At 37.3% G+C, this 138,634-nt stretch overlaps 15 protein-coding genes across 19 annotated transcripts in view; 8 read left to right on the top strand and 7 right to left on the bottom strand.

The window, feature by feature from the left end:
• Nucleotides 1–10,647, top strand: part of LOC113683608 (phosphatidylinositol 3-kinase catalytic subunit type 3) — a 16,411-nt gene extending 5,764 nt beyond the window's left edge. Inside the window, exons 8-29 of the mRNA XM_027200866.2 lie at nt 979–1,050; nt 1,182–1,286; nt 2,017–2,109; nt 2,239–2,295; nt 2,841–2,969; nt 3,322–3,469; nt 3,558–3,595; nt 4,067–4,137; nt 4,557–4,650; nt 5,280–5,396; nt 5,641–5,758; nt 6,218–6,294; nt 6,777–6,848; nt 6,955–7,024; nt 7,639–7,709; nt 7,855–7,939; nt 8,402–8,476; nt 8,598–8,683; nt 8,862–8,944; nt 9,128–9,218; nt 9,606–9,731; nt 10,074–10,647. Of these exons, the coding sequence (XP_027056667.2) occupies nt 979–1,050; nt 1,182–1,286; nt 2,017–2,109; nt 2,239–2,295; nt 2,841–2,969; nt 3,322–3,469; nt 3,558–3,595; nt 4,067–4,137; nt 4,557–4,650; nt 5,280–5,396; nt 5,641–5,758; nt 6,218–6,294; nt 6,777–6,848; nt 6,955–7,024; nt 7,639–7,709; nt 7,855–7,939; nt 8,402–8,476; nt 8,598–8,683; nt 8,862–8,944; nt 9,128–9,218; nt 9,606–9,731; nt 10,074–10,088 (1,893 nt within the window). The 3' untranslated portion in view covers nt 10,089–10,647. The remainder of the gene's footprint in view (nt 1–978; nt 1,051–1,181; nt 1,287–2,016; nt 2,110–2,238; nt 2,296–2,840; nt 2,970–3,321; nt 3,470–3,557; nt 3,596–4,066; nt 4,138–4,556; nt 4,651–5,279; nt 5,397–5,640; nt 5,759–6,217; nt 6,295–6,776; nt 6,849–6,954; nt 7,025–7,638; nt 7,710–7,854; nt 7,940–8,401; nt 8,477–8,597; nt 8,684–8,861; nt 8,945–9,127; nt 9,219–9,605; nt 9,732–10,073) is intronic.
• Nucleotides 10,648–11,005: 358 nt separating this feature from the next.
• On the bottom strand, nt 11,006–14,443 carry LOC113683610 (polyamine-modulated factor 1). The gene is made up of 6 exons (XM_027200867.2): nt 14,254–14,443; nt 13,771–13,876; nt 12,380–12,483; nt 12,186–12,279; nt 11,662–11,766; nt 11,006–11,224 (listed from the first exon to the last, which is right to left on the bottom strand). Exons 1-6 carry the CDS (start codon nt 14,409–14,411, stop codon nt 11,153–11,155), a joined length of 639 nt encoding a protein of 212 aa, XP_027056668.2. The 5' UTR covers nt 14,412–14,443; the 3' UTR covers nt 11,006–11,152.
• Nucleotides 14,444–14,643: 200 nt separating this feature from the next.
• On the top strand, nt 14,644–18,013 carry LOC113683612 (uncharacterized). Its single transcript, XM_027200869.2, has 4 exons — nt 14,644–14,782; nt 16,165–16,686; nt 17,132–17,276; nt 17,780–18,013. The coding sequence occupies exons 2-4, from the start codon at nt 16,213–16,215 to the stop codon at nt 17,923–17,925; spliced, it is 765 nt and encodes a 254-aa protein (XP_027056670.2). The 5' UTR covers nt 14,644–14,782; nt 16,165–16,212; the 3' UTR covers nt 17,926–18,013.
• A 1,688-nt stretch (nt 18,014–19,701) lies between these two features.
• Nucleotides 19,702–26,918, top strand: LOC113683611 (mitochondrial glycine transporter). Of its 3 annotated transcripts, none has more exons than XM_089205653.1 (11): nt 19,702–19,844; nt 20,620–20,722; nt 21,586–21,725; nt 21,879–21,960; nt 22,078–22,148; nt 22,765–22,867; nt 23,002–23,071; nt 23,525–23,623; nt 24,083–24,249; nt 24,648–24,740; nt 25,406–26,918. In XM_089205653.1, the coding sequence occupies exons 2-11, from the start codon at nt 20,627–20,629 to the stop codon at nt 25,433–25,435; spliced, it is 951 nt and encodes a 316-aa protein (XP_089061779.1). In that variant the 5' UTR covers nt 19,702–19,844; nt 20,620–20,626; the 3' UTR covers nt 25,436–26,918. The 3 variants fall into 3 exon arrangements, with proteins under 3 accessions (XP_089061779.1, XP_089061780.1, XP_027056669.2); XM_089205654.1 differs by having other exon boundaries at nt 19,717–19,844; nt 20,644–20,722; XM_027200868.2 differs by lacking the exons at nt 19,702–19,844; nt 20,620–20,722 and adding an exon at nt 21,111–21,488.
• Nucleotides 26,919–27,491: 573 nt separating this feature from the next.
• LOC113683506 (E3 SUMO-protein ligase PIAS2) lies at nt 27,492–38,713 on the top strand. The gene is made up of 17 exons (XM_027200758.2): nt 27,492–27,617; nt 27,712–28,066; nt 29,991–30,075; nt 30,636–30,686; nt 31,259–31,352; nt 31,863–32,000; nt 32,544–32,649; nt 32,769–32,842; nt 33,031–33,062; nt 33,154–33,216; nt 33,537–33,602; nt 34,005–34,096; nt 34,632–34,727; nt 35,224–35,371; nt 35,657–35,829; nt 36,520–36,566; nt 37,737–38,713. The coding sequence occupies exons 1-17, from the start codon at nt 27,594–27,596 to the stop codon at nt 37,797–37,799; spliced, it is 1,707 nt and encodes a 568-aa protein (XP_027056559.2). The 5' UTR covers nt 27,492–27,593; the 3' UTR covers nt 37,800–38,713.
• A 1,539-nt stretch (nt 38,714–40,252) lies between these two features.
• Nucleotides 40,253–43,218, bottom strand: LOC113683505 (uncharacterized). Its single transcript, XM_089205649.1, has 3 exons — nt 42,743–43,218; nt 41,710–42,114; nt 40,253–40,878 (listed from the first exon to the last, which is right to left on the bottom strand). The coding sequence occupies exons 1-3, from the start codon at nt 43,104–43,106 to the stop codon at nt 40,412–40,414; spliced, it is 1,236 nt and encodes a 411-aa protein (XP_089061775.1). The 5' UTR covers nt 43,107–43,218; the 3' UTR covers nt 40,253–40,411.
• A 3,709-nt stretch (nt 43,219–46,927) lies between these two features.
• LOC113683409 (high affinity cAMP-specific and IBMX-insensitive 3',5'-cyclic phosphodiesterase 8A) lies at nt 46,928–71,251 on the top strand. 2 transcript variants are annotated; one of them, XM_089205651.1, is made up of 28 exons: nt 46,928–47,559; nt 47,700–47,756; nt 51,995–52,129; nt 54,332–54,387; nt 56,002–56,061; nt 57,521–57,580; nt 58,374–58,428; nt 58,795–58,977; nt 59,640–59,723; nt 60,133–60,174; nt 60,593–60,681; nt 61,309–61,408; nt 61,976–62,027; nt 62,624–62,685; nt 63,102–63,173; nt 63,564–63,656; nt 63,991–64,057; nt 64,318–64,456; nt 65,156–65,249; nt 65,705–65,809; nt 66,520–66,737; nt 67,222–67,363; nt 67,911–68,090; nt 68,376–68,456; nt 69,083–69,131; nt 69,253–69,341; nt 69,637–69,651; nt 70,583–71,251. In XM_089205651.1, exons 1-28 carry the CDS (start codon nt 47,284–47,286, stop codon nt 70,691–70,693), a joined length of 2,766 nt encoding a protein of 921 aa, XP_089061777.1. In that variant the 5' UTR covers nt 46,928–47,283; the 3' UTR covers nt 70,694–71,251. The 2 variants fall into 2 exon arrangements, with proteins under 2 accessions (XP_089061777.1, XP_089061776.1); XM_089205650.1 differs by lacking the exon at nt 69,637–69,651 and having other exon boundaries at nt 69,253–69,329.
• A 3,063-nt stretch (nt 71,252–74,314) lies between these two features.
• On the bottom strand, nt 74,315–76,042 carry LOC113683446 (beta-1,3-galactosyltransferase 5-like). The gene has a single exon (XM_027200684.2). The coding sequence runs from the start codon at nt 75,925–75,927 to the stop codon at nt 74,836–74,838; it is 1,092 nt and encodes a 363-aa protein (XP_027056485.2). The 5' UTR covers nt 75,928–76,042; the 3' UTR covers nt 74,315–74,835.
• Nucleotides 76,043–77,046: 1,004 nt separating this feature from the next.
• On the bottom strand, nt 77,047–82,312 carry LOC113683459 (translocon-associated protein subunit beta). Its single transcript, XM_027200698.2, has 6 exons — nt 82,248–82,312; nt 81,039–81,199; nt 79,611–79,709; nt 78,982–79,093; nt 78,168–78,245; nt 77,047–77,262 (listed from the first exon to the last, which is right to left on the bottom strand). Exons 1-6 carry the CDS (start codon nt 82,254–82,256, stop codon nt 77,152–77,154), a joined length of 570 nt encoding a protein of 189 aa, XP_027056499.1. The 5' UTR covers nt 82,257–82,312; the 3' UTR covers nt 77,047–77,151.
• An 86-nt stretch (nt 82,313–82,398) lies between these two features.
• LOC113683460 (uncharacterized) lies at nt 82,399–87,711 on the top strand. Its single transcript, XM_027200699.2, has 3 exons — nt 82,399–83,355; nt 85,538–85,753; nt 85,966–87,711. The coding sequence occupies exons 1-3, from the start codon at nt 82,728–82,730 to the stop codon at nt 86,943–86,945; spliced, it is 1,824 nt and encodes a 607-aa protein (XP_027056500.2). The 5' UTR covers nt 82,399–82,727; the 3' UTR covers nt 86,946–87,711.
• Nucleotides 87,712–88,169: 458 nt separating this feature from the next.
• On the bottom strand, nt 88,170–94,578 carry LOC113683461 (guanine nucleotide-binding protein subunit beta-5). The gene is made up of 13 exons (XM_027200700.2): nt 94,336–94,578; nt 93,568–93,704; nt 93,134–93,175; nt 92,828–92,904; nt 92,085–92,211; nt 91,749–91,846; nt 91,080–91,125; nt 90,741–90,832; nt 90,459–90,507; nt 90,203–90,299; nt 89,841–89,899; nt 89,615–89,722; nt 88,170–88,908 (listed from the first exon to the last, which is right to left on the bottom strand). The coding sequence occupies exons 1-13, from the start codon at nt 94,442–94,444 to the stop codon at nt 88,897–88,899; spliced, it is 1,053 nt and encodes a 350-aa protein (XP_027056501.2). The 5' UTR covers nt 94,445–94,578; the 3' UTR covers nt 88,170–88,896.
• On the top strand, nt 94,533–98,306 carry LOC113683577 (sperm-associated antigen 8). The gene is made up of 7 exons (XM_027200833.2): nt 94,533–94,706; nt 94,835–94,903; nt 95,229–95,371; nt 95,853–95,932; nt 96,108–96,139; nt 96,849–96,911; nt 97,879–98,306. Exons 1-7 carry the CDS (start codon nt 94,629–94,631, stop codon nt 97,990–97,992), a joined length of 579 nt encoding a protein of 192 aa, XP_027056634.2. The 5' UTR covers nt 94,533–94,628; the 3' UTR covers nt 97,993–98,306.
• A 112-nt stretch (nt 98,307–98,418) lies between these two features.
• On the bottom strand, nt 98,419–104,482 carry LOC113683576 (U3 small nucleolar ribonucleoprotein MPP10). Its single transcript, XM_089205647.1, has 8 exons — nt 103,239–104,482; nt 102,441–102,711; nt 101,543–101,684; nt 100,903–100,970; nt 100,309–100,446; nt 99,902–100,012; nt 98,764–99,473; nt 98,419–98,530 (listed from the first exon to the last, which is right to left on the bottom strand). Exons 1-7 carry the CDS (start codon nt 104,111–104,113, stop codon nt 98,991–98,993), a joined length of 2,088 nt encoding a protein of 695 aa, XP_089061773.1. The 5' UTR covers nt 104,114–104,482; the 3' UTR covers nt 98,419–98,530; nt 98,764–98,990.
• Nucleotides 104,189–131,340, top strand: LOC113683575 (uncharacterized). Of its 2 annotated transcripts, XM_027200830.2 has the most exons (15): nt 104,189–104,302; nt 106,223–106,381; nt 114,343–116,967; nt 117,355–117,701; nt 118,607–118,747; nt 120,516–120,549; nt 123,635–123,693; nt 124,887–124,976; nt 125,590–125,676; nt 126,051–126,254; nt 127,816–127,995; nt 128,284–128,496; nt 129,352–129,471; nt 130,267–130,407; nt 130,522–131,340. In XM_027200830.2, the coding sequence occupies exons 1-15, from the start codon at nt 104,215–104,217 to the stop codon at nt 130,591–130,593; spliced, it is 4,560 nt and encodes a 1,519-aa protein (XP_027056631.2). In that variant the 5' UTR covers nt 104,189–104,214; the 3' UTR covers nt 130,594–131,340. The 2 variants fall into 2 exon arrangements, with proteins under 2 accessions (XP_027056631.2, XP_027056632.2); XM_027200831.2 differs by lacking the exon at nt 118,607–118,747.
• Nucleotides 131,341–132,285: 945 nt separating this feature from the next.
• Nucleotides 132,286–134,196, bottom strand: LOC113683545 (uncharacterized). The gene is given in 2 exon segments (XM_027200796.2): nt 132,286–133,547; nt 133,549–134,196. Coding segments are annotated over 2 exon segments (1,797 nt in total). The 5' UTR covers nt 134,185–134,196; the 3' UTR covers nt 132,286–132,386.
• Between the last annotated feature and the right edge of the window lie 4,438 nt (nt 134,197–138,634).

Raw genomic sequence — 138,634 nt, 5'->3', positions numbered from 1 at the left:
TGATCATAAATATTTTACTCTGAGAGTGTGATTATGTCCTCTTATAAAACAGCTGGTGAAAAACAACTTAATGTTTCAGAATAATGCAAAGTTGTTCTCATTATTAATTCATGGTTCTCTGTAATCATTTTCTCTTTCCTTGAAGTAAAGTCTGACAATACTGCTACATTTTGAATTATTGTGCTTCTTCAGTTTCTACCCCATGCTGCTATATTGTTGTATTTTACCAGATTTCAAAGGTAAAATTTTTAAACAGAGATACTCACCCAAGCTGAGTTTCAGTTTTTTATGTTGGTTTGATCATGTTTATATTCACCCATGGGAATTAGTTGCATCACAGCTTTGATCAAACCTTCTGATCAAGAATTATTAGATTCAGATGCTCAGGTAATCTTCTTTTAGACAATATGTTTTCTGGTTAAGTTGTGGAATCACAAAGAACATGATTAAGAACAGAAATATTTAGTGTCAATAAGAATGAAGTTGGTTAACTACTTAACATAATATAATTCACTCTCATCATGTGAATAGTGTTGGAAAATATATATATATAAACCACATATTTAAATAAGTGACTTTCACTGGCACAGTTTCTTTAAATGTTAATTTAAAACTCTAGCCTTTTTTGCTACCATTAAAATCAAACATGTAAGAACCTTAGCTGATAAACTGGGCCCAATAATTATTGTTTGAGGGCTAATTAGCGCTAACCTAAGATAAAATTTTGATCCAGGTTTCCTTTTTCATTTGTTCAAAAGCCTTCTTGGAATTATTTTCTCTTTTCTTAATGGAGCATCCAATCATCGAATTGTAAACATTTAATGAATTATACTGAATTTTCTTTTTAAAGCTTTTTGATCAAAAATCATGTTTCACACTCTCCCAGGTTTATCTTAACCCAGCTTTGAACAACCTGGCCCTGGTTTTTTATTTTTATTTTTAGGCCTCCTCATTGACCCTTTTCTTCTCTTGTCTCAGGACGCCGATGATGTTGATTATGTCTGTACTCATCCAGAGATTGTGAGAGTTCCTGATCCGGAAATTCTATTGGTATTGAAATGTTGTTTTTAGGTTTCCACTTGGCTTTATCTGTGGACTTCCCTTGCCATTAACTACTTGCTTTTCAGAAAAAAGGCTAACTTTTTCTTTTTCTGAAGTCAAGTTTGCTTCCTTTGATTTAGGATAACCTTGTTGAACTAAAACATCACAAGCTTGTTAGAAGTATAAGAAGTGGAACAGTTTCAAGAGAGCTTAAACCAAATGCAAAAACCAGGGATCAGTTAAATGTATGGACCAAGATATTTGTTTATTTTTGTTATAATGAATGCATAATCTGAAGGTGTTCTGTCTTTTTACTGTTGGCAGCCAAATGAATGTAACTGCCACCCACTGACCATAAAATGTATCCTAATTTTTTTGGAGTGCCTTGTTACCCCTACCTACCCCACCCCACCCCTCCTTAATTTTCATCCATTTCCCCTTAGCTTACAATTTGCTAGTAAATAATTAAAAATTAATCAGTGAAGAAATAAGACAAAATAGGAATTTATGTATAGCACTTCTACAAGGTTTGTGGAGGACTTGCTGCCTTAATAGTAAGCACTTTTAACTCTTGGTCAAGAAATGCAGGTTTGAGACTTGGTTGGGACATTGTGTCTTGTTATGGGGCATAAAACTTTATCCTCACAATGCCTTTCTCTACTCAGGAGTATAAATAAGTACCAGATAGCTTTCAGTAAAACGTGACAAAATGTTGGGGTGTAACTAGGGATGTTCTAGCAGCCCATCCAGGGTTAGCAAAAATACTCCCAGTCAATTCATGCCTTAGAGACCAAGATGAGCTCAAGCACCTTGTGGGCTACTTATCTCTACTGTTAAATTTACCTACCAATGCTCAACCTTAGACCATTTGATTTGAGCACATCACACTGACAATGCCATTGTCAACTAATTTTTGAAACTTTAATATGTAATGTATCTAATTACCCAAAATTGAATGACTCTTCTTTCTTTCAGCAAATTGTGGGTTATCCTTCTACCAAAGTGCTCACATCAGAAGAGAAAGATTTAGTGTGGCAGTTCCGATTTTACCTCACTAATCAGAAAAAGGTGACATGTGGATATTAAACCAGTAAAAGTTATTTTGTTTGACAAATGAACTTGTAAATGGAATCAAAAGGATATTATAATACCTGATAATTAAAAAAATTTTTTGACCTATTTTCCTTTAATTTCCAGGCATTGACCAAGTTTCTTAAATGTGTGGATTGGACTCAGCCACAGGAAGCCAGACAGGTGTGAATTAGTTTCCTTAACTTGAGTGTTCAGGAAGAGCAATTTAAAGTAACTATTTGAAAGTGTACTCATACTTCTTTGAAATCAATTTTTTTTAGTCTTTTATTTTGTACTTACCAATAAAGGTTGCACATAGGGGTAAAATGGCCGGGGGGGGGGGGGGGTGGCACTCACCTCTTGCTGGTGTGGCCTGGGTTTGGTTTTGCAGAGCTGGCATCACATGTACATGTGGATTGAGTTTGTTGTTGGTTCATGTGCTTGCTTTGAGGGTTTTTCTCTGGTGCCTCTGGTGTTCCTCCTTCCACAAAACCAACATTCTAAATTCCAATTCAACCAGCAAGCAGTGAAAAAGAAGAGCCACCTAGTGGAATGTCCATTGCTGAGTTGCCATTTATTTAATATTTATTTTATTTAATAGAAATAAAAAGATGGGGATCAAAACTTAACAAAAACTAACTTCTGATTTAATAGTTCCATCAATGAATTTTACAAAAGCCAATTAAGAGATCTTAGCACTAACAATATTTAATTGTTCTGCTCTTCAGGCTCAAGAACTTTTAGGAAAGTGGAACCCAATGGATGTTGAAGATGCTTTGGAGTTGTTGTCCTCTCAGTTTACCAACAGAGCAGTCAGACAGTATGCTGTCTCAAGACTGAAGGAGGCCAATGATGATGTAAGGGGTTACATGCTGATCAGCACACATGAAGTGTCATTTCTCTGTGTGTGCATTTATCATGGGACTTGGTTGGCATGGCTGCAGGACTGTATGTTAACTAAGAATGTCAATGTTGTGAAATGTATTTCAATGAAGTTGTGACTGTGTAACTGGATTATTGATAGACTTTACAACACCAACTTGTAAAGAAATTGGGACAGACTGATGAACTGTTTGACTAAGTGACTGACTGACTTACAGATCAACTGACTGTTGTGTGATTGATTGATCAATTATTGGACCAATGATCATCCAAAACCATTTTTTAATGATAATACATGTAATCAAGGCCTGTTTGATAATTTAATAGGACTTGCTGCTCTATCTTCTCCAACTTGTCCAAGCATTGCGTTATGACGCTCTATCAGATGAGGAAGAAAAACTTACTGAGAACACTGTTGATAGTCTGCTCCAGGACAACACTGAAAGTCAAACAGCAGAGACAATACCAACACAAGGTAGTAAAACAATTCAATAAATAAATACAAAAAGTACAATTGGTCAGGTAATCACAAGGCATTTATGTATATGTCTCTCTTCCATCAGATGCTGAAGGTATTGCAATAGTCAAAGATACTGAAGAGGTTAGAAAATGGAAGATATTTTCCATACATAAATAATTACTTTCCTTTGGCAAGAATATGCTCAAATCTTGGTTTACAGAAATGATATAAAGGGAAAAACAAACCATTTTCCAAGCCAGAGCAAAGCTCAAGGATAACTTTAAATTTTGTGGGACAGACAATTTCCTGAGAGAATATTTTAAGCCAAATAGAGGCTATTTGAAATATATTTTTGAAGCATGTTTACAAACACATGATAATCTAAGGTTTTTCCCAGTATAGTGATTTAGTGCAAATTATTAATAGTTTTCCTCTTTTTGTTTACCAACATGAAAACATTCTACCCACTTGAATAGTTTCTAAGTAAGACTCACACAGCCTCTAATGGTTTGAATATTGGTTAGTAATTCAAGTTTTCCCTGTAGATAGGCATGAGAATGGTCTATAATGATTGATTTTTACATTGACTGAAGTCTTGAATCTATCATCTAGGGTTCAGATTTGGCCTCATTCCTCATTTTGAGAGCCTGCAGAAGTGACACCCTAGCAAACTATTTTTATTGGTGAGGCAATCCTACAATGTAAATATAATTTAAAGGGGAACATATTTGCTAATTTTTTTTTTTCAACATAAATGGCAACAAACCTAGGGCAAGATGAACTTGGAATACATTTCAGTAGGCAAGATGAGCCATGGCAGAGATAAGAAACTTATTTACTACAGTTGTTCACATAGAACTTGATCAGACTTGACAGGTGCCTCTCTTTCCTGTCAAATCCAATTCTTTATCTCAGGGACTTATCTTTATTGTTGGGAAGAGTGTAACAGGGTGAATGTTACACTGCTCTTTGAGAGGAAAAATTTTTAATATTTGACAATAAATCAACCTGCCAAGCTGACTTCCTTAAAGAAAAAATAGTGATGGTATATGTTCTTGTACCACTAAAAGTGTAAACTTTTAATTTATTAATGTTTTTTTAGGTATTTATTTGTTGAATGTAATGATGGAAAGGACACAAAGGAAGGAGAAATGTATTTAAATGTGATGAGGAGATTTAGTCAGGCATTGATGAAGGTTTGTACAACTCGTGCTTACTTCATGAATAAATAACTAACTTAAAGATCTCTGTTTTTTGTTATGGGAGACATGATGGCAGGGTGATCATGCTGGAATCTGGGTTGGGAGGTCTGGGTTCAAACTTACCTGAAGGAGTAACCAAGAAATTTCTCCAAACAGTATTGTCACATTTCCAAGCAGAGAGGTGATAAGAAGGAAAAAAATATCATTATGGGGAAATTCTTTGATAAAACACCAAACTCTCATAGCTCATATTCTTAGGAAAAGCATAGCTAACAGTGCAGAGAGTTGATGTGTAGATGTTGGGAGTGAAAGGGTGGACCCTTACACTGCCTCCCTCCACCCAGGAGTACAAATATGTACCAGTTGGTGAACTGTCAGGGAAGGCTGATGAAATGCTTCAAAGAACTCTGCAATGAATCAGCAAGCCACTCATAGGGAGCATCAATACTTCTAGTTTCTTCAGATCTGCAGAAGGCATGGAAGCTGTGGAAACTGGGATACATTTTGGCATTTTTGGCTATGAGCTTGAGAGCAGAAATAATTTTGTAGGCTTGGTATGCTAGCAGAATCAACAATTTAGATCATTATGGCTGTTGAAGTAGTTGTTTTCTCCTTTGTTCCAGGGTGGGTGGGAGTGCACAGTTAGGCGGAACATGTTGGGCAAACAACAGCAATTTGTCAACCATATTGTCAGACTCATGAAGGAGGTGTCACAGTTTGGGGGTGGTCGTAACAAAAAGGTGAGTCTCATTGAATGGGATACAAGGCATAAATTATGATCAATTTTCTGCAGCATAGGGATGTACAAACTAAACAAATTATTAGAACTTGAAATAATTTTGGACTGACAGAAAATATTTTAGACTTCAAGAACTTTAAAATAAACAATTTGCATCCCTTATAGCATTTTCTCCACTAACAGACTCTCCATTGAAAGCATTCATATTAAATTTTACAATTTGAATTTTTTTCCCTTTTCAATAGATACACAGATTAAGAGACCTGCTTGATGTTCCTGAGTTGACTTCATTTGGACCAATACCTCTCCTTCTTGATCCAGAAATCAAAATCAAGGGAATCATAGTTGGAACTCCAGAGGACAGTATGTGAATATTTTTAAGAAATCAGTGACTTGCTTTTCCTTTTTGTTTTAATATTAAAATGCGTAACTTTACTGATGTTTGCCCTTTTTTTCTGTTTAACTTTCTGCAAAAGAAGGACTCTGATTAAAAATTCCTGACTGAATAGGAATCTATAAGAAGAGCAGGGAAGGCACAGTGATGGAAGTGCTCACCTCCAACCACTTGTTGGTTTAGTTTGTTCTTAGTTCTTGTCCTCACTCTGAGGGTTTTTCTTGGGGTCCTCCAGCTTTTCTCCCTCCACAAAAACCCACATTTTAAATTCCAATTTGACCTAGAAACAGTAGACAAGAAGACCCACCTAGTGGAAGGTCTATTGCGAAATCCAGTTTATTGTTAATGTATTGTTTTTATTATTCCCATTCCCATTTATCTGAACAAGGAACAAAACACTCAGTTCCATTTTATTTCATCTATTCCAGAAAAAGCCTGGCTTTTCAAGAGCCACCTCATGCCTTGTAAACTCACGTTTCTTACATTGGATGATCGAGAATATGTGGTTAGTGTGGTTACAAAACTGTAAGCAAAATTTTAACAAAATAGTTTTATTGGGAAAAAAAACATAAAGCAGAACTGGCAGCAATCAATTTTAGGGTTAGTAATATTTTTGAAAGTTTGATCATTCATTTAAGGAACATCATAACCTCAAAGCAATGTGATTTCCATCTGTTATGAACTCTGCACTGGTGTTTTTAAAGATAAATGTAAGTTTTTTCAGAGAGAGAGCTAGTAAAATAAATCAGTACTCCAGTTGAATCTAGTCCCTATTACTTTAAAGAGTCAAACTAGAGAGAAACTTCTGTGCAAGTCTAATTTCATGGGCTGAAACAACTGACAGATATCTTTTTATTAATCATCACTTCTACCTTCTGTTAATGAACAAATTTCATCAATTTCATGTTAAACTTAAACAATCCTATGTCCTGTTTGGTGTGGAGAATAAAACTCTTGCTTTGTTGATCACCGCTTTTTCCTTATCAGACAATTTTCAAGAATGGTGATGACTTGCGACAAGACCAGTTGATTCTTCAGATTATAAGGCTCATGGATAAGGTATGCACAATTGCTTTGTGTACCACAATAAAACTTGTACAATTCATTGCAACCCAGCTATAACTTAAAATTTCTTCACTCTATGATATTTTTTATTGTATTGCAGCTCTTAATGAAAGAAAACTTAGATCTGAAATTGACTCCATACAAGGTGCTGGCAACAAGTGGAAGCCATGGTCAGTCCCTCCTCACATGATTTAGCTATGCTTTAGCAATTGTTTAGTTGATGTCAAGGAAAGTGAAAGTATTCACTTTACAATCACCTTCTAAATCTCAAAAATTTATGTACATGTACGTATTAAGTTCCAGAATGTGAGAAGAAATATTGATGGGCTTGGGTTTGCAATCCCAAGAAGAAAAACAGATGCCCCCCATGTCTTTTTTTCTTAAAGAATGTTTGCAGGGATTTAAAAAAAAATTAAGTTATAGTTGAATGTGAATGCAGGATTTTTAAGTTAAGAGATTAAACCTAATGATAATCATGTTGTATGAATAAATGGTTAATATTTAATTTTCTTCAACCCTTTGCACCATAACATCAGTATCCATTTTTTCCATACATTTCTCCATACATTTACTTTTACTTATCATTTCCTTTATTCTTGTGATCTTGATGAATGATTTAGCTGTGTGACTGTGTGGAGAGGTTAGATGTTGATCACTTAGGGTTTAAAGGGTTTATCTGTATCTTAGGTGTAATCCTAGAGCAGTTGTAATCCTAGAGCAGTTGCAAGGGTATATATCAATGCAAGTATTATTTTTTTCATGCATTACTGTTTTTGTTTTTCAGGCTTTGTGCAATTCATAGAATCCACTCCTATAGCAGAAATTCTGGATAAAGATGAGGATAGAAGTATACAGGTATGGAAAAAAGATTTGTTACCAGCAACTCTGCCTAGTCCTTCAGCAGTGAAAATCCCACTAATGCTTTATATGTAGTTACTATGATCTAAAAGAATTGAAAGAAAATATATTTTGATAGTCTAAGTGACTTTTCCTTGTGCAGAACTACTTTCGCCGGCATGCTCCTTGTGAAAGTGCACCACTAGGAATCAGCCCAGAGGTGATGGATACTTATGTTAAAAGTTGTGGTAAGTCTGCATATACTGAACTAGCTTTATGACTTCCAGAGCTAATCCCTGTTCCTGTCTGTTCTGTAGCCTGAAACAGTAAGATGTGTCGCTGCTTCTTCCCAATGAGGTGCTGGTCCATCATAAGCCCCCCTTCCATCCCCCCCCCTCTCCCCTCCCCTCCCTCATCCCCTGCAGCCCAATAATTTCATCAGGTTTTCTAATACCCATTCTTACTCCCAAATGGAAAGAGGTGACTCTACCTCCAGAAAGGAATGCATGTAGCTAGCCTAGTTTCAAACCCAAATTTTCAATCAGAGTCTATTGTGCCTGATTATTGAGCCTCTGTTTCTTCTACAACCGTGTCCAAATACATAAAACAGTCATTGATAACCTTTTGATTAAAGAGCACCACTCTTAAACAATCTTTAAAATAATACTGATTTAATATTCTGACCAAAGTTTATTTTCTTCAACCTTAAGCTGGCTATTGTGTTATTACATACATCTTGGGTGTAGGAGATAGACATCTGGACAATCTACTTCTCACAAAATCAGGTAATTACCAAATGAATACAGTTCCTAGAAATTTGATGCCAAGTTCTATAGAAAAAGGGACTGTCTTAATTGCAAACTATATGTAGCATTGATAGATTGTTTTCTTTATTGTTATTCTCAGGAAACCTATTTCACATTGACTTTGGTTACATTCTTGGAAGAGATCCTAAGCCACTTCCACCACCAATGAAACTGAGCAAAGAAATGGTAAAACAATCATCAGTTCATCCTCTCTGTGATTGTTATTACTGCTATAATTTTTCTTTTGCAATAATTCATTTGAAAAAGGTTGCACATCTTCAAGCTTCAAATTATAATTGCCACAATGTAGTATAATTTTATAAACATTTGAAAAGTGTTATTACTTTTTTTCATTTAACTTTAGGTGGAAGGCATGGGAGGAGCATCCAGTGAGTTTTACCAGACATTCCGGAAACAATGTTTCACAGCTTTTCTCCACTTGAGGAGGTAAAAACATTTTATCTTAAGTAACTAAAAAACTGCATGCAAATTAAAATCTGTTATCCAGATGTCTACAAGCAACCAAGTATTTATTTTTCCTCTATTTGGTCAAGTGGAAGGTGAATGAAAATTCATGCAGGAGAAATCATTCAATGCAGCTTACAAATGTAATGTTCTTCTTTCCTTCAGGCATGCAAACTTGATTCTGAACTTGTTTTCTCTTATGGTGGATGCAAATGTACCAGATATTGCATTAGAGCCTGACAAAACTGTGAAAAAAGTAAGTATGCATCTTGATTTCAAGAGATCATACAGTTTCCAGATCAATAGCAGTATCTGGGCAACTGCCCACCTACCCCTCCCCTAACCCAACAACAGTCTCTTGTTAACAAGTTAGTGTTAATGTTGGGTTAGGGGAGGGGTAGGCGGGCAGTTTCCCAGATACTGATATTGATCCCAGATTCCAAGGAGATTTAAACTGAATTAGAATGCACAATATTCAGTTGCAGCCAACAAAGGCAACTTTATTTCCAGGAGTAATGTAAAATCCAGGGTGTTAAAATTGTTTCCCCCTTAATTTCCAAGTTGAATGTGATTACTTGTAACATAATCTGACATGGACATCAATGTTACAAATTTTAATTAATTTCTTTTTTTGAAATGTTAGGTTCAGGACAAATTCCGTTTGGACCTAAGTGATGAGGAAGCTGTACAATACTTGCAGTCACTAATTGATGAAAGTGTAACTGCCATGTTCCCAGTTGTGGTGGAACATATTCACAAGTTTGCTCAGGTTAGTTCCTTAAATTTACTTTAAGTTTTCATTGACATTTTTTCCTGACAGTGTTTCTTAGACCATTGGCAAGTTAGCAACATGAGTTCTCTACTTGGAATGAACACTTAATTTCCATGTCATGATATATATTTTGTTGTTATCAGCTTCCTTTTGTCTACTCTGTGTATCTTCATAGATCATCACCTAGACTTTAGTTGTGGATTGATCAGCAAGATATTTTTACTTTAATCTGTCCTGATCAGTTCCCCGGAAGTACATTATTGACGTCTTTAGCTCAGATTCTCCAATTGAGGAATACACTCCTGTACTAAGATGTACCCTCTATAAATTCATTTGCAGTATTGGAGAAAATGAAGTTGGATTACTTGTGTAAGCAGATGGTAGATGACACTCAAACTTAAACTGTGTTATTCAAGTACATTCAGCCACTGGTCCAGAGCAAGAAATAATCAGAAGAGTAAAAATTTTGGGGATATGAAACAGACTACAAATCTAGCATACCTTCATTGTTATGCATTTCATAAATATTGTAATTTATAATGATAAAACAATATATATTTTATTAAGAATAGCATCCATGAAAGTGTCTTTTGTTGTGCCATACATGTATTAGCTCTGTTTTTGTTCAATTTATTAATTCACCCAGAGATTAATTGTTAACTGAATTCTCCATCTCAGCACCTTACAAAATGTGTGGAGAACAGTTTAGAGAATATGCATACTTAGTGACTAGCATCTAATTTCTCCTTACAATATCACCCCCCCCTGCCCATCATGGTTTTGCGCAGGTTACTGAGTTCTTTTAAAAATGGTCGTGCACTTAACACATTTTGGTGAGTATCTGTGAACTAGGTTGTAGTTTGAAATTCATGCACAATATTTGGATTGCTTAAAGAGTATACCTTTTCTATATGATCAGTACTGTCTTGTATGTCACCTATGTAATTTGTTAGAGACTTGCTATTTTTATAACCTCAGCAACCTCCACTGGTTTCCCCAAGTCAAATCTTAAATCCATCTTTTGATACACTCATGCAAAGCTGTTGCAAATCCCTTGTCCTCAACAGAGAGAAATTGCAAGAGATATGGAGAAAAAAAAACAGAAAAATATATCCTGCTGTGTGAGTGTTTTTTGTGAAGAAATGCTTTTTTGTGTAGTGTGTGGCCACCATTGTTGACTCTTAAAGCTGAAGGGGGTTGGAGAAAGGAAGGAATTTTCATTTAGGGGGGCTGATGGACAAAAGTAAGGATGAATGAGGAAAACAAAGTTATGCTGTATTTACACCTCACTTTATTTTCAGTATTTGCAACTTCAGGTATAAGAATTACATAATGTTTCCTAAAACACCTACTGTTAATAACACATATTTACAGTGCTGAAATGTAATCATGAAGATCTTTGGTCATTTCAGAATTTACTACATTATGTTCTTTATCAAGTTGAGAGAAGAACTGACTGCTGAGTTGTTTTCTATGCAGTATTCAGCTGCCTGTAAAACAACAACAAAAATGACAATTAAAGTGACAGAAAAACGGTAGACATCCAAGCCCCTTATTCCTTTCACTCTCAAGATCTCATATATTTAGTAATATTTAGAATTATTCTCCTTACTGTCTGCCATACAATTCTTGACATGTTAGTTTGAAGAAATGGATTATTGGATCAACCAATAATCCCCTTACTGACATTTTGCTCTAATCTCATCACATTTCTGTTTGATATTGCATGGGTATTGTAAGAAGAAATTCTGTCTTGGTCTCTCATGGGAGTTAAAGGTTTATTGCCTCTGAAATCACTCCAGTGTTGTTGGAACTAATTTCTCATCACTTGTCTGCTGTAAATTGTATTGATATTATACCCAGATAAATTATGTCTTGCTTTCTAATGGGAAGTGAAAAAAGGCACAAGGTCCTGAAGCATTTTTACCTCTCCAAAGTCATTTGTCTTTTCATTTATACGTCTTTCACTCTCCAGTAATTTTTCTCGCTTTGGTAAAACTTCATCCTTTAGCTTTTCGTTTTCATTTTCAACCTAAAAAATATAGTAAGAATTTCAAATTTGTTTTCAATTTTGTACCCTTTGACCATGTGTTTGTATGGGGGGAAGGGGGGGGGGTGTGTTTGTGTGGGGGAAAGGGCTCACTTCAATCTCAGTGAAAATTCACTTTTTGAACAAACTTTAAAGTTATGGTTTCAACCGAAGCCCTCCTAGCAAAGGTAAAGAGCCAGAATGGACTAAAGTGCCAAACATGCAGACACTCTCAGTCACTTCCAAATGACAATTGTTTTCAAAATTAAGCTTTTTGCTGAGTTTTCTGGGTTAGAGAAACCCAGTAAAAGTAGATTGTTAGAGGTCACATCTCTTGCTTGGGAGTGCAACCTATAAGAGTGAATGTGCCATGCATGAAACAAAGAGTATAAGAATGATACCTGTTGATTCCTTTTCCTTACCTGTTGAAGGATATGCTTCAGCTGCTCTTTGTAGGCTAACTTGACTTGCATGACATGATCAATAACATCTTTGTCTGGGTTTCCTGAGGGCCTCCTGTATATCATGTAAATTTGCACGCTTTTTAACAATAAAATGCAACTATTCACAGCCCTTTAAGCTGCAATTGTTTTAATGCTCAAAGAAAAAAGATTACCATGCAGGTTGTGAATCTTCTGTATTAGAGGCTGCCACAATACGATCAAGCTCATTAAAGAAATGTACCAGATCTTCCTGTTTAATCATCAAATCGATTTCTTTCTGAAAAAAAATTCAGAGGGCAAACATTAAATGTGTAAGGAATTACCCTTACGTGTACACGTCCACGTACACTTTTATTGGCCTACTTAATACCTTTACTCCCACACAGATTAAAAGATCGTAATAACAATCAAGAGAGAGATTGAAGAAATTCTGGTGACTGGAAGCAGAAACGATTTACCGCAAAGTTGCTTGGACCAAGTTACAAATCAGTTTAATATGATTTCCGTCTATTGCTCAGCTGAGAAACATCTCTCATTTGAAGTGAGCTAAAATACTAGTATTAAAACCTTCAGAATTGTTTTAAACATCTTGAATCACAGGTTTGAGTTAAATGCAGCACATAATATAAAATGATGTTAAACATCTCAACGAAATCAGTTCGACTGATCACTTCTCATTTCAGGTTTATGCATATTTGGGAGATGTGGAACAGTTTGTTTGCGTCTGTCCGGTTGATTATTTGACCAAGATTGATACATTTTTCACGTTTTCTTTTTTTCGAAATCTGGTGGTCACCCACTGGCAACTTTTGTAAACATTTTTAGCCCCCAGACATATACATGACAACAGGGTATGTAAAAGAAAGTGGGACAAAGTATCTTTAAGTGGACAGTTTTTAGGGGCAGGTTCTGTAATAAAAGCAATAATGATGATAATTAAGGATTTCTATGGTGCCATATCCGCTAGCTCATGGGGCTTTACAAAACTTTGTGGGAGACTTTAGCCAGACTGCATTGAGCAGTTTACAATTTTTTAAGGGAAGTTTTGCGGATGCTTCCAATTTCAGAATCAAGGACAGACCACAATAACTAGAGCTATGTTACCTAATTTTTGCAATAAGTTTGTTGTTCTTTAATGTCCCCTGCTAACTAGTACTGAGAAAATGCAGGAGAAAGGGCCTATGATTTTTCATCTTTATCCAAGAGGAATAGGATGTAATCATTTGCAGATTTCAAAGCAAAGGAAGCACATTCTCCCCAGTTACTTTGAGACCCTGACTATGGGTACAGGCAGGGCTTGAACCTTTTACCTCCCACACAGCAGTCCAGTGCTCTATAACATGAGCTTACCAGGCAGCGATTGGTGGCAATGGTCCTTTAAGCTATCCACCTCCATCTAAATCGTCTTGTGGTGAAGTTGGAGGTAAGAACCTCTCGGAGAGGACATGAATCAAATAACTCCCTGAATTAAGCTTTATTTACCCACAGCATGTGCCAAGTATGCGCACTGATTAGTACATATGATATGAAGGGCTCCACAAAGTTTAAATCTCAAAAAATATACCTCGATGTTATTCTGCAGATGCTCCATCAGTTGTTCCGTGATACTCTTAAACTCAGCTGGGTTTCTATCTCTCATTGCAGAGAAGCAGTTGGCAAACTTTTCCTGACTACAAAAACATCGATCAAAAATAGAACTAGCTTGATTTTATAAAGTGACTGGAAGAATCATGCAATTTTGATGTAAGCTACTGGATTTTTATTTTCCTTTGACTTTCTCTACGATTATCATAACGGCAAACTTTTATTTGAAGCTTCAGATCTGAAACGACTGCGGATGGAACGCGCTGATCGGTTATAATGATTTTAAAGAGGGTAAGTTTCTAAAGAAACAGTGCTGCTGCGTCAGTGGGTGAGAATAGCTGGGATTCGCTCTGACAAAGAGCTTACGATCGAAACGTCAGCTTTGAAACTCTTTACGTTTATCAGATCAGTTGATAACGACAAATTACCCCATGATGATCATACTTTTTGCATTTCAGCTCACCTTCCAGCAGCCATAATTTTGTCCAAACATTTCTTCATCACTTTCCTAAAGAACACCATGCGTCTTCCCTCGCTTTCCTCCTGCTTTTCAAACGATAAGCTGTCTTTTTCGGACAAGGAATTTGATTCCAAACTTTCTCCAATCATACTTGCCGCCATTTTGAAACTTAGCGCGCTGTTTTCTCTACCCAGGAGCGCTCTATCCTATTTATCAATTACCCTAGTGGAGTAGTGAGGGGATTGCGAAAAATCGAGAATGTCATATTTTCTTCTGAGTTTCTTCACGCGATTTAGTCGCTAGAGTTGTTTAATCTCAATAAAATTAGTATTTATTCTCTTTTAAAGACAACAAGAAGGAGAGGGAGAATATTTCTTGTCGTACCGTGGGGAATATGTTGAAAGCCCTACCCTAGCCAGGTTCTATTTTGCGTTAGTGCTTGTAGCAAGCAATAAGACACCATCGCAACTTTGGTCTGGTGTAGAGTTATTGGTGACCTGTGAAGGCACTGAAGTCATTTCTTCCTTTTGAGGTAAGCCCACGATAGTAAATAGGAGGGATTGAAGTGAAGAAAATTATATATTTATACCTGTTCTTATTATTTATTTTTCTTTTCAAGTATGTGAGCCTGTTGCATAATTTGAAAGCCTCTGCGCGACACTACGTACCAAAGGCTTTTTGAAAGCATATTTTATTTTAGGCGGTAGGCGGTCTAGATTGTGTCCTATGAACAGATATTAGTGCTATGGTGGTACAAATGTCTGTGATGGCTTTGTAGAGTTCGCACTGCTTTGTATATATGTATATATCTAAACTATTTGGTGTTATATACAACTTTTTCAGCGGCTTCAAAAAGGTGATGATAAATCCACTAATCTACGTCGCTTTCCACCGCAGACGTGTCTCGGCATATTTGTTATGGCGAATTAAGGGCTGCTTTCTTGTTTAAATCAACAGCTCATTACTGCTTTTTCCAATCTGTAGACCCCTTTGATGCTTTGTGTCATTGCATAACACTTTGCCTCGCTATTACTGGAAAAAAAATGACCCCTCCCCCATTCCCACCCATCACTAAACCTTCACAGAAAATTTGAACTGACAGCAGGGTGAAGATTCCTTCTTTCCAATCCTGACTGCTGATCAATATCAGGGTGTAACCTCTGTTTTGAATTCTGTGACAAAATGCACATTATTGATTAAGTATTTTTGCATTTTTCTCTTGCCTCTTACCTTCATCAAGTTTCCATTAGTGGTCTTTTCCCCTTTTAATTTCTCTTACTCCTTTACACACCCTCTATTTTCTAATGTTCCTACAGTGTATATCCTCTTCTCTTCCACTGAATATATACTCTGATTGTAACAGTGGTCTGGTGTCAGTCAAAATGACTGACATCTCAACAACTTGAACTGGAATTATCACCAGGGTTAACTGTGGGGACCAATATTTTGCCAGCACTAGTTATTGATCGTACAGACAGATTGTCTTAGTGAGTGATGTCTTTAGGGACTTTTGTCCTCTGATGTGACTGATCTTTCAACAAATAAATAGAGGGGGTAAGTTTCAAAAGAAACTTTGGTGCTGCATTGGTGGGAGAGTACAACAAGGTACCATTTATTTGGTATTTATCAACTGAGGTGATAAAGAGTTTCAAAGCTGAAGTTTCGAGTATCAGCCCTTCGTCAGAGAAAAGGGCTACCACTCAAAATCTTGGCTTTGAAACTGACAAAGCTGACATTTGGAGCTAGCAAATGGCTAACCCTTGAAATTTCAGCTTTGAAACTCTTAATGGTGGTCAATTTAGGTTATCAACTGGGTTGATAATACCAAATTATCTTGATCTTTCAACACCCTGATTGGAAGACATTGCTAAACTCAAGAATTAACACACCAAATTCCTTGTTTTTTTTTTTCAGCTTTGTATTTTGTGTGGACTCTATTAAGTTGTGGACAACATTGAGTGAATGTTAGGAATCCTTATGAGAAGCCTTGGAAGACAACTTATTATGCTGAAGCATGAAAAAGGGAAAGGAATTTTTTATTCAATAGCAAAAACTGTGACAACAGAAGCCAAACACCACCCTACCCTTGTTCCAATTCATGGTATTGTTTTTGATTTGGATGGCACCCTTACTTTACCTGTGTTGGACTTTGCCAAACTTCGTAAGGAGCTTCAGTGCCCTAAAGGTGTTGATATTTTGGAATTTTGTAATTCAAAAATTGGACAGGAAAAGGAAGCTGCTCTAGAAATTGTAGTAAAATTTGAAGAGGAAGGAAGACAAAATACCAAGCTACAACCAGGAGTGTTTGAACTACTTAAATTTTTGTCTGCAAGCGGATTAAAGAGAGCACTCATCACAAGAAATTTACAGGCTTCTGTGGATCAGTTTTTGGCATTAATGGGCCATCCTGATGACTATGGAGGTCCACTAACTCATGTAAGAACCATTACATCATTCAGTAAACACTCGCAGTAGAATATACAGGAAGTAGTGATGTCAAACATCTTTTCCTGCCCAGTTGTTACTTGACAGAGAGGTTATAGTCTTTCAACTTGCAATTTCTAGAAAGTTTGAAGCTTAGATTGTGATCTCACAGGTTGTTGTCTCACAAGTTGAAGGATATGCATTTGCTGCTCCTTCTGTCATGAATGCTTAACTTCATTTGCAAGATGCTTTGAATATAGATTAAAGCCGCTTATGATGCAGCTTAATCTTTTCCTTGCCTCTCACAAGTGATTACAGGACAGCTTTAAAGGAGAATTCAGTAGTCTAACCAAAGTTACTGAAGGACTAGTTTCGTGGGCCTCTTCAGTCACTATTTTTATTGCAGAAGCAAACCACAGAATAGACCAGTAAAACATTTCTTTTATTTCTTTTGCAGTCTCTCACTCGTGAGTTCACACCACCCAAACCAGATCCTGCTCCCCTCCTTCACATTTGCAGGGACTGGGGAGTTCATCCTAAGAATGTTGTCATGGTGGGTGATCATCTTCATGATATTCAGTGTGGTAAAAGTGCAGGATCAGGTCAGCAAATGTATTTTTTGTTGCTCAAACTGCTTGAATCATCAGGGGTTTCAATTAAACCAGTAACTGGCAGTGTATGTTCCCTCAGAATGCCTTCCACCTCCTATTGTCATATGAGATTTGTATAGCCCCTTTTGTCATCACAACCCCCTTCTCCACCACTGGCAGCCTCCTGTATAAAAAACTGCTGAACCCTTGTTTATGCAAGAATCATTTATCATTCCTTTGGCAAGGACATTTAGCAATTACAGAGTTTAAAACTATTTCAAAATCCAGCCTCATTTTTGGTGCTGTTTATGACATGTTTTTAAATTGCAGGAATGATTCAGATAAGGTTTTTCCTGTGTTGTTGTAGCTGTGAGTGTTATATTGAGTGTTATGACAATTGGTTTGAAAAAAAAAAATCTTTTAGTTTGGTACAAGCAAGTCTTATATACTGCCTATGTTTAGAGTCTACTTTTGAAATTTTCTCATTGTGACTTGTTTGTGTGTTTGTTTTTAAGTGACAATATTACTGAACGATTCAACTAATGGTGATTTCAAGAAGGATGCGGACTTCAATGTGGACTCTCTGAGTGAGATTATCACTTTGATTACCTCTCACGAGAGATTTTCTATCATCAGAGAAGATCCTAATACTGGAACATAAAAGAATAGACTCCTTCTTCTTTACCTCTGTTTAATAGGAATCTTGTAATTAGGAACAAAACCAGGTGTAAAATCTTGAAAGGGCAAAATGCTACAACCAGTCGATGTTAAAAATAATGTCCTGCAGTCTCCAGTCTCCTTCGAAGGAGACTACAGCCATAATCTCAGCATCACGACAACTCAGTGTGAGAGGGGGTTACGTGTGGTGCCGTATCACGCAATCTTGCCAGCTTCTCTGCTTGTCGTTTTTGGAGATTAGACCGTCTTCATTTTCATCGAGCACTCGAAATACGGCCAGCTACGGAGCCAGTCTAACTTTTTCCAAATGTAAAATTCGATCTTTTGAATCTGGGTCTCGAAGGTCGCATAACCTTTCCGTTCTACCCTCCCAGGTCCCCTTCATACACCAGCCATGCAGGCTTCTTTCCTGCAAAGCACTGATGGAGACGTGCGTTGAGCAAAACGCGCTCTTTTGACATCGTGAAAAAGGGGATAGGGTTTTCCAACCCTATCTCCTTTTTTCAGGGGACAGTGAGGAAAAAAAGGAGGATAATGGACGCTAGGAAGAGTACGTGTTCCCCCCCCCCTCCCCCCTTCCCCTTCCACTGCCACTTCAAAGTGACAGAAATTCTTCCCAGGAAAGTACATCAAAACGCGCAAAAAAGATATTGGAGCATGTCTAAATTTTCAAATTGGGGGAGGATGCCCTGAGCCTATTACATTTTACATCACAAGGAGAACAACGTCTTACTTCGAGCTCCCTTCAGACCATAAGATTCTCAACCAACGGAAAAAAATGACGAATACGATACATTTAAATGAAATAGCAGATGCATTAATGATATGTACAGCAGTTCGTATTTCCATGAAACTCAAAGCCCATCATTAGGTTTCCGATTGATAACTCTTCACCTAATTCATCGAGTGTGTTTATCGTCTTGACCAAGAAATGTCATCCCGTCACTCATAGTGAGCACCACAAACCATAAACCGCAGGCTGCTAAACATCACATCAAATTTCACCACAGAACCACCAGCCAATTAGTTGTTGTTCTCAAGTAAGTCGCGCAGCAGGAATGCACACTAAAAAATTTTCACTGGAAGAGGGGTATGAATAGGTTAAGTTCTCGAGGCTAACATTCTCTTGCCAAATCGGAAGACAAGACTATAGCGATTTACCGATTTGTGGGTTAAAAGTTAAGACGCCAAACAAAACGAAATATTTCGCCATAGTTTTCAAAAACGTTTGTTAGTTCTCTCCATGGCTGTTGAACCAACTTATTTGGAACGAAGTGCCACTGAAGACTTGAAAAGACCTCCCTCTTTTCTTTTAGTCTTGTTTTCAACCGACCTTTGCGCATGCCCAATGACTGCTCCACTGAATAAGTGTTGCAGTCCAGCTGAAGTCCTGTTAACGAAGAGATTCCGTGTTGCCGCGCGTTACCACATTTTGATGCCTTTTGTGATCTACTACTGTACAGACTCGCGGAAACTTGGAATTTATTTGTCCTATATAATAAAAAATGTCGTTTACAGTAACGTCATCTATGCAAGAACTGATCACAATGCGCCGCAAAATTCAGCTTATCATATGATTCAGCTTATTTCATAATTACCTGTAACCAGTACGCGTACTTCACGGAATCAGTGTAAACTATCAATGTATGTGTGTAAATAATGTGGAAGAAGAGAAAGCCTTTTGAAAGCCGGAAAAAGTAGCGTGAGTGATTGTTCCGACTAATTATCATTTGCATTATGCATGCATAATTCACGATATTGGTGTTGAAACAACAACAAAAATTGGTGAATGCTCTGATTGAAAACGAGAAGCGTACAGAACAAAATTAACGAGTTGTGGAGAAAATCCTCAGCACCTCTTTCTCCGGTTCACATCATTGACCACCAAACGGTAGAAAAAAGGTATAGTCACGAAAAATGTTCCTGATGCGATGAACTTTTTTAATATTATTATTCATGTTGCTCGCGAAGCTGGCTTGTAAACATAACCGAATGTCGATTTAACACTCTTACGTAACCTGCAAACATTTTAAGTAAATTTTGGTAAGAATCAATCAAACAGGAACGAAATATCACAAGGGGTTGGTAGCTAGAGGCAACAGCCTTGCTCAGGCGACATTACTTCGGGTGACTAAAAGCAATATCCTGTCATGTGCTACTCCTAAATCTTATCCCATTAGCCACTTTATTATGGATTTCCTACGTTTAAAAATAAATATCCCGTACATTATTTACGTTGCAGGAAAAATTATCCTGCATGATACCTTACTCAAGAATATTTAAAATCTACATTAGAAATAACATTGTCTTGCAAAGCATTCACCTTAGACAGCTGTTCGCTGTGGGAAATATTCATGTTGGAAAATCTGTATGTTTTGCAAGTTCTTGTAAATTATGGAGGGGCGAAAAAAAAAGTCTGGTTAACCACACTCGACATCTAGGAACTTTGGTTAGATTGGTTTGGTTTAGATAAACAAAGAATAAAAAAACCTTTTTAGCCTGATGAGCCTATAGGTAAATTAGAAGAAGGAAATTCGACTTAATCCACTTACCAGGCTGGTAAGCTTGCAAGGATTATAGGGAGTGAATTTGCGAGTCAAACATCTACGATTACTACACTAGAATCGAGAGTTTCGGTAATTTGTTCATTTAGCTTATGTTGTTTTTCTCAACTCAGTGTATGTATGGACGATTTCTTTAGCATTCAATATGAAGAGAGCAGCGCTGAGTCAGGTATTAGCACCTCGAAAGTTGGTATACAGTCCTCAGGAGACCGCCAAGTAAGTTCAAAAGGCGTTGATTGGTGAGGTCGGGGTTTAGTAAGTTCGTAACACACAGGATTTGTACATCCACCATGACACCACATGAACGTTTCTAACTGATATCATTCACAACCGATCGCGAGTGATAAAATTACGATCCACCTTAAATTGTGTTTTAATCCTATGGTGGTCGTACATTTATTGGAGAATAATCTCGCGTCTCCTTCGTGATTGTATTTTCACATTTCTAGGCAGTGTTGTGAAAAACATTTCCTGTTGACCCTTATTTGGGGGATAGTCCCGTATTTGGGGAAGTCGTGACCCTTATTTGGAACCATGTGTTCCTTATTTGGGATAGTTAAATTCCGCGCCAATCCGTACACCCCGTATTGACCAATCATACCTCGAATTTTACCATACGTCATGGAAATCTCGTGACCGAACACGCTCGCTGGGGGAGACGTAGCAAAAACAAGAAAAACCACCAAGACTTTGACTCGAGAAAATTTCGTCTTTCATCATGGAAGGAAGTTTCTTGTTTGATCCCTTGGACAATTCACGGTGTCTACACTCTGTTTTGACAGCTTAAGTGGAAATCGCTACCGAAGAATTCACGGGAATCGAATTTTAAAACTTGTTACAGAGATCATGTCAATTTCACGACCCCGCGTAACGAACGTCCGCGCTTAGAATACTTACCTGATTCGTAAACAAAGTTGATCGCACAGGGAAGAAGGGACAGCACACTATACACCTAGAATAAATGGGTCATAGCAAATTTGATGTAAGTTCAATACTTTCATCAGCGATCGAAAATGTGAAAACGCGATTCGACGTCAACTAAGCTTGTTATATAACTATTGTTGATCCTTTTATCACAGGCATCTTTAGTGAAGGCCTTCGCCGCAGGATCTTTGAGCGGCACTTGTTCTACTCTGTTATTTCAACCATTCGATCTGGTAAAAACTCGTTTGCAAGTGGAAGGAACGGCTTTATCTTCTGCTGGACGGCTTAAATTAGGGTAAAAATATCTTTTTTTTACTAAGAAATTTTTTATTTTGCTTTTAATTTAAAACCTGTTTGAGAAGAGAGACTTCGAAACGAGATCTGGTTTTACAGGTCACTGAAAACAGGAGCTTGAAGCACTGATTATCTTGTTACAATTCCTTGACAGCGGAAGCAATGGCATGCTTTATACGTTTTACTCAGTGGCTCGAAGAGAGCATATTGTTGGACTCTGGAGAGGACTTGTTCCGGTAAGGTGGTACTCTTTCTGTTTTCATTCATACGATACACATTAGAGCCTTCTGGCATTTCGCCTTCTGTACTCTGTAACTTTGGACTAAGATTTATATGTTAAACATTTTTCCTAGGCATTGTCAAGATGTGTCCCTGGAATTGGATTGTACTTCAGCGCTCTTCATGGTTTGTCACAATTTACTAGGTTAGTTTATTCTCTGCACACTCCCAGTTCAGTCCAAGTTTACTCCAAGAATTAAAACCCAACACCTCCCCTTTTCCAGCATCAGTACCTTTTCAGGACTAAACCTGTAAAGACAGCATAGTTAAGGATTTTTGAGTACACTCAGTTCTTGTTCAGTTTTCTTGAACATATATGATGTTACAAAGCACAGTGGTCAATGCCTCTATAGAGGGGGATTCAATCAAACATTTATGACTGTCTTTTGAATGGAAGTGTCTCAGCTGATAAGTTCTTTTGTATGTTCTTGTAGAAAAATTGTGTTAAGGGTTAAAAATGACCAAGGGTATTGCTTCCCTTCATTAGATGCTTATGCCTAGCACTTAGATTCCACGTTACATTGCTTGTATGTTTTCAAAGATAATTGACAGCATGATTGGAGTGTCAAAGAACACAATGCAGTGTCTCGGGCTTGAGATGAAAATTCAACCTTTTGATCTGGAGTCCAGGGTGCTAACCCTTTATAAATGCTTTTAATTCTTGCAAATGATAAAATGATACAAATACTGATAGCTTATTGATTATAGTGTATGTGCCATTCTGCACTGTTTGACAGTCAACATTTGCAACTTTCTTGCAGTGAGGAAAGAACCTTGGGAGAATCAGTTTTATTAGGAGCAAGTGCCAGAACAATAGCAGGAATCACCCTCTTGCCAGTTACTGTAGTGAAAACTAGATATGAGGTGTGTTTTCAAGCTTTTCTAACAAGTCTGAGTACCTGTCTTTGGATGCTTAGTCTCATTTACTCAAATTTGGCTGAAGTAAAAAAAAAATTGATAACTTGCACCGAGTTATTGCCTTTTTTCTTTAATTATAGAGTGGATTTTATAGCTACAACAGTATGTTAGATGCAATGACATCAATCTGGAGGAGGGAAGGAGGAAAAGGTATGTTGCAGTAGTCAGGCATGTAATTAAAAGCAGTTTAGCAGTGGTTACCACTGTTTGCAAATCCCTGCACGGTCTCTTACTCCTGACCATTGACCCTTTGACCCCAAAAAGTGACTAGCATCAAAAATCTCTTTACATTATCACCCTTAAATCAAAAATTATGATTGCAAAAATAAAGGAAATTATCATCCACTAAAAGAGCTCTTGACTGTCTTACAAATTCTCCTTTTTAGCATGTTAGGAAATGTAAAGAGAACAGTGGGAAGTATATGCATATTGATGTTAAGACATGAAGGGTCAAAGGGCCATCTTTTACCAGCAAAAGCCCCTACTAAAAAGGGATTATTATACCCTTGAATGGCTTCCTGAAGTTTTTACATGATTAGATTTTATTGCTCAAGGAAAATATTCTCATAAAAGGAAAATAATACTCCCTTTCTTTCATTTCAGGTTTATATAGTGGGTTGCTGGCAACTGTAGCACGTGATGCCCCATTTTCAGGGCTTTACTTGATGTTTTACACCATGATAAAGAGACAAGCAAAGAATGGTGAGCAAATAATTTTTTAGGGAGCTTCAGAAGATAATAATATTTCTGATTTTCAAAGCTCATTGAAAGTTGCATCAATGAGGACATACTTTTCAAGCCTGTATTGGTCATGCAATTTTCAGCAAATAAATTTCCAGATTTTTACAGGAATTGGCTGACTGATCAAATGAAATTTCTCTCTGCTAATTACTAGGACTCCTTCGTTTGTCTTGAAATTCACTCATTAAAAAGAGAAATAAGAAAAAGTTTTTTTAAAAAGATTTACTCTGTAGGTGAATTTCTTAGAACAGTGTGGTTAAAATAAATATCATTCGTTTGCAAAATTTTGGGACAACTGCATTAAACAAAATGTCAGAATGATTATCATAGTGAGTGGGATTTTTCCTTTCTTTTTTCTGTGGCTTGTGCAAGTCTTTTCAAAGTATATGATTTTTTCCTTAAATTTGCTTTTCCCTTTAGGACTTGGTACACCAGAACTCCATGCATTTGAGACTTTCATATGTGGTTCTCTGGCTGGAGTCATAGCTTCAGTTGTAACACAGCCTGCTGATGTGGTAAAGACAAGACTTCAATTGTTTCCACACAAGTATAGCAGCACAGGCAGTGCAGTCTATTGTATATTAAAGGTGAGAGTAAGTTGAAAGATCAAATGCTTGCTATTCCTCTACTTTTTACCTGCTTTGATACTCTTTCAATTCAGTGTTCTCCCTCACTTTAAGCACAGCAGGTAAAATAATTTTCAAAGTGGTGGACTTATTGTTTTACCAGTTGAACTACAAGAATTCCAAGCAATTTAAGGTTGTAATAAGGGGTAGTGCAGGCAGTAACTCTACTGGATACCACCTGAAAAGGAGAATGCCTGTGATTGTTGGATGCAAGTCAGTTGGTCATTTTCTTTTTCAGCTGTGATACAACTTTTCAATCTGGAAGTCCACATGTATTCCTTTAAAAATTTAAATTAAAGCTATGTGTACTTTTCATGATGACAAATATTTTGAATTCATTATTTTATTTTTCTCTTTAGACAAATGGAGTATTTGGACTCTTCAAGGGTCTAGTTCCCCGCTCAGTGAGAAGAACTCTCATGGCAGCCATGTCATGGACTGTTTATGAAAGAGTATGTTGATCTAATGATGAATTGTATTAAAGATTTTAAGCTAAGTTCTCTTGCAAGTTTTACAAACTTTAAGTATCCTGAAAAGGATAAAATCCATTTTCACAGTAATTATCCAAATAAAACCTGTTGCCAGGGTTAAACAGATCTCAGGTGCTTTTGTCACTGAGGTTTTCTTCAAGTTTGAAAATAATTGAAGTTGAAGAAAGTGGAGATTATAAAGGATATGTTTCTTGTCTTACCTTATGGGGCTTGAGTTGATTACTGTCCAATGTCAGGGTATCTAGATTATAAATTTCAGACAACTTATTGTATTATTATTTTCACATAACACAGACTCAGTGCATTTAGTCCCAATAAGTCTAACCCCAATAAAATTTTCATTAACTACACTTCCTAGAGTCTCTCAGGAGCCCTAATGACAGGCCCAAATGTAGAACATATACGTTGGGGTATGTTGGCTTGTATGATTATGGAAGTAACAAGGAAAGTCAATCAGCTCCATGCTCCCATTAAAACCCTGGCCCTCAAGCATTCTATAATGTACCTTCTTGTGTGTGATTGCATTCCTTATGTTGTATATTAGTGAAGAGAAACCTTAATTGAATTATTTTGTTATAATAACTAGCATAACTATTCATCAGCTTTTATTTATTTCTTCTCTTCAGCTTTCAAGAGAATTGGGATTGATCACCTGATAATGGCAATGAAAACAGTTCACCAGGTGTAAGGTTTCTTTATAACGCCAGCTGACACACACAAGGGCAAAATCCAGGAGAAAGCACTTGTTATTTAAGTGGTTTTATATCCAGCAGGAGTTCCATCATCAACTTTTCAGCCAAGTACTTAGTGGGCTGGCAAAGCAGATTTCTGGTGTTGTGCTCATGCACACCAAAAGTCAAGGAGGGAACAGACAGTTATGTGTTATGATGGTCATGTGAACTTGGTAGTATCACAACCTCTTTATGAGGATAGGAGAAAAAAAATTAATCAAGTTTTAAAGAAGCTGTAGAGATGTAGTGTTAAATTCAGTTTTAATCCTTTAACACCTCAGAAGACATGCAATGAGAATTAAGAAAAATATCAATTTTGACAAATGATGAGGAGAATTACCAACAAGATCTTGGGATTGAAAGGGTTAATTGACATGTACTCATTTCCATCTTTTGAAGAGGAATTAATGTTACTTGCATTTTAATCAAGGGGAATCTTTTCAAAGACTGTTGGCATGGCTAATCACCACACTTGAAACAAAAACACCTTTGTTGTGTGGTTTTATGTTCCAGAACTTTATCACTTGAGATAAAATGACTCCAGCTACTCTCCTGCTTAGGAATTGTTTTTTTTTTGTTGAATTTTGTATGAAAATGAAGAAATTGGTTTTCGCTAAAGAGGTTAAAAAGAGATGATCACTGATGGACAGTGCAGTCTGATGAAAATAAAGACCAGTATATATATACACATTGTCATTAAGGTGAAATGAGAGATTAAGTATATTTATTTACCTACTGGTAGTTATTTATTTCAAAGTTAAGAAAAAGGAAATATTGTACATGTGGAATGGTTCTAACATATGGATTGAAGAATTTTTAGTTCCTAAGTCAAGTACAAAGGAATGTTTTCTTTTTACCACTATCAACATTACTAATTTTTGATAACATCTGTTTTGCCTGTTATTACAATGGAATTGTAGACTTTCATTTAGGACTTTTAACTGGGTCACAGAAGGGAGTTTCAGTGAAAAGGTGGTCATATAAGAGAGTTGTAATAGGACATTGAAGAAAATTTGTTCTGTCAATAATTTACTTGTGGTATTTTTTCCTTTTTTCTTATTTTTCTGCTGCCCTTTAGAAGGGGGAAAGTAGGGACTGTATGTGTTAAGATTTGTTGTGGTCCGTTTCTTTGGAAAACTAAGCTTGATAAATAATAGTATTGAATGATTTATTCAAAATTGGTAAGTTACTTGTGGGTTAAATTGCAGCTCTATTCTCCATTAAGCAGGAAATAACAAAAAATTATGATTAGTGGGTTATTGAATATGTATATAACAGAAATGTAAATAATATTTTGAATTATATATTTCTATGTGAAATAAAATGAGAAGAGTCCATTTCTCGAAGGTCAGATTTTTGCGAACAGTTTTTAATGACTTTATATCACTTAATAAAATATGTCTCATAACTCTTGTAGTAATGGTTGTTGTTTTTTCTGCCTTAATTTTAAAAAGAGTGGAGTATGCTTAATTTAAAAGGGACATTTTTCAAATAAACAGTGGTGCTGCATTGGCAAGGGTATTATTGGGTGATTCAGTTTTATCAACTGTGTTGATAATGTACACTGGCCACTGTAAAGAGTTTCTAAAGCTGATGTTTGGAGTGTTAGCCCTTTGTCAGAGCAAAGCCAATTGCCTATTTTAAGGAAAAAACTTCTGCCCTGGATGAGATATGATATAAGTGATTGCCCAGCAGTTTTTGCATTCCCTTTTTAATGGCTGCCAAATTTTCTGTGTGTAACTTCTTCATTATTTGATGTTCATATCATGAAAATGTCCATATTCTGCAAATTGTTATGACCTGTCTACTCCTCTTTGTTTGATATTCAGGGAAGGAGTTTCATTGAACTCACTGTGGCAGAAAATCTAGCTTTACACCTCATGGAGTGTTTGTTTTAAGAATTAATGCGATATCAAAACAATTTCCCCCTTTTTGGTAACTTCCTGGCTTACATAATCATTGTAAGTATATGTCTTCTCCACTTCCTGAAAAAAAGAACGTGACGTCACTAATGTTATTGTTCTTTTTATGCCAGAAGACATGAGTGAGGAACTGGGGAGAGTATCAGTTAGGAAAAAGCAAAATGGACGAAGTGGCGGATCTACGGGTAGGAAAAGCCACAAATTTCCTGTTGTTCGGCGTATTCTTTTTAATAATTATGATTCCAGTTGTTAATTTGAGATTTTTTCTTTCATACACAGCATATGCTATTGAGTTTTCGCGTCTCAGAATTACAGTCACTGCTTGTGTTTGCGGGACGGTCTAAAACGGGAAGAAAACATGAACTTATGGGCCGAGCGCTCCAAATGTTGAAAAGCGAAGGAAATCATCATGTCAGAAAGAAACTACGGGAATTGTATGAAAGACGATGCCCTCGGAAAGTGGTTATACCTCCAGCTCAACCAAGACCGGCGATACAACCGCCAGTTCAACGTTCTTCGCAATTACAAAGTGTGAATTCGGACACAACCGGCGTTCCCGTGCACCCTGACGTTCGACTTTCACATTTACCGTTCTTTGAACAAATCGACGACCTAGTGCGACCAACAAGCTTAGGTGAGTCTTCAGTGTATCGTCCTTAGAAAGTAGGCGGATTTTGGCTGTTAACACCGTGTAAAATCGGCCATGTCTCGTTTGTTTCTAGAGATTTCCATTCTGCTTAGTAAGTGAAATGTCATTCGTGAAGTAAGTAATGACGATACAGCATTTTTTTTGGTAAGGCTTGACAGAATAAAGTCGTTTATGGACTTAAAAATTAAATTGACTGTCAAATGCTTTTTTTTTTCAGTAGATGTACTTTCTTTATCCAATTTTTCTTTGCGGAGAAATTTCCGCGCCACAGAGACGTTGATGTACTCCAAGCCCTTAAATTACGGACGGAAATTCTTTTCGCAATCTTTGTTCGAAGCGTGGGCTTTAGAAGGCAAATGCCTTTGGTAAACTGATGTAAGAGTGGTTTGAATCTTTTCTTAGAATTTCGGTTTAAGGACGGAGAGTGCTTTGTGTTCAAAATAAAATTCAAAGGAACACTCTAATTATGATCATTATCGGGTTAGTAGTGCTCTTTAACATGTTCTGTTGTGTTTTGCTTTGTTCTGTTTACTTTGTTCTCAAATCAGATTCTGCCTGTTGGATTTGTTTGTGTAGTGAATCGAAAAGTAAAAGAGGTCATTGCAGTGAACCTGTCTCTATTCAGGATTCAAAAGATGGCCTAAACAATCCTTTTAGGGTTCTTTTTTTTCATTATTCAACTATTCTCTTTTATTGCTGTCTTCTTTATTGATAGGATAGAGGTTTTACAACTGAAAATTAAACAAAACAGAATAATTTTAACAGCTCTATAGGTTTTACAATACTCCCTACCTCATGACATGACCATATCTGACCACTTTTTTTTTTTTTTTTTTTTAGAAGTCAATTAAAAATTGTCCAAACACAATATAATAATTGATGACAGAAGTTGTTTGGTCTTGTACCATCATACAGAACAACTCGTGAGCTATTAGGGGAATCTGCAGTGTTTTTTAATTTGGGAAGATAGGTCCATGCAACATCAATTATTATGGTCAAAGAAAAAAAAAGACAATATTAGAAATGTATACTCATAATAAATCTAAAGGAGAACATTAGAAATATCTGCTGGCCTTCTAAAGGCTTTCAAAATGACTCTTGAACCATGAAAGGGCTTGGAATTGTTGTCTTAAGAGAAGCACAGATACTGAGTTAACCATTAGGAATGGTCTTCATGGAATCCATTGAAAACTATTTTAGATATTTAAATCCTTCACTTAGGGAAGTCTGCCCAAAAAGCCAAATAATTAGATTTGTAACAACATTAAGAGGATGACATCCCTAGATCTTTTTCACTCTAATTTTACGCTGATCATGTATATCGTGCAATTTATATAATAATATATATAATACTATATACGGTGATAGAAGAAATAGAATGTACTGAAACATGCTTGTACAATTACCGTCCTCACAGTGGCTACCTCCTTACTGATACTTACTGAAATACTTATGTCAAAATTAACTTTTAATTTTTGAATAATTTCAAGCTTGAAAATATGATAAAAATTGTGTTGGTGTTAAAATTGCCATCTGCCCATGCAAATCTATGTCTATTTTCATGTCAGGATAATGGTAGACACAACTTGATAAAATCAAGTGACCAACATGTACTATGGTTAAAAATCCTTGTTTCATTTTGCTTGATTTTCATTGACAGAAGAGGTTGATATAGAGAAGGATGAATTTTTAAGACAACAGAGAATACAGTCATCCGTTGTAACTGGTTTATGAAATTTTTAAATTCTCTTTCTCCTCTTAAAGAGCAAGTTGCCTGCTTGTGTGAAGGGATATACTTAGAAATGTAGACATACTCTTTTTTAGGTGAAATTGCATACTCTGCTGACAAATCTCCTGTTTATTTTGCCACATGATGTGTTGCTTATGTTTCACAAAATGTTGTTTTTAGTTCTTCGTGGGTTGTCGCACTTTCAAGAAGCATATGTCATGTTCCATCTTACGCCGAGCCAAGTACAACTTATAAGTAGTTCAAGGTAAGCAAATTTTTTTAGTAGCTTGATTAAATTTAAGTTTGAATCTAAAATTTACCTAAGATCTTAGTCTAGATACCTAGTTTGACAAATGGTATGTTTATTATAAAGTGTGCACTAGCAGTGTTCTCCAAATTTTGAGCACTACAGGTGAAATAAATTTTTTAAGTATTACTGTAGTAGAAAAACCCATTTAGCTGACAGTGTTGAATTTAGAAGACTTCCAAGCAAAGTTAAGCAGGCAGAAGAAGTACCAAAGGCAGTAAATTTTACCAGTTACTGCTTGAGAAGAAGAACACTGAACACAATTCAAGGTGGTCTCAATGAGCAGCTGTGTACACCTGTAATTTTTTCTTTGGAAGATTCTCCTGTATGAATTGCTTTTATCAACCCAAAAAAATTGATTTCTGAGCCACTTTCTTTGCAAAGTACATGTTTCACAGACATGATTTATTTGCTCACCACTTTGCTATTAATAATGATGATATATATATATAAGTTTGCAGTTCTTAGGAGTGTTTAAACATCTGCATGAACTAACCATACAGTTGAACCTCTCTCAGGGATACGCGGCCAAATTCTAGGAATGAGTATACAGTCCAAGTCCAGTTAAGGTATTGTTATGTTGGAATGCATTATTGGTTTTGAATCTTATTACACAATGTGTGGGTGGCTTTTTGAGTAGGAAAAGATGATACAAATCTTAAGTTATGATTGGCAGCTGGCTGGTATTGTTTGTGCCTAAAGTATTATGTTGAGCTTTCTCTCATATAATTAGTACTTTAGTTATCCAGTATAAGCTGGCTTTATTTAATCCTATTTATTCTTTTTCCCTGCATTTTGAAAGAATTTGGTCTTTGGTATGTTGATCTCATGCTGGGTTAATAACAGATTTGAATTGGTCATGAACTGGTCACATTTCAGTCCTCTCAGACTACTATTTTGTTTCATGTATTGAGTCTGTAGAGAGCCATGCAGGATTGAATTACTTGCTATAACACATAGGTCAGTTCATACCCAGGGATGCAGTATAAATGAAGTAAATGTAGTGTACGAAGGTAGTTTAATGTTTCTGCCCAACTAAACTACATCCATTTAGTTGACAGGATTTCAACTTGAATTTTAGAATTAAGGGGGAAGGTTGTATTTATTGTTCCTTATAATAAAGTGCATCTTTCATATTCAGATTTTGCCTATTTGAAACAAGTTGTGTACAAGAGGACAACTTTCCATCTTCGCTGTGTGTCAAAGTGAATGGAAAAATGTGTCAGATTAATACAGTATGTTCCAATTTTCTTATGTTCTTGTTTGAAGGTGTGCTTGAAACAAACTGTCTATTATATTGTTTCTGAAGCTTGAGCTGTGACGTTTTGCTTAAAAAATGGCCAAGAGACTGGCAGTGTGATGAAATGAGTTAACTCTTTTTCTGTTTCTAAAGCATACTATATGCAATGAGAATCTCCAGAGCATAGAAATTTTGATCAAATATTGGACAAATTTATCAGTACTGAAATCACAAAGAAATCATCGACCTAACCCTTTCAAATTTAAAGTGATTGACATAATTCTTTTCCTTTGGATGTTAAGTTTTACCCAATAAGTCAACTTGGTTAATAAACAAAAACTTGCTACTAGGGGTTTTTTTCTTGATTGTAAACTAAATTTTCCCCTAGACAACTAATTTATGAAAAGACATGTGTCAGTTTAGTGGGAGAAGTAAATATCAGACCTTGGAAGTTGAGGGCTTAACAATGTTTGTAATTGCTAATTGAAAGTTGATTTTCTTTCAGGGTCACACATCACAGAATTGCAATCCTAATACTGAATCAAAACGACCCAGTAAACCAGTAAATATAACACAATTGTGTCGTCTATCACCAACTGTACCAAATCACATTCATGTTTCATGGACACCAAAATTTGGTCAGGTAAGCCTGATTATTTATTCAATGGAGTTAGATATTCCACAAATTATAACAAAAGGCTCTGCACAAAGCAGTTTTCCTTTTAAAAATGTGAGTGAAGTTTTAGGAATGCTGGCAGCTAAAATTTCATGAGGTGTTTTTTGAAGAATCTCATCAGTAGGGACACAGTGATGCATATTAATTGATTTAAGGTTTCCTCCCATAAAATTCCTCAAATATTACAATGCAAACTGAACACCACAATATGATGTTTGAACTTTGTACATATGGGCTGTACCTGAGTTATTTTTACTCCTATTAAGAATTAATATGAATAGATCCAACATGTGGAGGAAAGAACTAAAAAAATAATGTTACAATTACCTTTGGCTTCATTATAGATTTTGAGAAGCAGAGGAGGTTATAGTTGTTTTTGTGTTCTATATGATGCAAGTTTTGCAATAAACAACTAAATTAATTTCTACACTAATCTGGGGTCAACATAGTGGGAAGCTATATAGATTTTACAAAACTAAGCACTGTTTGAATTGTGATTCTATTCAACAGAGACATGTGGTAACAGTAAAACTTGTCAGGGCTGTCACTTCAAGTTGCTTAATACAGAGACTAAAGATCAATGGTTACAGAAATCCAGACCACTCAAGGGCACTGAGTGAGTGCTTTTAATTTTGCAAAGTGCATGTACTCCTGTAGCAGCATACATATTAGAAAACTACTGACATATAGTTTTAAGATATTCTAAGTTAGGTGTTTCTTGATTTTTTATTTCAGTCAAGGAAAAGTTGGCCCATGATCCAGATAGTGAAGTGGCCACTACAAGTTTACGAGTTTCTCTTCTTTGTCCAGTGAGTTCAATTTAATTTGGCATAAGATGGGGTTTATGTTTGTTTTCAGTTATTTCAGCCCTGTTCTTTTGGATCTGTACTGAAATTTATACAACAATCTATGATATGCATCTTAACATGAATTTCTGATTTAACACCAGCCATGGTTTTTTTTGTTTTTTGTTTTAATTTCATTGTTGTTCTTTTAGCTTGGGAAGACACGGATGACACTTCCTTGCAGGTAAGTACTAATTTTGTTAGAACTTACTTAGGACTGAATGGTTGTCCATAGATTATTTCCTTTTAAATAACTTGTTTGTTTTCACTTGCAGGGCCATCACATGTAACCACTTACAATGCTTTGATGCAGCTTTGTATTTGCAGATGAATGAAAGGTACATTAAATAGCTTTCACTGTTAATTGATGTTTCTTTGAATTTTCTCTTGTTGTATAAGAGCTATCGTAATGATATTTGTTTTTGTTTTACAAATGTACAGGCTACAAAAGTTCAAAATTTTTATTCTGAGCCACACACTATTGTAAAAAAAGAGTAATTTCTCTTACAAGTGGAAATTGAATTTTTTCTACACTGCATATTGAAAGTAAATCTCTGTTTTGTTTTAATTTAAATCTTCTTCTATTCTTTTTTTTTTGTTTTTTAAAAAAACATAAATGTGATGTTTTCTTTTCTTTTGCTCTTTAATATCCCTGTAGGAAAACAACATGGATCTGTCCAGTTTGTGATAAGAAGGCGCCGTTCGACAAACTTGTATTGGACGGGTAGGAAGCTTTTTCTCACATTCTTGTTAGGCACAGGGGTATACAACCTTAAAACATGAGTTTGGTATTACAGTGAGGGAATTTCCTTAAATTGATTTAACATAAATTCTGTGGAGTACCAATCACAAACAAGGAAAGCATCCTGCATCTGAAATCAATTGTAGCTATGTATCTCCATTTTGATGTTGAGTTGTGCATTTTACTTCTCCTAAAGGTTATAACAGAGAAATTGAGTACCCTTTAAAAATCAAGAGACAAGAATTTGATAATTTTTCAACCCAAAGTGTAACACTGCAGGAACCATTAACTTTGTTCACCGAAAACGAATTTGTAACAAACAATCAAATGTCTGAAGTGTATAAGACACTTTCAACAAAAACTTTGTATCTTTTGTTCTTACAGATTGTTCAGAGAGATTCTTGAGGCAGCTGTGAATTGTAATGAGATTTCATTTCATGAAGATGGTTCTTGGAGACCAATAAACGACTTGCAAGGTATAAAGCACCTATCTGCTTTTGATCCTTAATATATATGAATAAGCAGCCAGGTCAGTACTCCTTGTTTTGCCCAAATTTTGTAGGCTTGACACTTCACTTAAAACACTCCATTCACAGATACAGAAGGCAGATAAAATATTTGTGAGTCACTCAGAGCCTAAATTTTAGAGCAAGTTGACAGAAGAGTGGGTAAGGCCCTAGGAACAGCTTGTAACTGATCAGTGAAAGCACTCCATGAAACATGGCAGAGGTTGTAATGGCAGTTGTTAATATTGGATATCACCAAGCATATTTACCCTATAAAGTGCTGCCCTAGATGAAGTGCTGCTCCAGAACAGGTGCCAAATGTGGGAGAAACATGTGAACAGTGGCTGCCCCCATACCTGTGGCACTCCTAAGCCAAAAAATGAAATAAAAGCCACTGGACTTATTTATGTAAAAGTATTTTCTTCAAATTTAAATCTCTAAAGTTGTGCAAAAACATTGAAAGTTAATAGTAGTGCTGATCTTTTCTTTCATTCCTCTTCCTCAGAACATGAAAGTAAGAAAGCAATTAGTGCACTTATATCTAGTGCAGTTGTGTCATCACCAGAAAAAAGTGTCTCATCAAGCAAACTGAATCACCAGGGTATGTCACACACATCTGTATGTTGAAAATTGTTTAATTTTTTTTTTGTCTCCTGCAATTGTGCAATTTTATTTATTTTAGGAACTTTTTATATTGTTCTTTCCTGAGCAGTAGGGTTCAGACTTTTCATGAATAGCCATCTCCTATCGAAGATGTTTTTCAGCTTCCTCTAGATATTGAATTAACACATAAACTCCCACGGGTGACCAAAACATAATTTCTCCATACTAAATCAATATAATATCAAGGAGACAAGTTAAGTGAATGGAAAAAATATAAATTGTGAGATTATTAATCGATCTAATACCAAATTCTCCAAAATAACTCCTTACGAATTGCATGGCAGTCAGTTTAGGAGAGTTTTTAATGAGACCTTGGGAATGAAAGAGCTGAGTGTATTTACCCTTGTATACATGTAGAGGAAGGAGAATTTTGTCATTTGCTAGTAGCTGAGAGTTGCCCTTTAGAGTAACTGCCTGATTCTGATTTTTTTCAGGAGATACAAAAGAAGTCGACAATAAGAAGGAAAAAGATTGTGACATTATAGACCTCACTCTCGACTCTGATTCAGAAAGTGAAAAGGATACAAATGATAATGATGATGATCAAGAAAGTGACAATGATCGTGATTTAAACACACCCAGGTACATTGTTTGTTTCTCAGCCCCTCATGTAGGCTGCATACACTTCTGCCAGTAAATTTCAAGAATTCTAGACCGTGGAACAGTCTTTCATTGGATGCATGGACATTAAATGTTCAATTGTTGAACCAAAATCATACTTATTCTACATTTGAGAAGTATGCAAAAAATTTTGATGTACAAAAATGAGTATTTTTTTTTCTAATTTGGCCACATGATGTGGGTCATTGATGTAAATCTCTCTAGACTGGTAACATAGTAGTGTCTGAAAGTGTTCTGTTTGTATAGGCCACCCTATGGTGTCATTAACACTGCACCTGGACCTGGTGGAGTTAAATCACCTCCTGGTTTGAATCCAATGGTGTTTCCAAACAACACAGGTACAATACCTGGAACATCAACCTCATCACTGCTGAATCCAAACTTTTTCCCTCCTCCTCCACTGGACTTTCCGTGCCAAGGTACTTTGTCGTTCACCACAAAAAAAAAATTATATATTATCTTGATTGGTTTTTCAATAGGCAAGGATTTCAGTAATGATTTCTACAGATGACAGCTGATGTTGTAGACAGCTGTGCCTGGGAAAAGGGCCTTAACCCTGTAACCTTTTAAGAGTGACTAGCATCTGATATCTCCTTGCAATATCACCCTTGAATCAAACAGTAAGGTCATGAGAATATAGGAAATGATCACCAACTACAGCAGCTGTTGATTATTAAACAAATTCTCTTTGTCAGCACCTAGGGAAATGTATAGTGAATGGTATGGAGAATATGGATACTGATGTTAGGGGGTAAAGGGTTAATGCAAAACCCAAACACAAGAGCTTGCTTTCAGGCTAATAAACAAACTATGTTGAGAGGTGCTATGAGTGGCAATAGACCACTGGTAACCTGCCTTGTTGAAACTCTGGAATAAGTAGAGGGAAATCCACCATTTATTGTATTAACTTTTATTGTCCTTTCTGTTTCTTTTCTTTTCTTTTCTTTGTGATGGATTTTGTGTGTTATTTTTTAAGAAATTAATGTTAAACCAAGATTGGAGTCAAATTGTGACACTTGCACCTGAAAAGCAATAGGGCTAACTTTGCTCACCAATTATTTTTGCTCTTTCTTTTGGTTAAATGCCTCTCATCATCTGTCTTTTGATAGGACTTGATCTCGAAAGTATGTACCCTCTTTTTTCTCCCAACGAAACTGTAAGTACTTTTAATGAATGATAGTTTCTTTTTTGTCAATTCTGTTGCTGTTTTTGTTGTTTGTGTTGTTTGTGTTTTTATTTATGTCATAATCATTGTGTGTCAGAGAGGAAACTGAGAACCTCTAGTGTGACAAGTTATAGGTAGGTAGATAGTCTGTAGTCCTAGATATTTTTTATGTCATATTCATCTTACAGTGCGTCTGTTAATAAAGGGGCCTTCTTGAAAACCAATCGCAAAAGGATAACTTGTACTGAAGGTTCCACTTGTTTAGATACAGCCAATCGATTATAGTGTCCAGGACAACGAATCTCAGAGCATTCAGAGACAACTGGGCCTTAGCTTGTGAACTATAATGAAATCTAACTGCTTGGCTAGTCACTGTTCGGCAGTGGTTTCATTAGATTAACTCTGTTCTGCACAATGGTTTAGTTAAAAGATATTGTATGGGAAACGTATGTTTAAAAGCAGTTAAACTTGTTTTAGCTATTCTGTGTCAAATTTTGAACCTTTTTTTGTGCGTTGCTGCTGAATAGTTCATGAATAAGTTACATAGGAAAATTATTTACAAGTAATCAATGTTTAAATTTTGATTACAATGTAGTTTTTAAAAGGACTTGTCCTGTTGGCAAAAATTGTTTTTTTAGATCTAAGTCGGCTTAGTTATTTTCTTTCTATTTTTTTTGTACCTCAGTGGCTTCTTTTTCTCAAAATAATTGTGTTAAGAAAGGCTGTTTTGATATTTCGATATTTATCTCGAAATGGCACGGGAACTTGTGAATACCAAGACCTAAGTGCGTTTTCCAATTGAGTGTCGTAAAACCTAACCCAAAGTAATCGCAAAAGCTTTTAGAAGAAAGGAAAATATCACAAGATGCCAATGAGGGCTCAAAGCAAAAGCAAGCAAACCGCCCAAAGCGCGGGAAAACGCGGGTGACCTAGTCGTGATTGGTGCTAGTTTTGTGCCTGATCGGTTGAGAGAGTGGAGGGAGTTTTCCTGCCAATCATATTGCGTAGCAAAGCGAATCAAAAGCAATCCCGCATTACTTTTGACACTCAGTTGTAATAATTAACAACTCATTCAGCCACCGACTAAGCACAGTAATTTGTTTAGAAGCGAATCATTTATTTGTTTTGTATTCAGAGTTTCTTTATTTTTGTCGTCCTCAGTATCCATGGACTCATGGACTTCTTGGTCCTCACGGGTCGTCAAATGTGATTCAGCTGGATTAAAAGCAGTAAACTGAATTGGAGAGAGAGCAAATGGATATTATTTGTTCATTGTCTGGAGACATACCAATAATAGGCTCTGTTAAGTAACCAGTGATGGTTAAAGTGCAAGATCATCATCTTCTCATCCTAGTGGTGCCTTGAGGCAGTTCAATCACCTCTGTCCAATCGCAGATGTGTGCTCAAGTTCTTAAGAAACCATCCCTCGCTCTGTTTCAACCGCATCCTTGCAGTGTCTCTCATTGATCAGATCAGTTGATGCAGACTCAAACCAAAGTTAAAATATATATGGAAACCTTATTAGTTCTATACCTTCTCATTCAGTAATTTTTGATAAGATCACAATCAAATTTTGAATTGTGGCCTGCTGATAAGAACCACTGATATAACCAATTTAATTTGTAAGATAAATATGCGAACTTTGGCAACAGCGAAAAGGTTTAGATAATTTTACCTAAGCAGTGAACGTAGTAACAACGCAGAGTTGAATACGTGCTTCCAGGCCGTGACTGGAATGAAAAAAAATCAGACGATTTCTCTATGGCGTTAGGGATACAGTTAGAGATGGAAGCCAACTCATTTGTTTCTTACCAATCCTATATCCTTGCTGTTATTTGACTACAACATTTTTTTAACAAACTTATTTCATGTTATTAAGGAAAGCTGGTCGATGTATTTGAAATGTTGCGCGCAAATTGTATATTGTCAGGAAGAAGTATTAAGAAATTTAAAGCTATTTATATTTTCTCCAAGAAGTTTAGTTTTATGCTGTAAGTACATGGATTAAAGGTTTATAATAATATTAAGATGCACAGGATCTCATTGTTTGTTAAAAGTGCATTTTTCTCGAGATGTCGTTTTGTCTGAATGCGCTTATTACGCATGAACCGTGTTCTAATAAATTATTGTACGTGCAAGTGTCTGTATTTTATCTTTCGTCGTTGATACCTTTATTGATACAATAAATTCACTAATCTTAAGAATTACTACTTCCTCGATTCTGATTGGGTTTAAAACTCCTATTTCCCCTAATTCACTCGCCAAGTTTTTATCGGACAGCTCAATAAGCCAATTACATTCAAAGTTGTAGTGTTAATCAACCAATCACGATCTTTCAGTCTTTTAATGCAAATTTCCCTTTCTTTCATAACTTGGCTGTTCTCTCGGAGATTATAATGTTATAATTAATTGGTAATAAGACTTCGTATCGTCGTGATAAACAAATCAGAATCCCGCTGCGCGGTGGTTGGTTTTGTTATCACTCGTATGATTACAGACCGAATTGGACGACATGAAGTTCCATTACCATAGCTAATTAAAACTAGAACAACATTTTTGAATGCGATTGGTTATCACCAGTCTGGTTTGAGCACTATCAGGACAGTGTGCGCGTCATGTGCGCGCACTGTTGCCGGATATTTCGCCGAGTTGACTGTTGTTCTATGGAAAACGTGTAACAGATGGCTTGTTTTTCCCAAATTTTGTCAGGTTTGACGAATTGGTAACAGAACTTCGTGTCGTCCAATTCTGTCTGTAATCATAATCACTATTGACAAATTCGTGGTCTTCCACTTTTATCAATCACTCATACCGGACTGAATTGGACTTCACTAAGTCCTACTAGCATTACTTATTCGTCTTGTTCGAAGTAGGACTGAATGAATTTAAACAGACCAAGTTACTTCTCTCGTTGGATCTCTTTCCCCCAATTCAAGCAGCATTTCCTTGTTTCTGGATACTGCAGAAAGTCGTGCCGTAAGGGGCCTGGGGCTGTTATTCAAAATTCACGGTAACTTTACGGGCCCGAAGCAATATTTTGAAATAATAATTTAAGGAATACAGAGGCAGGTTCTAGCACCCTAACCAGTCCATTATGTCTTTTTTAGTTCATATTTTTATATCATAGTTTTAAAAATTCCATGTTAAATGGAACAGTACAGCTTAATGGACCCGTCTAGTTCCCAGGACCTTCGAAAAACGGGCTCTAGATCCTTTGATTGAAACTGGATATGAGTTTCAGTTTCCTCATGCTTTGAAATCCGTCTAGTATCTGCCAAGGCTAAAGAACTCGTTTCCCCTACCCCCAACCAACACAGAGTGCTCAGAAGAACAAAGGCAATGGTTCTCTGACAACCATTGTAGAAATGGAACGAACCTTCCGAAAAAAAACATCCTCCTTTTGTTAGTTAACGGTGGTTTTAAATGGAAGAAAAATTAGGGATATTACATGAATATTTCTCAGTTTTAACTGTGACACAATTAGACCAATTGCGAGCGGGCAGAACATGACGGGGCTCAATTAATATAGGATACGAGGCTAGGAGGCAACCTTGTTTTGAGGTTCCCTCTTCATCCCACTCCCTAAAAGAAGAGGTTTGTGGGAACGAGGTTGGTAAGATGGGAGTTGTCCAGTTTAAATTGTGACTTAACAGCGCGAATAAATTACTTTGCGGTAAAATTCACGTTCTTTAATGAAAATATCGAGGCACTCATTTATACAATTACTAATGTAAAAGAACAATCTGTTTCTATAATATCTCCGTGTAGCCTATTAGGCTTGGCAGTTTCAGCAATAACCACAGTATCACGTAGTATTCGAAAATAAAATTCTATGCTCAAAGATTTAAATATTCCGGTACTGGAGAATTTGAACGCCTTCTTTCAGGTAAGTCAATGTTTTCTGAGCAGGCTTGAGGCTCAATGATCTCGGACTCTTCGGTGCTGATGACGACTTCTTCTCCGTGTGTTTGAATGACTTCTGCGAGGTAAACATCCGCCAAAGTTTTTGGATTCCCTTGAAACATTTTGTTGCCATCGTTGCTACTGCTCTGACAGAAGGCTGAAACATCGTTGTTGACAAAAAGATGTCGTGGAAGGTTGTCAAATGGATTCGAGGACGATGAACTTACTGAGTTGTCCAAGGTAATTAAGACTTGGTTCTCGTCCGCCTGGTCATCAACTCTTGTCTCGACTGATTCAACCCGAGATACACTGAGATTAGGAAGGGGGCCTGAAGTCAAGTAAGTGGTGATATTGATACCTGGTAGATGCGCCTCTGTTATGGTATGAGTCGTAACCTGACCTGTAAATAAAACACCATGAACTGTAATTATATTTCATCAAATAATAAATACATTAGTATTAAACGTAAAAATAACTTATTAACACCTAACGAGAGGTAGGATCTCTGTTCAAGGGGCGCTCCTCTTTATGATTCGATACGATGCTTGATTCTCGTCAGCCTTCTCGACATAATTCGGGCAACAAGGATCAAGGTCTTGAACATTTCTGCACACTTGAAAAACAAGAGCATAATGTTTAAACTCTCCGAAAAAATGTTTGATTTCTACGTCTGCCCTCGGATAAAAAGGAACCTTAAGCAGAGTAAATAGTTAATATTCCATAACATTATTGTTTTTCCTGATCAAATTCAAATGTATCCCGACTGGGATACAATTGCGCAGTTGTTGCCCGCGCGCCGAATGCAACAGCGTGTTTTTGCCACATGATTGTTTAAGGGAAAATCTAAATATGCAACAAAGCACTTGATGTATGGTCCCTCGGAAAACTAGTTAGTTTTGTTTCCCCTCGAGTCTTGATGTTTCCCTACTTACCTAGTTTTCTTGTAAAATATGACCGCTGAATACTGCGAATAAAGGAAATGGGAAATGCAACCTAATACTTGAGTGATAACAGTTAAATGCGACCTCGATCGTTCAATGAGGCTATCTTCTCACGACTGGGCCCATATCAAAGATGATAGACCTTCGGCTGAGCAGTAGGTACGTCAAGGATTCTTATAAGGTTACTTTAAAATACAACACATATTTGGGACGAGGGGTGGGTGGGGATCATGATAAACACTACCTGATGTCAGTGTTGAGACGGAACAAAACTTTTTAATGAAACCAACCTTCGCCTCCAAATTTATTCACCACACCACTATCCTCTACTTCTGTAGTTACTATGTCCAGTCCTCTTACGTCTTCCTCTAGGTGAGGCTGGAAACTAGCATCCGGTTTTGATCGTTTCTCGCCGACAGTTCTGACTATACGGCTTCTTTCGTGCTCCACTGTGCTAACATTCTCTGGTTGCGCTTCACGGAACAGTTTCTCCTCCATAAGTCGCTTTTCTTTGGCTCGTCTGTTTTGAAACCAAACTTGAACTCTGTCCTCAGGGAGGCCTGTTTTCTCAGCCATCTCCTGGCGGAATCTGCCATCCGGGTATTTCTGCTCATCGAATCCAGTCTCGAGAAGGAAGAGTTGTTCTTGAGTGAAAACTGTTCTACACCGGCGGCGCTTCTCTTTGGGGCGAAAATCTGTGTCAGATATAAAAAACTTGTATTAAGTTGTTGGTTCGTCACCAGGGTTATCAAACAAAAAAGTTGACATTAGAACCTTTCAAATTTTAACTTTGCCATTAGCGACACTATTGAAAGAGGTACTAGATGAAGAAGTCTCTATCGTCAAATATAATCAAACTTGTGAGGCGTCAGTAATATCCAGTCTTTTATCTTAAGCACGTTAGTGAATTCTTTGAACACTGCGCTGAAAGACCTTTTTTAAAAGTTTACAAGCTTACATCTTTATCTATAAAATATAGAAAGACAGGCAGTGAACACCAGGGTAAATATACAACAACAGCTAAGTTTTCACCATTAGCTACTAAGAGTTATCCGCTATTTAATCGCTTTGGTTGTATAGTTCGATGTGTACTGTAACTGATCCAAAAAAATTCTCGCCATTCCCTCGGCAAGACAACTGTAAACCAACCAAGCGCGGCTTGGTATCTTTCGTTTTCCCGTGCAAAGAGCTCTCACAGGCTTCTTGAGAAATTCATCTTAATCCTCATTGGCCGATTTAATGAACTTGGTTTTTTTTGGGCCCTCTACTTCAATGGCGTAATAACAAGCTAACTAATTGATCGATACAAAAGTTATTAAATACCTTCATTTTGATAGAAAGCTTGATATGAAGCAGAAGGATCAAACATTGGTCTGGAGTATGGCGGTGGGGCATAACATTGATAGTAAAATCGAGGAGTTGGATAAACAGGCATCTGAGGAAGCACGTTAGAATTTTGTGAACAGATCGTCGGCAGCTGGGTCGACAGAGCTGGTGAGTTTTGTTGCTGTAGAAAACTTGTTGGAGCTTGCTGAGGATTAAAAACAGGCCTTGCCTCTCTCGCTTCAAGAGGAACTTGCTGAAGATTAAAAACAGGCCTTGCCTCTCTCGCCTCAAGACTTGCAGATTCGTCCCACTGTTTTCGATCGTCTTCCCCCGTATCTACTTCTTGCCTTGTTTCTTCCATGACTCTACTTTTAATTTCTTTAATTAAAACGATAAGTAGCTGCAAGATGTGATCTGAAAAACTAATTTTTCGTTACTAGTTCGTAATCATCCTATTGTGACGTAACGAAGTTCTTTCTTGAGCGCGCGCGCTGTAATCCAGGGATCAGTAACAGGGTTAACATGTCACGCGGCCTACATTTGCTTACGGAGGCTCCAAAAGGGAAAATTGGATCACTCCAGCTTTCACACATTTAATATCTATTCTTCTCCCTACTCCTTTCGAATCCCTTTATGAATTACGAAAGTTATCAAAAAGTATGTATTAATGGTAATTGATATTCGCGCGCGGCGCGAAATTCTGAAATCTCGTTGGCTGGCAAGAGTGGTTAGTGGCAACGTAATAACTTATACAAAAAGTTTTCTTCCCTCACACAAATGCTGATATCTCATGGAAAGATAACTTCACAAAAAGCAGAGAAAGTAGTTCACAATGATATAAAAGTTTTGGCGCCGTTTCCTTTCACTTATCCTATTATACCACATCGCTGTTAAAACTCTTCCTTGCGTTGAATACTAGGGACCTTAAGCAAACCACGACGGCGACGACAACGAGGACACGAAAAAAACAAAAGATCTAATTGGCAGAACAATAGCTCAGCACATGCGTTTTAAAACTTTGTACATTTCTTAGCCGTCTCGTGCAAAACAACAACGTGAAATCGCCACAACTTACGTCGTCTGCGAACCGAAACCGCGACGGCAAATTATTTCAATTTCCATTTGGAACTCAACGTTTCTTTTATACGTTATGCTGAAGTTGAGGTGTGGCGCCGTATAAGACGGAAAATGCAGCGATTTTTTAAATTCTAATTAAAGGCAGAAATTCATTTTTTAATCGATGTCTTCCTTGGCGTTGCCGTCCTGACTGCCTAAGGTCCCTATTTAAGCATTTTAGGGGCACGCCGAGGAAAATTTCCAGTAATAGATTCGGAGTTTAATTTCGTCAGAACAAGGCTGTTATTTTTGAGTAGGTGAAAGAAAGGTTCAAAGAAGAGTGATTTTTTACGAGTAATAAAACAAGAAAGCGAAGCTTGAAATCTTTTACCGGAAATTCCAAAGTTATGCAATGCTTACAGGAAGTTAATGTACCATGTTATCTATCTTGAGCGTCGAAAGGAATCTGTGATTGCTTTGCTTTTGCTACACTTCGCTCTTTGATTGGTCCCGAAAACTCGGGCGACCTTCTCAACCAATCAGATACAAAATTAAAACCAATCATGACTTAATCTCTCGCGTTTTCCCACGTTTCAGGCAGTTTGGTTGTCATTACTTTGAATTCTCATTGGCTATTGCAGGTATTTTGCTTTCTCCTGATTGGCCGTTGTTATTTATTAGTTTGGTTGTAGTTTTCCGACAACTGACAAGCGACCCTGTCTTGATAACCAACAATGGGAGCTCACCGGATCAAGGAAACTTTCTTTTGATTTTGATTTTGAACTAGAACTTAAACTTAACTTGTCAAAAAGTGAAAATAAGCTGGATTCGCGAGGGCTAAAAAAATACACTGCCATCGAATGAAAATAATATAACATTTTCCGCGATGAAAATTCGTTTGAATATACTGAAATTTGTATGGATGACTCATACAAATTCACTTCAAAAAAGCAACGATATTGCACTCATCCTCAGGTGATAAACATGCGTCGAAGGGATTTATAAAGTCTTAACTGATCACCTAGTGATGGTGTGACACCTGCCTTTTCATCTCACTTGACCAGGGGCGGCGAAGCCCACGGATTTGGAGTTTTATCCCCCCATTTTCTCGCGAAGTCCGTGGGAAGTCTGTCTAGTACGATAAAGAGAAAAGTTTTCGTTCTCGTTTTTCGTTCCAGAACCCTTGTACAACTCGCAAGCAGGCCGGTTTTACTTCGGCAGACTCGCACACGCGAGGAACCCACGAGACGCTTGTGAAGCATCACCAAAACCTTCTTGTAGGCTTCTGATCTACTGTTTGCAAATACTTTGCTTTAACAACACTCAGAGCTAAGAGTGTTCCATGTCGGTAAGACAAAGGCGTGTAAAAAGCCAGTCTGGTTTTTTAAGACTTCCCACCTCACACACAAATTAAAGCTTAATTGCCGGCTTCGAAGAAATGTGTAAAGTGTGAGACACCCTGGGTCGTAACTGGTATCAGGACCGCACTGATAGCGAGAAAATTGCCTGAATTTTGAAGAGTTGTCAACTCAGAGCATATTGAAGCACTTTGACCACGCAATCCCGATCACTTTCGACAATCATTTGAGAATTGCTAGGAATTAAAAAGCTGGACAACTATCAGTCTTGCTTGCTATCTTTAGGCAGGGGTTGTTTCTCTTTTGTTGGGTTACGTACGAGAAGTACACTTGACTTAGAAATTCAGGTGTACTGGTCATTTCCTATTTTCCATTTTTAACAACTTCGTCCGTTGATACAATATACGCTCTGAGAGAGTCCTGCAATAGGATGTTCTGCTGGGAAAGGAAGTAGTAAATGCGTCACAATATAAATATGCGGAAAATTTGGCCTTCCTGTTTGTTACCAATCTTAAGATTAAAAAACAAAACAAACAACAACAACAACAAAACACGAATGTTTGCTGACGGCGCGATGTACTAATTGATTTAAATGCGATATCATGTGGTATCATTTATGAAGAAAATGATAATATTTTGAACTGGAAGTCAGATAAAACGTATAAACAAGGTTGAGAACAGTAATCCTGATGAGAACACTTGCAACTCCAACGGCAACATCTATGGTCATATTTAAAAACAAAGTTCTAAAATGATTTCGCTCGCTATGCTGGTTTTGGGCAGATCCTAGGACATTTTATCAAATTCAATGGTCAATTCCAGTTACTTCTGTAACTAGAGATGAAAACGTTATTAGCACCTGTGAACCGCTTGAGATACAGAGCTTAGGTGCTTGGTTACCCATCATGCAGCGCCAGTGTAGATTATTTTCTGTTGTTGAGTTAAGCACTTCCGGTTCAGCTGCAACGGTTGGAAACTCAACCCACGCTTGGTGACTAGTTCGAGATATTCCTCATCCTACAAACTGATCCATTTTACACTTTCAGCTCCAGTCCTGAGTAAGATAAAGAAGCCCCTTTCAGAGGAGTAACGATTGAATAAATCATATTATAGATAATGAACCGTCTTTAGAGCCTGTGTTTTGAAAGAAAAAAAAGAAAAATAAACAAGAAAAACCTACAACAAAGTTCTTATTGTTTATATCGTACTTGCTGTATGATTTAGCGGAAAATGTTTTTTTTGTTGTTGTTTCTGAACAGCGTAGTTTTAATTGTCTTGAGAGCTAGATGTATTGCGGAAAAATTCTGAAAAATTATTATTATTTGTTCTTTTGCAGGAGAGACCATCTGTGCGGCCATGACGTCACCATTCACGAGTTCTCTTTATGTACATTGGCTGTTTCTCTGCTAGCTCCGTAGAGCACGAGTGAGCCACAAAACAGAAGATTTGTTTTGAATTCCGCCGGTCTATCATGAAGTTTTTATTTTTTCTGTATTTCTGAGGACTTTTTTACCGCTTTTTGCAATTTTTCTGCACTTTCCTCGTAATATTATCTATTTGCGTCGACCGCCCAGCGAATAAACAAACCGCAAAGTTGCAACTCGAAGGTCAATTTAGATCGCCGTGGACGGTGCAGCTGTTTGATCGGAAACCGACCTGTTCCCGACCGCTACCGAAGAATTCCGATCGTACCCAGTCAATTGGTTAACGAGGTCACATGGCGAAAGTAATGGTCGGGGATTGGACCTCTATACATGACGAGGCGACCCAGCAGAGTTTGTTCCCATAACAGCAACAGCTAGCAGCGAACAAGGTTGAAGCTTTCAAAAGTCCGTCGCAATTGTGCCGAGTGCCCAGAGAAATCAGCTCCAAGAAGGGTTGATTCGCAAGATCTAACACCGGCTATGGATTGTGTGAACTTTGCGGGATAAGCGTATTTTTTACGCCAACACACATGCTACTTCGAACGACATCGGCAATTGACGATTTTGGTTCGGGGACCTTGAATTGCATGTGGGAAGGCGAATAATTCTAATATCTTGTCCTTATTGAGTTGCTTGTGGAAGTTTGGTTACAAATTGTGGGTGCATTGACTGTGAATGTTTCTCCTTTTAAGCCCTATAAATGGGCTGTGCTCCTAGCATTCACGTCTCACAGTCTGGAGTATTTTATTGTAGAGACGAAATTCGCGAAGGATCAAGCCCTAGACCAAGAGCATCTTCTCCTAGTGAAATTGTCGGCCATATTCGTTCAAGCTCGGACTCTGGGTCGCATATTTCGACGTCGTCTTCTTCTCGAAATCGTGGAAATAATAAAAAAGGACAAAACTCTCATCGAGGTAGTTCTATTGAAGCAGAAACACAAACTTACGACCCAAGGAGTAGTATGGAGCATCCCAAGGTAAAGAGTGTTATTTTCCCGTTTGCGATTGTCGCCGACTGAGTTTAGATTAAAAGGTGTTCAGAGTACATTTTCTACAAAATTTGGGCCGTGTTGCCTTCGCAGTCCTCTGATATTTTTCTATGGATGTCTTTTTACAGAATGAAAGAAAGGAAATTTCACTTGGACCTATGAAGTTATATCAAGCCCAAATGCAGGTAGGATTTGTCGTTCGTCTTTTCTCGGTTAAAACACAAAAAAGCTGGCTTTGACTTGTGGGCGAAAGACAGTTAGAGATCATGTACAGTGCAGTTGCTATCGAAGTTACCCTTCTCTCACCGACGTGGCCAATCCTTGGCCTCATTTCGACTTTTTAAGCGGATCAAACTCGTCAAACTTCGACCTGGAATAGGGTGTTGTACAGTATTTCTGTATAGTGCCTTTACACGTCCACTTTGTTTCATTGGGAACGAAGCCATCCTAGCGCTTCGCGTCAACACATTCAGAGCATTTTTCCTTTGCTCATATGCCAACCTTTCGCAATTTTGACTTACTAGACCTTTGATTTAAGTTATTTTTCACATCCTGGTAACCCCTGTGTTATCTTTACCGTTAAGAAGGAGAAATCCTCACCTATATTTCCCCGGTTTTTTTTCCACGTCAAGCGCGTAAAAAGATTGGTCTGTTTTTTGTTTACAATAGCTCTCGTCGTGTGAAAGGTCCACGGCCTTTCCTTACCTAATATTTTTGCTTGGCTTTTAAATGTTGTCTTCGCTCGTGATACCAGGAAGTCTTTCCATCCTGCCATTGCAAAACTTCGTTTTTTCATTAGAAGAGAAAGGGATCAAACCTTCTCTGAAAAATATTACATGTAATACGTGAAAGTTCTCATATCGATTCTTCCGAAGGCACCAAGATTTTCTGTTGCCTTTCGCCGGCATTTCGACTTGACGCGCTTTAAAAGTCAGAGTTTCAGTTGAATATATGTTTTTAAACTTTAATCTTTTTTATGACCTCGAGTTGACAGGTTTGATGGCGAGTTTTTGTTGTGGTCGCTATCCAAATTTCTCATAACAGTCTTGTGCGAAGCATAGATGATAACATTTGCTATCGAGAAAAAAAACTGACCTATTGTAAACATCAGAAACAGGAGCTATCGCAGCTTTTAAGAAGGACGCCTCTCCGAAGTCGTTTGAATTTACTGTTACTCGATGCCAGAGTTTGTATCATGACCTTGCTTGATGATGACAACGAATCTTGTACTAGTTTTCGGAAAAAACTCGATTCGCAGACGAGGCAAGGTTGAATTTCATTTCAAATCCTTACTCACCCACAGATTCACTTTTTGATGTAAATTTCATCGCGTTTGAAACTGACATCAGAAAGAGAAATTTTTAACCTGTGCATTATGTCATTATTACTGTGTCAGATACACACAAAAAGGTCACCAGGATGAAGTGTGTCTGGTTGTGGCTTTTTCGAGAACTCATGTGTAACCCTGTGCATAGTTACTAGCAAACATTTGATAATAAACAAATAACTGATTTGGTGGATATCAGTGCAAGACAATTTTTTATTTAAACCACCTTGGATGACAGTTTTGTTTTGCTTAGTTTTTGTGTGTATGTATTTTTTTCTTGTGGAAATCAAGTTATGCTGTCTATGTGCAAGAGTAAGGCTTTCTAGATCTGTCCTGATAGATCTTGAAAAAATATAGCTGTAACTGCCTTATCAGTATAGTTAAATAGGTCAGTAATCTGATCTTGCTAGGCTTGAAGGTTTTTTTCAGCACATGATGTGTGGACTTAAATGTTTGGTCTTTTCATTTTTCCTTCCTTTTTCCTTGAAACAAAAACTAAAATACAGATGCATTTCATTTCTGGGAGTAGTGAAAGAAGGTCAGAAAGAGAAATTTTTGAAATGGCTGAATGATTGGTTGGAAAGTTTTTATGGAAAAGAAGGCTTTTTACCTCTCAGACATTTGGCTGAAAAGAATTTACATGCTTGGATTTAGTGTCTGTTGATTTATTGGTTACCATAGTTGTTGTTGGGATGATAAATGTATTGATCATATTTGATAATGGTAACATCTTGAATGTGCTGATGCACAGTTGATTGTTCATTTTTAAGTCACGATATGGATTTTTCGTTAAATGTAATCGGGGTTTGCAGCATATGAAACATATTTTGCTGCTACTTTATGTCACGCTGGTTTCATTGATTTTACAGTCACAATGTACAATTTTAAGTGGAAATTTTGAAATTTTTTAATCTACTTTTCTGGTTTGGTTAGATTGGTTGTGTGAGACATTCTGCAAAAAGTCAGGGATCGTATTCATTTAGTCTGCACTATTTTAATTTTGTTACCAGGGTTCATTGTACTGTTTTTATTTTATTTTTCCATCTGCAATATTTTCTCTTTTTGTAATTGTAATGAACTTGTCAATAGTTTTCCAGGGATAATGTGAGCCTTGCACATAAGCAAGACACCAGTAGCAAAGTTGGCAAGTATATTTTGTGAATGAGTTATGAGGGGGGGACTTCTTAATCATATATACCATATTTATTCAACTATAAGCTGGGCGATTTTTATACAAATTAAAACTGAAGTGAACTAAAATTTGGGCTCTAGAGGGGGTCTCAGCTCATAGCCAAAAGTTTTGAAAAAAATTTTTTCCAGCGCACAGAAACTCTGCTAAATTAGGATGTATTTCCTTATAAGCCAAGCTAAAGTAAAGAAACACAATATACAATCATTGTTTTGGTGGGTAGGCTGACAAAATGGCGGCACTTCCTTTTCTGGTACCAGCTTAGGGATGCTTTTAAACTCAGGATCCTTGCTGAATACTTTTGCCTTTAGATGTTGCATCAATCCGCTAACAGCTATTTTGAAATAAATGATTGTGAACAAGGTACTGGTGATGCCACTCAACAACACAGTTAGTTTTAAACTGATATTTTGGATCACATTATTTCATCTGAGTTATGATTCATTACCTTTCAATTGAATAGTTAGTTATGGGTAATATTTATTAATTTGCGTGTATTTTCTGAGAGAGAAGATTTTTGGTCCTTTGCATATTAAATCACCATTGTATCTCTTGTAAATGCTCATGTGTTATTGTCTAAACCTCATTTATGACAATCAATGTGATTTTTTCAGAAAATGTTAGGTTTTTCCCTTAGTTAACAATTCAGTCTTGTAATAATGAATGGGTCTCGCCTTATAGCTGGGTGTTTTTGATTTATTTTTGGTTCTTGTTATGCCAAGTCTACATGTACAAAGTTTGGGGTCTTGGCTTATAGCGGAGATCGGCTTATAGCCGAATAAATACAGTATTTTGAGAATGACCAAACTAAGGGTTTGGTCAGCTTGTGTGAATGCTTATAACTGGATGTAAATTCTTTTCCAAAAATAAATTTATCCAGATCTATTGGGTTTGGATGCAAATCTCAGATTGAAAAAGATATTTGCTCTAATTTTAGAAACATGAATTTCCTCAACAAACAAGATTTGGTTTAACAATTTGATAATTGAGTAATATCTATTTTGGAAAATTTACATGCACTAAACCAAGAAAGTGGGATTTTCATATGTTATGGCATACAATTTTCTCTAATTTAACTCTTTTGTGGGCATATAAACATTGTCCACCTCTTCTCTGACTGTTAGTCTCCATGTCTGTTTCCATGTTTGTCTGGTTCTTGTTTACTGCTGAGTCACTACATTTCTTTGAAACACTTTTGAGTTTTTACTTTGCGTGTAGAGATTGTCTTGCAGCTTCCAAAAAGTTCCTTTCAAGTAGAGTGTCACTTTAAACTTCCAAGAATGAATGTTCACTACCATGTTAACTCATAGTTTTACTTACGAAAAAAATGTTTATCTATCTTTGATGCCATTTGTTTCTTTAAAGTATTTTTTATTTTTAATACTTACTCTGGGAGGCATTAAACAAGCCTGTCTGTGTGTGCGTAACAAAAAGTTTGTCTAAACTTTACCTTTTTTTTTGTTGTGATCAACATAGATATCGTCAATTCACTTCTCCCATCCGATTTTTATATAATCCATTGACTTCTGTGGTTTATTAGTAAACTATAATTGTGATTCTAAATTGTGAATGGAAGAACTGATTTAGAACTTTGTGAAAAACCACTCTGAAAAATCTAAGGATTGCATGTTAGAATGTTTTGTGGTTTCATTTATATTGTTACAGAATGTTGAAATACCTTTTTGATGAGTGTACTGTTTGTTCTAAACTCAGTTTTATAGAGAAATGCTCATTTATTGGGAATAAATTGAAATTGTTGTTTTTTCTGTGCTATGTCATCAGAATACTTTATTTACTGCAAAAAAACCAATGTTCTGACAGCACTTATTGGAAGACTCTTCCAACAAAAGATAAACAAGATCATGCAAACCTAAAAATATTGTTACTTCCTGTTTTAATTGTTCTAGATCATGCTGGTGTTTTCAAAAGAAGATGCTCAGACTGACAGCTTTCTTCATGCAGCCGAAAGAGGTGGATATTTATGTCAAATTTGTAAAACATCTGAAGAAGCCATGGAACAGTACATAAACATTCAGCCAGAGGTGAGTAGGTATCAGTAATTTGATTATATCAGCCTTATGATGTTATGATTAAGTCTACTTACTTCCTGAAACTCCAAAGCGATTAGTATGTGATATCCCCTTACTAGTATCCTGTACATTGTCACTCTGAAGGGTGTGGAGAATTGAGACAGTACTATTAATCCTCAGACTCCCAAGATCTGATTGTTAATTCTCCCCTCTAGGTGGTACACATTTACTAGTTAATCGCCTCTGGGAGTTAAAGGGTTACGCAAGGAATGTTTTGAGCATGAACATGCGAAAACACTTCCATGAAATTCTTTTGTGATTAAAGGATCATCCAACAGCTTTACTGAGTTTTGCATACTCTACCCTGCAGTGCTAGAAAGTGAATGATAGTGCATCAGTTCAATTTTCTTCCAGCTCAAAATGATAAAAATTAGAGCAAGTTTCACACATTTGTTTTTAACACTCTTCATGTAAGCAAACTTTTTATCTAGGCTTATCTTTGCCTAGGGTAGTTGTGTGCTTGAAAATGTATTTGAACACATCACAATGCCTCTTGCTACTTGGGAGTATGAGAGGGTGCCAGCAATATGTTAAGGAAACCTCATAGAATAGTGAATTAGGAGTATCCTGTACTCATTTTGTGTTGGTGGATCATGTTGGTGTGGCTCCATAGGGCGGCAGCAGGATTTCAATGTGTCTCTGTTGGAAGTGGTTTTTGCTAATTTTCCTTTCTGGAATAGGAGTAGTGCTTCCTGTTAGCATTGCCCCAATTATTGTTGTAGAAAGAGCTGGATTTGACTGCTAGTTTTTTTCATGCAGCATTCATATAATGAAACATCCAAATAATCTAGTGTATGAAATGGGAGGAAGATAAGCAATAGTATTAAGTCCACAGATTCTATAACCCCTTGAAAAGAAGAAAAATAAAATCTGGCCTTTGTCCTAAAGGAGACAGCAAAGGAATATGTGACACAATCAAACCATCCATCAAAGAGAATGTCCTGTTTGTGTCATCTGGAATCTTTAACATGACTTACCTCAAAAGTAAAGTACTGGTAGGCTCTGAAATTCAGGAAGAAGTAATTTTGGAGACAACTTTCTTAGTCATGGAGTCAAATTTGTTGAGTAAAGGGCAGTGAAGGTGCAATCAGAATGAACATGAAGTTGAGCAGAAAACCTTTAATATTAATAAATGAGTCAACTGAACAAGACATTAAGCTCTAAGTTGTTGGTGTTTCCAAGAATTGAGTTACTTGATTTTATCATTTCATAGCCCTTCAACCGCAAACAGTGACAAATATCTAATTCCTCCTGACAATATCACCCCACAATCACACAGTAAGGGAAATGATCACCAACTAAAGAAGCTCTTGATTGTTAAACGAATTCTCCTTGTAAACACCTTAGGAATTGTATAAAAAACAGTAAGGGGAATATGCATACTGTTGTTAGGGTGTAAGGGTTGATTACAACCTGTGTTTTTTTAATGATTGAAATATATATATATCATTAGATATTTTGGTGTTTAGTATTGCTGAGTATTTTAATGAGTTGTGCCGCATTTTGTCAAGCCCGTTGGGCAAGTCAAAGTACAAACAACGTGTAAAAATACTCAGTGATATTACACACCAAAACATCTATAAGTTATTTATTATCCAACTGCTTTTTTTTTCTGCCAAGTTTTTCTGTTTATTTCTCATAAGATGGGAAAAGCAAAGTGGATAGAGAAGTGTAGCGCACAGCCAACTGGTTAAACAGGTTTTTTACAGTACAAAATAACCAACTGTCCAAATAACCATACAATATTGCAGGATACTTGTACTCAATTTGTGTGTTATTTTGACTCTACTTTGGGCAGTTGGATAATAAAGAATATGTATTGCTATTATATTAAAAAGACCATGCTCTCTGTAGTTGGACCTATTTGTTTAGGTCTAGGAGTCATTTGGCCTGTTATTTTCATTAGCTCTAACCCAAACCATTGTTTTAGGCCATCAGAAAGCCCCAGGCTCTCTTGGTTTTGTCCAACAATAGCTAAATTAGTTTAAATAATTAGACAGTCATTTTCATGGAATGAGTCCTAGAAACTTACTAATGGGAATCTCTAATGAAGTCACTGATTCACTCTCACAGTGGTATATTATCTTGGAATATTCCAAACATATGATCATCAGCTAGTTTGCATTTATTTCAATGAATGATCATTACTTTCAGGTGATATTTATTGACATGAGAGGAAATTCTGTCATTGATGGAGAAACACTTTGCAGGTAATGTAAGCTTGCTAGTTCTTATGATGAAATCTCTGATTTGCGTGGTGAAATGCTTTTTAAGCCAAAAAGCTTAGTTGGTATAAACTCTCAGAATTATTTCTGGAGAGTGATTATTTTTCCCTTTTGAAATATCCTTTATCATTGTATCATTTCTTCTTTCAAGCAAATGTTCAGGGAAGTTTGTTCTTTATTAATTAGCTTTAGAGATTTAAATCTAAGGTGTCCTGGCCATGTGTACATGTGGAGTGATTTCTTCTCTTTCTTGCCATCAGTATTTATAGTTTTCTGTAATCTTTCTTGTTGAAATGGAACTTCTTTTGCTTTTTCACAAGGAGCTGTCAATTTTGGAGTTTTTCCCCTAAATTCTTAGGCAATTTTGGTCATTGCAATTGTCTTGACATAAATCATTAATTCAAGAATGCCTATTGAGGAATGCTCAATGATTTTTGCACCATTTTGATGCCTACTAGGTATTCAAAACCAAAAATGCAAGGCATGTAACCAAGCTAAATTTATGAAGATGAAATTTGTTTTTGGTCACTCTTATTCTAGTTTTTTGAGTTTTCCTCGCAAAATATATCAAAGTTTTCTTGCCTATTTCCTTGCATGAATTTACTTGGGGGGCTGTTTTTAATTAGAAGACAAAGCAACAAATATCCTATGGGTATTAATTAATTAAGGAAGCTTTGATTGTGGGATAAAGAAGACTATTTACCTCCATGGAGGCTCAGAACGTCATCCTGTTACCATTGTGCCATAGGATACTGATGGAGAATTCGGAATTAGCTGGGTTAGGTACTCTCGCAGGAATGATATATTTCTTTGTGCAACAATGCTGACAAACACTTAACATTTCTCTTTGTCTTTCTCTAACAGATGAACAAGTTCAAAATGTAGCTAAGAATTTGCTCTCTCTCTTTCTCTCTCTCTCTCTCTCTCTCAACGTCCATGTTAAAATATTTAAGCTAGCTGATATTTTTGCAAGTGATTTAGGATTCCAGAGCATAAGTTTCCTTCTGTTTCCTCGGTAAACAACTTTTTGTATATTTGTTCCCAGGCCAAAGAGAAATATAAATCAAACTAATGTGAACATTTTGAACTGCAAACTTTACTGAAAATGACATGTAACATGATTTTTTTTTTACAATAGCTCAACAAATGGGTTGTAATCTATTTGTTTTTTCTTGGAAACAAGGAGAACCAGAAAAATAATTTTAATTTAACCATGTTTGTAAGTCAAAGAGCACATAAAAGAACAAGCTTAGGAAAATTAAGACAAAAAAGTTTTTGAGATGCATCAGAGACCCACACTTAAACCAAGGCCTGGATTTTGATAAAAGCCAGTTACTGGTGATGTACTGCTACCTATGGGACCTCTTACTGTTGTCTGTTTTGCCTGCAAACAGGCGTTTGTGTTTAGGTTTCACCCTATTGCCCCTTTTTCTGGACATGACTGGCTATTGCACAATCTGCGGCCGCTTAGGGGGAAAAAATTTAAACCCCTGCAAGGGACTTGTAATGTAGTGCAGTTTCCTTTTGCTATATCTTGTATGATTTAGAGTAGGATTGTTGCCTAACTTACTAAATAGTATTTTTTTTTTCACTTTTTAGGATAATAAGAGCAAAAGGCCCACGAGAGAATTCTATAATTATTGCTGTAGTCAAAGGGAGGTGAGAGACCTAGTACCATTTACAAGCTAATTTTTGTGCACTCTACACTTCTAGGAAAATTTAAGACTGACTTTTTGATCCACCATCTCATGAACTCTCTTTTCTCAAAATGATAAGAAAGGGTTTGTCTGCCACTCTTCCTTTTATCCACTTTCCATGAAAAGGTGAAACTGAACTTGCCAAAGAATTGTTGCTACTTGTGTTGAACATCCATTTAATTTTCAATGTTTCAGGGTTTATGATTTGTCTAGAAAATTTTTTTCTTTTTCCAATGGCAATACCATGGTTGCAGAAGCTATGGTATTACAAGCTGACTTTGGTTACTTAGGAATTGCAAAGCTAGTAAATCTGAAATGCAGATAAAGATGTCATCCTATATAAACTGGGGGGTTGTGGATTTTAGAACAGAAATATCTTTGTTTCTTTGGTGACAGAGCTTGCATTGGCCAAATGTTATTAGGAAGTAGAAGTGTTTCTTTGGAATTGACCACTTTGCTTATGTCAGGCTTTTTTATTTTCATTCAGAGATCATCCTTCTTTCTTGTTAATTAAACTTTCATGATAATCCTTTTTTAACTCGCAACGAAATGTGACCCAAAACTTGCTAATGTTTACAAAGAAGTGTCATTGAAAAATGACAATTATGGGGTTACATGTTTGTGTTGAGTAACAGATTCCTCTTAAATTCAACAGATGTATTAACCTTGACTTAGTTAACTAGTTGTCTTTTCATGGGAAAGATTTAAAAAATTGTTATTGCATGACTTAATCAAATTGGTCCATAGTGAATATTTCATGTATGCACGGCATTATCTCAGGAAATCAGTCGAGGACAGGGAAAGCATTTGTACATCTTAAATCTGTTTATTGTAATCTTCTTGTCAACTATGCATGGTATGGAATGTTTCATGAACCTGCATAAAGTGGTTATTGTGTGTTGTTCAAGTAACAGCCTCCAAGAAAATACTTAAGGGTGATCACTTAATGATGTGTGCGTGTGTCATGCATCTGACAAAACTGATCATGACTTAAGAGAATTTGTATTTTTATAAAAGAAATGGAAGTTTTATGACTTTAAGCTCGAGAATGTTTCTCTTGTGTAGTTTAGATGTATATACTCATGACAATAATATTTATATCACCCACTGGTGTGCCTGTCTGCCTGAAAGCTGCTTAATCTTCTTTGTCTGTGTTTTCCACTAAGCTATTTCGACCTCCTTTCCTTCCGGACAACCTGTGCACTTTGCTAAATCAGGTTTTGGTTACATTAGCAAGCTTTATTGAATTACATCTCTGTTTTACGGAAATAAGAGAAACAGCATGTGTTGTTATTTGTTTTCATAAACAAAGATAATTAACTTTATTGAACATGCGATGCTTCTCCAAATTTGCTTGCTCTTCTAAGACATTAATTAATGTAAGATGTTAATCACTAACTACACTCTATTGCCATTTCTAGTAAAACGAAATCCCACTGTCTTCGCAAAATTTTCACATGTGGCCTCAGGAGGGATCGCAGGTCTGGTTACTCTCACTTGCGTGCAACTTTCAAATTAGACTCTCCTTTGCAAGTTACAGGCTACATGTGTCCATAGATTTGCCCTTTGATTGCAATCCTAGCTTTAAATTGTGCATTCTGCCAAGTTATTACATAACAAGCTTTTGAAAAAAAAAATTATGACCATATGAGCCACTGTGCTTGTGAAGGAAAGTTTTCAAGTTGAAGTTGGCAGCAAAGTGCAGTCAGCAGATATCTTTGAATGTTGTACTGTGAAGTTTGTAACAGTCTTACAGTGTACTGTGTTGACAGCAATGCAACTGCAAAGTTAAGCAGCTTTCACAAAAGACAGTAGTCACACCAGTGTCTTGTCAAACATTTTGCACTAATATTTTAATTTTGTTCATCCAGTTGCCCCAAAGATAAAAAACCAGACCCTCCCAATTGATAATCAATCAGTTTTTGATTTTGTTGTAAAATCTAAACAACATTCCATTGGTGACTGTTTCCTAGTTCTTGTTACCTGTTTGTTTTATTCAAATTTTGTTATGAGAATTCACTAAGTGATCACTCCCTGGATCAAAGGGTAAAGGGGTAAAGTTTTGATAATTTAGGTGAAGCTGTTTAATTTGTTTTACTGTAAGCCTAACACTTCAATTTAAAGCCTTTTGCAAATGAATAACCCTGTGAAATGTTTTCTAAGAGTTTGAAGTGTTGTGATGCACTTTCTCTTGTATTTAATATTGCACTTGTGTTGAATTAAGTCACATACATATATCAGTCCTGACAGACTGTTAACATGTTTCCATTTTAGCCCACGAAGTGATGAACCATCGATGCTTCCACTGCTAAAAGCTGGATTTGACCGGGTGAGAGTGCTTTCTTTCATTTTAAAGATAGTAAATTGTGTCTTGAAGTACAGATTTGCAGTTATGGAAACTGTTTTGGCTCCACTTCTCTATAAGCTAGAATGACTAACACTCTCACCTGTAAGAGTGACTAACATAAGGTCAGGGGAGTAGAGGAAATGATCACCCACTAAGGCAGCTCTTGACTGTTAAATTATTTTTGTTATCATTTAAGGAAATGTATAGAGAACGGTATGGAGTATATGTAATCTGATATTGGGGTGTAAAGAGTAAAAGGGAGTTTAGTGTGCATCTCTGTATTTGTCATAGCAGAAATGTAATTTCTCCCAAAAAAATTCCTGACAAAAATTAACTTTTCCTTTTTAGCGGTTTGTTGAAAATGCTAATGTTGGGGCTTGTCATAATGAGTTGCTGATGTTGGAACATGGAGAAGTTCAGTCGATGTTTAAACTGAGGGCAACAAGCTGTCTTTTTAGTGCAATCGAGCACTCCACTGATGCTGTAGAGATTGCCAGTGCAGACCCTGACAAGCCAGAGTTACAGGTAGAGGTACAAAAAAAAAACAAACAAATTTTATTTTTGTTTTAATGTAATGTTTAGAGGATTGCACTCATGGAATAGCACACAGCATATATTTCTTGTACAAAAATTTCATTGATGGAAAGAATATTGTGAAACAGTAGTTTGTAATGGATAGTAAGAAAGAAGAACTGAACTTGTTATCTTATCTTTAAGTCTGTATGACATACCATTAAAACATTGTTATTTTTAGGTAAAAATTTCTGTTAGTTCCTACATAACTTCCACTCGATAGTCACAAGAGCCATATTTGTTGACAATCAGTGCAACTGGTTTAGGATACTTTGATTTCAAAATCATAAAGGTAAAAAAAGGTGACGCATTGTTACAACTTTGTGTGGGAGGTTAGAAGAAAGACTCAAAGTAATGGCACTCTAATGGCTAGCCTGAAAATGGCAATGATCTGTTAGAGATGATGATATGGTCCTCTTGTACAACCCACAAGGTTGCCATTTTTCTGTTTCAGGAAAATCCTAGTATTTTAGGAAAACAAGATGGCAGATGGGTAAAAAAGATGGGGAAAAAGTTAGGAGCTTCTGTTCAAGTTATTTATTTATCTTAGTTATAACATTTTAAACTATAAGGAGGTAATTACTTAAGTTCTAAGAATTTTTTTTGTGGTGCATTTTCAGTACTTTAACCCAGCTTTTGAGAAAATGTCTGAAGCTGTTGGGCATCCACAGAACTTCATGATGAACAGTGAGCATGAGAAACCTGTAAGTTCTAAAATGGATGAAGGTTTCCAAAAATTGAAGAAATTCTTTACATTTTCAGGAAGATGATGGAATGATACCAACACAAAACCCCTAGGTAGTGGGTCATTTTAACCCCTGGGAACATTAGAGTTGGAAAAATATGAAATTTGGCTGCTTGATTAGGATTAGCCTTTTTGTCCCCAAGATCTTATTCGTAATTCTCCTTACTGTCTGCCATACAATTCTTATGTTGGTTTGGAGAACTTGGTGTAGGATCCACTATTACTGTAATCCCCTAATTTATAATTTTCTCTATTCCCATTTCTCATCTGCTTGATATTGTTTGATATTGTAAGGAGAAATTCTGTTTTTGTCACTCGTGATATTCAAGAGGTTAATAACATTTGAAATGGTGTTCTTTTTATTTTAGGAGTTATGTGAGTCAATTCATGCACACATAAAGAAAGGGAAGGTAGGTTATTTGTTGTTTTTTTTTCCAGTAATTAACTTTGTGAGAATTTTTTTTTAACCATCAGTGATCATGCTTTTTCTTTTTTTCTTTCTCTTTTGTACAATTTTCACTTTCCACTGTTGCTTTTCAAGATAATAATAATACAAACAATAACAACAAAATTGTTGCAGGCTAGAGCATCATCATCTCCATAATCATCATTATTTTTATCTTAACTTCTCCTCCTGTGCCACCCCTTTCAGTAAAATTATTTCATTATTTGTTTGGTTAGTGTTTGTGATGACTTAAAGTGAAGAGGAAGTGTTTTTTAGATGATTGTTGAATTTGTGGATCATTGATGAATTGTGCATGACACGGAGTTTGTTTGCAGATCTTAGATCTAAGTAGTAATACTATGTTGTATTCTATCTGTTTACAGCCATGGGAGGGAAAAGTAGTTGGGAAAAGAAGAAATGGGGATAGTTTCTTACAAAATGTGCATATCATTCCCATCATTGGCAAAGGAGGGTAAGTATTTGATGTGAAAAGCCACAAGCAAGCTAAGATACAAATGGTTAGTTCATACTTCCTCTCTTAAAACCTCAACAAGAATGCCCTGCACTGTCAGCTCTACATTTCTTTTAGTTTTTTCCCTAAGAATTGGGTGGAAAGTCATATAATATCCATTACTTAATTTTATCTATCTTCTCATCACCCTTCATCTCAACAATGTACAGATATTTTAAGGAAAAATTAATTTTTTGGTCACTCTTCTCTTTAGAACACAGTACTTAAGGTGATTTTGCTTGGGAAAACCAATTTGAAAACTTAGTATTTTGTTACAGCACACAAACATGTAGAAAAAATTTCATCATATATACTATTGCACTACCTTATGTCTGGCAAACTACATGTCTCCTATCACATTTAATCAGATTGGATTTTAAAGCTGTGTTTTGGCAGAGGGGAATGTCACACGGCTCTAGCTTGTGGTGAATATGTACAACTCTGCTTTTCAGAAAGGTTTTAATTGCTGTCCACCTCAGACTTCTGAGTGGAGAGCCTTCACACACCTTCCTAGAGCACAGGTGTGGATTAAAGTGAGAGGGGTTTGGGAATGGTAACATTCTTATAGCACTCTTCTTTGACGCACAGGAAAGTTGCTCACCATGTGACAGTGAAGAGAGAAATCACCCAGGCTAATCCCCTGAATCAAGTCAACATGAATATGGAGGTTAATATGCATATGGAATCAGTAAGTGTAACAAAGTGTATCATACTGTAAAATAGTTTTGGGTTAGTCATTGTGGGAAATTACATTTTCAAAAGAGAAATGTAATCATTTGTCACAATGTGGTCACTTCTGATGCAGATTGTGATGTATCAACTGCATACTGCTGGTCATCTTCAGGAGCTGAGGTTGATCCACTTCCAAAGTGACCACATCATGAGACAAATGATTACATTCCTCTTTTGAAAGTGTATTATTCACAAGCATATCAGTCTCTCTCGCACGATAAGGGTGTTGGACTTTAGTCTCTGAAACCAGTTGATTGCAGTTTTTGTCACCCATAACCTCCAACCTGTCCATTCAAGGTAAAGCTATCAAGATCTCAAATGACCCATCAGCTTAGGGTTTAGACTCACTGAGCTCTCAAACGTCCTTCAGTTAACGATGGCAGTGTAGTTGGGGAGACGACAACAAAAGTAGAGTTTGGCAGAAATATGGTTGTGCAAAAATACATAGTTTAATTTTGTCTGCATGTAAAGCTAGAATTTTTTTGATAGTTTGATTACAATTTCATGTCTGTTTTCTTCATAGCCAACTACAGCCAGTGGTGTAACAGAACAAGTTCAAATTAACACCTTAAATGGTTAGTGGTAATGCTGCCTGTGATACTGATTAAAGGAGAAGTGTGTTTTCAGAAACCATATGATAATTACCTTGGGCATTCAAAGAATATTTAAATTTTTACACCTTAATATCAGTATGCACATTCTACAAACTGTTCTCCACACATTTTTAAGGTTCTGACAAGGACAATTTATTTAAAACAATCATTGGCATCTTTAGTTGGTGATCATTTCCTTTATTCTCATGACCTTAATGTTTGATCAAGGGTGATATTGGAAGGAGAAATTGCTTAGGGTTAGTCATTCTTTGTGTTACGGACAACAATTTAAGATTCCAAAGATAAACCTAACTTTCGAAAATTGTTTCTCTTTGTGTTAAAAATGGGCGGCAGATTCTGTCGTGTTGAACCTTACTTCCCTTTCTACAAGAAAAATTTATTTTGGAAGTGTTCATGTTTCCAAAACTGTTTCACTGCCCTGTTTGTGATACTGTGCTTAAGGATTTCCACAATAACTCTTAAACTCCCTTTTTCATTTTTCATCTATTCGTGGTCAAGATGTTAAATGTTGCACAGACTTTTGCAAGCGCTACTATTAATAATTTCTTTATTTATAGGAGGTATTCTTAGAAGACATTCAACAACAACTACAACTAAAATAGAGGCACCCATTACAAAAGTGAGTCATATTCTTGGGTTTTCCTTGAAATGTTTAATTTTTAATGGAAGCATCAAAATGTGTGTAATTTACTTTAAGACATGCAGCTGAAAGATTTTAATTGCTGCCTCTTTTGCGAAATAATGTCCTGTTTGTGGAATGCTTCAAGCTGTATTCGACAGATCTTATTTGTGAATCATTACTGTGTTTTGGTATTACAAGATGGAATACAGGTGCTCCACTACTACATTCACAATTTCATTAAAAGGCTTGAAATTTTTGGTTGAGGAAAATTTTCGTTCAGTTGTATGGCTGGAAATACATTCATATTTTTTCTATGATTTAGGCAATATTTAGCTCTTTAGGCCTATGTAAAGAGAGGTTCCCTGTGGTATCACGAAGTGCCTTTATTTATTAATTAATAATTTTTGTTTCAGGTCATAAACATGCTGTCTGCAGCGCAAGAAAATAGTCCCATGTCTGTAGTACAAGCACTAGATAGAGTGCTGGTAAGATATTTTTCCTTTTCTCAACCTCATAGTTTCATTCGTTCTTCTCCCCTCTAAATATAATTTCTTTGTGATCCAGTTAAGATAATTTGGCATTTAATTAAGACTGGTCTCTCGCTGATGCACTTTTTTATTCTCATCACTTGTTTGTCGGTTTATGTCTTGCAATCGCGAGGACAACTGAAATGTTAATAAGTTCTGGAGGGTAAAAGGTTCGAACCTTTCAGCGTCTGCTGGAGACAAAGCTACACCCCGAAGCGGTTCTATTTGACGTCCGGGCGTACACTGAACGCAGCGCAGCCACAAAATGTAAAAAAAATTGTTACTTTACAGTTACTTAGAGGAGAAAACTTGGGAGGAATGCATCTTAAAACATTTTTGTTTTGTTAGGAAATTCTACGGACAGCGGAATTGTATTCCCCTTTCACAACAACTGAAGAAGACATGATGACTAATGAACTGGTCGGAGGTCTCATGAGCAATGTGAGTTTTATTCATTCAAGTAACTCATTCGATGGTCTGAATTCTTCCACAGTTTGACGTTTGTCTTCATTCATTATGACATTTCTATTTGACCTTTCATTTGAATATTATAATTTATCCGGGATTGCACTGGCTTTGATCTTGTTCCGTTTGTTATTATTGGCCCAAAAATCTCGCCGTAAAGCAGTTTTCAGTTAACGCTCTTATAACTAAAGGAGCCATAACAGCCAATCGTAAAAATAAAAAGCTCTAATCAGCTTGTGCTTATTTTGTTTTTTGGTTTTACTATTAATGATTATAGCCTAATGGTCGTTTACTATTTGTTGTGTTCCAGGGCCGAAGGAGACCCTCCTGTGACGTTCCTAAACCAAGTACGAACTTATTCTACACATTCGGCAGAGGTCCGAGGCTAATACTTACACTTCTTTTCTAACTTTCATGTTAACGTTTGCTCTTAATATTTTAATGGTTTAATATTAAGGTATTAAATCATTTTAACCTCTTCCTCCTCTCTAGAAAGAACTTAATTAATTACTGATCTTTGTGAATGATTTGAAAATTGACAGAATGAGGAATTTAACATAATGTTTTGAGAGGTAAACTAGTTTTGTTGGCGATAAGCTCTCGTTGTAATTTGCTTCGTCCATATTTCTTTGGACAGGTCATACCACACCGAGCTCTGTACGAACCCCACCCATCTCACACCTCCAAGAGGCCCCACCTGAAGTTATCGCTTCTATGGTTGACGAGGCAGACTGGGACTTTGATATTCTCAAGTTGGAAAAAGCCTCCAATCACAGGTTTGTTTAGCGCCGTCTTATCTGATAATCACAAGGGCGTGGCACTGGTCCATGGGGGAGGAAGGGGACGAGGGGGTCAACGGGTATATACAGCCTCCTTTGTGCCCCCTAATGCCTGCCTCCACCCAATGTCATTGTCAGAAGCAGTAGTAGTTTCAACAACTGGGTCACTAACCTCTTGCTACCTTTCTTTCATTTGGAAAGAGACTTCCCGGGGTGAAACATTAATATCAACGACTCTCAAATTTTGGTAGTTAGGGGGCACTAAACCTCTACTTTCTTGTCTCCATTTACCTGAGCTCTTAGAACGTTGTTTGTTTGGAAAAAGGTGAAATCCAAGTTAGTCGCAGCGATGACTGACAATCTAAAGAGCCTTTAAGAACTCCGTGTATCCCACTTTTAGAGCGGGAACACGTGGTTGGCCATGGTGTGTTTGGTTTTAAGTTTTGCGTCTGATTGGTTGAAAGTCTGTTGTGTTACTTCTAAACCAATCGAAAAGCGTAGTAGGCAAAGAAAAACAGTACTATGCCGTATTGCTTGTCACATTTCATTGTGATGGTTCAAGCGAAGAGATAGCGTTGCTTTTCAAAATTATTTCTGTAAAAGTCTCGGTTTTTTTTAATTGTTGACGTGACTCCGAAGTCAAAGTCCTATTTGTAATTTGGTCAACTAACATAAGGGCGTCGTGACTCTCTTTAGGCCCTTGTACTTCTTGGGAACGAAGATACTGAACAGGTTCAGGGCCTGTGAATTACTCAACATTACCGAAGATGTTCTCAAGAATTGGTTACAAGTAAGTCGCTGTGTCCATGTTCTGTCTTTTTACGGAAAGGATCTTTCATGGTTCAGCTTTACTTTTCTCTACATCACACACACAACAGTCATTTGTCTTATTCGATGGTTCAACATATGGTACGAGCATTGAGCACACAATGTTCGCTCGTAGTTAACGTTAAACCATGGAATAAGAAAGCTTGAATTGAGTCGGGTTCCCGTACGGAAAACAAAATACAGACAATATATGAGTTCCTTTTATTCCTAACGCCATGTTATGATTTACTCCGGACGGTAAAGTACGTGAATTCTATCCTATGTTCACAATATTCACTCTGGCAGTGCCACTCTCCACACAGGATTACAGATTGGTATTAGTGCGCCGCCAGGAAAGCCTTCAGGCTTTTTATTTCATTTATTTATACATTTTTTTTTTCAGATATACTGATTTCCGTTCATATGTTCATGTTTCAGTTAATAGAAGAAAACTATCACTCGAAAAACGCCTATCATAACTCCACGCACGCTGCTGATGTCTTGCACGCAACAGCAGTGTTCTTAGCAAAAGAAAGAGTGAAGGTAACATCATCTCAGATAATAGTATCTACTTTTTTTTTTATTGTTGTTTTATGTGTTTTCGTGTCGTTGTTGATGTCGTTTTTGTCAATACCAGCGTGCTTGATAACTGAGAACGGGTTGACAAAATTTAGAGTATTGAGTGGAAAGTTTGAGCGCGTTTGTAATGTATCTCCAGCAAGCTTCGGTTTTTCGAAGGGTGGATTACACTATCACTGAATAAATATCCATCCGATGGATAGCTCAATACGTTTGTTCACACCTATCCGCTGAATAGCGATTTATCCGTTGGATAGCGTTATCCGCACTCTGAACAACTGGGCCCTTCCCTCTATTTTTAGTTTTTTTTTTTTTTTAGTGAATAGTGCACAAATCGTAGTCCAAATCAATTTTATCCTCTGGCGATTCAGTGCCATTAAAAACGCACGTAAATTGTTTCGCAAACTTTGTATGTTTCAAAGATACGTCAAGATTCCTTGATAAAAAAATTTGAGCTTTAATACATTTTCCTTTCATTTTTAAGTTAGTTCTGTCAAATAGAACATGTAGTGCAGGACATGATCTGTAAAGGAGAACCTTCTCCCTTAAATCATTCCTTTCTTGGTTATGTGATTTGAATTCAGAGGGAACGATTCTATTTACTTGTTATCTTAGTTGCTTTTTCTGTGAAGTCTAACAAGTTTTGTTGATACGATTTTTTCTTTACTTTGCAGGCTATTCTGGAGCCACTCGATGAAATAGCCTCGTTAATAGCAGCAGTTGTTCATGACGTAGACCATCCGGGATACACAAACTCGTTCCTTTGTAATGCAGGAAATGAGCTCGCCATCCTCTACAACGACATCGCCGTACTGGAGAGTCATCATGCTGCGTTGGCGTTCAAACTTACAGCCAAATACGAAAGGTCAAACATCTTTAAGGGACTTGACATGTAAGTTGAAATCATAGTGGAGTGCTTTTTGATTAAGTATCGTGAAACCAATGCAAAGTCACCACAACAGCCAATCAAAACAAAAGAAGAAATACCAAACTACCTAAAGCGCGGGACAACGCGAGCGACCAAGTCGCGATTGGTTTTAGTTTTGCATCTAATTTTTTGAGAGCGTGGCGCGAGTTTTTGACCAATCACAGAGTGAAGTAAAGCAAATCTCGAGCACGCAATCTTCGCGTTAAATGAAAGTGATGCTGGGTCTTATGTACATGTGATAGCCGCGAAACTGTGGTGGATGCCAAAGTCTAATGTAATGCACACCTTTGTCTTCATTGAAGAAACTTGTAGGGGATGGGTGACCTACTTATTACCACTCTGGACTTCTTGTCACCTTCATGTCTTCTTGACCGGCATTGCTGGTTACATTTGCATACAGACTTTTCTTACTAAACGAGGAATTTTGTCATGACTTGTCTTCTACCAGGGATGAGTTCCGCACGATTCGCCAAGCGATCATAGACATGGTAATGGCGACAGAGATGACGAGACACTTTGAACATCTCTCAAAGTTCGTAAACTCTATAAATAAACGGCGTTCTTCCAGTATGGATGAGGTACACTCGGTGGTAAGTCGATAATTTATTGTATCTATGCATCGGTGCCGTGGAGCAAAGTGGCAGTAGTCCATAGTTGCACCGGTGCTTTGTTATACAATGCATTATGAAATACTATGAACGCCTGCCGCTTCTATTTGAGCAGTCGCGCACAAGTAGTTAACACCGTATTTCTTCAACGCTAGAGTGTATCTCGACTGGGTATGCTTAAACTTGAGCTAAAGTAATCATAGGGACCATTCAGTGCGAAAGGAAATATTTTAGTAGCCACTGAGAACTCAAACTTAAAACAAGCATTCTCTTTGAAGAGCAGGGAACGCCAGTCCCCAAGACCTGATTAGTTTTAGTTGCTTTTGATTGGATAAGTTGGTAGCGTAAATTTTTTGACCAGCAGAGTTGAGCACAGCGAAAATAACGCTATTTCGGATCCCTTGTCACACAGTTTTTCGCTATATGTAATTGTGCTCGGTAGTTTGAGAATGTCGCGTTTTTGCGAAACTGGCCGTAGGATATACACAGGAACTGAAAAGATTGAAACACGCTATGTTTATTTTTATAGCACAGTGGGCGTGGCACTCCAGATTCCACAGCATCAACTGCTGTAGCACTCAACACTCCAGAAAACCGTACACTTATTAAAAGAATGTTAATTAAGTGTGCTGATATCGCCAACCCAGCTCGACCACGATACCTTTGTAAAGAGTGGGCATACAGAATAGCAGACGAGTACTTTTCACAGGTACGTAGATGAAGTCATGGGTTAATACAATCAGCATCGTTAGATGGAGGTTTTTGCAGCTGAAGGAGAAATAAATTGAAGTTATTTAGAGCGCAGTAAAAATAGCCTTCAAAGGCAATTTCAATCGTGAAAAAGAAGGCATTTTGACTGATAGTCGTCAACCAGAACCATAGTAATCACAAAATAATTGTAATTTACAAAAATGTCATTTCTTAACTCGTACTTAAAATAAGCAAACTGGCTGGGGTTTATTCCTGTACATTTTTTTTTTCTATTTTTCTACAGACGGATGAGGAAAAGAGGCGTGGTTTACCCGTCGTGATGCCTGTGTTTGATAAGCAAACATGTAACGTACCGAGATCACAGGTCGGTACAACTTGAATTCACGGTAGCTTGATATTGATGACGTGAGGCCTTGGACGTGGGAGGGAGGGAGGGGGGTGGACTGTTGGTTATCGTGCTTTGGACCCTGAGTAGAAGGGCCTGGGTCGGGGTCATTGTGTTATGTTCTGGAAAGACAGAAGACGAAATTTCAGCGAGGGGAGCGTGGGTTAATCTTTGAATGACAAATATCTCATCTAAATGAAGTGAACTTACTCTTTGTAGCTTAATGCTGCTTGAAGTTATTCTTAAGCTTTGAACTTGAAAAGTACATATTAGCTCGGAAGCAGCGATGTTCTAATGAACGTGATTGTCCGAATAGATAGCATGTAGCTTAAAATAAGTGCTAATCATTGTGTCGAATTCTTTGAATTCTTGGTCATCAAGTCGAACACTAGTCAGGCCTTTGTATGAAATGTTCTCGTGGGAAAAGGTGGGATTTAGGCAAAGGAAAAAAACAGGACAAAGAACTCTCGTCAACCGCCGATTTTTTTCTCTCCCATTTTTTTGCTCCCTCCCTTTAAAGATTAATAGTTAGGAACAATCTTGTGTTAATATTGATTTACTCGTTTTCTCTTCATCTATTTTTTTTTATGTCTTATCTTTTCTAGGTTTGGTTCATAGATTACTTTGTCAGTGATCTTTACGACGCATGGGATGGTATGTTTTTTATTCGTTGATTTGTCTGTTAATTTGTCTGCTTTCTTTGATAAATGCAACTTGATCGGTGGTTTAATCAGAAACACGTCGAAATAGTGTTTTTATGACTGTATTTTTACAGCTTTCGCATTTGTACCCGAGACCATCAGACACCTTACAGATAATCACGAATACTGGAAAAAAGCAGCAGAGGAGTGGGTAAGCGACAATGTTTGTAAGTACCAGTGCACCTTCATTTCTCAATCGCTTAAAATTCCCTCTCCCTCCTCTCTCGACCAAGTACATGTACAAATTTAGTATTTTGTTTTGAACTGGGGAGGTAAACAATTTTGAAGATCTGTTGGATGGATCATTGAAAAATCTTCACCAAAGAAATCAAACCAGCCAGCAGAACGAAGAAGAACATCGCAAATTATTATTACAAACCCAGACCCCAAATGGATTTCGGGAAAACGAGAGACAGGAAACTGCTTTTGGATTTCTTTTTGCTGTGATTACTCGAGAGGGTGGCGCAAGTTTAGTTTGTGGACCAATTAAAAAGCGTACCAAAGCTTAACCAACGCAATCCCGGATTTCTTTCGACCCTTAATATCCCTCTATAGTTTTATTTCTCTATTTATTAACAATTAGTCGAGTGATGTTAGACTTGTGGTAGGTGGCTAAGTCTTCACTCTTTAGCCCCCAAAAGAGCATAGCGTCTAATTTCTCCTTACAATACACCCCTGAATCAAGCATTAAGGTCACGGGAATGAAGGAAATGATCATCAACTAAAAAAAACTGGATTGTGAAACAAATTCTCCTTGTCAGCACCACAGGAATGTATATAGAACAGTATGGAGAATGTGCATACTGATATTAGGGTGTAAAGGGCTGAAGAACGATACACTGTGGATCGATAGGTCTGGGTTTGAGCCCCGGTCGGGTCATCGTGTTACGTTCACTCCCATAATTCCCCTCTCTAACTTGGAGTGTTAGTGGTAAAGGCAAACTGCCAGGAAAACTGTGGAGGGAGGGGGAAGGGGAAAAACTGCCATGGACCTTCGTCATGGGAATGAGGACTTGCAGTCCCCCACTTTCTTCCTGCTAAGGATCTTGGGATACTTTTCAGTAGGTTTCGGGCCTCTCTGAGCTAATAAAGACTTCCCCTCGTCAACTCAAGTTTAGTTGATTCAGTTTGTCATCTTCTCTTTTTCTTTTTCATCTCTTCTTCTTCTTCAGCCAGTGGGATAACCATGGCGTTAAGTGCTAGTAAACCTGTCACGTAAACGCTTTGTCGTGGTTTGGGTCCCGCCTGATCTCTTCTCGTCCTTAATAATTCTTCAGGCGTAGACACTTCACAGTAGAATCATTTAAACGGCAGTCGAGTGGGTCCAAAGGCGTTTGGACCTCTCTGGGCCTGCGCGGGATTACATTCCATTAATCTGATAATAGTCCCTTTGTTGATTCCCAGGATGCCAATCGCACAACTGCAGCTACTTCCGGTACCGCCACGAAAAACCCTACGTCCACGTCCTCGTCCGAACCTCCTTCTTCGTCCAGCACGTCTCTAACTTCATCATAGTATGCTGTCACGGTAGTTGTCGTTAGCCTCCTGTGTTACCTCTTGTCTTTGTAGTGTGTCATTGTCCATATTATACACTTGTTTCATACAGTCAAACGCGTGTCGGCGGCACTTAATGCAGAATTGTATCCCTGCAGCATAGGATGACTTGACGTCACTGTGTCTTGGTGTTTCCTCACTCGTTGCCGTCTCTGACTTGTGCGTGACTTTTTTTGAGTCACGCTTCGCAGTTCGTTCACGCAAACAAGTCTGTCGCAAAGGTTTTCAGGTGTTGTGGAATTTTGTATCTCGCTGCGGATTTGCGCATTTCCTCGTCGTTTTCGTCTGAAATTTTTGTTTAAGAACAATTTATACGGAGAGGGTAGGATGTTAAGTAGATTCCTTTTAGCAGTCCAATAATGCATTCTAGTGCTGACTGTGAAAGCTCTTCTGTCTTAAAGCTAGTTTAAGTAAGCCACAATCTTGGCGTCTTACAAAACTATTTAATTACGAAAGAGAGACAGAGTACGTTCTACATATATAAGTAAAAAAAAAAAACAAAGAAGAAAACAAATTGTATATAGTGTTTTCCCATCAAGGAAAATCTCTAGAAAATTATAAAGTATTATATTTATTTCCGTTGACCTACTTACGCACAAGCCCCCCTAATTAAAATTATATATTAACTTTTGGTAGATGTCATTTGCGTCTCAAAGCCTGAATTTCCAGCACAGGCTTTTGAAGAAATATTGAGATTAGAGTTAATTAAATGATTACTCGCCAGCCCCTAGTACTGTACATTTCTCATGAGCCACGAAGAGCAGGCTTTAACTGGTCCTCTTCTTTCCAAGAACCTTGATGTTGTGAAGCTTGTAATTTTTTACTCAATTTGGTTTTCTCTCCATTTTGTTGGCGGGGAATTGACGTTCCACCTGAGCTTTAAGTAAACGCTTTGAAATCTTGATCTTCCAAAGATCATAAAAAGTGATACGCATTCGAACGATATCAAATTATGTTCAAAATGTCTTTTGTATACGTAAGCTTCATTACACACATTTCTTGAAAAGAAGGGAGCAAGCAAAGAGATTTGTTCCCACAGGCTGACCACTTCCACTCTTAATCAGGTCATCATATGAACAGCTGGCGAGTGAGGCTGGAATCTATCAGTCGAGGAATTAAGGACTGATCACCTGAGACTGCGTTTTTTCAAAAATTGTATGCCTAGCAATTTGATGTAATATGATGGTAAAAGCCCATGTGACTTTGAATACGTTTCTGTTTAGAAAAAAGATACCAGATATTCTTGACGTGCAATTTAACTTTTTGTAAAATTTTGAGAGAAAGCATGGAGTTTCTTATCTTCTTGGGAACCTATTGTGTTACCATAGCTTTTCAATCGTCTAATGTCACAGATTTGTCTCTTATCTTGGTTTCCTTCCCTTACATCTTACGTCACGTGCCCAGCGCGTAGAGCATTACCCAAAGAACTGCTTGAATCAGTCTTTCATTCCCCGACTCAGTAGATAGATGAATTCTTTTGGAACGTAATGTTAAATTAAATGAATCTCTATCCTTTTACTTCAGCTTGGTGATGGTCAAAACGGAGCATTTAGTTCGCTTTCCGAGCTTGAAAACACGGCAAGTGTATTCAAGCTTAAAATGAGAAAAATTCCGTCACAAATATGGTCGTTTTTATGGCAAAGGGTATTAACACCATGTCATTTTTGTCTTGTCCATTTTGTCTTTGCTGTATTGTGTTTATACTTTAAAAAACAAATTTATTCCTAATTTATTCCTGCTGCCAATGTGTTTTATAGTCAGGCTTTTGGTGAAACGCTTTCTTCTGGTGTAAAACGTCTTATTAAGTACCAATTGACTTCTGTTAGTGTAATAACACTGTTTCGCTTATACGTGATTTTAGGTTTCAATCTGAAAAAAAAAAGAATAGTGACGTAAAATGAAAGCCGCTTCCGTAAGAGATCGATTTTATGGCTGTAAAGCGAGTTATGAAAGCTGATGGTCTACTTCGCAATATCAATGTGAAGATCATCTGACTTTTGAAATTTTTGACTTTTTGCAATTTTGAAAGAGTTAGTTGCTGTGTGAAGATGTTTGCTTGTGACCATTTTTTTTGGTGGACAAAGCACGTCCCTAGGATGCATGTGTGCAATGGACTTGTCACACTTTCTTTCGTCGAGAAGGAATGCGTGACGGGAGGGAAATGGAGCAGTTTCTGTCACGTAACATACACAAGATAGCTTGAGTTTCGCGTGAACATCTCACAACAATGAAATAGTATTATTTTGTGTGATCCTTGAACGTTTTCACCAAGAGCCTTGTAGAATAAAGTTAGCTGAGCAAGATCATTTTAATTTCCAAAGCTCCTGTTCACACTTATTGAATTCTAGCTGGCTCAGTTGTACAGTTTTGATCAAATCATTTTAATGGGTCAACGTTGCGTTGTCCGGTGTCATTGTGTATAAAAAGTATAATTTTCATAATACAATGATGATAATGATAATATAAGTTGATTGCCTGAAGAGATTCAGGATATTGAAGTTATTATATCATGTACAAATTGTTTGATAAATCTTGAGTAGCTCTTTGGATTTCTCTGTAGATGTTCTGTGTGAACGTAAATTATGTTGTTCTTTCCTAGATTGTGTTCTGTACAGTTGCGTTAGTTCTGAATCTCTAAAAAGTGGACATTCTTATAGAATAGATATGAATAAAATAAGTTATTGGATCGTCTAACTTGTGAAAGATTTGGTGTGAGGTATTTGTTTTTAGGTCCCGTTTCCATTTATTTGTCTGTTTGTTTGTTATTTATTGCCAAGCTTTTCGACAGGAGTGAGGCTGAAAGTGACCTCATTAAAAGACACTTATTAGCCCAACTGCTAGTCTTGCGACTCTTTACCCTTAAACTCCCATGAGTGTTCAAGACAGGATTTCTCCTTACAGTATCAAAACATAAAACAAGCAAGTGACGGGAAAGTATTAATTGCGAGATTAATAGTTGATCCAAAACCAAATTCTCCGAACTAACATTCTAAGAATTGTACGACAAACAGTAAGGAGAAATACATCTTTGGAGTGAAAGCCTCGCCTTAAAACCTGGCAACGAAGCACAACGGTCCGATTTTGATGAAATAATAAGAATCTCAGGACTACCCAATCCTCCAATTCTCAGTCGATGTCTTGGGCACCTCGTTCTCAACAAATCTTTCGAAGCTAAGTTCTGCCTCACATCGACTGTCATGGGATAAAAGTTCCCCTTCCTGTAAATAATACTGGCAATAGACTGGGCACTGATATTGATCCTAGATTTGATGGTACTCAAGTTGTTTTCAATTGTTGATCTGATGCACGCTTGAATTTGATCAGGGCTGAGAAAACTCGTGTTAGACTTTTCACTTACAGAATTTTAATCAATTTTTACTACATTGTATTTACAAATTTTATCGCGGTCCAAATTACACAGAGAGAAATATCGAAATGGAGAGTTACCGGCCAAGTCACAGTAGTACAAATTGCAAAATGAGCCTCATGAGCATTATAGCTTGGACTTCAGAGTTGCGTTTAACCATGAATGAGTGAATTCAGGCATAAGTAAAGGAAATCTAAAGGAAACAGTGTGCATTACATAAATCTCGTGTATTTTCTCTCAGTTAGTACGTGCGCTACGTTTCGTCAATTTGGCGGGTACACTGTACGGACCACTAAATTTAAACATTTGTTCGAAATGAAATATTTCCCTATATAAACCCGCGGATATAACATACCTTACTAACCTCGTTTTCACGGTCCGCACTGAAGCTCGTGAAACGGGAGCTCGTTTTTTCCACTCAGATTTAAAGCCTGCCGTTACATACCCTTAACAGTCTTAAAAATTTGTTTAGTTAACCTTCAGAATTTGAATTCAAAATGGGTTTCAGTCATAGTTCTTGAGGATTTTTTGTTGTCGAGGAAACTTTACATCCGTGTATTGTTAACATTGTTGGTATATGTATAGAAATAAATGTTACTTTTGGAGATTCAGATCTAGCCAAACCTGGAATATTCTCCTATTCAACATATAAAGGAAGGATTTCCTATCTGTTTTTTTGGTTTACTTTTTTTCGGTTGCCTTCAAAACTGCAATGTTACCGATTAGACCACTCTTTTCAATTAAAACCGGTTTCAAGCTTTAGATGTCTTTCGTGAAAAGCAAACAGCCGTTCAGGTGATAAGCTATCCCCTACTGCAAAAGTTGCATTCAATGCTGCATCATCCCAAGTTCTCTCCAATCGAGGAAGCCATAGTCTGATCAAAGTTCCTTCTCCATCAAGCTGGGTAGGAACAATACCTAGATGTTTAGCCAATACTCCTAAATACGCGTCTTCCATTTTAAATGAGCGAATGTTTTTAGACGCGTTGAGAAACTCGAGAACAACTTTTTTAGACATGATGTAAAATGGACCATTCGGATAAACAGGATATGAAGTGCCATTGAAATCCTCATAACTGATAAAGTACTTGTGGCCCGGGTCTCGAATGGCAGGTGAATTATAAAGCAGAGTTCCTCCGAACAACATGTCAGGTAAAGAAGTAGTTTGCAATCGCCAAACCATCCTTCGGACATCTAGGTAAACATCGTCGTCTACTTTGACCACAAACTTGACGTTTACTGCTGAGGCAAATCTCAGCGAATTCAGAGTCTTTTGTACCAGCAACGAATATGATTGTGTGAAGTTTAATCTTAGATTATCTCCATGAATCATGCTTTCACTTTTCACCACAGTTTCAACCTCTTGTTCTTGGCTGTGGCCGCAGACGAAGAAATACTGGATAAGAAGGTTATTGGTAGAGTTAATCGGGTCCTTCAAGAATCGTACGTTTGAATGATCTTGTGCAACAGAATGGTTGATGAAGACGGACAGCCAAGTCTGTCGAATGGCGTATCTTTGTTCAAGGTTAAAAGGCGCGCTTATTATCAATATAAGAACAAACTTTTCGGTCTCCGGGACCGGCTCGATGAATTCTGGCGATGGATTTACCCATTCTCGATTGAATTTTTTCACAGTCGGCAAATTTATCCATCTTCGGCTCAACTCCAATACAGCTGACTTAAAAGACGTAAATAACGGGGAAGTTTGTAAAGAACTTGGCTCTGATGGCTTCACCTCCCAGGTCATTACATACACTGTCACACAAACACCCAATAGAGAGAGAACAGAAAAAATAAAAAGCAGTCTGCGTAACCGAAACCTTCCCATCTTTTCCTAAGAATCTGATGGCGTACCAAAATTTTTAACTGAGAACGCCTCATTTCATAACAATTAAGTTAACAAGTTCCTTTCAACGATAATTTGAATAACAAGGTAATCAAAATTCTTCCTCGGATTTAGTGCGGTTCATCAACAACCTTTGTTCGATTATTGTTCGAATGCTTTCATCTATGCAAACGTCACTGGGATTTAGTACTCCTATATTTGATTTCCATCGATGGTTAATTAAATAAGTTTAGAGTTCTACCTACAGTTATGAGCTTATTTTAAACTCAACTGATTAATTAGCATGATGATCGCAATTTCAGCAAAATAAAAAAAAGAGGTAGAAAAAAAAAAAAAAAAAAAAAAAAGGAAAGAAGAGAAAAAAGACATGAGCCGCAAAAGAGCAGCGCCACTAGTTTATGAGAGCTCTTATGTCCCACACAACTTGGTTGGTTGCTATAGCAATTGCTGCAAAGTGTCAGAAATTTTTGCATTAAGGACTTCACCAGAATCTCCTCGCTGTTTTGGCATTGTTTACCCTGCAGGACATTTGAGGAACACAGTGAAGTTTGTACCACGTCCTCAGAGGGTGATTACTTTGCCAAATCGATGAACGTGAAAACTTTTGCCTGTATGTTTTATCAAAAATTTGAACGCATTAATTTCAGTTTTCTATGGTTAAGCATGTAACGTGTTAATATAAAAGAACCGTTCTTGAATAATCAGAGTTCGCAGCGAGCCTCAATTCATCAGCTTGTTATCTTGAATCAAAGCATGTTTAGTTTCATGCGCTCATGATATCCTGGTAACATTTCAGAAGAAACAAGGAGTATATCTCCTGGTCGTCAATAAGCATTAGCAATTTAGGCATTATAACTAGCCGACCTCATTCCTCTTCTCTCAAGAGAAAAGACTGGACGTGAAAAAGTACCAGAAACTGAGCCCATGCAAGTCGAATAAAATACGCCGCTTACACCCTACCGTAGCAAACTCATTCCCAGGTCTCTCTTACCCTCCTCCCCAGGAGCTCTACGGGGAGAGAAAAAAAGAGAGCTTGGGAACAAGGTCCCCTCTTATGGGAGAAGCTTAGAAGTGCCTTAAAAAATCTACAGACTTCATAAATATTCTTCGTAAAAACGTTTTTATTAAAATTCATTTAGTATTAAACAAATTTCCTGCTAGGGGATCCATGGATGTAACATGACCCCTTCACATTTCTTCTTGGCTTTAGTTCTTCTTTGCCTTGAAGTTTTCATACTTTGAGTGGCTTCGAAACCAGACAAGAAACGGTATTAGGATGGTGGGTAAAGACATCAGGCTAAAAAGACCCCAGTCCACCTGTAAAGGAGAAAATATTGATTCTTGTGAGCATACTGGAGAAGCTGATCAAACATGTGTGGTGAAGACATGCAGTTGTGCTACAAAAAATGGAATCAGTGTTCCATAGAAGCAGAAAATGGAGGAAAAAGCAAATACAACTGTTTTGAGAAGGGTTGTCCAAAAAAAAGAAAGCCTAAAAGTATGTGCTACAATACCGAAAGGTAACAAGGTCAGATATAAGAAAATGTCATCATAAGGACAAGGCATTGCAGGTTTAATAATTTTTTTTATTCATTTGACTTATTGAAACTTATTGATTACCAGATATCCAGATTACCTTTCCAGATTGTGACAGGAACCTTTGCCCTTTTTTGACAACCTTTCTAGAAACAGCTGTATATACTAGTTATTGAAGTTACTTCTGTTTAAAAGCATTATTCCTGCTGGAACTTGCAAAAGATGAATGAATGGATGAAGGAACCAATCCAGAAACATACAAATTAACAAATGAAAAAAGATGAAAGTACAAGATTTTTGGAAATAATTTATAGGCCATTGGAATAAAAATAAGCTTTCAATGAAACAGGAAAAGGCCACATAAGTAAAGAAACCCACTAAGCGAAAGAAGAGATTAAATGTGTATGGGTAAAAAATACAGTAGTTTTTTTTTTTTTTTCCATGCATGGCCTGTTCTGGATGTCCTTGCATTGAAGAGCACAAGATATCACTACTTTGCATATTTATGTGCCACAGATCGTATTTTTTAAATGCAGTTTTTTTTTAACCAATTACAGTCACCAACCATTCTCTGGCAGAATTACCTTCAACAGAAATACTTATTCTTAATGAAAGCTAAATGGCAAGATGGAAAATCCTTCACTCATTATTCAGAAATACTCAGTGCACAAGGCTGCCAAACTTACCAGATGTGGAGAATGTTTACGGTCATATTCATTTTGGGGCATAATTCCTCCTTCTCCTGGGGCTGTAGAAAAGGCAATCTACCAGGGAAAGAACATTAAAAAAAATAATGTAATTCCAACTCAATAATATTTCTTCCACTGTTTTCTTTGACCTGGCATAAAGAGCTTGGTTTCAAAATATTGGTAATTCTTGCTTTGTTTTTCTCATAAAAATAATTTTAATTTAGTTATATCCCATGCCTTTCTGAGAATCACACCCAGATTTCACAATTTTTCTGGCCTGTAAAATAGTTTTTGTAATTCATTAACTTTCCAAGTTATTCCAAAACATTTAGGACTCATAATGCTCAATGCACTTTGAAAAGTGCCCAAAAAGAGACAGCATACCACAAGATTCCTTAACCCTTTAACTCCTGAGATCTGGGCCTGGATGTTCAATCGATGGATAATTCTATTCAATGGATAAATCCATATCCACCAGATAAGTGTTAACAAAACATACTGCGCTATACGATGGATAGAGATTTACCCAGTGGATAGCATTATCCACCCTTTGAACAACTGGGGTCTGATTATTAATTCTCCCTACTAGCTGCTACATATTTCCTTGTAAATTACCAAGCAGAATTTGGTGTTACATCAAGATAACAGCCACCTGATAGTTTTGATTATTCTCCTTACATAATGTAGTAATAAAGCTAGATATTATTGGGAGAAGTAACATGTTAATCACTTCTAAATGTTAGGGAATAAACAGTCTCTGAGCAGCAACTACCAAGACTACCAATACAACAAAACAATTCAGTGAGTTTACCTGAGGATCTGTGGCATCTTCAGAAGCTTTGTAGGTTACCTGTGCTGCAGTGAAGTTGAATGTACCAGACTTTAAGGGTTCCAGGATGATAGTGTGTGATACATTTGAACCACTGATGGGCCAGTTAAAGAAAACTGGTAGTTTAACATTATGTTGATTTACAATGTTATGTCATAAACCCACAAGTCTGCAGCAGACCTGGCTGAGAACCATTTCATTTTTGGACCCAGACTAGTACAAGAATTCTCAAAATCAATTTTGGTGGTTGGCTCTCTTTTCTAAAGGTGTTGACCAAACACAGCAAATGACTTATTTCTAGTAAAAGTAACAACAAAAAGGTTTGAGCTTCTTGAAATTCTGAACTTTCATTTCTATCCTTAAACATCCTCATTTAGTTTTGATTTAAGATTATTTTTTTAAATTTTTGATTGTGAGTTCACGAATAAGACTCGTTAGAGAAAGCAACTGGGGATGAGAGAATATGTTTTTTCCCTTCTCATCATGCAAAAATCTCATAATCACTACAATATATCTGTAACAAGTATTTAGAAAACAACCCATCATTTGCTGCAGCAGTGGAGAATACCTTTCAGAAGAACTAGTATTTACAACAAGTATATGAAGGATACGGTGCAATGGTTTTCCACTTGACGGAAAGTAATCCATGGAGAACCTTAAACTCATCAGCTGGGAAAGAATTATCTGACAAGGACACTGATGTGGCGGGCCTGAAGAGTAGAAAATCATTTTAACCTTTTCACTCTCAGATATCATAAGTAATTTTCCTTACTGTCTGCCATACAGTTCTTATGATGTTAGTCCAAAGAATTTGGTATTGGATCAACTAACAATTGCCCAACTGACATTAATCTTTATTCTTATCACATCTCTTCTTGACATTGTATTGATTTTGTAGGGAGAAATTCTGGCTTGGTCACTCCTGGGAGTTAAAGAGTCAATAATACAGTTATGAGAATAAGAGAAAAACAATGATTACATTTTTCCCTCCATGTTAAGCTTTCAGGAGTGACCAAAGAGTAATCTCTCCTCAAAACATTGATAGATTTTAGGTAAAGAGGTAATGAGAAGTAAGAAAATTATCTGCCAGTGGATATTGTTTGATTTGACACCAATTATTACGTAATAAACGGCAGATGCTATTTATGAAAACTGATGGTTAGACCTTGGTAGTGAAAGGGTTGATGGGTGTAAGGTAAAAAGTAAAGTCTGTACTCAAGACTATTAACCTACCCAGGTGGAACTTAGCCCTCTTTCCAAGTAGCATAAAGCACCTTGGAGTATTACTACTTCCCCCTGGATGGGATACCAGTGCATTGCAAGGTTATGTACCCCTTAGCATTTCATGAAGGCTTCCCTGATGATTTGCACAGTGGCTATACATAAAAGTGGAGAGAGGCTCTTTGAAAGGAAGGTTTCTTGCTTAAGAACGCAACAAAATGACCCAGCCAGGTCTTAAACTCCTTCCTCTCAACCTGGAGTCCACTGCACTGACCATTTGGCCACTGCATTTCCCATGTAGGGTGTAAGATTAACCCTTTACACCCTAAGAGTGACTAGCATCTAATTTCTCCCTACAGTATCACTCCTGAATCACACAATAAGGTCACGAGAATAAAGGAAATGGTCAACAGGAAAGGAACCTTTTGATTGGCAAACAAATTCTCCTTGTCAGCACCATAGGAAATGTATAAAGATCAGTGTGGAGAATATGCATACTGATGTTAAGGTGTAAGATTAAAGTAAAACTCTACTGAAGAACCTGACTAAATTGATGGATTGAAATGGGTTATTCTCATAGTCAATAAACTCATGCAATCCTAAAAGCCAATAAAATCAAGGCAAAATTGACCAACCAAGTTAAAAAAAAAAAAAATCTGATAAAACAATTCCAGCACATGTGTGATTTGGGCAAGCCCTCTACAGAGCATTCTGCTAATGGCAGTTAAAACTCTGAGCCTTTTTTACAAACCCCATATTGTATAGACATGCTGAGAAAATAATGCTGGCTGAGTATATCAGCACATGAATGACCTTACCCATTTCCAACATTGTAGATGCTGTAGTGCACTGTCAATTCCTTTCCTTCAACAACAAATTGGTTGAGAATATTTTTGGAGATAAGAAGTCTGGCACTAGAATCACCTTCAGCACTTAATGCACAGCCTATCAATGCTCCAATAAGGAGACACAAACACAGCTGAAAGATGAAAAATAAAAATAAAATTAACCGTTTTCACTCTCACATCAGTATATATATTCTCCATACTGCTCCTTATACATTCCCTATGTAATTGACAAGGAGAATCTGTTTGACAATATGAAGCTTCTTTAGGTTGTTATCATTTCCTTTTATAATTCTTGTGACTTCAATGTGTGATTCCATGGTGACATTGTAACAAGAAATTTCATGCCAGTCCCTCTTAGGGGTCAAAACATTAAGATGTATTTCTGAGCCCTTAAAACCCCCTGAAGATGATTAAAAATGCACAACTTCTGCTAAAATCAAAAATGCCTTATCCAGTGAAAAGTTAATTTCTACACTGGCATGATATCTTGTTAAAACAGGAAATTGTCTCCATTTATACACAACAAAATGAGTAAAGGCTGAAAGGGAGAATTACAATTCTTAATCATCAGGGGCATTAATGACTTTATGAAAGTGACATTATGCTTAAATATTCCTTGGTATGATGTTTAGCTCATACCAAATAATGAGATAAATTGAGCAAAAAAAAAACTAAAACAATTTAAATGTTTCAATATTAAAGAACTTCTCTTTTACTGTTTCCTCGCTGAATTAAGTGAAATAAAGCCAGTTTCTACACAGTGCCACTTTTAAGGTTTTAAGCACGAATAAACCATCAAATAATAACAAGAAACAACGGTAAACTTTTTCTTTGGTATATTTTTTGAACGGTGAATAACTATTTAATATAAAATAATCGGCTCAGGATCGTCGCCGTTAAAGACGTTAAAAAAAATATTATGAATAAGAATTAGTCTCACAGACTTCAACAGCCTTTTTTTTTTAAACTGACAAGCTACGTTCAACTTTGCGTGCTGGTCTCTTGCAAATTCCAATTCATAAACAAAGCATCAGTACACGTGATAACAACTGTTTCCGAGCACTTTGACTATGAAAATTCAAGATTTCGGCCATTTTAGGCCCAGGTTGCTGCTCTGGTCAGATCTCGAAAGTACTGCGACAAAGAAAATTACGGTAAAATGACAAAATCTGCACTTACTGGTTTCATTCTTGCTACTACACACCACTATCCCACCGTTTCGCCAAACTTCTAAAGAAAAAGAGAGAGCAGCAATATTGAGATGACGTGTTCGAAAGCGAGGCGCACGACTCACGCATGACTCCCTGACTGTTTACCCGAGCCGCCGGTCGTAGACGTGACGTCACCTTGCCCTTCACAACGGAGACCAAACAGACATAAGCAGTCTAAAATCGGACGGATCAGCTGGGGATTTGATAACAGGCTGTGTTGTACGAGCTGGTCCATAAGCGTTTCTTACCTACTATGTGCATTATATAGTTAATACGAGAGCATTTGCAATAACTTTTGGAGGTTTGCAGATCGCAAGATATACCCCAAAACAGCGTCGTATGCGTTTTGTTTTGAGTGGTATGTAGACTTCTCGCTCATATATACTTTGCACACTGTCACCAAACCTTTTCAGTCCAAGGCTGTGTTTTCTGACTTATTGGTCCGGAGATGAACAATAAATTGATTTCAGAGCAAGTAGATGGAGCTACAAGACTTGGTCATGAGCAGCTTGCTAAAGGGAACATTGACGAGGCTTGCAGTTCGTTCGAAAAAGCCGTTCAACTTGCAGAAAGCTTGAAAGAAGGGTTTACGGAAAGAGCTTGCTATTTCAATCTTGGAGCGTGTTATGTTGCACGTGGGGATCCTAAACGTGGCGTGGAATACTTAAAGAAATCTTTTCCGCCCGATAAAGAGTCGGACGGAAGGACAAATTATGCAGATTTGCAGTACAATTTGGGAACTGCTTACGATGCTTTGAGCGACATTCAGAAGGCTGTGGAATGTTACGAGATCGCTGCTGAAGAATATAAAGCTCAAGAAAACTTGGAAATGCGAGGAGAAACTCTTCTCAGACTGGGTAAAGACTGGACGAATATCGGCGACCTGAAAAAAGCTGCAGAAATTTACCAACAATGCGCCGATATATTCCAGGAAATGGGAGACAAAAATACTCAGTTACTTATTTTGAACAACCTTGCTAGTTTGCTTGGAGAAGTTCGGGACATTGCAGCCTGTGGTAAAGTGCTTGCGCAAGTTATTGAACTTTGTCAAGATGTCGACGACAATGCTTTGAAATGTAAGTACAATATAAAGTTTGTATATATACTTTTTGTTAAGTATCATTGCCCGTATAATTTGGCAATAATTGATATCACATAAACGCCTCAGCAAACATGGCCTTGGCCTCGAAATATTTCGAATTCCATCCTTTCCCTTTAGTTACCAGCTCGGAAACTGTAAATTTTTTTTATCTCCCGTTAGTTAGGGTAGTTTTGTTTATTCCCGTTATGTAAAACAAAACTAACCTTAAGTGTTGCTAGTTTCTGTTTTTCATTCTACTTGTGTGCTAATTTGACATAATAACTTTTTCGTGTAACAATTATTGATTAAAAGTAAATTTTATCGCTTCATCTGAAGATGTAACTTGTGACCTATGCGAGGAAAAAAGATTCTCCCTTTCTTCTGCTACTGAAGGAATGCCATTCACAAATTTTGCACTTTCTGCTGCCAGAGTATGTGATCCTGTGGACTTTGCAAACTTGGCACATTCAGAGTTAGTCAAGCATCTCGCAAGCTGGAATTAAACCGAAATCTAATAACCACAATTACTTGCTTGTATTGTAAGTTAATATTCTTACTTAGTTCATGAGAGCCATGGCACATGAGTTACTACTGTAGGATAGATTTAGCTTTGCAAATTTGTACCTACAGATTGATTGGCAGTGTGTTATGCATTTGATGAAAGAAAGCATGACTCCTGAAACACTAGATGTGTAAATTGATGGCAGAAAAATTTACAAAGTTCTCTCTGTCAAAAAAAGTTATTGAAAACTGAGGGAGAGTAATTCAATATTGAAGATAAGAATTGGTTGATTTTTAATGTTACAGTACAGTTATAACTAAGGGAAGTTAATTTAGAGTGGTAGTGGTAGCTTAAAGTGCATGTATTTGCACATTAAAACCTTTTTTGAGCCTCAAAAACACTTTAGCTGATTTGAACAGGTCTTGCTGCACCCACTTGTGGGTTGCTAGCAATCGTTGGCTTCTTGAATTCATGGCCATCAACCAAACCCTGGGGCAGAATTATTTGTTAGGGACTGGCCACTACTACTTAAATAATTCTTCTACAGCAAAACATAGAGGCTGATTTAATCAGACAAACAATAATACTTTATTGCTGATTGCAGTATCCTTTATGTATTTATTAGTCAGTGATATTAATAATAATAATAATTATGACAGTGATAAAAATCAATGGTGCTGAGAAGAATTAGTCTTTTTAGAATTATTTTCTGCTCAGCAAGAGGTACAGTTGCTCAGGTGGATGAATGATCTTGTTTTGGTTTTTAAATTAGGGATTAGGGAAGCTTTTCCTTTTGAAGGATTTAATTTCCCCTCTTTTAGTAATGATGGGTCAATTGAATTCTATGTTGAAGTTATTGACAACTTCCTCATTTATACCAGTTTTTTTTTAAACCAATTGACATACATGTACAGCTATAAGGAAAAATTAACCTTACATTAAATTAACAAAAAACATTTTAACATTAAATATTAATGTACAAAGCATTGCAGCTTGAATTTGAATTTGTGACAAATACAGAATTCAATGGCCCAAGATAATTCACCTATGTGAATTATTGTTTTCATGGCAATGCAGTGTAAATAATAATGAATCCCAGCTTGAAATAAATTGTCAGTGTTATTTAACTGTTGCCATTAAGTGTATTTTTTAGTACAACTCTGGTAATTTTAAGGTATGAGGAAGCATACAACATTTTGTTGGTTGAAGTCAGAGATTCAAAGGGGACTATTAAGGACTGAGTTTTAAATTTCTGCACTTAATTTGTCAGCCTGCAAGGTTGTATGCCATTTCAATTTTTTGTTCTACAGCACTATGAAACAAAAAGGAAAGGTGTCTGTCCTGAAAATCTATTCCTTTGGTAGTAATAAGATATTTAATGACTTGTGATATTTTAAATTTGGGAAATCTGTTCTGCAGACTGAAGACACATTGTGCTAGTCATACAAATTTAGAATTCATAGCTCCTGGAGAAAAATACAGTATTTGAAGTTTTCCATCATTCTCAAAGCCTGGGGTAACAAATACATGTATAATATATGATGACAAGTTTTTGTTATTCGATGGATGACACCATACATGCGCACTGAATAATGCTTTTTAATGCATTTCTCCTCGCTGAAATAGTGAAATTATCCCTAATTGTTAAAGTAAACATTGTTGCCTCTTGTTACAGGTAAAGTTTACAATGATATTGGTCTAGTTTACAGTGGATTGAAGTCTTATGAGAATGCAGCAGAATGCTTTGAACTGGCAATTCCCCTCATGCGTACTGAGAGTACAAACAAGGAACTAGAAGCTGTTCTTCAACAAAATTTAGGAGCTGTGTATAATCAACTTAAGCAGTTCAACAAGGCAATGGAGTGTCACAGGCAGGCAGTCACCCTTCATGGTAAGAGATCATGACAGTTAGAATATGTAAAATGTAATCATTGATTTGTTGCCAAAAGCATGTGCTTAATGAAAAAATCTGTGGAAATTTACAGATATGCAACATCTTTGATGAGATCAAGTTGAGTTTCAAAAAATTATGAAGCAAGTTAAAGAGAATTACCTCTGAATGGTAAATTTTATTACCTGTTGTCTTCTGTTTTTTTGTCATAGGTGAGCATTCAAACAGGGAAGCCCAAGGACAATCCTTCTGTAACATGGGGTTTGCTCAAAGTCAGCTTGGAGAATACAACAAAGCTGGGGAGAGTTTCTCACATGCAATTCAGGCAGCCAAAGATTCTAATGATAAGAAAGGCTTGTGGCAAGCTTATGAGGGGTTGGCAGCAGTTAGCTTTCTGGGCCGGGAATATGACAAGGCAGTGGAGTATTATAAGTTGGCTTTGTCTGTTCTTTCAACTACTAATGATGCAAGCCCTGAACATAACAACAGAATTGTCAGCAAACTTACAAATGCATTGGAATGCCAGTTGGTTTTGTCAAAGCAATTGAATGGTAGGCTACCACCCATAAGATTGAACAGTGTGAAAAGTGATGTTGTAGACAATGTCGAGAAGGTTAAAAAGAAAGGAAAGCGAATTGGCAAAACACGTTCAAGACAGGAGCATCACCAGCTGATTGCTAGAGGAATTGATGGAGATCAAACTACCTCAGAGGAATCTGAAGGATCAGGTTCAGGAGAGGAGTCCACTTCTAGTGATGAAGAGGTGCAAGAGAATGAACAAGCTGTCAAGGATCATCATTTCGTCCAAAGGGTGATAACTACAGAAGCTGAAGTTCATCATGAAAGAAAAACAGCCAATAGGGAAAGGAAAATGACATCTACAAGTTCCACTGAGGAAGAACGTGTCATCAGGGAGAGGGAAAGGAGGGAGAGAAAACACCGCCAATCACATAGAGCTCGAGATTTGGCATCCAGAGAACCACTGAAGTCAACACAAGGAGACAACATCTATGAGCAGGTAACTGATGACAGAGTGGCCTCCCCTGCGAGAAGTGATTACTCTGATGAGATGCCACGGGCACACAGAGAAGCATACTTGGCTTCAGTCCAGGCTTCCTCATCACACAAGCTAGACTCACACAGATCACAAGAGGAACAAATTGTCCAATCCAGAACTTGTGTTATTCAGTAATTAAAACAATTATACTAATATAACAGCTTTTATAATGGGTTTTGTGCAAAGGAGGTATATATGGCTTATGAGGTGATTTTGAAAAAAAAACTAGAAATTGTGACTCAAGCATTGGTAAACCTCAACTAGAAAACAGTCAAAAGGGAGAATCTTCATCAAATTTTAGCAAATGCTCTATGGAGGAAACTTGGCTGTTATCCTCCTATTTAAGGAATCACAAAGACATACACCTTACTCTTGATGAAATCAACAGGTTTCTTTAATATGTTTCTATTTTAATACCACCTTTTTATGGCTTGTCAATGGTGTATCTTTGGATACATTAATACAGAAATTACAAAATGGTTTATGTTATTTCAACATAAGTTGTTATACTGAACAGGGGCTCTATCTTGGCAAAAATATTGAAATTGGCCCCAAAAAATCATTTGCACCTTTTTGGCACAAAAACTTTGTTGTTATGTGTGTTTGAAAGACAATTTAATTTAATTGATATTTTATGTAGGGCATGAACATTTATTAAGGAAATAACTACATAACTTTCATATTTAGTGATATAGTTTTAAAATTTCAAGAGTTGTTTCAGTCTGAGGTGATGCTGTGAAATGCTCATAGAAAGATAAGGTCTTGGTAATTTGAGTAGGTTGTCTTGTGTCTAAGAAATTAAACTTTATACATACATTCAAGTTGCAAAGTTTTTTTGTGGGAGGCAGTACTCTCTTAATTATGGCAATGAGTTCAAAATAAATTCAATTTGTCTTTGGCAGTGCTGTGATCTCATACTGGAATCATTCTCAGGGGTCTTGAGTATGGTGTCCCTCTGGATTGGAATCCCAGAAAAAGCTGTGGGGTCTGATTGTGCTTCACCAATTTTTTACTAGTTTTTAAATCCAATTCTGAAACGTTCTGTCTCAATATACCAAGCTCTATTTCTTCAGATCATTATGCTACAACCAGGAAATAAAATTTCCTTTAACAGAGCCCCTTAGGAGACTAGGGTGAAGAGACTGGTAACAAGTGGAATAGACAAAGAATGATGACTGATTATAAATATTAACTTGTTCTATGTCTGTATTGGCTAAATGGAACAGGGACAGAACATCTTGAGGGAAAAATGGTTTCCAACTGAACACCAGATTCAAAGGTCCGATATAGGTCATGACTCAGTTGGTGGTAGATGGTATTTTAGGAAGATACTTCTCTCTGATAATTTCACTACACATAGAACTTAAAAAATAACGATTTATTTTCCACTGTCAAATTGTGCACATCACACAAACTTTCTCTTGAGTATATGGCCAAAAATTGTTCCTTACCATTCTCTTATTTACATTTCATTTCGTTAGAAAATTCTAGTTAATCAAATCTTGATAATTTGCTTCAAATTAACCTTAAAATCATATTTCAATTTTTTAAATATATTTATTTTACTAAATGAAAATTTTTACCCTAAAAATCCATTAAATAATTCTCATGATACATCTTAAAATTTGTATTCAGACAAAGTAAACGAGAAATAGTCAACAATTGCTTGATTAAGAGCAATAAGTTTTTTCTGCAGTTCTGTAAAGGAAGCTGAGGAACATAAGTGAGCAGCTTTTCAGTGAATAAAATTCTTCTGCTTGCTCATGCCCCTGAATCTCCCTGCGGTCTGCAGCCATAGTGATCTTGGATGCAGCTTTGCTACACCCTTATACCTTCCTTTTTTTAATGAGTTGGCATTTTTGTAACAAGCACAAAAAGTGATTCACTTAAAATATTAATACTAACAATGTTTTTTATGCAAAACCTGTAATGTAGATACTCGAAGCTAAAATCAGGTTAGAAGTTTCTGAGGTTCACAAGCCAAACAGCTCAGTAACAGCAATATACATCAAACCATGAACAAAATCTGTGAACTCTTATTATGATGGATGGAGGATGGCTGCACAATCATATAACACTGGTTTATTCAAGCCCAAATCTAAAAAAAAAATAACGAGAGAACTGGTTAAGAACAATCAGAGATGCAGCCTAGTTTTTAATGTGCTCTTTAATTTTTTTTTGAAGATTCCTGTCAATAACTAGCAAAGATAAATCATTTCTTTTGTACAAATTTTCAAGAGAGTCTTATTTTTGACCTAAGGGGTTCATCAGTTTTTGACCAAAATGCTGCTTTTGCCTTTCCTTTCATGTTTCTAAATTTAGGTAAAATATAGTGCACTGTGTAAAAGAATAAAACTGAACCATGCTAACAATATACTTGTGCCTCAGTCAAGTACCAGGGAAGAAACACTCTGTTGCAACACAGTTGCATATACCACAATCTGTGACAAAATCACTCACACATTAGCCATTTGAATAAAAAACACTCGACTGAGTGTTTAATAAAACTGAACTATGCTAACAATATAACTGTGCCACACTCAAGTAACAGGGAAAAAACACTGGGAATGGTGAACCAATAAGCAAATCTCTTACACCCCTCATTTCACTGCCTCTCCATTACTATAACTTTGCACCTCATTTTCTGTGAGTGTACATCACTGAATGGGGATGAGAGAGTATTGTGAGAAACTGGGGTTCATTCTAAACTACATGTCCAGTAAATACTTCCCTAGAAGTAGTTTCAACATATCAACCCAATTTTCTACTGATTGAGGTTCTAAAGAAATTTACCCCCAACTTACTCTCAGAGTGTTGTCCCAACTTCCTGTGCCAACTGCTGTCCCATCTGGGGATACTTCTAGACAAGTGATGCGGTTGTCATGGGCATAATACACTGACAGCTGCTCAGCCTGTTATGGATAAAAATTGAACTTTGCCCTTTATCCTTTTGAGATATATCATTCAATGTCGATAATATCTTAACTTCCATTGTATGAAGTACACATTACCATAATACAGTCATCTTACCTTGAGAGTATCCCAGACATTCATGGTGTAATCATGATACCCAGTGAACAATAATCTGCCTGCAATGAATAACAAAACAAGTAAACACGTTTCAATCATAAATTTGCACATGAACAGTCATATGATTATTTCAATGTATTTCATTCAATTTCCATTTCTGTCTAGTTTATCCCTCACCACCCTAGTTCTATCCTTTTTCTTTCTTCCATCTACATTGGAGCTTTTGATCAGGTTTCCCCAACAGTCCATTAGTAAACAATAATGCTCCTTGGTTGAGAACCCACCTTTTGGCCCTAAAGTTTAGGTTAGACCTTAGCTGATTAAAAAAAAAAACATTTAATATTTCCAGTCTGAGAACTCACCACTTAATGAGAAATCTAAAGCAGCTGCTCCAAAAATAATGTGTTCTTTAGAAAACACTGCTAACTCATGATCTGCCCTTAAATCATACAAACGACACTGCAGAGAAAAAAGGCCACATAATTATTTTAAACCAGTCATTAGCATCTACCAGGCCTTACAGAACCATCACCAAGCATCAAATCAATAATCAGAGTATGATATTAGTAGTCAATTATCTGTAAGGAAATGTAACAAAGTTCTGGCAGCACTACTCACTGTTGCATCATCTGAAGCAGTGCCAAATGCTTCACCACTGGGGTAAAACCTAACAAGAACAAAACAAAGAGGCCAGTTTACAAATGAATTACAAGATTTTTCTGTTAAGTGCTGACTGGCAAACCTAGTTAGATCTCTGGCAGTTGGTTTGGCAATGGGGAACAATGATAGAGAACCAGTCTGGCTTTGCAACCCACTTGAGTGTGCACAAACTTTGTTATAAACCATTAGGCAAAGTAAAACAAGGTATGTAATACCACAATGAACAGTAGTCTACTGTACCTTACTCCATTGATGTCAGATTCATGTGTTTGAAATGAGTTCACAGAACGTCCAGTCCTTATGTCCCAAACAAGAGCAGTTTTATCACATCCCTATTTGGCGAAATATTAGTATTAAATGATTAAAAACAATAGAGAAAATTTTAACCATTTAAACAAACTTCATGTTAAGATAATTAATTTATAGAATGTGTAAAGTAACAAAAGGTAACATAATGTTATATGATGTTCAATGATTCTATATTCAAACATCCTGATTCTTTAAAAAAAAAAAACAACAACACTTCCTCTAGTTTCTGCATTATTATTTGGTTAGGTAAAATTGAATGAAGTTACTTACACCAGAAACAAATATATTCCTTCCCTCTGAAGGTGCAAGATCAATGCTGTAAATAATTAATTGGAAAGCACCTTGAATAATTGTTTTTCTTTCATTAGTTGTTATGGAATAGCAAATGTACTAGATACCACAGGTTTAAGACATCCAGGGACAATGACAGACTCACAGATAGACTGTGTAACCAATGTGCCAGCAATAAATTTAAGAGAAGTTTAATTTCCTGATGACTCAACTGAACTCTTTTATTTACATGCCATTGCCAGTGGTTTCAAAGTAAAGTATTACGAACATGATACATCAAGAACAGAATGGCTAACTATACTGTTGAACTCCCCAGAGTGACTGGCTTCAAATTTCTAATTCCTAACTTTTTAACTTCTAATTTCCATTCAACTCCAAGGAGTGACTGGCTTCTAACTTCTCCTTACAGTACCACCCTTGAATTAAACATCAAGGACATAAGAATTAAGGAAATGATCATCAATTCAAGAAACTCTGGATTGTCAAACAAATTCTCCTTGTCAGTACCATTGCAAAAGTAGAGAGAACTATGTGGAAAAAATAAAGAGTAATGATAGGGTGTAACATGCCTTGAGAAGCTGTCTAGGTTCAAGATATCAGAAAATTTGGGATATATAGACTTAGCAATAGAAAGATGCCCCTCCCCACCTCATCACATCGGACGAATGACCATGAAAACTTTGCAACAGCTGTCCTGACTCAACATCCCATAAGGCACAGGTTGTGTCTCCACTGCCAGTCAATATCTACAAAACATAACCATGGAAAACCAAGCTTGTTAACCCTTTAAAACTCCCAAGATCTCATTAGTAATTCTCCTTACTGTCTGCCAAATGATTTTCATTATGTTATTTGGAGAATTTGGTATCAGATCAATTAGTAATCCTCTGATCAGGATTCCTGTGCACTAATGATAAGGTCATCATGTCTCTTGCTTCATGCTGATTACTATTAAAAATACTCCTATTACTGTACTATATTTACCTGTTGATCTGAGTTTGTGAATGTACAGCAAGCCATGTAGCTGGTGTGCATAGCAACAGTTTGTTTCTTAGTGGCAGCATCATCGTCAAAACTCAATTTAAACAGAGAACACTTGTTGTCAAGTCCCCTAGGAGGAAAAGTAATAATCTCATATCATGTTCTAACTGCAAGATTTGTCCTAATTCCACTTATTGTTACCAAGACTAATACACATGGATTGTTGACTGAACATCTTGGGAGGACAAAAATCATTCTTCCACCCGAAAAAAAGTAAAGCATATGAAAAAGAACTCAAATAAACAAGCCGACTTTGCATACTCAAAGACGCAATGATATGTAATGAGTAATGTGCAACTTCAGAGTGGACAACTCTTAATCCTTTAAATCCTTAGAGTGACATGAATCTAATTTCTTCTTGCAATAATACTGTAATCATTCATTAAGATCATGAGAATAAACTTAAGAAGCTTTGATTGTTGGACAAATTCTCTTTACCAGTACCAAGGGAAAGATATGGAGAATAGTAAAGAGAATATAAATGCTGATGTTGGACTGCAAAGAGTTATTGAGAGTTGGGAGATCACCTATTGAATGACCTAGCTAGTTCTGACAGGAGTAAGTTTTGCATTGAATTGGTCGACAAAGAGGAACCACTTTTCTATATCAACAATAAAGTGAAGTAAGGAAAAATAAATCAAATGGGATAACCTTGACTTTCCATCACAAATTACAGCTTAACTTACCCACATGCAACCATGGTTCCTGTCGGTGAATAAGCACAAGCCATGACCCATGTTGTTGGCATGGAAATAGCATGTTCCTGTTAGAGAAAAAAATTACCGAAAGGATAAGGGTAATATATTTTGATTCTGAACTAGAAAACAAGTACTTTCATACACAACAAGCTATTTTGAGACACCACAATCCAGCTTAAAAACAGGGCTTGGAGAACAAAAGAGGTATTCCTTTTGCTTGTATCAGTCTTGTCCTTATGAGAGGACAAGACTGACCAGTCAGTGCTTTATTTGTTAGAATAAATAATTATATACCTTGTGAGTTGTAAATCCATCCCAGACGATCACTTTTCCATCCTAGGAAAAGAAAGAAAATCAAATACTCAAGAACAGGATAAAAGTACAAGGACTATCAACTCTAAACAAGTTGATCACTGTTCCACCACAAAAATGAAATATCAATATCTAGCCACAAGGTAAGAAAACAAAATACTGCACTGTGTTTGAGGTAGACAAGGGGAGATGGAGGAGGGGGTAGTGAGCACCAAACCTTAAGGTAGCAAAGAGAGTGAAGTGTTCCACAGATCATTAGTCTCCTTCTACACCATTGTTTAGACTCATCATACATTGAGATTAACTGATTGTGCCATTGTTCTGTTAAACTAGCTGCAGTGTCCACAATCATTCACTCAACTGATTAAAGCAAGAGAGACAGTAAGAGATATCAAATGTAATTCAAATCATTCAACCTGTGAGCTGCTGACAAGGTGACGTCTGTCCTGTGCCCAATCTAAACAGAGCACCTTCCCTTGATGACCCTTCAGAATTCTGCGAACTTTGAGAGGTGAGTGGAGAAGGTTGTCCACTCTCTGAGCAACATCTTTTACTGAAATCAAAAGACCTCTAAGTCAGCTATGAATGGGAAAAAAGGAAACAACTTGGTCCTAAGGAACACACAAGGCTACGCTCCGTGTGCCCCTTTTTTGTTCTTACCACATTTTGACGTCATCTGTGATCTATTACGCACCTGATGCACAATAACATGAAATCTATTTGTTAAGTTGATCTTTTCGCCAAACATTTTTTGCTTTCTTATATAAATCAAAATAACGCGTTATAAGTTGAAATAAATTTAAAACGATTTTAATGAACAAGGAGAAACAATATATCTTAGGGCACGATATTGCATAACTCTCGTCTAATAGAGGTCTCGTATAAATCAGACCTGCTCAAGACAAATTAAACGAAAGATTCGTAACAAAACTTTTGCAGTAGGTGCATGTAACACGCTTGAAAGCGTGACTAATCATTAAATCACAGAATCATAAGGAATAGTAATCGCAGTATTATCACCAGGGAGAGCTCATCGCAAGCACAATCTAAAGTCATGTTCCGAGATAACAGCTGATGCAAAAGATCAACTCTAGTTTCGAAAGCCAGTGAGCGCTGTTCATTTTCACATCTAAGCAGGTGACAGATACCGACCCTACCCTCTCGATTGATAAATAACAACTTACGTTGAAGATCGTTAACCTTCTGCTTCTCTTCATCTATCTTCACTTTCAATTGCTCCGCTTCCCTACAGAGCGAGGCGAGCGATTCTTCTGAAGATGAGCTTACAGCCATCTTGTATGTTTACCGACGATCTTTATTTATGCTAATGTAGTAAACCTTCCCATAATGCCAATGAGAGTAGTTTCCAGGACAACAAAATAATTGCATTATTACCAACTGGGGTCGAGTACTGAAGACAAACTTGTTGCTTTCTTTCGATTCTGGTTTACATTTTTTGCATCTTTTATTTTATAAAATGAGTGCAGATACTCTAAGTGTTACCAGACATAACAATTCTTCTGGAAAAACTCTATTAGACAACTGGGTAGAAGAGGTAAGCGAGTAAAACTCAGTGTCAGTGTTTATAATGTAGTGAAAACTCACATGAAGCTTTTAGAAGTACAGGTATTGGTTGTCAAAATTGGAAATATTAAACCTGTTTTTTACCCTTTTTGCCTGCAGCGACAAACTGAACAGTTTGATAAAGCCGGTGATGTCGATGTTTCTGAGCTACATAAGCAAGGACATAAGGTAAAGGAAGATATATAAGAGTAGTGGGAGAGGTGAGGGGGGGGGGGAGGGGGGGTGAAGGGGGGATTAGAGAAGAAAATAGTTTGGAGAACATCGAAGCACCCATGTTGGTAGTCATGCCTGTCCACTGCTTTCCTCTTGGTTGAGGGGGGAAACTTAGACGAGGGAAGGACTGACGTTTCCTTTGTACCTTCTGCATTATTTTCTTGAAGAGAAGTTTAATTGAATTCATGCCTGTACAGGTTGATATCATGGTTGATAAGATGTTCCAATATGCATATTGATGATTGATTTGTTGTTATATTGTTCATCTTTTCTATATCAGGGTATCCTGACGACAGATTTTAATGCCGAAGCAGAGAGATTGTCAACTGTCAGAGATTCATACAGGAAACCAGAGACACATGGAGTACGAAAAATTGGTTTGAGGCAACAACTTTTACAGGAAGAGCTCTACAGACAAGTGAGGTATATTAAAAGGAAGTTTGCTTGGATGCCAAGTGAATGAAACTTTTGTTTTGGCCAGCAAATGAACTGGTCACTCTCCTGTTTACAGACTCCAATAAACGAACACTTATGACAATGGAAGAAATTTTATTAATTACTACATTTGCATTTAATTTGCATCTGCAAGTTACCTAGTTTTATATGCTTCTTCACTGTTATAAATTTACAAAATTAAAATACCTTTTCTGTAGGGATTTTTTTCTAACTAAATGAGCGTTATGGTTTTGCCATGAACAATGGTAGTCAACCATTGAACTCCCAAGATCCAATTAGTAATCCTCCCTATTGTCTGCTCTACATTTCCTTGTGACTTAAAGATCAGAATTTGGTCTCATATGAAATAACACTCTCCAGCTGATAAGCTTGCCTGTTCTCATAATCTGTTGGCATGACAACATATTGGAATTGCAAAGAGAAGTGAATTTGCTTCTTTTGTTTTTAGTGCTGAAGTTGATGAAGAATTTAACCCTCCACCACCTACTGTGGAATATCTTTCCACAACCAAGAAGGATTTTTCAAAAGGTTTGTCATGTTAAATGTTAACAGCAAATTACTTGTAATGTCATAATTTGTGCAAAATATCACTTACCTGTTAGTAATGTGCTTGAATCTTCCTAACTATGTATTTTATTGTCAGTAATTTGTATCACAAATTGGTGTGTTAATATCATTGTTGTTATTTGTTAATTTGTTACAGAGTTTACTCCGATAGTCAAGGTACCAACACGGGTAAGCTTATTAAAAACATTTAGAAGGAAATGTTTTCAGTGGATGATTCTGTAACTGTTATTTAAGCTGTTGTCATTCACACTTAACCATGCACTCAAATTTTTCTGACAACCTCTAGAATTTTTTGGAATAGACTACTTGAAGCAGATTGCCTTAATTATTTAGTTAACGTAATACATATGGGTTATTGTGTTGTATACTTTGGCGAGGCACCTAACTACAACGGGGCCCAGTTGTTTGAAGGCAGATTAGTGCTAACCCAGGGTTAAATTTTAATCCAGGTTTCAATATTTCTCTGTTCTAAAGCCCCTTCAGGATAATTTTCCTTATTCTTTTTAGAGCATCTAATTATGAAATTGTAGACAAAATTTTGTTGATGTTGACTTTCTTTCAAAGCTTTGAAATTCAGATCTGAAATCAAATTTCACACTAACCCTGGCTTTTCTTAAACCAGCTTTGAACAACTCAGCTCAGGAGTTTAAATGGGAATTAGGAAACCATCAGAAACTAAGGAAAACTTGAAATAATCCATGGGGTCACCTGCAATGATTTGGCATCCCATCCACTTGGGACATCCTCCTGGTTACGTTATACTACAAAAACTGGGGATAGGCACTAGCAGATGAGAGCCACTTGACCTTCAGACTTTACCACCTGTATTTTCTACAAAATAATCCTTAGAAAATTTCTGTTTTGTCTTGCTACTCAGGATCATGATGTCAAGAAAGAACAACCTGCAACCTTTTGGCTGGAAAGATCTGAAGAAGTTCATGTAAGTACTATGGATGTCAACATTTTTAGTAAGGCTGGAAGAGAACTCTAGCAGGGTCTTGATTAATTACATTTAGCAGCCTGCAAGGTTGTTTTTACAGGTAATAATGAGATGTGAACCAATTATCATATTTGTGAACGGTTACCGGTCACCTCGCCACCAAGCAGACTCGCCACCAGCGAACTCGCCACCAGCGAACTCGCCACCAGCGAACTCGCCACCAAGGAACGATCTCGCCACCAACGTACTCGCCACCAAGCGAAGTCTTCTTGCCACCAACCATCAATAAAGAGATAAACTAGAATAAAGTAGTCGAGGAGAGTAGGATGTTTGAACGAGCACAATTCAAATCGGCCGATACGTTTGTGCGTTCGACAACATACGTTTATAAAGTTTGAGTACAGACAAGCGAACAAACTTATCGGTTTGGAACGTGCTTTCGACAACATACGTTAATAAAGTTTGAGTACAGACAAGCGAACAAACTTATCGGTTTGGAACGTGCTTTCGACAACATACGTTAATAAAGTTCGAGTACAGACAAGCGAACAAACTTATCGGTTTCGAACGTGCTTTCGACAACATACGTTTATAAAGTTTGGGTACAGACAAGCGAACAAACTTATCGTTTTCGAACGTGCTTTCGACGACATATGTTTATAAAGTTTGAGTACAGACTTATCAGCCGAACATCCTACTGTCCTCGACTAATCTCTTTATTGGTGGTTGGTTCCGAGAAGACTTCGCTTGGTGGCAAGTACGTTGGTGGCGAGATCATTCCTTGGTGGCGAGTTCGCTGGTGGCGAGTCTGCTTGGTGGCGAGGTGACTGGATACCTTGTGAACAGGGCTTATCTTATGCATCAAGTCCTCAAATATACTGAGAAAAACTTACAGAAAACATTAACTGCAACCTGAAATTTGTGTAGTCTAAACCTATAATAATCTGGATTTTTTTTTTCTTTCTAGGGTGTATCTCAAGTGCGGACCAAGGACACCCCATTCCGTAAAAATGCTGCCTTTAGTACTCCAATAGATGAGTACAAAGATGCACCTAAGCCAGGAGAAGGCTGGAAATTTTAACAGGATCTTTCCCTCCCAATTATCTATGCCAGAATTGTAAATATGTTAGACAATGTTATTTGTCTGTATATCAAATTGTAAAATAATAGTTATGTTGATAACAACCTAGGTTTTGTTAGGTGTGTAACTTTTGTTGTAGTTTGTAGCTTCTCAGAGAGCTTCAAAGTTGAGTTTAATAAGTTAAACTTGTTTAAAAAAAATTACCATTGTTGCTGGGTTTAAACATGAAAGAAGGAATAGTAGAAAAAACACATCATCCCCTTGTATTATCCTTTAAGAAAAAATAGACTTTGAAAAGGCTGTAATGGTGAAAATGATTAAGATTGATAAGCAATTGCCACTTTTTCATAACTGACATCAAACCTCTTGTCCACACTCACTTTTAGCTTGCCAACATATGTTTTTAATGTTACACTGATACCAAATGACTATCAAACAAATTCTTTTATTTAAGCTCCACCAAAGTTATCAACAGCAATTGATTACTTGTTTCGCTTCAGAAAACAGGACTAGAGATGATAGACATACGGTTATAGACCTTCTTCTGAAAGTGAAATGTGATCATCGCAGTAAATTTTCCAATTTAAGCAATTGGAAAGAAGAAGCCTGAAAAAAATCAGGGCTTCAACGGGATCCCGTTGAAGCCCTGATTTTTTTCAGGCTTCTTCTTTCCAATTGCTTAAATTGGAAAATTTACTGCGATGATCACATTTCACTTTCATCTACAACCGCAGTACAAATATGAATTATTTCATATAAAACTTCACAGACCTTCTTCTCTCAGATACCTTTATTGTGTATCATCACGAACAGAATTTACTTCTGAACTTGTTCACTAATTTTATAATTTAAATTAGCTTTAGAGGTGTGCATGTCCATACTTGACACACAAATCTTCCAATGCAACCTCACATCACGACTGTTGACAGGTCACTCATGCAGAATTGCTCAGTAATCATTTAGACAAGCAGAATGTAGAACCACACCATGCTTTGACTTCAGAGTTTCAATTGGGACACTTTAGCAGCAGACTTCTCCTTCTTTTTCTTGCTATTTTTCTTAGCTTTTACTTGATCCCTGACTTCATCTTGAAGGCGAGAAAAGAAGGTTGATGAAGTTTTGACAGGTTTATCACTACCTTCATCTCTCAACACAGACACATTTTTTTGAGATGTCTGATCTTTTTCCAATTTCTTTAGAGCAGCCTTTTTAGAATACTTGTTTCCCAGGCCAGGTTTGAGCTTTTCCTTAAGTTTGGCTTTCTTTCCTCTTACCGCAGCTTGGTCATGTTGCCTTCTTTTCTTGGCCCTTCTGTCGCGTTTTCTGTCAGTGTCTGTTTTCTCAGAACTTCCTTTCTGATCTCTCTTCTTTTCATGGACCTCCTCTGGAGCCAACATCATTGCATCACTCACAGTTGCTGGGGTCACTTCTTCTACAGATATCACTGGGACATTACTGACAACTTTAAGTTCTGGTTTGGGCTGAAATAAGAGAAAGTCAACATTGGAACTGGCTTGCAGTGTACACATCTAACTCAACCCCGGACAGCTTGCAAGCAGGTGGTCATTATGCTGAGGAGCAAGCATTTCTTAACCTGCCAGAAAGTTTGAGGCCTTGAACTTGCAGACCTTTAGCCAGTTTGCTTTGTCCAATGCCTCAAACTCCCTCAGGGGTATAGAAACATTTATGCAGCAGTGTTTTTAGTGGGGGCCTGCTTGTAGGCTAAGCCCCAAGCGCTAATAAAAGAAATAAGGATTAATTCATGCTTGGCATGCTTAGATCAAGGTATGGATGCATGCTGGAAATTTGGAGAACACGAGAGAAGCAAAAGAGTTTCTACTGAGAGCAACTTCTAATAATAGATTCTGGAAGAGAATTCTTTACTGTAGGTCTGAACTGGACAACTTACTGGTTTAGGTGTAAAATGAAAGTTTGACAAAGCATCTAGCTTGACAAAAAGTTTTGTCATCAAGGCTTTGATCTCTGCATGCTCTTCAATTTCTTTCTCTTCAGCTTCCACCTGCAAAATATAGAGTTTAAAAATGACATTTCATAACAACTTAAATCATCCTGGACTAAAAGTATTAACAATTTTAATTATTATAATAAATAGATGTGAAGACTTTGTTGACTTATGAAGGGTTCACCCTTCACTCTCAGCATCTCATTTATAATCATCTTTACTGTGTGCTATAAAATTCTTATGATGCTAGTTTGGATGCTAGTTAATCAACTACCAATGATAATCCTGTAATTGATAACTAATTTTTTGTCCAAGCTGGCAATTTCTATTTTCTTGCCTGGTATTTACTGTACCTGTGTTTGTTTAAGATATTCCTGTTCGTAGATCTGGCTAAGACTTAATTTGCTCTTTTCTTGATCCAGAGGTAACTTTTTCTTGTACTCATATGGCTCAGTGACAGGTTTAACTTTACGTTCAACATCATCCCATGCCTGTAAAAACATGCCATTGACAGTTTCTCAACAAAATCTAATTCAAATGCTTTATATTGTTGCAGCCATTGGCAGGTGACTTGTAAAGAAATACTAGGGAAGTCACAAAATGAAATATTCTATTCGAGAGTAAGAACTAACAATCCTAGTTCCTGTCATAAAAGTTAATGTGGCAGCTGTCTCAAAAAGAAGAAAAAAAGGGAGTAAAATTTGTGAAAAATCAGGTGATTTTGCTACATGGCACTGCATCACACTGTATCACATAACATCACATCACTCAACTTGGCACTGTATCACACTATATCACATAACATCACATCACTCAACTTGGCACTGTATCACACTATATCACATAACATCACATCACTCAACTTGGCACTGCATCACACTATATCACATAACATCACATCACTCAACTTGGCACTGTATCACATCCTTAATTAGTAAGAAATGTACCTCATCTTTGATGCGCTGTTTCACTATATCCTCCAAGTTTTGTGTTGTCTCCTCTGTTATGTCTGGAGCTGTGACAGAAATAGAGCATCACTAAGATGTGAAAGTGTCACACCTATTTTAGAGACATTTGACAACTTGCAATGTGCTAGTTTGCATATATCTCCTGTTATACTTCACTGACAAAACCGAACAGTTTAAAACATTTACCAAAGTATTTTTTCTATGGGTTGAGATCAAATGTGTGATCACCTTCCAATTATTTGCCACTTTACATTACTTCATATTAAGTAAATATGTTCTCCAAAAAATACATAGGGGTGACAGAAAGCATGATTCCTATAAAATCATGATCTTAAGAATCCTGATTCAGTCTCAAGGTATCAAGGGCTTTGAGGGAAGTAAGAAATCTCATTGGGCTCACTGTGCTTCTTTCTAATTGAGAATCTCAAACTTAAAAGCTCTAATTTTAAAACTTTAAACAACATTTTTAATGCCTTGTTGAGTAACAGCTGTGATCAATGGAGAAAATGTCTCAAGAAGGATGCCATATATAAATTAACACTAATTTCAACTAAAGACACGATAAAATCATTGTCAATAACTAAACTTATGGAAAAAGAGTCGTAATCAATTTGTTTACCAGAAGTGGTTGCATGGTCAAAGCTGACATCTTCTTCAAGCAAGCTGTTGATTGGTCGCACAGTTCCACCAGTTTCTCCTGACATCTGCCAGGGTTTTTCAGCCAAGTTGGCTTTCTCTAGCTTTTCAATTTTCTGTTTTAACTAAATAAAGAAAACAAAAATTTATTTGGAATCTTTCTATGGCTTCATTCAAATTGATCTCTTATAGTGGTCCATGTCCAATAAATCCTCAAATCCCAGCAAAGTACAGGAATAAAGGGGAAAATAGTATTAAACCTTTCACTCCCAAGATCTCACGAGTACAGTAATTCTCCTTACTGTCTGCCATAGAATTCTTGTGATGTTAGTCCTGAGAACTTAGTATTGGATCAACCAATAATCTCCTGGTTGATTTTTTTCTTTATTCTCATCACTTGTATACTGGTACTTGTTTATGTAGTGATGTCGCAAGGGGAAATTATGTTCTGGTCACTTGGGTGAATTAAGGGGTTGAAGAAAATCCTCACAAGATCTCTAATCGCTATAGTGACATCATTTTACAAAAGCATTAAAATGGTTTATGGGTATGGTACATGTAAGCCACTGGTACATTATTATATGCCATTAACACCTACACAGCTGCTGAGATGTTTAAAAGAATACTACATGGACCAAATTACCTTGCACTGACCACTGAAAATTATTTCTGTTAGATAAGTGAAGATCCCTGAGAGTATTTCAATATGATCATACAGTTTCATTAAATATTTTTTCTGGTGTGTGGCTCAGTCTAAAGAATGTTTTGTAATACAGAAGGCAAAACCACAATAAGCACTACTGTCTGAGTTATAGAGTTCCTATTTACTGATAACCTTCAATTTTGATAAAAAAAATTTTGATGTGTACTCTCAAGCCTACCCTTTCTTGTTTTTTCTCAAAATTTGACAATATTTTAGTATCCTCTTCCTTGTGACCTATAGAAGGAATTTCATCATCCTCTGTGTCTTGATCTGTATCAGCTTCTGCATCTACTTCCATTTCTTCTTCTTCTTCATCTTCGTCAACATCCCCATTTTGTTCATTTGTTCCATCACCATCCTCTCCCTCAGGGGGATCAAAGAAGTCTGCATATTTCATTTTGATAGCAGATGTTTTCCTTCTGGTTACTTTCCTATTTTTCTCCTTTTTTCTTCTCAAACAAAAGTAAAAAAAATTCATATAATCACAGGTAAGCCAAAATCCTAGCTATTATGCTGTTACCTGTCTTTTTATTGTTTCAAAAACAATAAATATGGTGAAGGCTACAAAAGTGAAGCTCTATATATACATGCCAAACTTTCACAGGATCATGTTCATTCAGCATAATTAAATTATAAGTCCCACCTAAGTTTAATGTTTGGTGATCCCAGGCAAGATACTTTCCTTAAATACATTGAGTGTGTCTTGAGATACCACTTCATGTAGGTTACTTTCTCACTCTACACATCTAAACATAAATTATTTGTACTGTCTGTCATACATGTCTTGTAGTTTTAGCTGTATGAATTTTGTGTGAAATAAAAGTTATCTCCTTGTAGGTATTTTCCTTTTTTCTCATCACCCTTTTCCTTGAAAACTTTTTGATATTGTAGGAAAAAAATTTCTCTTAGGTCATTCCTGAGAGTGAGGAGGTTGAAAAAGACTAATTTCTGTAGAATCCCAGCACATCAAGCATACCTTCTGACAAGTGACTCTGTTGCATCTATAGCTTCACTCCACCCCTCATCTTCATCATCATCGGTGTCATCACTATCCATATCAATAAAGTAGTCAATAGGCTCAATATCTTCTTTGCCACTAACATCCTCATCATTTATTTTGTTGTCCTTTTTATAAGCTCTTTCATATTTTCTGTCCTCTTTATCTAAAAATTCAAGCATATCAGAAAGTTTGAAGAAAGTGTCATCAACTTGAGATTTTTTCTTGGATGGTCTTGATTTCCTGTTAGCACCATTAGGAAAGCTAACTTCTCTATTATCATCATCATCAATATTGGCATCTTCCTCTTCATGATCTCCACCATTGTCATTATAGTCATCATCATCATCATTGCAGCTGATGTCATCATCATTATCGTCTTCATCACCATTTTCATCATCTTTATCCGACTGATCATCAGAATTCTCTGCATGTTTTACTTCACCATTGTCATTTCCAAAATTGGCTTTTTTCTCTTCCAAGTCCTGTCTGTGATTCACGATATGTCTTCCTCCAAGTAAAAGAGAAAGCTTGTGAGGATTTTCTTTCAAATCTAAAATTTCTTGCTTAAGTCCACGCATCAAAGGAGTATTCTGCAGCTCAATTTCTTGCCATATCTGTTCATCGTCAAAATTTTCGATCAAGAGTTCCTGCAAAAGACACGTGCTCGCAACAGAACGCTTTCCACGTAGTTCATCTCTCTTGCAAAAGTCAAATATCTGCTTGATTGCAATTAACGTATTCTTATGAAGAGAAGTGGGAGGTTTAAGATACAATTCTGGATGATCAAAAGCGTCCTCAAAGCTCGAAATAACAGTATCAAGAGGATGCTCTTCGTTGATGTCGTCGGCCATGTTAGTTTCTCATTTTTCCAATCGCTCCAGTCTTTTTTTATAAGGATTCTATAAAGGTCGAGGAGGTCTGGAACGTATACTGTCAAGTTAACTTTTTCCAAATGGCGGATTCGGATTCCGACGGCCAAGAATTGACAATTTCTGAGCAAAAGAATGTCGGTACAGAGCATTCAAAAGAGAAAAGAAAAGGTAAAAATTACGTTACTGTTTCCTATCGTATTAAGTAACGGCTATTCTAGAGACAAAGTCTCTCTACTGTTCATAAATTTACCGCTCGAGGCGGTGAAATCTATTAGATGTGAGACCGTCGCACCCTGTGAATTAAGAGCCGCTGATTTTGGGAAAGCGACTAATATTTGATTGATCGAGTAATGTCCTTTTTTTCAGTGGGAGAGGAGATATTTTCTTTTGTGTAATCGGACACCATTAAATTGATACCCCCTTAGGAAGGTTTTCCTTCTTGCTGCGACAAATTGTAAGAGGAGAAATGGTACTCAAATACAAAGTCTACGACGGCGTGGTACTTGTGCACACCGGAAGATGCCTAAGATGTCAACGAATAAAACTTCGCATAGAAATACTGCTTTTTCCTGTACAATTCGTTGAAGCAGCAAGAACGATTGCTTGAAGATAAAACAGCCATGTTTCGCTCTGGTTTAATTTTTAATCCGCGGTATGGCGACACCACAACGCTTAGCTTTTAATTTTGTTATTTTATGAGACAATCTAAAATTTATGTTTAAAATCTTGTAACTATCACTGACCACACGCCCACTCCATTTTCTGTAGGAATCGTCTCATTATTTTTGTTTGATTAACAGCCTGAAGCATACTAAGAGGAATTCCATGTAATAAAATTTTGCAGTGAATTTTCACTAAAACTATACCAAACTAAGTTGAATTTACCTTAAGAAAATTGATAATATTTACTTGACCATCTCATAATGTTATCATCCTTGATTACCCTATTTGCTTGTGAGTGTCTTTGTAACTTGACTCTGTTTTGAGACATACAAAGAAAAATCTTATTTTAAGTGTGTGATTTATTTTTTTGGAGATAAAGATCAATTTTTCATTTGTCTAAGTCTTGTGATTAGGAAGTTGTCATATGCTGTCATTCTAGTCACCACACAAAGAAAGAACAGCACTTTAGAAAGGCAGTGAAAGCCTAATTTGAGATTTTGGAAGTCAATTTGAGGGAAGTTTATCTTTAACTTCTCTGTGAGAAACCTCATATGCTAATAAAGCTGGTCAAAATGGTATTTTCATTAGGAACCAGTTTTTACATAAGTATATTCTAGTATCAGATAAACTCAAAGGTGAAGTGTCTTTCAAAAGACTTGTCATTATTATGGGCAAAACTAACCCTTTTATTGACTTTTCATTTAAAATTATTTTCACAATAACAATATGTTTACAAAATACTTGGATATAGGAAAGCATAAGTAAAAGCAGATCTCTGACTTATGAGCCAATTTTTGCTGTGGATCATTTACCTGAGAATACCATGATTGTAAAGTTTGTATTTTTGAAAGTATAAATTGCACATGAACCAAAGTACATGTACTCACACATTGCCATTGGGTTGTTCATGTGAATTATAAAGAAAAACAAGAGCCAAAAAACTACCTATAGTAACCACAAGCACTTCCCAGTAGATGTCATTTTGCATTGTTTATTGTCAGTAATACCTTTGCCACTGTTATCATCACGCAGTAGCTCTTTTGTTTCCAGGGATCATGTAGACAGTAGTGGGAACTGTGAAGTGAGACCCAACACTGCAGAATGCTCAAAATTCCAGTTTTAAAGGAGCCTATATCTTGTTCCACTCTTTTCTTACACTAAATACTTAATCTCACTTAGACCCAGAAATGTTAACTTTTAAGATTGTTTCTATGTTTTATAAATATTTTTCTACCAGCAGAGGTTTCCTTTTAACTTCTCTTCTGCTACAGCATTTGCCAATGAAAAATCCTGTTCTATCACTTCTCAAGCACTTTGTTTTCTCCAAATTACCTGCTTTTGGATCTTGCACTCAAACAGAAAAACCATATTCTTAAAAATTTCACATTTGACCTAAATGTTTAATTTACTTTTATTAAAATGTAGGGAAACATACCATCAGTGAGAAAGAGAGGCTAAAAAAAAGAGGAGTTAGTAAACCTGGTCGTGCTGTGGTGATATCTGGAGGAAGCACAGAACCCCAGTTGGATGATGTGCCTGTGGATTTATCTGCAGATCACAAAGATCTAGTCATGGAGTACTCAGGTAACAAATTAAGTTGCATTATAAAATTATTAATATGTAAAAAAAGGTAAGTCTGTTCTCAAGCTTATGAGCTCTCAATGCTGGAGCTCAACACCCCAAAATCAGTATTCACTCTCTCCATACTGTTTTCTATACATTTTCCAAGGTGCTAACAAGGAGAATTTGTTTAACAATCAAGATTCCCTTTAGTTGGTGATCATTTCCTTTATTCTCTTGACCTTGATGTGTGATTCAGGGGTAATATTGTAAGGAGAAATCAGATGTTAGTCAATCAGTGGCTTTGGGTGACTTTCTTAACTGCTTTTTGAAAGCTTATACTTGCTGAACTCCCCTTTTTAGACAGAAGCTCTCAGGCATTTTGTGGTTCCTCTGAGATCAGAGCTTTGTATTTGGTTACATAAAGTGACTTTTTACTTGCTTGTTGGGGATAGTTATGTGTATTTTCTTTTACTGTTATCAGTATTCTGTTTGGGTCCTAATGAAATTTACATCACCTTTTTTTTTCATTCTTATCAGTCTTTGATATTACCGTACTTGTAATCAGCTTTGTTTTTACAACATTCTACAAAAAAGAAATCTTAACTTCAAGGTCAGATAAAACCAATAGGTGATGTTGCATTAACAAAATATTAATGAAAAGTATTAAATGAAAGTGGACTATAGATTTGCTCAGCATTTTCTAGTTCAGTGGCAAGGTATGTTAGCACTCTGTCTAGTTAGCAGATTATAGGAACAGGCAACTTTAACAGGAGTTCAATCTAACCTACACTTTCTCAGACATATAATTACATTTTAAGCTCAATTTGGATGCTCTTGAAATTATAGTAATTTTGTAATGCAAAGGTTATGTTTTTGTAATAGTTATGTACTTGGGTTTTCAAAGTCAAACAAATTGAAAAAAAATCATTTTGATGTACAGCGTTGTAATTTGGATCATTTATTTCAAATTGATGTCCTTTATTAAATAACCTATTAGTCAGTTTATGTAAATGAAATACGTGGATTTATCAACTACCTATGTTCCTTTTGTACATTATCCATGGGCAAATAAAAGGTATTGTTAATTTTAAGAAAATTAGTCATTTAGAATTCAACTTTGCAACTTCAGAATTTTATTTATCTTGCTCATTGTTCATAATAGAAAACTGTTTGAAATTTGGAAGGAAAAATCCATTTTTTTTTAGGATTTGTTTCAAGTATTTTTACTGGTGTAGAAACTTAAGCATGACTTCCAATATCCTTTTATATTACTGGTAATTTTTTATAGATGAAAAATTCAAATCAAGAGGCATCAAAATACATGATTTAGGTGACGTCTGGGGATTTTCCAGAGAGTCTTGAATCAATTTGTTGCTGCTTTGTAATTGAGATGATTTGTACTTGTCAATATGGTGAATATATGAACAGAATTATAATTTGTGCAAAAAGATTCATTCTGAAAGTCTAATCAGGTGGGATTTTCAATTTCAATTAAAAAATGAAGTGGATGTTATTTTCCAACACAGCCTGTTGTTACCTACAGACTTCCATGCAGTTCTGAAATTGATTATGATATGCGTTTTTGTATTTCAGAGTATTGAATATTGTAGAGACAGTGCATTACATTATTAAAGGAAATAAGTAATGCTTTCATGCTCTTGTGTTTTACCTCAGGGTCTGATAAAACTTATAGGTAATGTTGCATCACTTAAATATCAGAGAAAAATATTAATTGAAAGTTGACCAAACATTTACCAAGATTTACTTCAGCATTTTCTAGTTCAGTGGCAAGGTATATTAAAACTTTTTCTAGTTGGCATATTTTAGGGTGAGGCAAATTTAACAGGTGTTCAATCTAATCTGAATTTTTTTCTCATGTAACTCCATTATAAGCTCAATTTGGATGTTCTTGAAAGGATAATACGCCTTTTTTGTATTTCAGAGTATTGAATATTGTCGAGACAGTACATTACATAATTAAAGAAAACAAGTAATGCTATCATGCTTTCTTGTTTCTTACCAGAGAACATATTATGTGAGGGTTACATTTAGCTTTATTTTGCCCTCCAGGCTTTTCAGTAGATCAAACAACTTTAATTGCTTAGAATTAGAACTATGTTAACAACTTTTCCCTGCAAAAAGAAAGTCTCCTGCAGTGACTGGTTTCTAACACATTCCTTCATCAATTTTTATGCATCATGCATAAGTTAATCAAGGCTAATTTAACACATTGGTGTTAAACCTTCATTGAATGAGTAGTTGTAAAATGAGAGTTCTAGGACAAGTCAAAACCTAGGATAATTTTGTCCACATCAAGCCAGACCACCTTTTCATACTTACCCTTTAACTTCTCCCAGAACTCTTATTTTACAACTACTACTACTACAGAGACAAGCTCATAAATCTCATGTCATCTTTTTATTTTTTTTGAAAAAATTATAACATATTAACATGTCAATCTTCAGTATCAGGACGAATTTTGATAAATTCAATCGTACAACAGGCTCACCATCAATATTGGATCTTTTATAAAGAATTCATGGTGTGCCTTGATTTTCTCTTTTATCAAAAGAGTGTTTTTGTAAATGAGAAAAGTATGGCAGTTTCATTGATAGGTCACACTCTCAAGCTCTTGGTTGATGATGTTGAGCAGAGCATCTGAGAGGATGAAGATGTAGCATTTCACATTACCTGAATCTGATACTTTCCTGTTATTTAGGAGCTGAATTCCTTCTTTCATATTCACCAATGTCAATCCTGAGCAGTGAAGATTGTTGTTTTTCATACTCCTGAGATCAATGAAAAGACTGAATCTATCTGCAGCATAGAAGTCTGTTGCATTCATTGCACTGTTTTCCTTTCCAAATCTTCTGAAGACCTCCTCCCACATACCTCTTGTCCTCATTCCTTTAATACAAATCTTATTTGGGATTCTATTCACAATCACCTTTACCTCAGTTATATCAGGATAGAATGTCTTCTCACTATTTCTTGCTCCTGCTGTGTATAGCTTGTAGAATTGAAGAAGAAGTTCCCTCATTGACCTCCTTGAGGCATTAACTGTTTCATTGATTATTGTGGTAGTTCCCCTATCTATTTAGATTTCCTTGAGGTGAGTGACATGCTCGCACCAGAATCTCTTTCTATTTGTGTAGTTAGGCAAGGCGTCATCAGCGAGTTCTTGACCGTGCATTGCTTTATACTCAAGCTGGATGTTAGTCAATTCATAGGTGAGCTGTGTCTCGTCAGATCCCATCACAACATTGCTGGCAGGTGCTAGCCTGAGCTCAAAAAGAAGCTCATCAAAAAGAGCTCTTGGGAAGAAGACTCCATGATCCTTGCGAATCGTCCTATATTTGTTCCCAGGTTTGCATCTGATCTTCGAAAGATCTTCAGATTGACTACCTTCTCGGAACATGATGCTCTCCCTCTCACTCTCAGTCAAGAAGAGGTCTTCATAGAGCTTGAAAAGATCATAGCCATCAGTGTCCTGAACGATTTCTCCTGCGAATTTAACTGTTAGTCGAGTAACAAGTGCTCCTTAATGCATTGTTCACGAGGAAATTGTTTGATTCACCACTAACTGTCGAGTCAAAGATGAGTGAAAGAAATCCCGGCACAAGTACTATATCATCATAAAACCTTGGAGCTGGGACTCTAAGGACTTCACCCAGAGAAGCCCCAAAGGGTTAAATGTTACTTGATGAAATATACGGTCCACCTTGAGGGCGTTTGACGTCTTTTTTTCAAAAATTGGTTTGATTTTTTTCGCTGACTTCCATTTTAAGAGATTTTGTTGATACTGATCCTATGCTAGACAAAGAAGGAAATGCAAATGATGGATATGATGAAGATGGTGGAAATATAACAGGACACTTCACCTATAATCCTTAGTACAATTCAACTTCCGGTCCCTCAGGTGATCAATATGAAATGGCAACAGTGAATAGGGAGGGAGGGAAAGCACCGGAAACTGCTAAAACGTCTTTCATTGATCGTGATTCACTTAATCAAACAAGAATAACTATGGCAAACTTACAACTTGGAGGAAAGTTTCCTGAATATGGTAAAAATGCTAAAGTACTAAACTCAGTTGGCGACAAAGATCGATACAGAGATAAATTTTTTGTTGTTGGTCCTCGAGGAGGAAAAACCGCTTCATTCAATTCAGAAGGGGCCCTGAATTCTAAACTTTCAAGAGAAACTGTCGCATCCCACACAGTTATAAAAGCCCTGTTCCACAAGAGAAAGATAGTTCAAGAATATAACGACACTCAACCACTAAATGGTAACAAACAATCATACTAATAATAACAATTGATGATGATAACAAAATTAATAGTAATGATAACGTATAGGGGTTAGCTCATGAACCTCACTGTTCCTCTTTCGGTCTATCCCTAGGCTCTAATAATGATTAAACTAGCCTTCTTTTAATTTTGATTTGCCTGTTAATGATAGATCGTTTTCTAATTTCATTGCAATTCCATTTTTGCTAGACTTTTGTTTCATACAACAAGGCATTCCGTGTTGTTAATATTCCGCCATTCCATCATTTCATCGAATGGCGTCACCCTGTTGAAGTCAACGTATCGTATTTTGGAGCTTGCTCGCTTCGCAAATATAGCGGCTTTTTTTGAGCATTAATTTGTCGCTGATTGAAATAGTAGAATGATTACTTTTCAAATAAATAAAATTTTTCTTAAAAGTTTCCACGATGTGCAGATCAAGCCTATTAAGATATTTCTGTAAGGAAAAAAGTCTTTTTTCAATTACGTGCCAGAGACGAAGAGGTCGTTCGTATTCTATTGCTACCCTCACCCACTCAACAGGACAACATTATGGCTTTGCCTCCATAGGTGACAGTAGCCATAAAAATTGAACTGCCGGCGCCTGCTTCTTTCCTCTTCGATTCAGAGTGAGTTCAAGGGGAAAACCTTCAATTTCAAGTGCCTTCTTCTTATCATCATCCTAATATCTTATGTCTGATCCTGTGACGCTCCACTGAACTCCATCTGATCGACTGAAGTAAACTCCATCTGTTGCCTGTCTTTTATCATCAAACGACACTTGCGCACTGAACTTATTAAAGTCTGCATTTGGAGATCGTGCTTTGAAGTAGTTCCAGGCTTTTGTCTTAGCTTTATCTGCAATTTTACTCGCTTCGTCTGATCTTAACCATGTAAATATTTTAATTGTATCAAACAATTAAAAATGGTTGTATTGACCTTAACAACAGATTCCATTGATCACACGGTTCGCTTTCGAGAACCTCCCTATAAATTTCACATAACAAACTGGTGAGTTGTTCTCAATATAACTCTTGGCACAACTTAAGTCGTTCTGGAGAAATCTCTATATTCGATTACCAGGTCAAAGCAGGTGTAAAAAAATTCCTGAAAGTAACTATTCACTCAATAGCCTTGGTTTAGCACTTCAAGAAACATTGAAGAGCGAAGGAGGTATGGTTCAAATGAATACTCCGGTAGAATGGAGGTTTGGAAATGCATAATCCGAGGAATTAGAAGATCATTCGTGACAATGATCTGGCCAATCTTTTCGGAACAAAACGACGATTACAAGAGCGAGAAGAGTTTCAATTTGATATTAATCTAGCAATATATAACCTTGAAAGTAAAGATATCACTCAGACGGGAAAGGAGAGAGAGTTGGATAATTACACGATCTTATTGGAAGAGTACAAGAAAATTTTAAAAATGGAGAGATTCCGAAGGAGATTGAAAATGGAGATAAAAAGCGGTGATGAAATTAGGACTTTGAAAGAGGAATTAAAGGAGAAACGTCAACGAAGGAGGACAGCAAGCAACCCATATTTAAAGAAGGAAAAACGTGAAGAAACTGAACAGTAATGGTTCGCGTATCATATTCTGAATCCGATTAATTATAAAGATCAACAAAAATAGGTGAAATAAATCTTGTAAAATCTAAAACGTATGATATGTTATGCGAGAAAGTAAATTTGAAATCACCTGCTGACGCATCCACTCAAATAATTTTTTTTGTGCGATGAAACTCTCACGATTTTCAACGTCATATTTGATTCCTTAAGAGTCATTTACAAATAATTTTAATTTTTCTCACCCAAAATTTTCATGGCTGCTGCCTCCTATGGAGGCGAAGCCATAATGTTGTCCTTTTGAGTGAGTGAATGTAACAATAGAATACGAACAACCTCTTCGTTCACAACGAAGTCTGCCGAGATTTACCCGATATTCCTCGCTCTTGGCTTTTGTTTGTTTCGGAACATCTTCGGTCGTTCAACGCTTAGTGACGATTTCTTCGAATCGCTTCGAATGTTACACGGAGTATTAGCAGGTAATCACACTGTGTTTCGGTGCTACTTATTGTTCGTCTCGTAGTGTACTCAGAAGAAGATAAACATCTCACCTTCCTAAAATGTTCAGCCGACTTTCAATGAATGCAATTAAGTAAGCAGAAGTCTGCGCAATCATTGCATTCTATTTCAGTGATTAAGAGGATAAGCTTCATCAAAAGTTTTACGATGAATACTTGTTGTCGATTCTCCAAAATAATGTTGAAGATAAATAAAATGGCAAGCATAGTTAAAATAAATTCTTCTTTCTGGTATAATGGGAAAAAGCTTCTCAATTTCTGGGTTTAAACCGGACAACTTTTTATCCTTGGTTTTGCCTTGTCCTAGAACTCTCATTTTACAACTACTGATTGTAAATCAAGTACACAAGCAATAGAATTCATTTGGCTTCTAGTCTCATTATGTTATGTAATTAACTTACCCAAATTATTTATTTTCAGGCTGATAGTGGAGCAAAAAGAATCATTTTCCATGAAAATGTATTGATATTATTTCCTTATTTAATTGATCTCACCAAATTGCATACGAGATCGATTTCTATGTAATTGCTTTTATTTTCATATGTCTGTTAGGGCCATCCCCTATTTCTCTTCTTTAGAGTGAATTACTTGTTGCCTTTTTGACATGTATATTTTGACAGTTCCATTTGCTTGCAGTTGTATTTCCTTGCTCTAGTCTGTACAACTTTTACTAAATCAAAGCGTAGTTTTTTAAAGTATTAAATTTGATATTGCATGTGCCAATCATATGTTTTGGTGACTACCAACCTGAGTGACAATTTAAAAGTACCCAAACCTTATTGATTATTTTATGTTCATAGAAAACTCTCGTTAAATGCTACGAGAGAGATGGCTTATCAGAATTTATTACTCCAGATATTGTAAGTCATGCCAAATAAAACTGCTAATATATTTAATTGCCTTAAGGGTAATTTTCTAATCAATATCTCAACTATTAGTGGTCAGTTCAATATAGTGCTGTATACCTAGATGAAAGGTACTTAGAGATGTAAAGTAAATTTATTGGTACAAGGTAGTTTTAATAGAAACATAGTTATGAGTTCTCTCTCATTTAATCAAGAGCTATTAAAAAATTCAATGCCTATAAGATATTTCTGCAGTTGTGGAGGTAAATCAGTGTTAGAATATGGTAAGTAAAAAAAGATTCATTATTGTGCTTTTTGATGTAGAATTTTCTGTTTAAATTTACGCCTAGAAATTTCATTGATGAGATATTGGATTTGAAATGAGGCACTTTGAAGTTGAAGGGTTGTTAAGAGGGAAATTATCATGTAATGAACACTGTGTGTAGTGAGTAACACTGGTAATCCAAGCGCTGTGATAGAAGAATAGACTAAGCAGATGGCTTTTGTACCAACATAAAGCAACTGCTTCTGAAAATAAAGGGGGTAAGTTTCTAAAGAAACTGTGGTACTGCGTCGGTGGGAGAGTATAACAGGGTAATACGGTATTATCAACTGAGTTGATAACATAAATTGCTTACAGTAAAGAGTTTCAAAGCTGACGTTTTATGCGTTAGCCCTTCGTCAGAGCGAATGGCTTCTGAAATAGATGAGCAGAATTTAGTTATTCTCTACGTACATTTAGTGTATATCTTTCTTTTGCAGATATCTTTGAGCCATCGGAAGATGCTGGCTTTATTGATATTCAAGATGGTGATGCCATTTCTGAGAGCAGTGACACTGAGGTTGTGGCACACACCAGAGAAGAGATACAGTATGACAATCCAGAAACATCAAGCGGAAGTGATAGTGAAAATGAAGGAAACGAGGGTCCTCCCCCATTGGATAGTGATGAGGATGACGATGAGGGTAGTGATGTTGACGGTATTGACGGCCCCCCTCCATTGCACAGCGATGACAATGCGGAGAACACAGATAATGGAGATGAGCTGGTTACCTCACCTGACAGTGGTAGCAGGGAGGATTTGAGCTCCAGGAGAGCCCCTGTACCCAGAGAAAGGAGAGGCGTGAAGAGTTCTGATGACTCTGACAGTGATAGTGAAAGGGAAGTGCCTCCACCTCTTGATAGTGAAGATGAAGGAGAAGAAAATGATTCCAGAAGCCCTGCTGTAGAAGCTGCCGAAAGTGCTGATGTGGATTCTGTTGGAGGTTATGCTCATGATTCACCAGCTGAAGATGCGAATGATAATGACGATGAGCAGCCTGGTGGTAAGTTTGATGAAGATGATGATGACGAAGAGGAGGAGGAACAACCTATCAGTAATGATGGTGATGCTGACGATGGTGATAATGACGACAAGAAGGAAGAAGAAGATGTTGAGGTAGTGCCGCAGTCTCCTAGGCCTGTCACACCTGAATCTGAAAATTCAGAGGAAGGTGAACTGTCTGATTCATCTCCAGAAGTTGAGACGCAGATTCCAAAGCAGGATCAGTCTGACGACCCTGATGACGATGTTGAGGATGATAAAGAGAGTGATCATGAAGCAGTTTTGGATACAATAGAAAACGAACATGTCGCGTCTGTTGCTGATGAGGTTAGCAGCTCTTTAGTCCCAGTCGAGGAATCGCACGAAGGCGAAAAAGAGGAAAGCGAGGATGAAGGTGAAACTGGAGATACAGTTGGCGGTGAATTTGATGAGAAAGGTACTGTAAAATCTGATCATGACCACAATGTTTCACATACTTTTAGAGAAGAAGAGGCGCGTCGTGATGATAGCGATCACGATAGTGACGAGTCACAAGAATTTGTTCCCATTGAAGACGACAATGAATTGGAATGGGATGTAGAAGATTTTGATGTTCCTGAACACAAAACTGTTAAAAGGACTTCAAAGGTGAATAAAGAAGTACAAGAGGTTGACAAATTGAAAAAGACTTTTCTGGACACTCTAAAGAGTGAAGCAGAAGGTATGAAGGTTGTCAGAACTGAACAGAAAGCTGATTCAAAGAAAAAGGTTGATAAAGGAGTAAGAGAAAAGAAAATTCTTGAAGACGATAAGGAGCGTGCACTTGGTAGTTCAAAAGATTTGGAAACTAAAGATTTAAAACCTGAGTCTGGAAAATATCCTAGAAAGGTAACAAAAGATAATCCAGGTAATAATGAACACGTGAAAGTTGAAAAGAAAGTTGTCAAGGATTTGGTGGTCAAAGATAAATCAAAAACTGTAGTCTCTTCAAAGCCAGTTGACAATGCAGCAAAGCCAAAGAAAGGAAAACTGAAAGCTGCAGATAAGAATCTAGAGGAAACGAATAAGCAACAGACTGAAAAACTTAAGAAGGGTTTTAAAGAAAGCTCAAAAGTAACTAAAACATCCGCCATGGAAAGGGAAGGAATTTCAAAAGCTGGAAATGTTAAGTCTGCCTCAGTTTCGTCATTGCCTATTGGTACGGATGTGCAGCGGAGAAATCAGCCAACAAAAGAGAAGAAGAAAACAAGGCCAGTCAGTGATTTTCGCGCTGATTCTCGTTCACATAACCAGACAGATGAGGTGCATGTAGCTGCTAATCAACCAAGAAAGGAAGCGAAGAAGCCACGGAAAAGTGACAGTGACTCAACATCGGACTCGTTAACAAGGAAAAAACCACAGAAAACAACTTCGTCTGAATCTGTATCTTCCAAGAAACAGAAATCTAGTTCGACCACTACAACTACGCGCGGGGAAAGAGAAAAGTCCTCAGAAAAAGCAGAGGTGAGAAAAAACAAATCCAAAAGGACTGCGAGTAAGCCTGATGAATCTGATCAGGAAGAGGAAATCAGTCGTGAAAGGAAGAAACGGAGCGATGCACCGGTTAAAAATCCAGGTGAATCGAAATCCAAACCAAGAGGAAGACCGACGAGTAATGGTCACCTTTCGAGTTCACAAGAAAAACTTTCCTTTCATTCTGGTCACCACGATCAAAGCCCCAGGGAACATGGTCTCAGGGGTCATCTTGCGAGGGACCATGTTGCTAAGGACCACAGTTTTAGGGACAATGTTACTAAGGATCACACTGCCAGGGGCCATGGTAGTAGGGAGCGCATTGCAAGGGACCATGGTAGCAGGGAGAATGTTGCTAGAGACCATGGTATCAGAGAGCATGATGCTAGGGATCATGGTAACAGGGACCATGTTCCTAGAGAACGTGGCACTCACAAGCACAGTGGCCACACCCATGATCGAAGCAAACACGTCTGGCTTTGCAGAGATGATGAGATCCATAAACTTATTGCACAAAAGGCTTCCTTGTTAAAGGAGTACGAGTCAGGAAGCTTGGCTGGCAGGAAAGTTTGTGAGTAAATAATTATATTATATTTAACAATTATTAAACGCTGGTGAAGGGAAGTCGCGATCAATAAACTTGGTTCCTTTCCCTAAAGTAGGCGAGGAGCAGCGCGAGGTGGAAGCGAGAGGAGGAGCGTGACTCGTCCGTCGTGCGTGTATCGTTGCCTGCCGTCCGTTGAAAAAAGCGTAAAAAAGGATTAGGTCTATCCTGAAAGCAATGCGTCCTGGCTAACAAAGTATGGTTGGGTTATGGAGCATGTTGCCTGACCCTCTGAAACGGCGGCTATGAAAGAGACTATAGATAGTACGTGGAACAAACTCAGTGTCCTTCTTACGTTTGACTTTGGCTTCTTGTTTTTCACCTTGGGTCAGTTATGTTATGATGTGCTTTTAGTTTCAGGACACAAGAGTCGTCACAAGCGGGAAGAGGATCCTGCCGATCTGCCTGACGTGGGATTCGTTGGCAGCAAACCGAACAGAAGACAAACGAGACCGATGAGCGAGGTCATCCCAGGCGGTGTTCCTTACAGCTCTCGGAGGAAGGATAAGCGTCAATCTCTGCAGCTTTCATACAATGGATCGTCAACAGATGACGACGAACGCACGAACAGGGCAGCAGAGGTGAAGAAAACGGGAACTTTTGCGGTGGGACTAGCGTCACGTAACATCGAGCATTCGGAACCAGCAGGAGAGAGTGACTCGGAACACGAGGAGACTTGTGAATATTGTGCTGCAGAGAAGGTATGGAGCAGTTAGATTCTGTTCTCATCTCAGTCCGCCTAACTTCTAGAATATCTTTTTTTTTTTTTTTTTTTTTTTTTTTTTCATTTAACCAAGCTCAATTTTCACTGTCTTATCCTATTTGCTGTCTGAATTGCTAATCCTAGCAATATGCATAACGTTTTTCACGTGTGACCCTAAAAATGGCGTTGCTTGTCATGGAGTTCGGTATAGTTCAATGGTAAAACATCGGGACTCGGAATCCGACGGTGTAGGGCTCGATTCCTCATGGCAACTCAGATTTTATTTCTTTGACCCTCACTCGTGACAACACGAACATAAGACGTCCTTACTGAAAACGTTACCTTTTAAAAAAATTTAAGACATCACTGAGTAAACCAATTTAGGCCGTGGACGAACTTGCAATTCTGAAGTTGCGATTTCAGACCTCTAAAGAAGCTAAAAATGTCCAAATCGCAATTAAAATCTCAATTTTTGTGATGTGAGCTTTTTCCTTTTTTTGCCTTCTACTCCGTCTTCGTATCTACCCCCGCGTTATCACAACACACTCAAAGAAATACTCGCTTCTATGTTGACTGAAGGTTCTGTGTTACATATGGTACTTCAGCACAGTTCTAACCTACACTTACAGTTTTCTAATCACGTTTTTCCTACACCGTACTGTTACAGTTGTCTTGTACTCAAAAGCAAGACCTCACTGAATTCTTCCTCCCTTTACAGTAACTTTCTTGACTTTCTCCAACTTGAACCTTAGACTTCATCTCATCTTTGTCTTGCAAGGATACAGAGAAATAGTTGACAAAAGTGAAAACTGGAAGACAAACTCAACTTCAATCTAACTGTGTCTTTATTTTCTCTTTTCCTTGGCTCTCCACGTTGTGTCTGTATTTGCTGGTCGTTTTAAGATGACTTGGCATGAGTATGTAAAGAGCTGCAAGCAGGCCGTGACCCAACGCCGGGGGCAGCAGAACTGTGATGATTCCCGAACTCTCCCTCTTCCACCGCTTCAAACCTTCCGCTTGCCGGGACCTTTCTTTGACTCATCTGTAAGTTACTTCCATGCGTCAGATTTTGAACTAAGTGCTGGCATACATTTTTTCCCGTCTCGATACACTTTCTTCATAAGAGATTATATTCCTGACAAACCTTCATCGTGAACTGCTCACATGTCTGCATTTTATAGACGGCTTTACTCATTTATTTCATAAATGTTGAACAGTCTCTCATGTGTGCTTCATTTTGTTTTGTTTTGTTTTTTTAATTTTTGTTTTCTTTTGACGCCGCCGTTTAGTTGAGTTTGAAATCCTTCTATCTGGTTAAATTATTTATCATCGTATTTCTTGCTAAGAGCGCGGCTGTTCTCGTGAAGTCGTTTGTTTCCAGTGACTAGCGTCTGACGCTTTCTCCGTTTTATTCCGCTTTCATCCCCTAATCTTGAAGCTTCTCTTGTATTTCTTGGTGTTTTTCGCATGGGTTGGAAAAAGATCTTGGAGTACAGGGGCAAATCATAAGACGTGGGAAAGTGGGTGAGGCAAGGAGAGGGTGAGTGGTGGAGGCGGGAAGGGGTTGGGGACAAACGAGGGGCGGCTTTTAGAAAACGTGATATTGCAGATGGCGTTTTTCTTTCTTGGTTAGCATAGGTGATGTGGATGGTAACATTGAAGTCTGTCTTTAGTAGACTCAAAATATCTACTTATACCTCCTGAGTATCGTTTCATTTTATCTTTATCATAAAGGATCTTGATTAGAGGTTACATCGCGTGCAGAAAAGAGATTATGTTCTCAATAACAATTTGCTCTCGCTCAACAAAAATTTTTTCTTTGAGGCTTGATGATCTCCTCGGGGAAAAATTTCATTGAGAGATGATTACAAATGATGATGCTCTTGGGAAGAAGCGGAGAAAATCTGTTGCAAAAACTTGTGGAAAATTTGTTTCTCATTTGCTTCTCGTGGAACTCATAAAAAAAGAAGAAAAGTTAGCTATCACGGTTGAAAGATCCTATCCCATGAAAGTGTTTCATTTCTCAAAGCCTGTTTATCGGTCGCTCACATGTCCTTAAAAGTAATTGCGCTTTGTCAAGTACAAATGCATATTTGCCTTCGGTTGCTGTTTCCGTCAATTTAAGCGTGATTAAAGGATTTAAATTCCTGTTTCTGTAATGATCTTTACTTATTCCTAAAAGCAAGCTAGTTATCTTGTGACCACAATATTCCTTGAAACATCTGTCGTCTCTTTTTATTTCTTCGTTTCGTTTTTTTATCACAAGACTCGAATGAAAAAGCGCTCTGGATCGATCGGCCCGGGACTCAACATTTTCCCTTCTCCTTTTGACACGGATGAAATTTTTATTCTACGGGATGGATTTCATTGTTACCGCGTTTGTAAACTGAATTGCGGGGCTATTTTGACTAGAAGAATGTGGTTTTATTGCGAATCATTGGGATAAATAATTGAGCGCTAAACCACCGCTGTGATGGATACAAATCAAGTCGGTCAACAGTAAGAATAACTTTCGGATCTTGTAGAAGAAAGTTTCGAAGCGGACCATTTTGGCTCGAATTTCCTCTTTTCTGTTCTTGGCGATGGCCAAACGAGTTTTACCGAGCCGTTAAGCAAATCGGTATTTTTTTCAGTTCGCACTTCCAAACTGGAAACTTCATGCCGTATCTCCACGAAACCTGCCTTCTCGAAGAGTGCCATGGTTTTGTACGTAAAATATGAGTTATTTACCTTCCGGGTCATAATATTCCGTATTGCCCGCGGTACAGGTTGTTTGTATATTTTAACCTACTTTCCTAATTTTTATTCGTAGGCTGCGGCAAACAAGGCCCGAGAACGAAATCCAGGTAAGTTTGTGATGTGTCTTTATTTAGTGTTTACTTTTACATCGTCGAGTTTGTGCTGACAGATAATTGAAAATATCTCTATTTTCTCGCCGAGTGATTTACCAAAAAGAGATAGTGGAGCAAGTGAAATTCAATCACCTTGTTCAGAGCTAGGCACGCTGAATATGTGAGGAATTCACAGTAGAACTTGAGATTCCATCGAAATATGGCTAATCGTATTTGGTTGAGAAACGACTGTGAATAAACGTTTGGCGAGAAACAAAACATCCCGGTTAAAACTTACCAAACATTTGTCATCCTGTCAATTTTGCATTCGCTTTTTTTTATTAGTTAAACTTACTCAGTTTTAAGGCGAGTGATCACTTCTTTTTTCACACTCTGTGACTACTGCCGATTACAGTTTATAATCTCTCTAAGCTACTAAGACCCGCGATTCGCATTGAGCTACGAGCAAATTTATGTAGCGCACTTAATATTTTATGACTGGAAGTGTTTTCAATGATGAGCGAATTAAATGTCTGAATTCTTTAATGAAGTTTAATCGACATACTTTTTTTTTGGGGGGGGGGGAAGGGGTCATTTTGAGGCTTAATTTTTGTTACTCTTATAACATTACTAAAAGTAGAACGAAAATTTCCAAACTTGAATCACTATTTTTCGTTTTTCGCTCGACAACAAGGGAAAACTGAGATAATTTATTAGCCGACAACGAACTCGGCATGTGATCATTATGAGCTCGGATGTGATACTAATGTTCCAGTAATAATGTCTGAATAGGTAAGCATGTCCCATATTATTGATCGAAAAATTACGGCTTGCTTACAAAAATGTGTTTTTTTACAATATTTTGATTTTCTCCTTTGTTTTGGGAAAGGTCTTTAAACGCTGGGAACTGCAGATTTTCAAATTTCGCTACGTCGGTTACTTTTTCGCTGACTTAACCAGCCAGCAGACGCCGGCGGCACAAATTTTTTTTTCTGTTTTTTACAAGACAAGTTTGTCATCTTAGAGCGCATTACGATTGAGTTAAATAAAATAAAAGTAAAGTAATACGACAGCTAATTGGAAGGAAGAATAACAACAAGTAAAAACAGTCATACTGCCTAAAGCGCGGGAAAAGGCGAGACACCAAATCGCGATTGGTTTTAAGTTTGGAATCTGATTGGTGGAGAGAGAAGCGCCTGTTTTGAACCAATCGAGCAGCACCTAAGCAACCGCAGATTACTTTCGACACTTATTTGAAAATTTTGCTAATAGTTCTTCCCTCTTCAATCCCCGTTACTTTTTCATCTGTCTATCCTTGTTGTGCACGGTTTGGAGCCAGGCCTCGTTTTGAGACGGAGGTCTGGGAGCAAAGGAGCAAGAACGAATTAGCGCTCCACACTTTCGGAGCCATCGTTTCTGTAAAGTGTGTATTTTTGAGTGGATGGCTTCATAATTGTTGTCAAAATTTTAATTCTTAATTTTGCCGATATTTCTATGTCTACGGTAGAAAGACTATGAATAAAGTAATTTTGCTTAAAGGATTTTTAAATGGAAAGGGTTTAAGTAAGTTAGAAGAGCTGTGTGGTTGCTAACGAGTGTGTACCCCACCGAAGTACTCTTTATATGCAAAAGAATGTCCCTATTATTGACGCTGCAGGACGTGCGTTTCTTCGCTCGCGGGAAGATTTGAGACGAGTCGTTCAAGGCTTCATTTAATACTTTCCCGCGCCCGAAGAAACGCTTGTGTCAAAGTACCGATTATGAGGGCATGTTTGCAAGCTACTGTAGTTCTTTATTCGAGACTGCAAATCCAAATTTGGCCCAAACAAATATCTTGTTTAGCATTATTTCCATTAACGTTGTCGGCTTGTCACAAACAAAAGCGATTTTGCTTTTATTTACCTTTAATGAAATAAGACAAGTGGACTCTGTAGGTGAAAATGATTTTGATTGAAAGAGAAAATACATTCGAGAACAAATTGGTTATTTTTAGTCATGTTTATTGCAATTTTGCGGTTTGAAAGGAGGCGAATTTAAATCGTTTTCCTCTTTTTTACTACCTAGAGATAAGTTTAGAGTTTCAAGTGCTTGAAATAGCTCGATTTCATGTTTCACTCCCAAAACAATCTTTGTTTATAGTTATGATGCATTAAAAAAGAAATCTCCAAATCCATTTACCTCTTAACGGTTTTTGTCTGATTAAATTGCGTCCCTGCAGTGAAATCGATTTTTCGGTCGGATCGTGCTGGCTTGTCAAAATGCGATAAATAGTCGAGAACGTTGGGTGCGAAATACAATGAGAAGTGTAAACGAGAGAGATTGAAAGAGACAACCCGTTTCGCGCCAAGACAGCTGCGTGTATCAAGACAAGCACCTTTAAAGAGCTTTTCTTGTTAACTGTCATTTGAGGAAATTTTTTATATCGGATGTTGGTACTTTGAAATGGATTAAACTTTGAGAAATACTCGACCATCAGTCTCTAGTTTCGCCAATGCAACCGTAAACATTTCGTTTTCGTTCTCCGCTCGTTTATCGTTTTTGTGTGTATTTTTCACGCATTGTAGACATAAATATTTAATCACCTGTAGTCGTTGGATGCCCATATCATATTTGTCAAATGTTCTAAACCAGAGTCGGGTAAAGTCAACACTGTTTCGTGTTCCGCGGTGAAAAAATGAGTTTGTGTGGGGCACGCGCTTGTTAGTTTTGTGGCTTGGATCGCAATTTCGTAGCGAAAATGTGACTGGTTTAGATGTAAACCTGATGTTGCTTAGGCGTACGTCTTCAAGATGGTTTCCGATGTGTTTGAGTTTAACATTCCGGAAGTCAGACTTTTCTTCCGATTCTGCGAGCATAAGGACCACGATGTACTTCCAATAGGTACAGAGTTTCGATAGTAGCTTTCAACTTTGTCTAACGAAAATTCTTTGCCCCTTTACAAACGCGGCAATCTCGTTAAATTAATTTCTACAAAACTGGGGGAGAGATTGTGGTGATAAATTGATTGACTGTCGCAAGAAGAACCACGTTCGCTTCACTGAATCGCTTCCAACTGCTGTAAACAATTCAATTAACAGCGTTTTTTTCTTTTTGATTTAAGCTTGGGATGGCCCACATCATCCGAGGAATCTTCTTCTTGGAGTTGTGTACACAGCCAAGGTAAGTCAGTCATTAATCACGTAGCGTTGTTCAACATTAGTTGTTTAGTTTGCGGGTTTTTCCAATTTTATTCGATTCATTGTCTTTATTCTCGTGCCAGCTTTTAGCGTATTATTAGATAAGACTTTTTTTGCCGCGCATCTTTTGTCAACGCGTAACCTTTATTAAGAATTTCGCAGAGTGTAGTTATGAAAAAGTCTTAAAGTTGAGAAGTTGATATTTACATCAGTTTGGTGGATGAATCAACGGCGGAAGTCACAAATCAATCTTAAAAATAAACGTCTGAAGGCCCGTGGGCATAGCCTTCGAATTGCTTTTTTCTGACGTTTTTTAGCGTCACATCTACATGTTTTCAGTTTTACTCGTTCAATGGAGAAGTGTTGCTTCTCTGGTGTTGCGAATATAGGTCTCTCAGTCTCTTAACTATAGCTTTGATCATTCGCGATCATTTTGAAAATTTGCATCCGAAAGACCCGTTATTGTCTCTACTGACAGGTTACTCTATAAACAAACGGCCTAATGAAAAGGTTTAAAACTAACAAATTTTGTCGTCTTTCATATCCTTTCAAATGTTTGAGTAGTATGATTTTTAGAGTAAGAGGTTGGGTTCAAGAATGGAAAACCAACGGTTATTTTTCTCACGATCGATTAGCACTTTGCATTTAAATGAGTCCTAATTTAATGTCGACCAAGTCATTACTGTTTCTTAACACGGCTGATTCGACCATCGGTGATGTGTTTGTGTGGTTAAATTCGATAGGAATAAATATTAAAAAAAGGCTAGAACCATCTTTGATAATACTTAATCTCAAATAAGTTTTGGGCGCCCTAACAGACGACATAACCAAGACCGTGACGGTTGTAACTTCACTCAGATCTTAAGGGTTAATTTATGTGCAAAAATTAGCACTTCGACAGCAAAGTATATTTGAAGGCAATTCTAATCAGGTGAATAGCACTACTGAATATTGGTTTAACATCTGATGCCCTGTCATAATATGCAAATAGAATTGACTGTAATCAAGTCGTCATAAATGAATCCCCTTTGTTTGCTCGAGATGGTACAGATAATCATGACCTATTTTAGACAACTTCAATATTCATTTCTGACAAGCTGAATGCAACCTGGATTTGATCCGTCCTTCAAATTATAATTCTGAGCTTTTATATCCTTTCATTTCTTCTCTTCGTAGTACCTGGGTTCGTCGCAAATTATGTCGCCCCAGGCCCCAAACAAAGCTGTTCGGATGGAACAGGCTCAGGAAGCCGTGGGACGAATAAAGGTTAGACTTACTGAAATCCTTCGCTTCCTCAGATTTACTATGTAAGCTTTAAATTTAAAATTCACCAAAGAGGCTTTGTGCTTTGTCGTTCCATGTGCAGCACTGCCGAGTTGATTACAGTTTGTACTCTGGCTTGTAAATCCATTTTTAACCGTTCGATCCTAAGAGTGACCAACATCTAATTCCTCTTTGAAATATCACTTCAAAATCGCACATTTAAGTCACAAGAATAAAGGAATGAACACCCACTAAAGACGCTTTCTGTTGTAAAAAATTTCTCCTTGCCACCAACTTAGGAAATGTTTAGCGAACAGTATGGAGAATATACATACTGATATTAGGGTGTGAAGGGATGAAGAGTGATTTGCTTATAACAAAAGGAGCTATATTTGATATTTTGAGGGTTTTGCGACGTACAGACGTCTTCAAAACCAAAAAGAATTTCAGAATAATCGTTTGCGAAGGTAGAAAAACTCTCAGTAGGTAAAAATATAGCACTTAAGAACACGGATAGTGAAGGTGGAAAAGATTGACGCGGATTGCAAAAAGTAACGTTGATACACAAGTTTTAACAATTCCCCTTTTTCAGCCAGTTTTGTTTGTTGTCCGTTAGGTTCCTGAGGGTGAGGACCAACCAACTACTGATATTGACTTTTTCATTTCTACTGAAAGACTTAAAGTGGTCAATTCCACTACAAAGGTAAGTTATCCCGATTTTACAGGTTTCTTGTTTGTCGTTCGTTCTCTGAAGATAACTGTTCTAATATGTGGAGGTAAATGGGACTGCTGTATCTGAAGTACTGAAGTACGCCGTGAAAAGGACAGGAAACAGCACGACGCGGCAACAAATCGCAGCGAAAATTTCCTTAGTGTTACTTGGACAATTTTTGTTGTGAGTTGCACCATCTTAATTCATAAGCACTCTACACTGAGCTGTTTAGCGACTAGATTAAAGATGATGTTCTTCACTAATGACACAGGCATACACAAAGGAAAAGAACTCCATCATCGTTGCGTTGTTTCCCAACCCAAGAAATGTAAAAATAATAGTTCTATTAACTTGTTCTTCAACAGGAGGTCATGTTAGACCACTCCCTCCGCTCCGTGTCGTTCATCGCAGATATCGGAGATGTTCTTGTGCTAATGGCTCGTCAGCAATCCGAGGAACGCGCCAACAAAGAGGTTTTAAAACCTTCACAGATCCTGGCTAGCGTAGGAACGGCGCAGACGGACCACAAAAACGTCAAGATCACTTGCCACGTTTTTCAGGCGCCAGAGGTCAGTCCTAAATATATAATTTATCTTCAAAGATGTTTCATGAAGGAACCTTCTTATAAAGAGAGACGTTTTGAGAGCTTTGTCGCCCTATTTTTAATCGTTGGGTTTTTCGCAACTTGAAAAACTTAGCTGCGATTCGGAAGAAGGTCCAAAATATTAGCTCGGTGAGATGGAAAAATCACAAAAATAGGCGATTATATAACGAAGAAGTAACAATGACAGCTCGGATTAGAAGAATTGAACGCATTTGAACAACAGGTGTTGACGTTGCTTTTGTAAATTTAGTCTCTAGTGTCCAGAGCACGAGTATGATTCTGTCTGGTAACTCTTTAATATATTTATCATAGTCGCTACACAGAAATCGATCATATGGTCAGAAAGGTCATATGATCGACCGTAATCGTCGCACTGTAGGGTTTGTTGACGTGGTCTAACTTCATCATCACACTCAATACACGGATGAATGCTCATTTTGATCAGTTCGTATTCGTATTGTAGCTAGCTCTACCCTCTTCATATGTACTTTGATCGGATCAAAATATACATGCGACTGCGAGTGCCAGAGGAAATAGAGCACAATTACATAATTTTTGCCTATTCTGATCCTATGGGAAATGATGCTATCAGACTATTACTGTGAAAAAAGCCACAAGCATAAACAATAGACTTTTATCTTAAAAATATCACACTTACCTTACGCAAGGCAACAAGTTAATTTTATTTGTATGTTACTCGCTTTACCGACTTGTCGAACACGACAATCGACATTCGTTTACCAGGTGTTTTCATCTGTTATTGTTAAGAAAGTCACAAATAGACACAACAGAACTTTACTTGTATGTTGCGCTGTATCCATGCATATGTTGTTACAGAAAGTCTTCATGGCATGTTAAGAAACAAGAAAGAGTTTCTCAAACGTACCAATTGCCCGTGAGTAAGAAACGAGCACGTACCCAACGAACAACGCTTCATTTTTTTTATTTGAAACGGAGAACGCTTCCCTTTGTTGTTAGAAACGAACCACGCTTTTAGAATTGTTACTCAAACATATTTCAATTCCGAACATGCATATGATCGTGTCTATGTAGTCAGAGTCTTCATGGTATTGTTAGAAACCAAGAAAGAATTTCTCAAGCTTACGAAACGTCCGTGAGTAAGAAACGATTACATACCAAACGAACAATGCTGAATTTTGTTGCTGGAAACGAACAACGTTTCCCTTTGTTGTTAGGGACGAACAACGCTTTAAGAACCTTCATGGTGTTGTCGGAAACTAAGAGCGCCTTCGTGATAAAAATTTCTCAACGTTATTGCCTATTTACAGTATGAAATTCTAATCTTTTTAGTATTTGTTTCTTCGGGCGACTTGACTTTTTTTTCGGGTGACATAACTAAAATTTCGGGCAACATGACTCAGGTTTCGGGCGACTTGACTGTAAACCTTTCAAATCGTACTTTTTTTTTACCCGATTTTGTTGCCTTCAATCAAAAATTCAAAACAAAAGGTATCTTCACCCCCAAGTGATTCAATCTAATCTAAACTTGGCTTGATTCTTTGCAGGCTCAGGTTATAGCCAAGAGTATTGGTCAGGCATTCAATGTGGCTTACCAAGAATTTTTAAGACAAAACGGACTAAGTGAGGACGTTATTGAAGATGCCGAGTATAACGGTGTGTTAGAGGCACAGAAAATACTCGGCGAGGACTTGTCCCTGTTGTCCGATGAAAATAGCGCCAAAGAAGTAAGCTGGATGAACGATGGTTGAGAGATAGTTAATGATGTTCATGTTCGCTTTTTACGTCTTACGAAACCAGCGTCGAGGTAGTTAAAACCGCAAGATATGGAAGTTGCAATTTATAAAAATTCCTAAGAGATGATAAAATGATAAGAAAATAATCAGAATGCAGTAAAGATGGGAAGGATTTAGATGGATTGCCAACGAGAAACTCAAAGATATTAGCGCAAATATGATCTTTCGAGATGACTGCAGACTTTAAAGTTTATGTTTTCAAATCCTGTCTTGTTTTAGGTGATTGTTAATAAGAAGCCCGCTGAAATACTTGGTGTGATGATCGTGGAATCAGGCTGGGGATCCATGATTCCTTGTGCCATCATAGCGCATCTAGCGAAAGATGGACCAGCGGCTAAGTCTGGCAGGCTTAATGTTGGTGATCAGATCCTCTCAGTGAATGGTACAAGTTTAGTCGGTCTGCCTTTGTTAGAATGTCAAAATATTATTAAGGTAAGGCAACGAAATTGGAACAGTTGACTAGATTGTAGGGTTGATTTTGCCACAGGGGTGCAAACCACGTGCACGTGACAAAACTGGCGTTTCCTGGTTGGTTGATCATTAGGAACAAATAACGAGTTTAAGAAATCCAGTTACGGAAGTGAGATTCCAGAAGAACATCACATCATGGGCGTATTTCAAGCAGTGTGGAATTTTTTATCACTTTCCCCTTAACCCTTTAACTCCCATGAGTGATCAAGACAGAATTTCTCCTTACAATATCAATACAATGTTAAGCAGGCAAGTGATGAGAATAAAGAAAAATCTTAATTAGGTGATTATTAGTTGATCCAATACCAAATTCTCCAAACTAACATCACAAGAACTATATGGCAACAGTAAGGAGAATTACTAATGAGATCTTGGGAGTTAAAGGGTTAAGACGTGTTAATCTTTCAGTGCTGTTTAACGGCTCTACCTTCGATTCACAGAAATGAATTTTAGCCGTGTAGTGTAGTCTTTGATAGTTTATAAATTCCTGCTTCTCTGCACCTTAGCCTGTACGGTGGAAACCATTCAATCTGTGAGGACGAGCCAAAACAGCAACGCATGCGAGTGTAAAAACAAGGAAGGCAACCTGAAAACCTCCCTTTTTTCCGCTCGTTTCCTCTGAGATTCATCTCTTTCCTCTTCCCCTCTCCCCCTCTCTCCTGTTACTAACAAAGTGCTTGCAATATTTCCAAAAGAATGTTGACACCTTAATTGAGTATTACCCTGACTCTAAGCAAAAGTAGATGCTCGTAAAAATTATTCGTCAGTAGTATTCTTCTTCATGTTTAACAAGTGTTGACTGTTAATGTGTCATAGGGCATACGTCCAGAGACGAAAGTGGTGATGAAAATCGTGTCGTGTCCTCCAACTGTTCAAGTGGTGGTTAACAGACCGGATACCAAATATCAGCTTGGATTCAGTGTGCAAAATGGAATGGTAAGTGGGTTGCTCTTTGTTTCATGTAGACGTGTAATTTGTATGGTGCGTTTAAAGCTTTTGAGTAGTTACTGACTCAGATAAACTGTTACCTAGCAAAAAGCTGCGTTTATACGGGCATGTTTTTCGTTCTCAAGTCCTCCTGTCTAAAAACTGTCATCAGCTGTGCTCAAAGATGAAATTTGTTTAGGTGGCATGAAAGAGACGTTTACGCATAAAATGGTTTTGGGGAAATTGTACTTCAACATGTTTTCCTAAGTGTCCATAAAAAGTTTTCATTTGTATTTAATTTAGCGTAAGATATTTCGGATCAATATCAGTATCTGGGCAACTGCCCACCTACTCCTCCCCTAACCCAACATTAACCCTAACTTGTCATCAATTGACTGTTGTTGGGTTAGGGGAGGGGTAGGTGGGCAGTTGCCCAGATACTGATATTGATCCGATATTTCTTTGACAAGTGTACTTGTGAAGGAAAACTTCCTGGTGTAGATAGTCTTTCTTTCCATTCTTTTCCCGTCGGCCTTTGCAGCTCTACACACGATCTTGACTTCACCTCGTAAAAATTCAACTGCACGTCTTCATGACGATATTCGGAACGATCACATGAAGTGTTGTGGCTTGAACGTGTTGTTAGACTTAGGTTCCTCCGAAAAAAGACAACTCAGATATAAGCTGAATTTTTGTCATGCTAAACCTCAGTTTCGTCAATCAGGACTCTTATGTTTCAAGTAATATTCTAAATCATCCTTTTCGCGTTACTGTTACTGATTTTAGTTATCTTGTCCTCTTTAGATTTGCAGTTTAATGCGCGGAAGTATAGCAGAGAGAGGCGGTGTTCGAGTGGGACACAGGATTATTGAAATAAATGGCGAGAGTGTAGTAGCCACGTCTCATCAGCATATAGTGGAACTACTGGCCACTACAGTTGGAGAGGTTTGTTGACGTTACGGCGTTTTGTTTGTCAAAGCACTTTTCTACTGAGTGCCATGAAATCAAGTCTTGAATTTTTAGACGATCAGAATTTCTAACTGATTTGTATCTCTTCAGATCCGTATGAAGACCATGCCTGCCTCCATGTATCGCCTTTTAGTTGGTTTGGAAACACCACAACACATCTGATCTGATCGGGAAGAGGACTTCATGCTTAAAATTACAACCGGACCGCTTGAAAAAGTTCGACGTCAGTCACGCAATGAGAGCGACTATGTCACCCATTGGGAGAAACTTTGTCACATAGTTTGTCCATGAACTTAGACATCGTGACGGAGAGTTTGAATGAAACAATATAGTGAAAGAGGAATGAACGGGTCTTCCATTGAACAGAATCGTCTAGAGATAGTCGATCAACTGATTAGTTCGACAGCCAAATGTAACGCTTCACTAAAGTATCAGTGGATTAGATTGTTTAAGTCTCAGTCCATTGTTGAAAAACATTGGATACAAATCAACTCATTGTAGATAGCCGCAGTTTTTGATGGAAAGTAATACGTTCAACAAATAGCTGAAATATTTATTCGAAGCTGTCGAATTATTTACCTTATGGTTTATTTTGTTTACATATAAAATTGAAAGTGTCAACTTTGAGAAGTCGTTGAGTTCCAAAAAAGATATACACGCCTACTAGCGTTTTTCATAAACTTCGGTTACTTTTAAATGGGTAAAAAAGTGTGATGATGACGAAGTTCGCGAACTTAACTTTGATGGTTCACCAATTTCACTTGAGGTGTTTCAAACGATATTTCTTGCCAAATCCTTCGTGTACCTATCCTTAACGTAAAACTGACATCTAAATAATATGCTTTGATACGTTTCGGGGTGTAATTAAAAGTGTTTTACAAGGAATAAACAACTCTTCATTTGTTTAAAGAAGTGTGTCTATTAATGCATCATTGCAATCCGCGTATTACCCTCTTCCCCTCTTTCTGTTTGTGTCATCTCTTTGTTGGCTGTCAACACTTACACACTATTGCTGAAGGTGATTGCTCGTGACCCTTAACCCTTTAACTCCCAAGATCTGATAGTCAATTCTCCCCTCCAGCTACTACATATTTCCTTTGAAATTAGTTACAAGAAGTTGTTGTTAGATCAAAACAACTTCTACTTGATATGTTTGGGTATTCTCATTACCTGTTTGCTGGATAATGTACGGATATTGCAGGGAGAAGTTAGATGCGAATCACTTCTGTGAGTTAAAAGGTTAAAGACAAACATTCGCTTAAAGGTCCATTTCCAGCCTTGATGCAACGCGCGCCGCGACCCAATTTCCTGCAACACGAAATTCCCAGATCACTGAAAACCTTCTAAAATCGTCTTTCTCAAGAGCCATCTTGGACTTATAGTCAACTATTTCACGGTAAATACATTCGCCGTTCGTCATTTCACAGATTCCTTATAGTATTTTGAATTCTGTTCAGAAGAATCCTCTTCTTGACCCTTTGACACTTAAAAGTGACTTAAGTAATTTCTCCCAACCTATCACCCCTGAATCACACATAAAGGTCATGAGAACAAAGGAACTGATCACTTTTAAAAAAGCTTTTGATTGTTAAACAAATTCTCCTTATCAGCGCCTGAGGAAATGAATGAATAACAGTATGGAGAATATTGACGCTTATGTTGGGATGTAAAGGGATAACAGACACACCGAGAGAGTTTAAACGTTTATTGCAATGGGAAGCCATCTACTTCAGTAAAAACTATTAAGGAAGGAATTGTTTGGCAAAGTAGAATTATAAAAGTAAAAAAGGTGTCACAAAATTGAATAAAAACTATGTGAAAAGTTAAAATCGATATCACAAAGCATCTCTTGGGCTCTCGTTACAAATGGAAATGCGACAGCCGACCCCATGTGTAGGTAAAAGAAAGCTTTATCTAAGTCAAAGTTCGCGTAAATTGTCCGTACCCCAAGAATGTTAGTGATAAACAAAGTTTTTTCTGGCTTGATGATACGCGGGATCTTGAAAGTTTCTCGCCTTGATTGAGAGCTCATTTGAGCGACATTCTTCGATGTTCTCCATGACTCGGTGCTGTGCTTTTTTGTTCTTTTCTCGGACAATGTACGACTGCAAAGGGGTGCGGGCAAGGTACGATGCTTGCTCCTTAATCCAGCTTTCAAACTCCTCTGCACTGTCTCCAACACTTCCGTCCAAAAAACCAATTTCAGCGGCATCAGAGGCTAGGATGGGTTTGGCACTGGACAACAACTCATCCGCCCTTTCTTGGCCCACACGCTTTGGCAGAAAGTATGCGTGATATTCTGAACCATAAAGCTTCATTAGCTTATAGTGAGGATTCAGCACCACCCCATCACGTGCAAAGGCGAAGTCGCTGGCCAAAGCCAACATGGCCCCACCGGCTCCAGCGTTTCCGCGTAATGCTGAGATCGTGATCTTTCTGCTGGAGAAGATACAACGCACGACATCGTTAATAGCATTGATGTTCCTCCATGATTCCTGTACTGGGTCATCTGCTGCTTCGATAACATTAAGGTGGATACCATTGCTAAACACGTCTCGGCCACCCATCAGAACCATTACCTTGCAAAAATCATTATTTTCAACCGCCCGCAAAACGGAAACAAGACGCTGACATTGGCTAGTGCTCATAGCTCCGTTGTAAAACTCGAAGTGTACAAAGCAGACGCCGTCAGATGTCATACTCGTCCAGATGTCCTGAGCTGTGTAAGGATAGGAGCCGTACAGAATAGATAGAGAGGGGTCTACCACGGTTGGTGCTTGAGATTTTAACCACATCATAGCAGGAAGTTTGAGCTTGCTCTTCTTCAGGTGTGAAACCCATAGAGCTCCCCTGCCGCACTTGACCAGAACAGATCCATGGCTTTGGCCCAGTATTTCACCAGGTTTTCCCGGCAGGAATCTAAGTCTTCCTTTCTCCAGACGTGCTCCAAAGAGGCGAAAATCCTTAGTCCAGTCCCAATCACTATCTGCTTCTTTTGTTCTAAAGCGACCGACGGCTCCTGGTGCTGAATCAGACATACGAATCTGACAGGCTATCTCGTCAGCTGGCAATTCCCAGTTCACAGTTCGGTCAGCCTTGGTCATGTTAGGGCGGCAGATTCCCCCTAACTTGTGGATTGCTGTAGTCAAGAGGTCTGGGTGCTTTTCCAACCAGGAGATTATCTATGGCCTCCAGAACAGCTTTCACGGCTGTTTGTGTAACCTCATTCACATACATGCTCGACTTGGTAAGTGTGTTGACTTCTGGGCGCCTGACAGGAAAGGTTTTGGTGCTCCAAATATCGCCTGCGTCCATCTCCGAGGCCGCTTGAAGAACGCTCACTCCCCATTCCTCCTCCCTGTCATACAAGGCCCAGTCAATGGAACTCATGCCACAGTCGCCCTCGATTCCAGGATGAACAATCCAGCAAGGGATGTTGGGATTAGAAAACACTTCTTCTGGAATTCGTTTGGTAAGAAATGGACAAAGAATGAGATCGGGTTGGGCATCAAAAGCCAACTTTGTCATCTCTACAGGCTCGTTGATCTCATGCACAGTGATATTATGTTGTCTCTTTCTCAATTCTAGAGCCATCCTTTGGCTGAGGCTGTTGTGCTTGTTTGCGAAGAAAAGGATGTTAAGACTCTTTTTTGGCTTGAGACTACATGAGACCGTTGGTCAGTTCAACAAATGGGATTCAAATCGTCTTGAAAGGACAGGCTGGAAGCGAGGCTTAAGGAAATTTTTCAGCATCGTTATCCTTGCTATCTTCTTCTGAAAACTGAAAGGGAAGGTAGAACGTCAGTGATTACTCAATTATGGAACTTAACCGTTAAATAAAATAAATCATAGCGAATATAAGCGATCCTCGCAATTATGAACACTACTGAACTAGTCGTTGAAATAAGGCCTGAAAAAAATTCAAGCCCGTACGGGATTTGAACCTAGGACCTTTGCGATACCGGTACAGCGCTATACCAACTGAGCTAAAAAGCCAACTGGGAGCTGGCCATTATGTTGATATCACAAAAATTATGATCAGTTTGCGTAAAGCGAAACCAGAGTGTTTTCACCGAGTGATTTTCGTCGACATTCATTAAAGCGCATAAAATTTACATAAAATGAAAACTAAGATGTGGTAGTAGATTGCGACATTAAACGTGTGTACAAATACAGCGAAGTTCACAGAAACGGAGTTGGCTTCCTTTCTTTGTGTTCATCACAAAGAATGTCGACGTGACCTGTAACCGTTACAGGTCGTGACGAGTTTCTTTCTTTTACACGCATTTTGAAATAAATTTTAATGAAACTCATATCATAGGAAAGCTTAGATCTTAAAGTTTAACTAGTTTTGGTTTTAAAGATGCAAAATTAAAAGTGTGCACAAGCGCGGTGTATTGGAATGATAAATAGCATGTAAGCGATGTTTCCTCTGATGACTGAATCATTAAACTATTAATTTATTCGTAGATTTCGATCCGTTGCGGGTAATAAAGGAGCATGGTTTTCATTCTGAGATCATTACAAACACAACTCCTGAAAATCATCCCTACTCATTATATATCTTTGTATCGCATGCGGCTTTGAGGTGTGTCCGCGCTGGGAGGTATTGCATTGTGATGGATGTTTCGTGCGGCAGCACCGCACTTGCGGTACCGGTTTAAGCAGGGTTGCTGTACAGAATGCTGTACAGAATGGAGCAATAGATTCGGTCTGTGTGTCTTGGAGCGTGTCCAAAGACGGCGATTTTGATCTGAAATTTTGTCTGAAAACACCCGCATTGAGAGGCCTTTCGATGAGTTGAAAACAAATCACGTTGTTACACCCTTCACCAAGATTTAAAATCTTTGTGTTCTATTTCTGCACTTGTTAACTCATCGATCGTCCCTATAGCATTGGGGAACTAATTAAAGAGCCAACATATTTTTTCGGCGTTTAGGGATATACCTTAAGGATGTGTTTCTTAATCAGAAGTCTTAAATAGTTTTTAGAAATCCAGAAAAGAGCCTTTATCTATAATACTTTGTTCGGCATCGATATTGATCGAATGATTTAACAAATGCGGCTGTCGGAGGGAACATCGCTTACATACTAATCATTCCAGAAAAGAAATTCAGGGACTCCCAGAGGAAGCCAAGTCGCTTTCAGCAAAATTTCGCGCACACTTTAAATTTCGCATTATCAGAACTAAAACACGAATAAAATTCAAGATCAAAGCTTTCATAATATTAATTTTTATTAGATTTGATTACGAATTCTGTTCGAAAGAACGAAACTCGTGTTAAAGGTCACGTCGACATTCTTTGTGCTTAAAACAATAAAAGGACGCCAAGTCCGCTTCTGTGAAATTCGCTGTATTTGTGCACGCTTTTTTTCGCAATTTACGAATACTTCTTAGCCTTTATTTGATGTAAGTTTCGAACGGTTTCATAAACATCAGGGCGAAAATCACGTGGCGAAAATTACTCGGTGTCATAATTGAGAGGCTAAACATAACTTCTGAGTTATATTTCCCTTTTCGCAATGTATTGCTATATCTCAGCTTTCATTTGATTTTAGTTTCACAAGCCAGGCTACTCATAAAGTTTGATTCAAATCGCTACCGGTGGTGATTCGACTCTTAGTGGTAGTTAGTTTTGTGGTGGCAAGCTTGTTGTGGTGGCAAATTGACCATAAACCGTGAAAATACGCGTGGAAAAAGCTGTCTTTCGTTCACCGCGCGAGTAAAGCTTTCAAGATTAATATATTTTGAACAACCGTTCTGAAATTAAAGGAATATAACGAGGAAACGGACAGAATGGAGTCCAACTGCGTTTTAGTCAAGAGCCGCACTACCATTCCTTAGATCTAAATTTTAAAATGTCTGCGAGCCCGTCCAGTCACCACGAGTTTCAAACTCGGAAACCTCGCCAGCTCGTTATTCACGCTTTCACAAACGCTATCTCAGCACAATTTCCTGCTAAAGCACGTGGATACTTTCAAAGGTGAGTGCAGCTCAAGAGAGCGCGGGATCATAAAATAGCCTAGCAAGAAAAAGAAACTAAAGGTTCGTACCTTGCAAAGCTTCCTTCCTGGATTGTTGTAAGTGACAGTCACTTCAGCTTTTTATTTGCCTCTTCAAGCCTCTTTCGAAAGGCGTAGTTTCGGTCCAAGTTCGAAATAGATTGTGTAATTGAAAAACACCGTGAATTGTTGAATCGTGGTCCAATTCTCCCGAGAGAGACGCAATCAACTAACATAGGTCAGGTTAAATCCCTATGGGTATTAAAACCACACCAAAATGTCAATAAGTAAGCAAAAGCGATATTTTGAGGCAGTTTTATTTCGCGTTCAGTACTTGCCGCCAGGCCCTCACGTTGAATTCTAATTAATTGGTAGGTTAGCCTTTTCCATCATTAAATAACAACATGAGAAGTAGTGGGCTAATTGTTTCCGAACTGATGGCTTTTGCGCCTTGACAATGCAAACCGGTTACTGCTGCAAATATTTTAATCAAGTTTTTACCAATTAGAAGGTGGTGTTGCAGAAGATTATTACATATTCACAGGCAAATTAGAAAAATTGGTACATCATATTGAAGAGAGAGCATATTAGTGTTTGTATCAGCGAATTATGCCCAGTAGCACCAAAGAAATACTTTATTCAGTTCTTTCCGAGACACTAGAGAAGACAAAAGACATTTCACAATAATTTCACAAATCAGTGCCTCTACCCGATGCATGATGAAAAATGAACTTTTTCCTTGCAGAAAAATTTAATCGGTGTGATGAGCGCATCATGGACTCTATGAAGAAAAATCTTTGTGGTTATTGTTCATCGTGGTGTAAGAAAGGAGATGGACTTTATTCGTTTGTCTCACGATGGAGTCACTTTGGATGTGGATATTCACGATCAAACAACACAACAGCCTATCAATGCGAACCTGAGAGGGAACACCATCTAACGACCGGAATGAAAATGAGGATCGAAATGCACCAATAGCAGCGCGCCAACGTGCTTCAAATAGCGACACGTAAACAATCGACCTCATCGCCCAACAAAGACTAGCAGTATTGCAGTCGAAACGTCGCGATCAACATCCAAAGTAACTCCATCGTGAGACGAATGAATAAAGTCTATCTCCTAAGAAAAAAGAGAACGAAAGTCCAGGGCACATAATTTATTTGTGTCCATAATTCTGTAAACTCCCACGGAGACTTAAAATCATGCATTAATAACTACCAACTCCCCTCCCCACCCCTGTTTGCTCTAAACGGCCGACATCATTCAGATTAAGCGTTCTTCGCCGAAAAATGTGTCACCCAGGCCAAAGCAAAGAAAAATTTACTGCACATGCAAATGAAAAAAGCAAAAAGGTGTTGCAGAGGTACAATTTGAAATGCTGAGTGATTATTGGTGTAAGCGAATATTTTGTGCCTTTGAATAAAATTTATGGAATTCCAGCATCTTTTTTTCACTGTCATGCGCAGCTCAGCCGATCTGATCATTTTTTAATCTTTAACGGTGATCGTTTACTTATGACACTGGAAAGGTACGGATTCAAGAAATCCCTCATTCAGTTCTTAGGAGCCAAGATGATACGTCGACGAGTTTTGTCAAAACTTTTATGGTAAAACTCCGGCGGACTGATTACGTATCGGATCCTATTTCACCGAGGTATCACAGTTCTCGCTGGTTTGAATCGTTCATTACAAATTAGTGACACGAGAGGGGGAAAGATTCTGGTTTACAACGGTTCTGCAAAATACATCAACCTCCAGCAGGTTACAACATGGTAAAAAATGTATTCGTTATAGAAAGATGCATGATAATTTCGCACCGAAAGAATAACAAACAAGTGAGACAAAGATGGGCAGAAAGTTCTAACACCAACTTTGTACGATTCAATTTTTATCGTGTAAAACGTATTTGTTTTCTAAACCAACGTTTCGTAGATTTTGATATCATTAGAAACATTACGTTACCTTAATCTAATTTGAAACAAATTACATAGGTTTTATCCAGAAACAAAGTAGCCGTATATGAATGACGAAACATCGTGTATCTTGTCTGTCGCTTATGTCTTCAAAATTTCAAGAAATTCTATGGCCTGAATTGTGATGGGTAAAAAGGAATTACAAATTTACGCAGTTTTTTATTTCATTCTTCCATTTTGCTTAGTGAAGGTTATCAGAAGTTGGATACAACCGGTTCAAAGTGGAAC

Source organism: Pocillopora damicornis, chromosome 4 (assembly GCF_964200805.1).
Source record: "Pocillopora damicornis chromosome 4, jaPocDami1.2, whole genome shotgun sequence".
Taxonomy (NCBI): Eukaryota; Metazoa; Cnidaria; class Anthozoa; order Scleractinia; family Pocilloporidae; genus Pocillopora; species Pocillopora damicornis.
This window is presented reverse-complemented; position numbering and strand designations above follow the sequence as displayed.

Bases quoted from the DNA above. Each gene is read 5' to 3' on its own strand.
- LOC113683505 (XM_089205649.1), bottom strand. From the start codon at position 43,106: ATGGAAGAAACAAGGCAAGAAGTAGATACGGGGGAAGACGATCGAAAA. The intron at 42,115-42,742 runs GTATTTAATAAC...TATCTGACACAG, and splicing joins AGCTTTCTATCAAAATGAAG to ATTTTCGCCCCAAAGAGAAG. The intron at 40,879-41,709 runs GTTGGTTTCATT...TTTTATTTACAG, and splicing joins GAATAAATTTGGAGGCGAAG to GTCAGGTTACGACTCATACC.
- LOC113683461 (XM_027200700.2), bottom strand. From the start codon at position 94,444: ATGGCTGTAAGCTCATCTTCAGAAGAATCGCTCGCCTCGCTCTGTAGG. The intron at 93,705-94,335 runs GTAAGTTGTTAT...TTTTGATTTCAG, and splicing joins GAAGGTTAACGATCTTCAAC to TAAAAGATGTTGCTCAGAGA. The intron at 91,847-92,084 runs GTAAATATAGTA...TATGTTTTGTAG, and splicing joins TCACAAACTCAGATCAACAG to ATATTGACTGGCAGTGGAGA.
- LOC113683409 (XM_089205651.1), top strand. From the start codon at position 47,284: ATGGGCTGTGCTCCTAGCATTCACGTCTCACAGTCTGGAGTATTTTAT. The intron at 62,686-63,101 runs GTGAGTCATATT...TTTTTGTTTCAG, and splicing joins TAGAGGCACCCATTACAAAA to GTCATAAACATGCTGTCTGC. The intron at 63,657-63,990 runs GTGAGTTTTATT...GTTGTGTTCCAG, and splicing joins TCGGAGGTCTCATGAGCAAT to GGCCGAAGGAGACCCTCCTG.
- LOC113683612 (XM_027200869.2), top strand. From the start codon at position 16,213: ATGTTAGGAATCCTTATGAGAAGCCTTGGAAGACAACTTATTATGCTG. The intron at 16,687-17,131 runs GTAAGAACCATT...TTTCTTTTGCAG, and splicing joins ATGGAGGTCCACTAACTCAT to TCTCTCACTCGTGAGTTCAC. The intron at 17,277-17,779 runs GTCAGCAAATGT...TTTGTTTTTAAG, and splicing joins TGGTAAAAGTGCAGGATCAG to TGACAATATTACTGAACGAT.
- LOC113683610 (XM_027200867.2), bottom strand. From the start codon at position 14,411: ATGGCGGCAAGTATGATTGGAGAAAGTTTGGAATCAAATTCCTTGTCC. The intron at 12,484-13,770 runs GTATATTTTTTG...ATTTTTTTTCAG, and splicing joins ATCTGCAGAATAACATCGAG to AAAGAAATCGATTTGATGAT. The intron at 11,767-12,185 runs GTAAGGAAAAGG...TATATTTTTTAG, and splicing joins TGAAGCATATCCTTCAACAG to GTTGAAAATGAAAACGAAAA.
- LOC113683460 (XM_027200699.2), top strand. From the start codon at position 82,728: ATGAACAATAAATTGATTTCAGAGCAAGTAGATGGAGCTACAAGACTT. The intron at 83,356-85,537 runs GTAAGTACAATA...CTCTTGTTACAG, and splicing joins CGACGACAATGCTTTGAAAT to GTAAAGTTTACAATGATATT. The intron at 85,754-85,965 runs GTAAGAGATCAT...TTTTTGTCATAG, and splicing joins GCAGGCAGTCACCCTTCATG to GTGAGCATTCAAACAGGGAA.
- LOC113683459 (XM_027200698.2), bottom strand. The intron at 79,094-79,610 runs GTATCCTTCATA...CTGGCCCATCAG, and splicing joins AAGTGGAAAACCATTGCACC to TGGTTCAAATGTATCACACA. The intron at 77,263-78,167 runs GTAAGTTTGGCA...TCTCCTTTACAG, and splicing joins GTAAACATTCTCCACATCTG to GTGGACTGGGGTCTTTTTAG.
- LOC113683576 (XM_089205647.1), bottom strand. From the start codon at position 104,113: ATGGCCGACGACATCAACGAAGAGCATCCTCTTGATACTGTTATTTCG. The intron at 100,971-101,542 runs GTAAACAAATTG...TTTCTGTCACAG, and splicing joins TGACCATGCAACCACTTCTG to CTCCAGACATAACAGAGGAG. The intron at 100,447-100,902 runs GTACATTTCTTA...ATGTTTTTACAG, and splicing joins AACAGCGCATCAAAGATGAG to GCATGGGATGATGTTGAACG.
- LOC113683575 (XM_027200830.2), top strand. From the start codon at position 104,215: ATGGCGGATTCGGATTCCGACGGCCAAGAATTGACAATTTCTGAGCAA. The intron at 123,694-124,886 runs GTAAGTCAGTCA...TTCTCTTCGTAG, and splicing joins GAGTTGTGTACACAGCCAAG to TACCTGGGTTCGTCGCAAAT. The intron at 126,255-127,815 runs GTCAGTCCTAAA...GATTCTTTGCAG, and splicing joins ACGTTTTTCAGGCGCCAGAG to GCTCAGGTTATAGCCAAGAG.
- LOC113683577 (XM_027200833.2), top strand. From the start codon at position 94,629: ATGAGTGCAGATACTCTAAGTGTTACCAGACATAACAATTCTTCTGGA. The intron at 95,933-96,107 runs GTTTGTCATGTT...AATTTGTTACAG, and splicing joins CAAGAAGGATTTTTCAAAAG to AGTTTACTCCGATAGTCAAG. The intron at 96,912-97,878 runs GTAAGTACTATG...TTTTCTTTCTAG, and splicing joins AAAGATCTGAAGAAGTTCAT to GGTGTATCTCAAGTGCGGAC.
- LOC113683506 (XM_027200758.2), top strand. From the start codon at position 27,594: ATGGACGAAGTGGCGGATCTACGG. The intron at 32,001-32,543 runs GTAAGCCTGATT...TCTATTCAACAG, and splicing joins GGACACCAAAATTTGGTCAG to AGACATGTGGTAACAGTAAA. The intron at 35,372-35,656 runs GTACATTGTTTG...CTGTTTGTATAG, and splicing joins CGTGATTTAAACACACCCAG to GCCACCCTATGGTGTCATTA.
- LOC113683446 (XM_027200684.2), bottom strand. From the start codon at position 75,927: ATGGGAAGGTTTCGGTTACGCAGACTGCTTTTTATTTTTTCTGTTCTC.
- LOC113683611 (XM_089205653.1), top strand. From the start codon at position 20,627: ATGGACGATTTCTTTAGCATTCAATATGAAGAGAGCAGCGCTGAGTCA. The intron at 22,868-23,001 runs GTGTGTTTTCAA...CTTTAATTATAG, and splicing joins TAGTGAAAACTAGATATGAG to AGTGGATTTTATAGCTACAA. The intron at 24,250-24,647 runs GTGAGAGTAAGT...TTTTCTCTTTAG, and splicing joins CAGTCTATTGTATATTAAAG to ACAAATGGAGTATTTGGACT.